Source organism: Argopecten irradians, chromosome 12 (genome assembly GCF_041381155.1).
Source record: "Argopecten irradians isolate NY chromosome 12, Ai_NY, whole genome shotgun sequence".
Taxonomy (NCBI): domain Eukaryota; kingdom Metazoa; phylum Mollusca; class Bivalvia; order Pectinida; family Pectinidae; genus Argopecten; species Argopecten irradians.
The window spans coordinates 31,994,280-32,124,027 of NC_091145.1; the positions used below are offsets into that span (position 1 = coordinate 31,994,280).

Sequence of the window (129,748 nt, forward strand, 5' to 3'; positions counted from 1 at the left end):
ATACAAATGGTGACTTTTAGTTTCATTTTGTTAGCTTTAAAACCTCTAAAATAAATAGCTCTGGATGATATCTATTTACATATGTTTAATCGTTCTCTGCATGCTGTCGCGGTTTATTGATTTGTCGCCTAATGTTGCTTTTTCCAAAAGGCTAAAGGGTGCGTCAAAATAAATGTTGTCTTCAATAATCGAAAAGTTGCTTATAGCCAATATAAAGAATCCTAATGTTCAACAAATATCACCTCTTCTTCTAATCAATGAACAGTATGTAGTTATAGTTAAATTATGTTTACCAAACCGTTGCAATGAAAGTATCTTCAATATGTATATCTAAATGACTATCGAAGCTGTATACTATACGTAGACAAAGGTTTACCTTTATTCTGTCAAGTTCGAATTGTTCATTGCGTCAAAAGCCACGTGCTTTTCTTTTTGACGTCCATTTAAAGGGCCACTACCTTTCCGAAACGGCTTTTAATTTTTGAAATAGGAATGTAAAACGAGATCAATAATTTTGTAGAGTCGCAGGATTTATTAACTATACGTTTACTAGCACACTTTTCATCACCTTCAGAACTGTTTGATTAGAATAAATAAAATGTTAATTTTCATAACGCGGGTCGTTTTATTATGTTTCCCGCCGTCGTCCTAAATGCCGCGCGGTAGTTGACTATCACTGCACTAGACGGCAAAACAGCGAAATGAATCTCCACTGTTATCGTACATTAGACAGGAAATCTTGCATGTGTTTGGTGTTGTAACCTCATCTTAAGCCATCGATATATATTTTCTTTTGTTATTAATGTTTTTAAGAAACCTTTAAATTTTGCTCCGGAAAGGTAGTGGGCCTTTAAACAAAACACAACCACAAAAATAAAACAAAGAAACAAACACAAACGACAACATAACAGCGCATCTCCTTTCCTTTCCCATTCGAATGTAATATAATTGTTATCTTTAATCTTTAATTGCATTATATGCGATGTTTGAACCCCTTTGCTGGTTTCGTGAACAGATCTCTCAAACTTGAAATTGGTAAAAAGCTTGACAGGTTATTCGATCGAGGTCTTTATCCACGAAACAAACACGTGGACTAGTCGCAGTGACTATAGCTACTAGTCATGCGTTTTAATAGTCTGTTTACCACTACCCTCAAACTCCATTTTGTATAATTGGCAGATACTCTCCTTTGTGGGGTGATGTAGTCTTTTTACCCACATCAAAACCGTACAACGAATTTATGGCCATGACTGTCAAGAGGTCGTCAAACAACACAAAAACATAACTAATCCATATAACACTCTTTTTAGCGGTAGTTTTATTTGAGCGCTTTTCGCGCTGTCTTTGTAGCGCTAATTATTCTACTTTACAGTGCTAAATTTTGTAAAATGGTATTTCAAAATTAAGCTTATATAAATACGCGCTAATAAATCATCATTTGTTACTTTTTTTAATTATTATTTGCACTAAAATAAGTATTTTTATAGTAGATATTGTAACGAAGTGAATTGAATATCATCATACTTGATGAAGTTTATTGTAATCTTGTGATTTGTTTACGTTCAATTTCATATCTGTAAAGATTAGTCCGCTAAACCTGCCTATATTATAAGGCTTTTTTACTTTTTTATTATTTTTTTTTGCCTGATTTGGCCTACGCTACGTCAGCGGCATATTTCTCATATATCGTCCATGCAATGCCGGGAAAACGTACACATACCTATATATTGGGATCTTATGTACTCCACTGCCCCCATGTTACATCCCATTTATGAAATTAAACAACTCTGCACAATGAAATACTTCCGAGACCCTTCTATTTCACACATTTGTAATGGCCGCCGTATACACATTTAGTAGAGCAAACGGCAGCCAATCAACTTCGCTCCCTGTTTTATTTTTTAAAAAACACGTGTAGTTGAAAGATAAACAAAATTCTACCGTGTATATAGAGAATACATGGTTAGTATCTTACAATACAAGGTTTATTTTGGTGCGAGACTTAGGAAAGCCGAGATGACGAGGCTTTGCCGAGTCACCACGGCTTTCCGTGTCGAGCACCAAAATAAACCTTGTATTGTAAGATACTAACTGTGTATTCTGTTTATCCTGCAACCATTATGGAATTCAAAACGGAAGCAAATTGACAGTTATTTACTTGGTTTCATTTTCATTTCAACAAATTTTATTGCAAATAATATGCAAATGGATTTGGCAACAGGCAAAGCCTATATTAGCCATCTCCAAACAAATCCGGTATAGTACAATTATCAACAAAATATTTTAACATTTAACATTACATTATGAATGAATATTATTATTAGTGTATCTCCCCAACCTATCATAGTAGAAAAATCTAAAAAAATCTTTTAGTTTCAGATATATATTCTGATATGCATTGCAATAAATATGTATTTTTTTCTTCATCACAATTGTCACAGCCATGCAGTAGAGTTTTTGCGTTAAAATGCGAGTGGGGGATATTAGAGTTATGTATTTTGGTTCTGAGTGATGATCTTTGTTCATTAAATAAAGGACATATGAAAAGATAGTGTTCGGCTGTTTCATTACCAAGGCCACAAGAACAAATTGGAGAATCTCTCAAATGATCGCGAAATAGGTCAGAATTTATATTGCTAGAGGAATTTCTGAGCTGGCACAGAGTAATATTTATAATTCGAGAACCTTTGTTTATAAAGGTATTTGTTATATCAGGTTCCATTTTATTAATGTTAAAAAGGAGTGTTTTAAATTGTGCAACAGTATTAACATTCGATAAGTCAAAGTTTAAGGCGAAAGAATTAAATTCTCTAAAGGTACTTGGAAAAAAACTAGTATAGTAACTTGCAGTTCTGCACATAGGAATATTAAAATATCTTGTCATCCTTAGTGGATATCTCTCATTTAAGGCTGATATAAAAATGGTTGTACAATTTCAATCAAATGCTGTGGAGCAAATCCACGGAGTATCTTAAACATAAGAATAAGTTTGTGTTTTTGACGCCGATCAGAAAGAGATTCCCAAGCTAGTTCTTTATAAAGTGAATCATGGGAGGTACCTCTGCGCAATCCCGTTATAATCCTAGCGGCTTCTAAGTGGACAGACTCTAACAGAAGTTTACATTGTTCAGTACAGTTATCCCATAAAACATCAGCATATTCTAAAATAGGTAAAATATAACTTTTATAAATGTTTAAAAGAGTTTTACGTGACACTCTTTTTTTTAATGTTTTTAAAATATTTAATCTTTTAAATGCTTTCTGGTATACATAATCTATGTGGTGAGTCCATTTACAGTCGTCAGAAAGTAGAACTCCTAAATGTCTATGTGTGCTAGCTGTATGAACCGTGTTATTGTCAAAGTATATATCGGGATGAATGACGTTTCGTTTCCTTGAAAATATTAATGATTCAGTTTTAGTGGGGTTAAACTTTATGTCCCATTTCAGTTTTAGTGGGGTACTTATATTCGAAAGATTTTGTGAAAGTGTATGGGCAGCATAGATTTGGTTATTATCAATTACTTCACTAATCGAAGTGTCATCTGCAAACAATTTGCAATCACTAGTAACAATATTAGTTATGTCGTTAATATATAATAGAAATAAAAAAGGGCCTAAGACAGATCCCTGAGGGACTCCAGCGTTAACAGTTTTAAATGTAGAGAAAATGCCTTCAGTTAAAACACGTTGCTTCCTATCAGTAAGATAATTTCTAAACCACCCTAATAATTTCCCTTTAAAACCATAAGATTCTAATTTAAATAATAGTCCATCATGCCACACTCTATCAAAGGCTTTACTTATATCACAGAAAACAGACCGGACTTCTTTTCCTTTGTCTAATGAGTTAGTGATATTATTGTATATCGAAAGAAGTTGGTTCACAGTTGAATCACCGGGAATGAAGCCGGACTGATGTTTGGTGATTACTTCACAGTCACGTAGGTAATTATAGAGATACTTAAAAATTACTTTTTTCTATTATTTTACTGAAGCAAGAGGTGATAGAAATGGGTCGATAGTTGGAAATATCATTTACATCACCTTTCCCTTTGTATATGGCATTAATGTTAGCAGCTTTCCATGGCAAGGGAATACAACCGGTTTCCATAGTTTTATTGCAGAGAAGGGTAAGAGGAATAGAAATAGAGGGTGTCAATAGTTTTATGAATTTTGGGACAATACCATCAGGTCCTGCAGGTTTCTTTTCATTAAGATTAGAAAGCTGATCTTTGATATCCTGTTCAGTAAATACAATATTGTCAATCTTAAAAGGAAACTCGGGAGGAGGGGGAAGAGGATCAAGATCACTAGAAGAAGTGGAGATTGAAGAGAAGTATGTATTTAGGTGTTCCGCTTTTTCAAAAGGATGTTGGAGAAAAGACTCATTGTGTTTTAGAGGGGGGATAGACGTTTGCTTATTATCAATTTTTAACAAAGATTTAGCAATTTTCCACCATTTATCTGGAGACAAGCTATTATTATTTAACGATGATTCAAGTTTCATGAAATAATTTTGTTTTGTTTCTCTAATTAGGTTAATAGTTTCATTTCGAACTAATCTGTACCTTTCCCATTGAGTAGGTGAGTTTGAATTAATAGCTTTTTTGTGAATGCGGTTCCTCTGTCTAATTTTTAATCTAATTGTGTTTGTAAACCAAGGCTTATCATTCGGTCGCACTGTAACTATTTTTTGTGGTACATGGTCATTTATTTGTGTGTTAATTGTTTCAACTAGAATATTATTAAATTCGTTTACATCATTATTTTGTGAGATAGATATCCAGTCAATATTACTAATATTATCATTAATCCTATCAATGTCAGCACCATCATATTCATATATCGTTTTCTTATATGCAGTTTGTCTATATACTGAATATGATATACAGAAGTTAATAAGACAATGGTCACTGCAAATCGGAGCAAGAACATTTGTATCCCTTATAAGGTGATTGTTGTTAGATAGAACAATGTCAATAGAAGAAGAAGAAGTAGGAGTAATGCGAGTGGGTTCTTTAATAAAACTGTTTAGATTATGTTTTGTAAGTAATCGGCCTAGATGAGAGTGTGGCTGGAGGTTTGACATATCAACATTTATATCACCAGTTATAACTACATCATTATTATTATCATCAAAAACAATATTAAACATGTCATCTAATTTTCGCCAGTATTCTACATTAGATTCTGGTCTATATATACACCCTAGTAAGAACTTATGGCTATCTACTAAAACTTCTAACCAAATGATTTCAATATTGTTCGACTCCAAATCTCTTCTTCGCTTACAGATTACAGTATCTCTTGTATATATAATAATGCCACCACCAAATCCTACCTGCCTATCCCTTCGATGAAAACTACTAAAACTGTCTAAAACAAGGTCAGAGTCCGGAACTAACGGGTCAAGATGTGTTTCAGTAAGACATATTATATCATTTTCAGTCAGCTCACTATCTATTATATCTAATTTATTTCTAAGTGATCTTACATTAACATGTGAAATTTGGAGAGTGCGCAGTTTTCGCTGGAAGCGAGACGCTTCCTTGGTGCGGAGGTAAAGATTCATTCAGTAAACCGAATGAGAGTGTACTCCTTTTTACTGCCGTGGGAAATAAATAAGCGCATTTACAAACAGTATCCGTAATATTATTCAGTGTGATATATCACTGAAACAAAATGAAAATACTCAAAAAACAACAAATGCCCATTAAAGAATTTCTTTACAATACATACCTTTGCCATGAGCCAAGAAAAAGACGACACCGCCATACGAGATTTTCGATAGTGTAAAAATGACGTCATTCCGGTGAATGTGACGTCACGTTTTAGCGGGACTGAATGACGTTTCATTCACCGGAAGGTTCAAGTTCTGGGTCAAGTTAGAAAAAGTTCCGTCAGATATGGAACAAATTCACGTGATCGTATTGACGGATAAAGCATAAGGTTATCCGTCAGTATGTGGGACAGTTGCAGGATAAATGCTACTTGTATATGCAACGTGAATATCGCGAAAGTCATGCGGTACCAGCAATGGTCGTGTTCAATTTGAATATTTCACAACATGTCGTGTATGTCGACAATAATTTCACTATAAAAACTCTAACTGGCTAGCATTTTGTTTTATCCTGCAACTGTCCCACATACTGACCGATAACTACTGCCGGATAAACTTGTGCTTTATCCGTCAATACGAATGCTTTATCCGTCAATACGATCACGTGAATTTGTTCAATATCTGACGGAACTTTTTCTAACTTGACACAGAACTCGAACCTTCCGGTGAATGGAACGTCATTCAGTCCCGCTAAAACGTGACGTCACATTCACCGGAATGACGTCATTTTTACGCTATCGAAAATCTCGTATGGCGGTGTCGTCTTTTTCTTGGCTCATGGCAAAGGTATGTATTGCAAAATAATTCTTTAATAGGTATTTATTGTTTTTTGAGTATTTTCATTTTGTTTGAGCGATGTATCATACTGAATAGAATTACGGATACTGTTTGTGAATGCGCTTATTTATTTCCCACGGCAGTAAACAGGAGTACAGTACACTCTCATTCGGTATAGTGAATGAATCTTTACCTCCGCATCAAAGATCTACTTCAAGCTTCTCGCTTGGGGCAAAACCAAGTAAATAACTGTCAATTTGCTTTCGGTTTGAATGCCATAATGGTTGCAGGATAAACAGAATACACGGTTAGTATCTTACAATACAAGTTTTATTTTGGTGCTCGACACGGAAAGCCGAGATGACTCGGCAAAGCCTCGTCATCTCGGCTTTCTAAGTCTCGCACCAAAATAAACCTTGTATTGTAAGATACTAACCATGTATTCTCTATATCTTTCAACTTTAAAAAAAAGAATTAAAAAAGCCTAATAATATAGACAGGTTTAGCGGACTATGTAAAGATCAGCTGATTGCTTTGAACATTCAAACGTAAGTTTTAGTGTAGGGGGAGTGACCTCGTCTACCCAGGTTCTATTTGGGGTTCCGTGAAGCAATTACAACGAACAACAGAAATACATTCGAATGATATTTATTATATACAAACATGTAGAAAGACGAATAATATATATACATGACACAAAGCCCCGCTCATACAGCGTATGGCAAACTACAACATTGCACGTGCACAATACACCACTCACAGGTCAGCTAATACATAGCTACTCCCGACAACGAACACACACTCTACACATATAGACAACAACGAGAGAGAGAGAGAAGAGTGAGTCTGCTCAGGCAGGAAAACTACACGCTCTTTTATAGTTTCCCGGTCCAATGAAAGGATAGTTTAGAAACAACCAATAGAAACAAAGGATAGAACTGAAAGTGAAAGTAGAATATATATAGATATGTGGCCCTTCCGGTAGCCACGTGCACATACACGACAATTCATTACAAAACAATAAGCATTCACAGGTAATTAAAGTATTTAACATTCTATAATATCACTCGCTCATATATACACTCATACTTCACCATGGCCATGGTCAACATACAAAAATATCGAAACTTCCACACACTTCCCTTTCTTTTTAAGAAAAATCATAATTTTAATTAGTATTTTTCTTACAACAAATTATTCATTATCTACAACGAGGAATAATTCATAATACATATACACACCTTTCAATTCAAAACAGAAATCTTTGTTCTTAACATAATTCAAATGACACAGAATAAAAAATCTTCATCCAAAAATTATACAAGCAATAGAGCTTCAAAGAAAATAACAAAAACATTTATACACAACATTTCCCATATTCAGGCTATAGCCTTCACCACGGAACATACATTAATGACAGCATTAAAGCTTCCTTCGTTCTAAAACTATATATACATGTATAAGGATTACATTATATCCTCTTCTCCTTCTTTAAATAAGGTTGAAACACTCCAATTTCATGAAAGCTGTAAAGTAAAACCTGAATTATCACAATACATCGATAAGGGACAACACACGACAAAGACATACACTATCACATTGACAATGTATTTGTGTGCTCAAAATATCACTTTTTCTGCACCAGTCTCATATCAGATAAGTCAGGCTACTTTCGTATAAATTAACGCATTCTATCTGAGGATTATAATTACTTTCAACTTCGACATAGTGACCCATACATCACTCAGTAATAACTTAATTACCCCCAAAATAGTTTAAATAAAAGCACAATGTCCTGGAAACATTTAATCAAAAATACAGTTCCTATTTCCTTCGCTTTTGCCTTATGTATACATATCTTAACTGATCACCCGTTTGTTACACCATCTCTAACAACATCCCTTATCAACAATAATCTGGGTAGTAACACTCTGAATCAGTTTCCGGTATAGAAACAGTACCCTAAACTCTACTTGAGCACATTAACTAGCAGGTTCCGTATAAAGTAATACCCTGTGGTCACCAAACTTCAAACTCTTCACTAAATCACCAAACTTTATTTCTCTCACGCCATTAGAGAAAATCGATACACAAGGTATCGAGTTTGAGCCCCTGAAGTATCACCACAATAGTTTCACACACGAAACTACGGTCACCAAACTTTAAAAAGAAATCTGCTTTGTCAAACACCACTAACTTACTACCAGACGCTGTTGTTAGCTTAACTCACCAGTTCTTTTAACTCAGGCATATACCTTCTCTCCATATATAAAATTGACTGCATAAGTCAACTAACAGAAAAAACAATCCTGAGTCCACTAAAAAAAACTAGCAACCAACCCATAAACACCATGACCAGCAAACAAACGACCTTTCACTCTATCAAGAGGAACTAAATTCAAACCCTGACAACACTTGATATAATGTCTCTGACTATTTTTACAAAGTTTTAGCTCCCTGTTTAAATGAACACTCATAAGACACATGACCAAACTCACCACATATATAACACTGTCGTTGAGAAAGTCTTTTACTATTCCTAGCCTTATGATTTCTATTCATAGAGTTCAATTTCCTGTTTAACTTCTGAAACTCTCCTAATATTAAAGAAGCTAAATCTGACCCTGATTCACCTTTTACTACGGTTCTGATAGTGTCATTAGAAATAGCCTGGACAAAACTTGAAACTTCCGGTTTTGAATTTAGCGGCTTTTTTACTGTTGGAATCTGCCCTATACGTCTCGAACTAAAAGATTCGAATTCCAAAGCAGCAGTAACCGACTCCTCTAACGTTTTAGCATGACAAAACTGTACATGCCTACCAAGTTCGTAACTGTTTAAACCATCTATAAATCTATCAACCATATCACCTTCTAGAACGTTCACAGGTTTGTTTGGGTAGGCCTTACGGGCAGCTGATCTTAAAGCTTCTCCATAGGCAACCAAACTCTCGCCTTCTCCCTATGACGATTTCTGAATTCTGTCTTATATACAACTTCTCTACCTGGTGGATCAAATCTATTCGTTAATTTCACTTTTATTGTTTCAAAACATGTCATTTCTAAGGGTTTTAACTCTGATAAAAGCTGTTGTGCTGATCCCCGTAAACACATAATTAATTGTTGGGCTTTCTCTAAATCTGTCCACTTATTCCAATTAGATGTATGCTCAAAATGTACCAAGAAATCCTGAAAACTAGTCGTGCCGTCGAAATTTTGAGGATCCTTTTCTTCCCTTTTTACAGCACTGAGACCTTTACTAGATTGAGGCCTAATCACAGAACTGGACAAACTACTACAACATGATGATATTGTTGACACTGAATTTGTAACATTCGTACTAGACATTCCCATAGAAGTCGAATACATGGGTGTAAACCCTGTAGTACTGACAGATAGTGACTGTGTTGGACAATGTGGCACACTGCATTGATAATCAAAATTCTGTTCCTCTCCTACCCGTAAAACATCCGTATTTTTTAATTCCACAATACTGAGAACTAAGGCCACTAGTACAGGAAACAGGAACACTATTGGCCACTGAAGGTCTGACAATAGCTTGATATAAAACCTCACGCTCGGGAGAAACAACAGCTGAAAACACGTGGTCACTATTTCCATCGATATCGCTAACACTACGCTTAATCGGGACCTCGTATGACCTTTGACCTTTACTACCGACAGTGGACGAAATTGGAAAGTTAAACAAATGTCTACCTCGTCCTACACCATTACAAGCTGACATACGTTCTGTAGTCTCTACGACAGAAATAGTATCTAAATGTCTGTCTGACTGTTTATCACTTGTGAGTATATCACCAATAAAGGTTTTACCAACGTCCGTCGTTCTCTATCAGAAGTCATACTGAGAAAATATCCAAAATATATTAGTTTTATAAATACAGAAAAATTAAACCCAAGACACAAAACTGCAAATGACAAACACAAACATTCAACATATAAAACTTGCAACACGGATTACCCAAAACTCGTATCACGGCACCATTTGTAGGAGGAGTGACCTCGTCTACCCAGGGTCTATTTGGGGTTCCGTGAAGCAATTACAACGAACAACAGAAATACATTCGAATGATATTTATTATATACAAACATGTAGAAAGACGAATAATATATATACATGACACAAAGCCCCGCTCATACAGCGTATGGCAAACTACAACATTGCACGTGCACAATACACCACTCACAGGTCAGCTAATACATAGCTACTCCCGACAACGAACACACACTCTACACATATAGACAACAACGAGAGAGAGAAGAGTGAGTCTGCTCAGGCTGGAAAACTACACGCTCTTTTATAGTTTCCCGGTCCAATGAAAGGATAGTTTAGAAACAACCAATAGAAACAAAGGATAGAACTGAAAGTGAAAGTAGAATATATATAGATATGTGGCCCTTCCGGTAGCCACGTGCACATACACGACAATTCATTACAAAACAATAAGCATTCACAGGTAATTAAAGTATTTAACATTCTATAATATCACTCGCTCATATATACACTCATACTTCACCATGGCCATGGTCAACATACAAAAATATCGAAACTTCCACATTAGTACTACTACTATAACGATGTGTTATAAGATTCACACTACATATTATGTATGCTTTTTATGTTATGAGTATAAGCGAAACAATTATCGATGTACTTACAGTTTATTTCGATAGGTACGAAGCTTATTTTGTCCCAAGCTTTGTTGAATGTGTTGCCATCGTCAACTATGACGAGAGGTGAAGGTCGACCGGCGTTTGAGCCAAACTAGTAAATTTAGAGTCGTTTCCGGCGCCGGCTCTTCTAGATTTTGTATGATTTCCGGGACATTATTGAGTTGGAAATATGTTATAGTTATTGTATAAACTATCTAAGTTAATGATTTTAGTATTTCATCTAGAACCATATTAATAGTCGTAAGGATTGTTAGTTTCTTGGCGTAACTTGAGGACTTGGTTACGACAGAGATTTAAATGTAATAATATTTAAATCTCTGGTTACGATGACAGTTTCCGGTTGCCAGCAACTGCCAAATGGCAGCTTCGGGCTGTCACTGGGTTGTCACTGATGATAAAATAATAACATTTTATACTTAAAAACTGGCCTTTGTTATTCATTGATATTACAATAATGACTATTACTCAGAATGTAATCTAACTGAGAAATCCATTGTCCAGAAGACAGATGTACTCTGGAGACGCCAGGATAAGATATTTGTAACGTCATCCCATTTGGTACAAATTTGACATATTTTTTGCGATATTTTCAATATGCATTCCTTTCGATTCAATGTGTGTCAGTTTCTGACAAGGACTGCCTTTGGGGTGTACGTCCACAATAAAAAAATATCGTCGTAACTGCAAGCTAAAAATAGACCGGTTTTATTCACTACGTCACTTCCGGTTTTGATACAGTGAGCGGACCCCTTGTGGTACACGGGACATTTTGCTTTGAGATTCTCGATTGGTGTGCTGAAATTTAAATTTATGCACTTTGATCGAAAGGTATGGTATTCATTTATCATTCTGTATGACTGTCTTTGATATTTACAGACGATTATTTAAAAAGTACCGCCATTCAAAATACTACCTAATCTGGCGAGTCATTTCCCGTATTTTTCAGTGAAATTGAAAGACGGTTTGGTGTTACAATTAAAATATGGGAATATCCACTACACTTCTTCATATAAACTTATTTAAAACAGAACATACCTCTTTTAGAGTATTCTGCAATCTACATTCCCGGTAAATACCAATTTTCCAAACTTTTTAAAATATGTTATCAAAACGAAACAAGCACCTGCTCATTTGCATATAAAATTTGATATAACATGCTTAAACAGTCCATATTATAACTAGGCCTATAATATAGATCTATCCATTGTCCATATGAAGCATTAGAAATAACGCAAATAGAACATAATTATAAGATATGGTATCTTGTTTTATAAGATCATTTTATTTATTGTACCATGTAGCTAGAGTACATTACATATTGTGAAAAAGAGTTTGTTTAGAACTGTTTGTATGTAAAATGTATATGACCTTGTGCAACTGTATTTTGAGGTTGAGGTCTTGTTTATAATTGTTATTTATATGAAAAAATTAAACAAAATCATAGATAGATACATGTAAGTATATTGGGTAATTAAAAATGTTTGAATGTATTATGTATGTATGATATTTAAAGATAATTTTATAAATTACATTACAAAATGAATTTATATACTCTTCTGTTTTAATTTTTTTTACAACTCTGTCAATTTTGTTATAATCTTCCCTTCTTGATTTTAAAAGGTTTGCATTACAAAACATTACATATTTAAATTTTCCCATATCAATTTAATAAGAGGATTCAAATACATGTGATTCATGTATAATTATTTTATAGCATATAAAGATATTTTTATGGTAAAAAAAATACCATTTTATTCAATTACTGGGTATATTAATTTGACTAGATATCCTCCCTTCTGTTAACTTATAACATGTAATTATTTAGCTACATGTAAATCATTTTTACCTGGGAGTTTATCTGTAATATGGTAAAATTGGGAATGATATATCCTGTCCATTTTTACTGGAACACCACAAATAAGAGGTTAAGAAAAGTCCTCATAATTGTCATGTCAATGCAATAATATTGTATTTTTACCTGTACATAGTGCATTTTGTTCCCTACAGAACAAAGATACCCTATAATCCAGCCATGAATGGATATTGTTAAGATCAATAGCTCTGTACCTGGTATAATTTTTCATGTCTAATTTTCAATTTTGTTTATGTTGCAGGCAAGGAAAACCCCAGACTATAGGAGGAATGTCTTGAGGCTACACATACCTTTTCTATATGTAAAAACCAGACAGTATTAAATGCATGGAAACCATAATATCTCTTTGTTTTATTCCCTGAGTTCATCATCTATCACAAGATTTCTTTTGTTCATTTGAAAGTTGCAGCATTCAGCATTTAGCCCAATAATTTTGGAACATATTGTCATATATAAACCTACATGAAGACGTGAATGTCTCAGAAAATGGTTTTATTGTAAAATTGAGTATAATAATAATAAGATCTAGGATGTACATGTAAGTTCAATGTTATATTTTTTCCATGACTGCATGTGACATTAAATCCCCATGGTGATCCAGTTTATTGCTGTTTTTGTGTAATGAACTCTATTAACTATGAAATAGTATTTGCCTGCAAATCTGGATTAAGTCATTTCATAATTTTGATGGACCACTTCAAAAAATCAGTGACTTCCACATTCGTTATACCAAGGATTTATAAGTATATATACGTCCTTGGTTATACTGACGAAAGGGACCCTACAAGAGGACCGGAGACGGAAATCGTTACAATATATATTAGAGTATTTTCTTCGTTCCTCGGTCACCTGTGTTTCTGTGTTTCTGATATCAACAACCGAAATGGTGAATGTGGTTGGTAAAGTCTGGAACGGTTTACCAGAATCGGTCCTGAAATCAGATCAGAAACATTTATACATATATATATGTTTCTGATCAGATACAACAAAAGACTTTGAAATCCTGCTAGAAAACCAACTGTAAAATTTAGACATCAAATGTACAATATAAAATTGAAAAAAAATGGCCTTTATCAGTATTGATAACTCACCCGATTTCCCCGGGTTGACCCGTTTTTTAGACATTTTAGAATGGATAACCCGATTGACCCGGCGGGTCATCAAATAACCCGATTTTCAGCACTTGGACCAAAGTGTTAAAAAGCTCACAAAAAAATCGTCAGATAAGCCATTAGCGCAATTTTGATTACATCTCAGGACTTAGACTCATATGAGGTCCTTGTATAAAGCAGGTAGCTATGTTTGTGTTTACACAAACTTTAATAAAGGTGTGAAATTGTAGCAATTACTCTATTCAGTCATGCTTCACGATGTCCATGATCATCGTTTTTAGCCAGAGCCAGATAGCAAAATTAGACATGGCCAATTAATACTGTTCAAAATCAGAAATTATCTCTTCAAAAGCACAAACACTTGTGATCTCAGACAAAGATTTACTCACATGAATAAAACAGTAAACGTGAAGTTGAACAGTATCCTGTTTCAGTAGGCAGGCAAACCAATCATAATGGCCGTCATTTTGTTTAGTCAAAGAAGATAATGAAACCGGACAACAAAAAATCCGGATTTTATGAAATATTATTTTAAAGATTTTTTAATACAATATTTTTATTAATTATCAGATTTAAATTATATTATTACATAAATATATCATAAAATTTATTGAATTACAATATGAAAATAATAAATATATGCATATTTAAGGCTTTTAAAAAGTGTTAAAAAATACACTAAAATGTTGTTTCGCACATGACACTTGTTTTGACCCTTTCACCCGTTTTTTCAAGGGTGATCACCCGATTTGACTTCATCAGAGGGTGGCAATACTGCCTTTATACGACCCCAATCGTCTTCATAAGAGATTTTTAAAAATTCCGGATTGAGTACGACCGTCAACCAAAGTCAGTTTACATTATTAGAGTATATATAATCACTTCCGGTATTTTTCGTTGGCGGAATTTTCAACGTCAGGTAAAAAAAGTTATTGAAATTTTGGGATATATCTGCGTCATAATGATATATTTCCATTGATACTGTAATTGATTGATTTCAGTTTGAATTCAATGATGTTTTTGTTGTAAATTGATCCGGTGTAGTTACATTTGAGAAGATCCGAAACGACTAGTTTCGAAGGATGTGTCTTGGCCTGTCTTCGAAAAGTTTACAGCATCAAAATTACAACATGACAACCAGTAAATCACTGAGTGTATCTTATTGGTCTCCAAACATCATAATTAACTCTTTGGCTTGAAGCACGTGTCTATTTGTCATAGGTTTCTGAGAAATGATGGTGTGGCTTCGAACTCACTGAAAGTCAAGGGATGAATGAATTGTAAGGTTCATGTAATGGCTTTAACCAGTGGTTAGATATTTATGCAAGCCTAATAACGCATTACTGTGTCTGCTATTGACAGAACTAATTTCATTAATTGTTTGTATATACCCTTGGCTAACTGTCAAGTCATACTGTTTGAAAAGTAATTGTGAAGCTAGCTTTGTAATTTTTCAATAAAATAAGAGTAAGATGTCAGTATAATTCTGGAGGACATAGAACTCGTGTGAAATGCAAATGCTATCTGTGTTCAATAGTGACGTAATGCCAGGTACTCCAACAGTTTGTTTTGGCAAAATTTGGACGCAGCCGAATAGCGCAGGAGCCTATTCGTTTATTCGTTGTAAAATGCAAATGGCTTGCTTTAAATGGCGGATCATCAAATAAGCATATAAGAAGACATTTTAAATTGATGTACAAGTGGCTCTTATACACACTATAAGGTACTCCTGTAACATGACAAGAAGACATATTTACGAAAAGTGAGATAGCCTTTAAAATGTGGATGTATTTTACACGCAGCTTCACAAATTACATATCAACAGTAAGACTGACAGTTAGCCAGGGTATATACCAACAATTAATGAAATTAGTTCTGTTCAATTGCAGCACAGTGAAAGTTCAAGGGATGAATGAATTTAAGGCAAAGTCTTGGAAGAGCGCAGCTATACATAATATGACTGAAAGCAAGGCCTTAAAGAGCGCAGCCAGATGTTTTGATATGAATAGTGCATGGCATGGGAAGAGCAAATTACCTCTAGGGGAAAATAGGGTAACTTTGGATGGTTTTCATGGAGCCTCACCCTTGCTCCTGATGTGTTCTGAGAATACGATACGGGATTGTATGTGTTGTTGGTTGGTTAACAATTCGGTCGTTCTCTGTTAAGCATGTTCTGATTGGTTAGTGCATGAATTGACTATGATATACAAAACTGAAACCAGTGAGGTTGAAGCGGATGTCTTCGGACACCCGGAGCGTAATTTCGGAGACATTCTTTGACATAAGTTTCTTTTACTTAAATCTATTTCAAACGCATACTGAATATTTCAAAACGTCGTTTACACTTTGAAATAAAAGTAAAAATACCGTGAATAATAATTTATAACCCCATGTATTAAATGTCTAGATCGTTGCATGGAATTAAAGTAATGGCACTATAAAACCAATTAAACGCATGTGATATTTTGATATGTTGACAAGTGCATAATAGATGATCAGAATTAAAAAGTTCTCATACCTTAATTGATTGTCACAATAATCCTGTTAATTAAGATCATAAGGTCTAAACGCACATATTTCTCTTATCGAAGCTAGCACGAGGAAAGCAAAGGAAGATGGGTGCAACACATGTACTCTACACGGGGGCGTAGGAAAAGGGAGGGGCACCCAGATAATGAATAACTATTTTTCCCGGGGAGACACCCGGACCCCCAAACATCCAAAATCTCGAGACTACAGCGCTGGTATGGTAATTTTCGTATTCATTAATTTCCTGTTAGCGACGCTACAGTCTATAGATGTGCACAAGGATTATATGTAATGATTTAGAGAAAAAGTATACATACCATATACATGTATCTATGCTTGTATCTTTGTAACTTAATTAAAGGTTTATGCAGAATTTTTTGTATACATTTGGTAGTAGACTAAAGGTTACACCCTTATCTTCTATGTTTAGACTAGAATTAGGCACGGAGTGTACATGTACACTGTACTACAATGCCTTTAGACTACACAGGTAGACATAGAGTGCACGTGTGAACATGCTATGGTGTCCATTATAGGTGGATATGATGGTGTCCAAGTACATTCATACTAAGACACACAAGGTGATGTGTTACAGCTAGGGATGGGGGAAATTATATATATGAATATTGTCTTCACTTTTAAATAATAATATGTAATTATTATTCTTTAGTATTTATTTTTGAATTACAGCATCTACAATTCAGTAGATATGAAACACAAGAGAATTGAAAGCGCGATTACTTGCTCAATTTGCTTTTGCAAAAGATAGCTAAGTGACATTTATTTAGTGGGTTTTTGTTTTGTTTCTGCATTTCTCTCATTAACGCCCTCTACTTTTTTTCCTCCTCTCTTTGCTGCTTCTTGAACAAGGCTTCTTTTTTTTTCATTAATGATGTCCACACTTGTTAAGATTCCATGTGAAGTGTTCCGTGCTTTACATTTTTTCTCCAATGACAATCCGACCTTTTGAGGTAGCATAATGTTCTGGATCTCAACATTCCATATGTTGTCAGGTATTGAAGATGTAGTAGGCCTAGCTGTTGAATCATCTGCTACGTCAACTTGGAGCTTTCCTTCCTGCAGGAGATTTAGGAGAAGTTCCGGATCGTCAACAGATATAAATTGTGATGACGACAGAACATCAGTCGATAATGCCGGCAGGGAGAAGCTATGCTGATCTACAGTTACCTGTGGGGAAAATAATGTTGTTGAATAAATTTTATTAAATTAATCATCCAAGAATTTCAAAGGCATCTGCTCATAAACTCTGAACATGTAAAATACTTACAACTTATGAGACCCCCTCAGCCACTGCTACTTCTGAGAAAGAAAGGCTACCGTCAAATGGAAATGGTGCATTAGGGTTATCATTGTCTGGTCCCGAATCAACAATCGGCATGATATAGAATCCATTCCCTTGAAAATGTGAAGTGATATACAAATGTAACATGCTATTATATGAACGTCTGTGTAGTATATATACTTATAGGTCAGAGGGTTAGATGTACCGTTATCATAGGCCTATATAAATCCTATAGGGCTGTGTGTATTCCTTTTACCATTTATATGTACAACTGTTTATTTGTTCTAGTCATTAGTAAGCTACATGCTATTATTTACTTACAGTTTGGTCAGATGATCCAAGGGCAAATGAAGGCGATTTAGCATCAACACTATTGCGGGTAGTGCACTCTTTTTCTAGAGCAGTTGGACTTGGTAATTCTGAAACAGGCATCGCAACTTCCCTGGTAGGAGCATCCGTCAATTTGGATGGCGTGAAGTTGATAACCTCTACAACTTTGGGATTAAAGGGATAGATCCCACACGCCCTGTAGAACAAAATTTGGATACATGTATAAAGAGATTAGATTGTATTTTAATTGTGTTAAAGGTGGTATAAACCTGAATTCGCTTTGTATGTTTGATGCCGTGAATGCCTTCTCCCATACAATGTTGATTAGGCCAGGGATTTTCCATAAACAGTATTCAAAGGAGATGCCACGTGGTCAGCACAAGCACAATTGTAAGAGGCGCTGAATGGGCCAAATACGCTCCTGTCCAAGGGCCGGAGTATATTGGTCGTGTGTGGAGGAAGACACATTATTTGGATATTGCTTTGCATAGCCAACTGCACTCTGCAGTACAGCAAAACTTTCATGGGATGAATGCCCATCAAGTATCAATATTTATGGTCTGTGGTCTCTGCAATGCTTAAGGAAATAATGCAGAACCAGTCCTCCCAGATCTTATCCGTCATATACCCGTTCTCCTGGTAGGTCCATTGTGACCCCTTTGGTGCTGACTCTACTTAAAACCCGTGTAGAGACTGAGTTGTTTTGCTCTTTGCTATAAACATCAGTGGCATTGCCATTCCTTGTGCATTGATACATGTCATTATAGTTACAGTGGTGCGGTTGTTGGAGGACCGACCCACAACATTCCTCATTGCCTTGTCCGCAATTACCTTTGGCAGATTGTGATTAAAGTTTCTATTCGTTTTGTTGCAATTCCAGATGGCATTTGGTTTGTTTATTATGTCATTTTCCTTCATTAGAGTTTCCAGGTCTTTAAAGTACTTCGTAACAATGACCGAGTTGAGCATGGACGCTCGAGAAGCTGCTAAACTCTCTGGTTTTCGAATTGTTAACTTGGATGACATTTTTTTACTCCAGCCCACCAATTCCTTGTTGTGTATGCATGCTTGAAAGGAGTTGTCTGAAGTCTCCTGCAAATTTCTCCTGTACGGGACAATAACTGACTTCTGGTGATACCAACACCTATCTTTGACGCCTCTTTCACTGCTTCGACAATACCCTGTTCCACGGATTCTGGAAGTGCCGTCTTCCTTCCTGGTCGACTCTTTGGGTCTGATCTACCACTTATTTGATCCATAAGGGTAGATTTTGGGACAAGGCCTGGAGTGCCGCGTACATTTATGTGAATCTTATATATATATGATTTCGCCCCAATTGTTGACGTTATGTGACGTCACGATTCCTTGTGCTCATCTTCGCCTTGGTGAATATTTTGACTGCATTCCATAGCTTTTAATTTTCAATGTGTCATTATTATTATCTAAAAAATAAAAAAATAAAATGTTTAATTACCCCTTTTATGTATTTGCATTAGTTAAATAAAGTCAAACCTGTGTATAAAGGACACCCAGCAGACAAGACTAAAGTGTCCTTTATAGACAGGTGTCCTTTATATAGAGGTCAGTGTTTTGACGAGTTATGTCTCCAGAGCGGTTCAACCTAAGCAATCTTTCCATACACAAATACATGTATTTGTCTCTTTTTCTTTTCATTTTGTTCATTTTGGAATAAATGAATAGTAACATAATTATTATTTAAAGGAATTTGTACAGTATATTTATATTTTTCATTTCAAGCAAATCAGAAAAAAAAATAGATCTGAAACAATTATTTAATTAATTGTATATACAATGTATATACATGTATGTATCTGTGTTTTTCTTATATACTTTCAGCTACCAAACTGCATATGAAATAATTTAAAAAAAACACGACAAATAGTTTATTTACATCTTCAGATAAATAAAACAACCCTTTAGTAATTAATAAAAAGAATTCAGGCAGCCATCTTGGGTTTTGATAGTTCAAGTTTGTTATCGCTATTTCTCAAAAAGTACTGAATGGATATGTCTCAAATTTCATATGTAGGTTCCTCTAGGGTCCTAGTTGTGCATAATGCCTTTTGGGATTGATTGGTCAACGATATGGCCAACCTGCCGCCATCTTGGATTTGGTTGTTGAAGTTAGTGACAGCTATTTCTTAGAAAGAACTTTTAAAAGCAATCTGTCTGAAATTTTATATGTAGTATTTTTGAAAAAGTTTAAAAAGCAGGGAAAAGATCCCTTGTTCCATTGTCAAACATAGATAATTCTTTGGCGGGCGCCAAGATCCCTCTGGGATCTCTTGTCTATTCTCCTGTTTCTTATCATTAGCAATTCAACCCACTGCTCAATAAATTAATAATTAAAAGTAAGACCACTTTCTTATATGGTCCCAAAATATCCAATTTCAACAAAAATCAACCTGTGTATAAAGATCACCTGGCAATTAAAACATTTTTCTATTTACTCTACTGAGTGCATTTGGTCTTACAGGCCTAGGTTTGACTGCAGTGTTATAAATATGTATAAATCATATGTATGAAGTAAGTTTTAAGCTAATTATCTATATTATTAATACTGAATTAAGGTTTTGAATTAAATATATTTTCTTTATTTGTAGGTGAATTGACTGTGGTTCATAAACCGATCATGCCGTAACAATATTGATTAGAGTGTTTGTTCATCAAGAAGAAATTTTTAAAATGACATCAGCACGACGTGATGATGTTGATTTGGCCAAGGTTTTACAAAAATGGGCAATCGAAGAAATGCGCTTTCGTCCACAAGGCGTTGGTGTTCGACAGCCAAATATAGATGACTTTAAGGGGTAAGACATTTATTGTATACATATTTGTTTCATTTAAGATCTAAATAGATTTTTATTGTCCTTATATATTGTGGTATTATACATGCATACAACATACAAATATATGTATGTAAGTTGATCTGTTGGATTGCATTTGGTCTTCAGGTAGACTGATGTTATCATTTAAGTTCAACATACCAATAATTTATAATCCTGTGAAGGTGATTATTAACTTAGATACTACATGTATATATACCATGTAAAGTTTTTAAATTATGCATTCCAAATACTATAAGATCTCTTTGATATGTAATTTGAAATAAATGATATATCAATTATGGACATTATATGCACAGGTAGAATAAATAATGACTGAGGGCATAGTCAAGGTCATTATTTTGAATTCAACCAGGGCGATATAACACCATATGAACTGAAACAAAGGTCCTTATAATTTTTATATTAGATATGATAATTATTTTGAATGTTTGCTTCATGCTATGAAATATGGAAATGCATGGAGAATTGCTCAACTACATCCCTCGAACAACTTCAGGAGGTGTGGGTATTGTAATCACAATATCGACTTGAGAGTGATGTCACAATAGGAATATCTACTCTGGTGTGACGTCACAATAGGGAATATTGACCCAGTGTTTCTAAAAATGGAAATATCGAGTAAATAATGCTTTCTAAAAATCGAAACACTGAGTCAATATGCTATATATATTGAATGTCACGTGACAATGTATTAGCCAATGAAACAAGTTGAAAATCAGACCATATTTAATATACATAATAAATATATATGATTTTGATTAACTTCTTATTTGAATATATACTCTCTATTATATAATTATAGTGACTTTACTTAGAAGAAATATCAAATTTTCTATATGTTCCAGCATGTGTCGAGGACAGATGAAAGATATATGGAAGTTCATATCATCTCATGTTTACAGTGCACAGTAAGTTTTTGGGCCACTACATATATATATTCTCTGTTTTTAAATAACTTTTAAATAACAATATAACACATCTTGAAGTCCTCGGCCATTTATTATATTATTATTTCGCAATTTAGCATTTATATCTATTATGGACTGTGCTAAAATAAAATTTAGTATTGATGACAAGTTTGAATTTGTCTTCTATTAGAACGAATAATCATACCCTGTGTCCACTCTGTTCCCATCTGTCAGAAATCTTCTATACGTCGTTCAGAGCTACGTCATCGTAGCTAGTCTTCTGTATCTACTTTATTGAATTTAGCATTGTCTTTTTTAATTCTCTCCTGCTGTTACACTAGACTTGTTAGTGACATATATATAGGTAGATTTGTTCTCAGATTATTAAGTTTATTATCAATAATGAAAATTTTAATATTGTATCTATATCTATTTCAGGACTGTAAAAGAAGTGCAAGGCAATTTAACATTGTATCCTTAATGTTAAAATATTTGTTCTTGAAACTGTTATGTATACTTAAAGATGCTCCACCGCTGACAAATGGTGATTTTTCACTATCAAAAACAGGAGCAGACGATTTAATATATTTCTTAAAGCTGCAAAAGTTACTTACTTTACACCATTACCACCATTGAAAAGTTTGAGTTTCTAATTTTACTTCAAGTTAAAAATATTAAAAATAATTAATTGCATCCCTAAAAAATTCTGTGGCACTATATCCTATATGGGATGAAGTACTGATTGTGCATAGTTTTATATTTTTTCTTGTGTAAATTAGGCATACATATACACTATTAAATACCAATTATTGTTAAAATGATGAGTATCATTTATGCTCTGTCGACAGTGAAGCATCTTTAAATATATGAATCCTTAGATTTACCAGTAATATAATTCTATTTGTTAAGATTATTTTGCTTTGAATCAAATACACAAATGAGCAAATATTTAATTATTATTTTGGGAAATGAATGGGACATGAATGCATATTGACGGACCCATGTAATTGTTTGATTCTTTTTATCTCCGAAACGCGGGATATTAATTTGGGTTTGTCCGTCTGTCTGGTCTGGTCTGTCTGTCTGTCTGTCTGTCTGTCTGTCTGTATGTATGTATGTCTGTCTGTCTGTCTGTCTGCCACTTGCGACGGACCTCATTTACCAGAGTTATGGCCCTTTGATTTAATAAAAAAAAAGTCATTTTCTGCCATTTCCCTGCAATAACTCTAATAAATATAAACCAATTTTCTTTACACTTGGTTACAAGGTCAAATGCCTTACGGGCTTGGCCAAGTTCGATTGCCACTTTTGGCTGACATTATGAAGTGGAGTTATGGCCCTTTGATGTACTAAAAACATCATTTTCTGCCATTCCCTGTGCAATAATTATACCAAATTTAAGTGTTAACCGATTTTCTTAAAAGTTAGTATCGAAGTTAAATGCCTTAAAGTGGAGCGGCTAAGGTTGATTTTTTGGCAAAATCGTTCAAAGTTTGAAGAAAGCATGAAACTTTGCATATGACCTCTTTAGGACATAAGGTTTCAGGAAAAAAATGGACCCCAAAAAATCACGGCCCCTGGCAGCCGCCATATTGGTTTTCAAAATTGCCGTCAAAAACCACCTTCTGCAACCAATATCTCACGTTGACATTCTGAGAGTGTTAAACTTCATGAAGGACCACCATTTTGTATTTCAAGATGGCCACCAACTTTGCGAGCTATATCTGTATATAATACGTCTAATGGCTAAACTCACTTTAAGCCAATAAACACATGCAAATATAGTGAAAGTATTTATTTTTTTGTAGTGTTTGATACATAAATAATATTATTCTTATTTAAACTTCAAAATGACCGCAATTTTAAGATCCAAGATGGCCGCTTGAATTAAAGTTGTCTCAGTATTTCACTCTGTAAGAGAAGTAAAAAGTTAAAATGTTGATATTTATGAGATGCCTTGAATGATCTTGGAATAAATATCTGAATTGCAACACTACAGGCGTCATCAGATGATCATTTTTCGTGTGCTTCATCGAGTCCTCAGTTGGAACATCTTCAAAGTCACAAATCAGCAGTGATTGGCCAAATCTCTCTCCATCTGTGGATTACACACAGCTCATACCTTGTCGCTTCTACTGTGATCAGTCGGGCGCCTTCTCTCCTGTTTTGAGTGTACATCTTCAGCTGATTTCTTCTCACTGCCCATTACTTCCAATGTTGGAAATAGCTTTTAAGTTGAACATGCAGGAAACAGGAACACCAATTCCGACATTCTAGGGTATTGATATCTTCTACCAATCCTTTACACTTCGGCTTCCTACTTTCAAATCCCTCCTCACAGTGTAACTCCGATGAAACTGAAAGTTATCCATAACTGAGTTTTAATTACCATATATACTTTCTCTTTGAAGACTTAAAGTTCTCTTGTTCTCCATGGCTGCTATTTATTTTCACCCAGTCCTTGGTGCCTTGTGCATGTATTACTAACGGTGGCTATATGTTTTTGGTGGATTTAGTTTGCATCATCTTTGTTCTTAACTCAACACTATCATCTGTTTAACCTTCGCCATCTTTATCTCCTAAGCCTGCATTGGAATCGGGAGTTCTGGCTCGGAGGCACAGCTTACATTTGTAAAAAAAAATGTCATAAAGGTAGGTTTGACTATCTTCGCAAGGACTTGTTTCTGGTTAATTTCTAGGGCCACTACTGTCAAATTGATAAACGTACCACAAGGTGTCATGTCAGACCAGGTAGACATCCAAGTTTGGAAGGCAAAACCTTGCTTTGGACTTACTCGAAGTCCTTCCTTAAGTGGAGTGTCCTGATGTTGTTGGAGTCATGCAGGATTGCATCGAACATATTTCCTGACATTTTATCTTATTATTATTATATATCATCCCCTGAATCCACATAAGATTTTCTGAGACGCGGTTGACGGCCGGACATGAACGTGGTCATGCAATATTAGTGCGGCCATCTCATCCATGAAACCTTCTTTGGTAGACGTATCTCAAATGATCTTGTATTTAGTGCTTCTGCTTGCAGGTCTGATATTAAGGTGAATCTCCATCACGTAAAGTATTTTGGATGCCTGCCAAAGTGATTTTGTTTAGATATTTTCTGATGTGATATGTTGCAGTCATAATAAGCCATATGAAGCCTCGCCTTCTTGCTTTATCAATTCTTCTGGCAAATACCATCTTCCATTCCACATTCAAAATGGAGATGATCCTCGATTGTTTTTGTTGTTTACAATTTGAATCATTCGGAAACACCTCTTCTGCTCTCTACAGTTTATCATATATCCTTTCTCTCTTACAAATAACATTCATGGGTCTCTACAGTATCTTTTATAATGTTTGGGTACATCTTGCATTTGTAGACAGTGTAAGGTATGCCAATAGGACATTGTGCCGATGTAGTGAAGATCTCCATAAGGATAGGCTATATCCAGTTACATGGTATAGCTCTTGTATGAGTGTTCTTTCCAGAATGACAAATATTTCTATCATGTTAAATTTTATTCTAGAACTATAATTATCTTTTTTGCATGATAATGGATGTGATGAATGTTTTCCAAGCTGCTGTACTCTGAAGGAATTAAATGTCCGCTACCTATCTGAAATGATGAAATGGTTAAACGTTTTCTAATGAAAGTCAATCATTGTGTGTTTATAAGGACGATGTCAGGGATCATAAGCGACCAGCTTTATGGAAATTAACGTTTGCATTGAGTTTATCTATTCAGATTGGTTCAGAGAATTATGGTATGTCTAATATTTGTAGAAGTTAATATCAAGTTTTACGTAATGTTTCCGAAATTATCAGCCAATTTAGTTAATTTATGTACCTTTAATTTAATACTGCCGGACAACTTGAATTTCAGAACAGAGGCCATTTTTAGCTCACCTTGCCCGAAGGGCGGTGAGCTTATGTCATGGCGCAGCGTCGTCCGTCGTCCGTCCGTCAACATTTCCTTTAAATTGCTACTAGTCATAGAGTTCTGCATGGATTGTAACCAAATTTGGCCACAAACATCCTTGGGGGAGGGGAAACAGAACTTGTATAAATTTTGGCTCTGTCACCCCCGGGGCAGAAGGGGGGGGGGGGGCCCAATAGTGGAAATGGAGGTAAATCCTATAAATCGCTACTTGTCCTACAGTTCTGCATGGATTGTAACCAAATTTGACCACAAACATCCTTGGGGGAGGGGGAACAGAACTTTTATAAATTTTGGCTTTGGTCCTCCAGGGGCAGGAGGGGCAGGGCCCATTAGGGGTAATAGAGGTAAATCCTTTAAATCGCTACTTTTCCTAGAGTTCTGCATGGATTGTAACCAAAATTAGCCACAAACATCCTTGGGGGAAGGGGAACAGAACTTGTATAAATTTTGGCTCTGATCCCCCGGGGACAGGAGGGGCGGAGCCCAATAGGGGAAATAGAGGTAAATCCTTTAAATCGCTACTAGTCATAGAGTTCTGAATGGAATGTAACCAAATTTGGCCACAAACATCCTTGGGGGAAGGGGAACAGAACTTGTATAAATTTTGGCTCTGATCCCCCGGGGGCAGGAGGGGGCGGGGCCCAATAGGGGAAATAGAGGTAAATCCTTTAAATCACTACTTGTCGTAGAGTTCTGAATGGAATGTAACTTAATTTGGCCACAAAATCCTTCCTTGTAAAATTTGGGGAAGGGGAACAGAACTTGGGAAGGGAACAGAACTGTATAAATTTTGGCTCTGGTCCCCCCAGGGGCAGGAGGGGCGGGGCCCAATAGGGGAAATAGAGGTAAATCCTTTAAATCGCTACTTGTAATAGAGTTCTACATGAATTGTAACCAAATTCTGCCACAAACATCCTTGGGGGAGGGAAAGGGGAACAGAACTTGTGTAAATTTTGGCAGTGGTCCCCGCTGGGGGCAGGAGGGGCGGGGCCCATTAGGGGTAATAGAGGTAAATCCTTTAAATCGCTACTAGTCATAGAGTTCTGAATGGAATGTAACCAAATTTGGCCACAAACATCCTTGGGGGAGGGGGAACAGACCTTGTATAAATTTTGGCTATGACCCCCTGGGGGCAGGAGGGGCGGGGCCCAATAGGGGGAATAGAGGTAAATCCTTTAAATCTCTACTTGTCCTAGAGCTCTACATGAATTGTAACCAAATTTGGCCACAAACATCCTTGGGGGAAGGGGAACAGAACTTGTATAAATTTTGACTCTGATCCCCCAGGGGCAGGAGGGGCGGGGCCCAATAGGGGAAATAGAGGTAAATCCTTTAAATCACTACTTGTCATAGAGTTCTGAATGGAATGTAACCAAATTTGGCCACAAACATCCTTTGGGGAAGGGAAACAGAACTTGTATAAATTTTGGCTCTGGTCCCCCGGGGGCAGGAGGGGCGGGGCCCATTAGGGGTAATAGAGGTAAATCCTTTAAATCGCTACTAGTCATAGAGTTCTGAATGGAATGTAACCAAATTTGGCCACAAACATCCTTGGGGGAGGGGGAACAGACCTTGTATAAATTTTGGCTCTGACCCCCTGGGGGCGGGAGGGGTGGGGCCCAATAGGGGATTTAGAGGTTAATATTAAAATTCCTTCAGAGAAGAAACAATGAACCTGTATTCAGAACATTACTTGGCATTACAAACCAGGTGAGTGATACAGGCCCTCTGGGCCTCTTGTTTTAAATTCAAATAAGAATGGAATTATTTTGTATCAAACGCTACAAAATATAAATACCGATTGTATTTGCAGGTTTTTTATTTACTTAAAATCAGCTAAGCGAATTGTTATATTGTTATATACAGATACATATAGGTAAATTGGCTGCCATCTTAGAATACAAAATGGTGTCTTTTTACATTAAGTTTAACACTACCAGAATGATCCTAAGTAATAAAATAATAATTACTATCAATAATTTGGGTGTAGACGTTAAAGAATGTTAACTTGATTTTTACAGATGAATAGGGAAACAACTTATACTGTATGTTGGATTTCAAAATGGCGTAACGTAATTGTCTAGCACATGTATGCTTGTCTTACACCTCCCTGTGGAAGACAGAGATATCTTTTCCCTATAGCAACCACGGGATATCCCTGTGAAGTATGGAAGAAATGTTTGTTCGGAGTGGTATTCATTTGGTAATATGGAGATACATGCATGTATATAGTATGCTATTTAAATCAGATTAATGAAATTGCTTAACTAAAAATCAGAAAAGGAAGGAAAAAGAGAACCTACAAAGTTCGTTTTAAATCAGACGAAAAATATGACAGCGAGAGACAAAACTTGTTGGATAAGCAAGTACAATTGTCAGGGGAGGTAACCAACATCATCACTGATCTGAGTCATCTGGAAAACGACTTAAAACGACAACAGCAGGAACTCTCAGACACACGTGAGTTTATGGCTTTCTGTCAGTGTCATATACATGTTCATACACAATTAATGTCCTTTAGGCCATATGAAAATTAAAATGGAGAGACATATGATTTATTTTCATTGTATTTTATATCTATATTGATGTCTTATTAAACTCTGCATATCAATGTGATGAAGGGTAAAGGATGCATTTATATAATTATTGAATAACTAATTTAAAAGCAGATGACTTGTTTGATATTTTGTAATTTTCAACTAGATTCTTCAAAGTATACTTTTTTGATAATTTCATATTTGCATATTGCAGAGTTAACTCCCTTAATGGTATGCATTTATTGTGATATATTGTGTTATGTACCTCGCACACACATGACGTCACAATCAGTAACTACATGTACCCAAAAGGGCAGGTAACTCTGTAATATAGCAAATATGGCATATACCTTGGTATATCTTTTGAATTGTATGATTATCTTGATTTCCCAATCCAGAGAGAACCTATGCCTTAGCGTGTTCAGCCTTAACAGATCTTCAGAGAAAATCTGCCCTATTACAAGCCTTTAACCAACAGGGCCAGAACACTAACCATATGTACGAGGAATTCTCTCAGCGAATCAACAAACGTGTTCACCACATTACCAACAGAGCAAAGTAGGAATCACAAATTTGATTATGATATCAGTATCAACATTCATTTGTTTAATTAAAAACTTATAATAACCACAGGTTTTTTGGGGACTGTGCTTTTCATAATAACCACAGATTTTTTGGGGACTGTGCTTTTCATAATAACCACAGATTTTTTGGGGACTGTGCTTTTCCAACTTTTTATTTCAAGACTCTTCTTCTAATGTTAATAAAATTTATATAATTCAATTATTTGTATTGAATATACGGTAAAACATGTTTATACCGAACACACTTACAATAAATTCATGGTTACAACCTAGTAATCTTTATTTCTCATCAATATTCCTATACAATGTCTGTAACATGCATCTGAGAAATTATGCTTATATAACTTTGTGAGTTTATTGGTCACCAGAATTGGTCACAGAGAGAAAATCCAACAACTGACTTTTGAAGCAATAACAATATTTAATTGCTTGTGAGATGTACGTTTAGAAATGGGATGTGGACAAAAGTCCCTCCATACAAAAGCCCCTTTGACAGAAACCTTCCATACTATCATAAAACTGGATCAAAGTTTTGCAATTGTCAATTATATGATAAGATGTTAAATATTTTGTTTATAATGACAGAAAAGCTACAGAGACGGATGAGTATTACAGCCGTAAACATAGCTCTACAGACGATGATCACTATAGTAACTCGTCTGGTTTGGAGACAAGATGTAGTGTGAGTGTGCTTTATACATTTGGTAGACTACTTAAAAAACATAAATACTGAGAATCACCCTACAAACTCATCGTCAGATTCATCAACAAATGATCATCATTGATTGATGGTCAATTAAATATGTTTGATACCGCAGGTTTGCTTTTCATAAAAAAGGAATTTTATTTCATTTAACAGCATGCTGCTTTCTTGTTATAATAAGTTAATTATATATACGATTAATGTTTTATACAAATACTCTATATTCTAGAAATTTTTATTTTTGTACAACTTATATTAACGTATAATCCAAATGATGGATTTGTTCATTGTGAATTTTCGGGGGTGAATGAGCTAAACTTTTAGGAAAGGAATTAGATCTCCAATATAACATCTACTTGAAATTATCACCAGTGAAAAAATGAACAATTCTTTTACAGAAAAGGGTGCGAGAAACCTGTGATTCGGTGGGAATGTTTTTGAACACACTTCTTCAGGGGTCATATGATACAGAAAAAACTGCTATGTAAGTAATATATGTACATAACATGCCAGTATGAGGCCATTTCCTTAAACAACTCAAGATAATAACCAGAACCAAATAAGAAGATAAGAATTTTTTGATTGAACCCAGAAAGATGAAACATTTTTCCACAAATGCATATCATAATTAACATCTGTCAAAACACATGCAGTACGCAAAATACATGTAGTTATTTCTTAATAAATATCTGGATTCTCTAATTCTGTAGTCAGAGGAAGAAAGAACTGTTGTGGAGTGAAGTGGAGAATGTTCTACGAGAGTTCTCTGTACAACAAACCTACTCCTCTATACTGCTCAACACACAGGAGTCCAGTCACGCTCTTCGTAACAAAACAAGTTCCATCGATCTTCGCAGAGATGCAGAACAGTTACGGTTAGACTTGAGATGGCCATGGCTACAAATTTTATAAGGTCACCTGACCATAGGTCATGGTCACCTATTGCGAATACTTTTGTCCGTCGTCGTACATCACGCATCATGCGTTAACATTTCCTTGTGAACGTGATAACTTGAGTAAATATAAACTGAGCTTAATGAAACTTTGTATGTAGAATAACATTGGAAATATCTCGTACGAGTTTGAAAATCAGTTTGATTCTATGGTATTTTATGGAGTTATTGCCCTTTGCACTAATAATTAGTATTGGACCTTGTGAGCACGATAACTTGAGTAAATATAAACCGTGCTTGTATGTAGACCTATTAGATCTATGTTCCTGATTTGTGCACAAAAGTCATCCGTTTGCTAGTTAATGACATAACTAATTTGTATCAAATATCAGGTGACCGTTAAGGCCCATGGGCCTCTTGTTTAATATTTACATGATGAATAAAATATAATTACTATGATACTTTTAGTCTCTTTTAATATGTACATGTATGAAATAGCATATACAAATGTATTGAAATAAGAGGTATGATATATAATTTAAGATTATCATTGTTTGGTAGTACATGTACTTTGTGGTATATTAAATCATTTCCATTGATATATTTTGTACATTTTACCTTTCCAGTATGAAATGTAAAATAATTACCAATGACTGCAATATGATATAAGGCAGGTTTTTTTTCTAAAATAGTATTAACGTTGTTTCAAACAATAAATTTCTGTATTGATCAAAGTACATGTAATGTTATATACTTATACCAGTATATTAAGGACTGTTGAATAAGGTGATAATGTCAAAAGCAAATGGTGATTACTAGAGGGTATAACTTCGTTTGTTTCACTATTTTCAGTTTTAAATATGAGAAAGGTGAAATGACCAATCTTTCCTCTCCGCCTTCCCTGTTACAAAGTGTCCATCAGCTGTTAGAGGTATGTAGCTAGCCATCTGTTTTTGTTCAAAGCTTTAGAATTTTAATATTATCCTGTATATTTGGTGCTCACAATATTAATCTGCTGAACTCCTACTCCACCTTGGTATTCCAGTTGCTTGAAACAGATTGGTTGTCTGTTTGGTGCCTATAATGCTTTACTTTAATATGTTGATTTCGAGATACCAGACTGACTGGGTGAAGTATGCTTTACCATTGGTAAATCCTTCATTCATTTGATTGTGACTTCAAATTTTGATGTGATTTTTGTCATGTCACAAACATCAGATGATGGAAATAATTTGACGGTAAATCATACCTTCCCACATTGTTTCCATGTCTTGAAATCAGCTTTTTTAAAAAGACAATACCTGGTACTGATGTAGACTGACGATTTATTTTTAGAAAATCTTTGGCATGTCAGACTTTGTCAACATACACAGTGATTGGTAATATTGATATATGGTGCTGAATTGATTGTGCCAGTTTTCAAGATATTTGTCAGAAAATAGAAATAAAATAACTGCTGTTAAAGAATACAATAGATACTGGTATTTGCTTTTTGAAGGAAAGTCAGATGAAGCAGATCCAGCGATTCGTCGAGACACAGAAGCACGAGAATGAAACCTGGAATCTGGATGACCAACTACATACAGTGAAGCAAAAAATTGATAATCAGTTGAAGAAAATGTTCAAACAGACAGACAGTCTTGGGAAGGCGAGGTATTTCTTACAATCAAAAGTCAGTTTTTGGAATTCATAGCAAATGAGAGGTGATAGAATAAAGAATCAATTAGAAATTTAATATCTGATATTATGTAATGTGAACTACATGTAAAGATATGAAAATATGTTGTTTTGTTCTGATATGAAGCAGAAAAACATGAAAGAATGAACATTAAATGTTCACATTAGCACTGATTATATATTGACTGTATGGTGGTATAATGTAATTATTTGCAGTAATAGCAGATTTGGTCTGCTAATAATATAGCTCTTCCTATTAACAACCAGGATTAATGTAGCGTTAAGAAAACTCGAATGAACATCAGCGTTTGTTTTCTGCTGTCTTAAATTAGAGAGCTGATTGAATATGAGTTGGAGCTATCAGGCAAACGTGCTGCCCTAACATGTTGTATAGACGAGGCAGAGATGCTAAAGGAGAGGATTGTCAAATCTCTAAGAGACAAGGACATATTGATGGCAAAATCTCAGAAGATACAGGATTTTCGACAGATAGCTGTGAGTTTAAATGAAAACTTTTTTGGTAACTAATAACGATAGTTTCCATCAAGACTGTCTTGTCTGCCACAGTATTTGCAATTGATTGTATTTGGAATTTTATCAAAAAAACTTTTGAATTCTATCCATAGTTGATCCAAAATGTGTTTTTGATTGGTGTTACGTTGTACTTACTTTTGTTTCAAAGAAGGAGAGATTTGTGAATGAAATATAACTGCTCTTATCTGATTATGTTTTTCCATTGCCTCTTGAAGTTCAACCATATTTAAAGCCTAACAATTTCCATAGTGATATGTTGATGTTACAATATGATTAAGATTCATTTTAATTTTCAGGACAAAAAGCAGAACTTAATTCACGTTCTTGTTAAACAAAATGCAAACGCAAAATCAAGACTTGATGAACAACAAAGGGAGGTAAGTCAATGGAAAATACTGAAAATTTCATGATGTTTCTGTTTAAGATTTCAATTGAGGTTTTAATTCAAGATTACAAAACTATATACCAGTAGGTATATTATGATAGATTCATTATTGATTTGGAATTTGTCAAGTTATCAATTCATAGCATCGTAATGAAGCATTGTCTAAAACTATTATCCATTATTGAAATACACACCTCTTTGCTGATATTAAAGCCCAAAGTCCTACAACTCAATTTAAGTTATCAGTTTTGTTTTAAATGACTATGACTTAAATTTTATGAAATAATTTACTTACTATTTAATACATTTTCATCCCTTTGTCTACAGATACAGCAATATATACAGAGATCTCTTCTCTCACATCGGTTGGAAACAAAGTCCCTAGCTCATGGCCTACATGGATGCATGGTCAGTGAAATGGACAAGTTTATCACACTGACCCTTCCCTGTCTGCTCTTCTCAAATCAAACTGACAGGTAAATCATTCAAAGTTTCGAAATACATCTTTATAAGCTGAGATGTGGGTGTTCTTTTGCAGTCGATCATTATTAAAATGACATTTTGTTGTTCAACAACCACAAATTTGTATCTTTTGAAAATCACTATATGTATATTGAGATATTGATATGTTGAAGCTACCTTTTTAAGGCCTATTGATATATAAAGGAAAAAGAGTACTGCTTTTTTTGTGTGACGATATCCCTGTGAACAGCAGCGTTGTGGCAAAGGGTTATCTCCCCTGGTTCATAGTAAAGGGTTTAGTATAAAGGCAGTGGATTCACACAGTTGCAAAAAAAAAATTTGAATACACCTATGAAAAGAATTATATCATCATCATATCAATTCTTATTTATTAAACGAATTTTCAGTTCACTGAATTATTTGACTGCATTTCTGTTGAATATAGTATACATAGTGATTATCTGTAATATATGCACTAGGTAATATTAATGTGGAAGTTAAATAGTATGATTAAATCCTACAAAGCTTATTTTTCCTATTGATGTTGGACCAGTCCGTTCAAAGTGGCTGTGATGGACCTATCTATACACCAGACAACAAACCACGTAGCAGTAGCATCGCGTCAGGCCCTACAAGATGTCTTCCAGTGTTTACTGTTTCCTGACTACCTGGTATGATGTATAATCCTTTCTGATACTCAACATAGTCGTCGCATGGTCTTAAGTGGCCTCTTACTCGTAGCCCTATAATGTTGAAGTCAATTCATGTGAGAAAATTTTAATCTGTATTCTGATGTAACCGTTCAGAATTTTCATGTTACACATCAACCTGTGATTTAACCATAACTACTATGAAAAATTGACAGTATATTAATGAATATGTAAATTGAAATTTATCAAAACATAATTTGTATTTGTGTCATCATGCAATGAAAGCCACTCTTATCATAATTGTTAGGTTTTTTTCAGAATGATTTGTTAAACATTGTTTGTTTTTAGTATTTATTTTAGATATTTTGTATGGAACACACAATTGGGCACACATTGCTTGTGAAGTATCATTTACACATGGAAGATTTATTTTAGGGACCAGAGTTGATCATGTCACATTGTCTGAAGCAGAAGGTCAAATTAAGAGATATGTCAGCACAGCAAGATCACCATGACAACATGCTTCATCATCTTGGAGCAAAGAAAGGGGACAAGGATGTCGTAGAGGTCATCATAGGTATGCATAGACGGAGGTTACCATTGACAACAACTCAATGGATGCGTGCTAAAATTACATTATTCTGTAGAATTTACGAAAACATGTTAATTGAACAGTATTTGACGTTTTATTTCTTTTTACTCCCATAGTCAGAGACTATCAATGATAGAAGTGTTGCAGTTACTGTAAGTTAAGTTTAGTAGAAGTATTAGGGAATATATCTAGGAAAAACAACATATGCCATCATTTCATCTTCAGAGTTATTACCATTATGTAGAGTTGTGTGCTCTTTCGATCAGCAGATATTTTTTTTAAAAATGGTGTTTTCAGTTTGGTCGAGAAATGACATAAATATGTCAGGAAAAAATTTGGTTTTTTGAGGAACTATTAGTTGCATAGTTAGAAAAGTAAATTGGTCTTATATCATGGAAAGCTCAATATGATAACACAATTTTGTAGTATGTTTAAACAAATGGGACTAATTCACGTACCACGTGATACCCGATAACGTTTGTGCGGGACAATTATCTCCAGTGGTGGTGGAACGTAGCTGTTTGTAATCTTCCCGCTGAAATGACGTTATCCGGCGATAACGTCATTTGACGTCATTCCTTCACCAATAGAAACAATAGTACTGCACAAACGTTATCGGGTATCACGTGGTACGTGAATGAGTCCCATTAATGTTTCATTTTCAATGGATTCTTGACTTCAGACCTCTGTAAAGAGATCAGTGAGCATGACAGGAAACAGATGGATAAATTACTACCTGCTCTTCAAGATCGAATTGAAAGAGCTCAGAAGAGTTTAATTGGAGCAACGTCTGCCAATCAGACCGTTCAGGATTGGTAAGTACCAATAAAAAGCTAAGTTGTCTAAAGATGAAAAATATATAGAATGTAGATGATGATGGTATTTCATCTTTTCATGTTATTGAGTTGTCTGTTACAGCAGGTTGGTTTGGATTGTCAGATCAATTAGTTAGAATTACATCACTTTGTGTACAATAAAATGTGGTGTTCGACTCTCAAACACTTTACTTTATTGTATGAGTATACCTGCATTGGGGCTCCATTGGCTGAGTAGTAAGATATCGCGACATTACCACAAGCCCTCCAACCTCCGGGTCTTTGTTTGAATCCCTTATGGGAAGTATCTTTTCTCCAGCTCTAAACTTTGAATGACCTTTGCTGTTAATGCAGTGTTAAACCAATCAAACCAAAATCATATATATATCTTAAATCCAGAATAAGCCTTTACAAAATATCTTCAACTGCAATGGGAAGTAATGTCTCCTCTACTCCCTTTTAAGGTGGGATCAGCCAGCCCAGTCAACAGTACCCTGGATACTAGTGGACCAACACAATCTACAGCAGTGGCGGAATCGGTGGAACGTTGTTGTAACGAAGTTACGACAAGCTATGCTGCAGAACATGGACCGAAGTAAAAAATAACAAACATTGACAAAAGTGAAAAAACGGGAAGTGGACCAAAGTAAAAAAAATAACAAACATTGACAAAAGTGAAAAAACGGGAAGTGGACCGAAGTAAAAAAATAACAAACATTGACAAAAATGGGAAGCAGATAGTACACATATAGACTGTTGTAAGTAGTAGCAGTTTGTTGCTGTAACTGATTGGATTTATAAGTATCAAGAATTTATCATGAGTGTCATCAACTAGATGTTAACTGTCATGGTACACTTTAATCTGATTAAAATTTGACTTGTAATTCTGCTCTGCTACGATGTTATGCGTTACGCTCAAATACAAGGGCTCGGAAAGATCCCTGTGGTTAGCCAATCAGCATCTCACCTACAAAATCTTTGGTGTGGTTGATTCTCTCAGAAATATAAACAGCTAAAAGTATGTCCCCAGATGTTCTAATTATAGGCAAAGGGTCATGCTGAGATGATGCAAATGGGGCGTTGTTAGATCTTGTAATTGAGTGTAACGTAGAGCATCGTATGGAGCGGAATTACAAGTCTAATTTTAATTAGATTAGGTACACTTGGACTACAGAATACAATTGATCATCGTATTTGCCTATATATATGAGCAGATACAAAATGACAAAAAAATAAATAAAGAAGTATGTGTAATTGTTTGAGATATACCGGGGACAGGTCTTTTAAAGTCATGATCACCGTTCACAGTACAGCAGAGATCATTTTTATATTTTTATGCAAGTATCTGACCTTTATGTTATTATTGATCATGACTATACCTAGTTATTCTGAAAATCATTTTCAAAAACGATTTTAATATAATTTACGAAAATTTTATGTCATAATGTTAGAATTGTTATTTCAAGTAATAGAATTGTTATTTCAGGTAATGAAATTATGCAAAGTGAACAATGTTGGAAAAGGAAAAGTGATGAAATCTGCTGTAGTTATGTACAGTGTTTTGAAAAAGGTGCTAAATAATGACAAATCACATTGGTATCTTTTACTACAGGTGTAATTCTATGTTTGATTGAAATAAAACATTGTGTTAATAGATCATACTAGCAGAAAGGAAACTCATGTTGAATGATTAAAGAATGTTGTTGATTATATTGAACTTATTCTATTAAAATATATTGAATATTACATACTGTTCACGTTATGTTTTAAACTACAGTGAACAGTGCCAACATAACCCCAGTACATGTTTAACTATGAGCAGTGTCCAGTGCCATAGTGTTGGAGGATATTCCTATTTCCAAGATCCATATAAGCTGTGCCTTAAATTATACCTCCGTTTGATATCCCAGGGTTAATATTACTATCAGTATAAGCATCCTTTGAATACGTGCAGCTAGTAAAACTCACTGAAGGTATTTTGAAGAAAGAAAGAAAAAGAAAAAAAGTAACAAATCTCAAGTCTACAGATACTTCTTTTGATGATTACAGAGGAACAGCTTCAGGTTCAATTTAATGTACCACTTTTCAATTTACCGATTTCTTTTGATTTACATCAGTGGACCAAGCTACTCTACCTCATCCTATACACATGTTGTTGCACACAAAACCTTTAGATTTGCTGTGACATAGTCCAGGGTTGGATAGCGATAGTAACCCTTGAAGTATCGAGGGTGCAATGTTTTGGGTTATTTTTACGCCCTATTAACAGCCAGGGTCATGTAAGGACGTGCCAGGTTTGTTGGTGGAGGAAAGCCGGAGTACCCGGAGAAAAACCACCGACCAGCAGTCAGTACCTGGCAACTGCCCCACATGGGATTCGAACTCGCATCCCAGAGGTGGAGGGCTTGTGGTAATATGTCGGAACATCTTAACCACTCGGCCACCGCGGCAATGTGGTCTGCCTAACCTTTCTCATCCTTTCTTATGTTTCCTTACTGTCATCTTCTCATGCATGGGACTGTAAGTCCCAACATGTGTAACTTCCCCGCTACCATGACTAGATGATAATATCCTCACAGATATCAAATTTAAAGTTCACCAGCCTCGTAATACGACGGCAAAGTACGATTTACAGTCAATTAGCCCCACCTTTCTATGATTGTGACATCAGGTTTTGACATTTTTTGTGATGTCACAATCACATGAAGGTGGGACTAATCGTACTTTACCTTGCGCCGTTTTGGATTACACTTCGTGTTTTCTCTTTAATATCCTCTCAACACTAGCTAGTCATGACACCGTCTTCACCTTCAATGCATATAGTACTGTAAGACAACGTTATATATGGTGTAACCTGTTGTCTTTATATTTATATACTTAGTATTATGTATAATATGGAATTTACTAGTCTAAGATGTAACATTGAATGCGACAAGGTTGGTGCAATATGTCTATCTATAAGTATGATCTGAAACCTTGGAGCATTTGGTATACTTGTACAACGTGGGCTAGGAACACTGGAATCTGAGAATTAGTTACAGATTATATGATCATTTACCCACCAGAGTGCCCTAAGATCATTTTTAGACGTTTCAGAGGTCTAAATCAAAAAACGATAAAAATCATACTCAAAAAACGATAAAAATCATACTCTCGTGGGTCCATGATTATATAATCTGTAACTTATTCTCAGATCCCTGTGTCTAGAAAGGCTCCACCCTCACCCGTTTTGGTTTTTCCTACATATTAAGGTATCGTACTAAATCCCATGTGTCTATAACATAATTTGATGAAATAGCACGACATGTTAATGTGTTTGTCCCAGGACACTTTAACTAAACATCATAAAGCTACAAATGTCATTGCCATCGATCGTTGTGTGTGTAAGTAAGCATGTATGTACAAAATGTACTCAGCCTGATGTTTTGTTTTGCAATTTTCTATTTTTCCTGTCAAGTTATCTGCCTTGTCCCTTGCACTAATAATTGATGTAACTAAAAACTACGACAGTGATTGCCATCGATCGCTGTGTGTATAAGTATGCATGTAAGTAACCAGCCCGATGTTTTGTTAGGTATCAGTCGCTGTGTCTTATTGACTAAATCATATTCTCAAACTAAAAAGTATTAATATATGTTATAATTTTATTTGAATACGTAGTCTCGACAATTACATTATTCATGTTGTAAAATTTACAAAACGGTTGCAATTTCTAGTCTCAGATCAGTTAAAAAAAATTCATGATAAAAAAAAAGAAAAAAGTTTCACAATGAGAAATGAAACTGATGCAAATTACCCGAAATTCGGTGCCTGGGCATCTTTCTGATTGTTTATGGATTAAAAATAACAAAACAAAGTTTTTGATAAGATTTTTTTTTGTATTTCAAACATCGCACTGCGTAAGCTATTACATGTGGTATCCACATTTTGATAAATACATATACAGAATAAATAATTACTAAAAAGGAGCCATGCCTATTTTGCAGAAACATTATTTTTTGCGCACATTCGTAGTATAAAATAAGTGCACTTAATAATTTGCTCCTTTTAGTAAGACCTTGACAAAGACATCCGTAATACTCTAAACATAAATCAGAAATGTTCCTTTACTGGCAACTACTAAGACTATTTCCTCATTCGAATATTTTTCTCACCTTTCAGTCAGAAAAAAATGTCAATTTCTATTGCCTAGAATTGGTATTTTTGTGGAATGTGAAACCGATCAAACTTGTGTAACCGTTTCATTTAGTTCGCCTTTTTGTTTCCTCTGAGCGTATCTAATATGCGTAATATAAGACTTCGTTCTTCAGCCTTGGGTGAACGTTTTGGAGATTCTATTGGCGCGACAGGAGCCGAAGCTTTCGACGCGTGTCCTTTCATTTCTTTTTTCACCTTATCAAGAAATGTTTCCATTTCTTTTCTGGTATCTTCTCGTTTTTCATCGTCGTCATCTTCTTCCTCGGATGACTCTTTCGATGGACGAGTTCTCGTTGGTCCTGAAGGAGTGGGCCTTGGTGGTTTGCGACTACCCTCATTATCATCTTCATCCTCTTCAGATGACTCTTTCGGTGGACGGGTTTTCGTCGGCCCGGAAGGAGTAGGTCTTGGTGGTTTCGGACTTCCTTTGGATTTTGCTTTTTTGCCGCCACGAACAACTTGAGATAACCTCGCTGACATGCTTCGGTCATCATCATTCTCATCGTCGTCGTTTTCCTCTGATGACTCCTGAATGCCTGAAGGGGTTGTCCTTGGTGGTTTGGAACGACCCTTTCCCTCACCACTATCGTCATCGTCTTCTTCAGATGACTCTTTTGGTGGACGGGTTCTTGCAAGTCCAGAAGGGGTAGGTTTTGGTGGTTTTGGACTTCCTTTGGATTTTCCCTTTTGACCCGATTTTTTGCCTCCCCGAAGCATGTTTATTATACGTAAAATTAGTGATCTCTCATCATCGTCGTCCTCTTCTTCCGATGATTCTTTAGGTGGACGGGTCCTTTTTGGACCTGAAGGGGTTGTCCTTGGTGGTTTGGAACGACCTTTTCCATTATCACTATCGTCATCATCTTCTTCAGATGACTCTTTTGGTGGACGTGTTTTCGACGGCCCGGAAGGAGTAGGTTTGGGTGGTTTTGGACTTCCTTTGGATTTTCCTTTCCTACCTTTTTTACCGCCACGAACAACGTAGGAAAATCTAGTTTGCATGCTTCGTTCATCATCTTCATCATCGTCATCATCATCGTCGTCGTTTTCCTCTGATGACTCCTGAATGCCTGAAGGGGTTGTCCTTGGTGGTTTGGAACGACCCTTTCCCTCACCACTATCGTCATCGTCTTCTTCAGATGACTCTTTTTGTGGACGGGTTCTTGTCGGTCCAGAAGGGGTAGGTTTTGGTGGTTTTGGACTTCCTTTGGATTTTCCCTTTTGACCCGATTTTTTGCCTCCCCGAAGCATGTTTATTATACGTAAAATTAGTGATCTCTCATCATCGTCGTCCTCTTCTTCCGATGATTCTTTAGGTGGACGGGTCCTTTTTGGACCTGAAGGGGTTGTCCTTGGTGGTTTGGAACGACCTTTTCCATTATCACTATCGTCATCATCTTCTTCAGATGACTCTTTTGGTGGACGTGTTTTCGACGGCCCGGAAGGAGTAGGTTTGGGTGGTTTTGGACTTCCTTTGGATTTTCCTTTCCTACCTTTTTTACCGCCACGAACAACGTAGGAAAATCTAGTTTGCATGCTTCGTTCATCATCTTCATCATCGTCATCATCATCGTCGTCGTTTTCCTCTGATGACTCCTGAATGCCTGAAGGGGTTGTCCTTGGTGGTTTGGAACGACCCTTTCCCTCACCACTATCGTCATCATCTTCTTCAGATGACTCCTTTGGTGGACGGGTTCTTGTCGGTCCAGAAGGGGTAGGTTTTGGTGGTTTTGGACTTCCTTTAGATTTTCCCTTTCGACCACCCCTTTTGCTACCTTGAAGGATATCTAATATGCGGAGTATGAGAGTTCTCTCATCAACATCATCATCTTCGTCACCATCGTCTTCTTTCGATGACTCTTTAGGTGGACGGGTTCCTTTTGATCCCGCGGGAGTTGCTCTTGGTGGTTTCGAAACTCCATTTTCGTCATCGCCATCATCTTCTCCCGAAGAATCTTTCGATCGACGGGTTTTCGTTGGACCTGTCTGGGTCGGTCTGGGTCTTTTATCTCCACGTTTATCATCGTCTTCTTTTGAGTCTTTTTTGGGCGGATGAGTTCGTTTTGGCCCAGCTGGAGATGGAGACGGGGCAGTGAGATCGCTCCCTCCAATCAGATCATGGACCAGCTTGTTATGACTGCTCGTGTCGTAGTCTGTAAGAAAAAACAGTTGTAGAGTTGTAGCCTCGTGGAGTTTGCAAAATATTCACAAGTGGAGTGCAATAGGATAACACTATAGTAATTGTGATGAAGGTTTGGCGTTCAATACATAAATCCATACAGATTTTTAAACTCGGTGGAAACATGCGATTTACATCAAGTTTAAGATAAGATTTACTGACGTCCTCGAAAGTTTTTAATTCACTATTAACACTACTCTATCTAACCCCGTCTCTATATTGGTAGCGAAATACCATCCCCCTCCCCGATATCCTTTGGACGGCCGTAACGTATTTATGCGTAATTATTCATTTGCCCCATTTCATGCACCCTTCTGGAGCCCCACTGAGACCGTTGAAAACTAAATACTAGTTTTTTGAAAAGGAGATGTTCATCCCTATATAGCATGACAATATTGATGCGGTCATTGCATTAGTGACGTCACAAATCACCTTTGAACATGCCCAAATAAGTCAAAAATTGAGGTCTGAAATCCGGATTTTAGTGTGTGCCCGGAAACCTGTCGTTGTGAGCTTAATTATCAAAATACAGACAGGCAGATGATCTTAAACGATAGAAGATATATCAAAGTAATAGAAAATAGAGAGAAAGGAAAAAGGAAGGAGAAAATAGCACCGATTTCCAAAAAAACAAAACAAAAAAAAACAAGTCCCACGCGCAGGTTTCTGCCTCCCATGACCCGTGCGTGGTGACATTTAGGGGACTTCCGGTGACTGTTTTTGCTTGTTTGTAGTGTGTACTGTTTGTTATCATCGTGAAAATGGCATCAAACCGAAATCTAGATGCAAACTGCTTTCATAGATGGCATTTGTAATAACCTACTATCAAAATTGAGTCAAGTTCGAATCCTGCCGGCCGTCGAAAGGATATTAGATTTAGACATAGACATTTTTTTTTCTCAAATATCATTTTTTGATATAAATTGATATAAATGTACATATATTTCTTTATGCCGTATTCCAACATTTTGGTGTTAAAACACTTTCTGAATAATGATAAATTAGGCAAAATAAAAACAGGATTATCCCATACTAATATCAACGGCATACCTGACAAGACACGGATGACGAAGTCATTTTTGAATTTTAGGAGGTGTGCCATCTCTACCACTGCGTCTTCTAAGAACACCAGGCGCTCGCCAATCATTTGCTTCGTCAAGTCATTTTCTGAAAAGCACAATAACAATAGCTGCTATGGAGTAAAGTTAAATTTTAATTGAGAATATTCATCCTGCTAAACGTCATTTTTTTAATGACAATATATGGATGGTAAGACATTAGGACATTTCTGGTCATAAATAAATACTGTGTTGCTGATTATATGACCTTTGGTGTTTTTACGCAGCAATACTTTCCTTTATTGAGATTTTTATAAAGATTTTTTGTCGAGAGTTAAATCTTAGATAAGATAATTCCGTTTAAAAATACTTCATAAGAACATGAACATTACAGACTTATCGTAGCCCAACAAACAAATCAGACAAAACCATATAACGGCAACTCACGGGAAACGCCACTCAAATCCACGAGGTCCATGGCATATTGAATCCCTGATACCTGGCACTCAAATGCCTTTTGGAAGACTGTGTTGAGAAAGTCCGCTTTGTCTGTGATCTTGTTAAAATCTGTTTTCCTGCCATCTGAATAGGATATGATAATTATATTGTTTAAATACTGACATACGGATAATGTTGATGATTTGCTATCTTATACCAGTTTACAAAGTTTCGAAATTTCAATTTTTGGGGGATTTTTACAGTTTTTTTCCTGTTTCCTGTTGAAAAATAGATCTATTATGTACAATGTAAATTGTAATTTATTTTCCCTTTCTTACTAATGCATTCAGGAAAATGTACAAACAGTATCTAAATGTATTCTGTATCTTTCAAACTACTCAATCAAAGAGTTCGTAACCACGTTTAACTCAGTTAAATATTTGTGAGGCCTCTTTTAATATTTTACTCGCTCGGTATCGCAACAAGATGTAAAGATATATTTGCAAACATATGTGTTCATAAACCACAAATTTTCGGTTATGAAGTCACTTGAGGGGGGTTTGGTTTTAAAGGGTTGATACAGTGGGGATATAATGAGATAACACAAACCTACCTTCTACACACTGGTCAAGGAACAGCCAGTCGTCCATGTCGTCGGCAAGATCTTAAATAAACAGTCATATAAATTGTACCTCGTGTAGGTAAACTCATATAAATCCAATATTGATTTTAATTTAAAGCAGTTTGTTGTTCCTAATAAGAATTAACGAATTGACTGTAGTATCATAGTTATAGTGTTACACAATAAACTAACTAACGTAAAGATGTATTCTATTGTGTTAGCATTTTGCATAATTGATGACCAACGATTCATAGAAATTACTGTACAATATTATACTACACTCGTAATGGTTTATTCATAAACACATTGTGAAAATGTTTCGGGAATTAAAGTTTTGTTAGGTTGCCGTTATTGGAGATATACATGTAATTTGAGTGGTAGATAACTGGAATATTGCCCGTTATATCCAAATAAACGCCCATTTCATAACATGCACACATGTCTTTATGTTTATAACATTTACTTCCATAATACCATACTGTAAACCGACCAATTGCTGCGAGCGAAAAATTATTGTGAAAATAAATTAACGCGAAACTGCTTCAAATACATGTGAAATAGAAATACAAAAGTTATGATCGCAAAAGTAATCTATGCAAAAAGGTATTAAACGCGACATTATGCCATCGCAAAATTGATTTGGTTTACAATATATCTGGACTATACACACACTGTGAGATACTGACAATAATATCTTACCTGGAAGTTTACGCACGTCCATCTCAACATCATAGAAAATGGATCCAATCTGTTCTGACAGCGACTCGAACGTTTCTTTCAATCTAAAGTTCTTGTCAAGGATACCTGGTAAATTAGGTAAATACGTGTGTTTTATGACTCAACCCCTCATCATATTTAAATACCTCAATATTTTGGGAAATCTATGTCCCTTTTTTACAAACGTGTCTATTTTATTTTTTATTTTTTTTTATTTATTTTTTTTTTTTTTTTTTGGCATCTGTTTTTGTTTTGTTCAAATTCGTGAAGACATAATAGGCTTCTCGAGTACTTTTTTAGATATTGGGGATTGAAATACACTACCTGTGCAGATTTGCAAATCAAACATAAAAAGATCGATAAAATACAGTACTATTTTCTATAAGATTATGAAGACGATAGCCTCAATCGTACTTCTATCGAGTGAGCAAAATGCAAAACTTGTATGTTTTCAAATGTTGTTTTATCATTTTCATTTCCCATTAAATTGGCTATAGAATTATTAGCATTTCCTTAAAAGAATTCTATTAGTATTTTATGGAAAATTCTATAATTAACCTACCATCAAGAGCAGCGATTTTCTTAGCGATTTTCAGGGCTTCGTTCATATCTTTTCGCAGAGCAGTGGATTTGGCGACTAGGTCATCCAAAGAGATTTTTGCCAGTTCTACAAACATGTACATAGAAGTTTAGTAAAATCGGTAAACACTGTGGAGCTGAAATATATAACAGATCACCAGATATATATTTGGTGTATGCCCGCAAACTTCAGAATTATAACAAAACTATAAGACGTATGCTATAGGCTATAACCACAAGTACATAATTTTCCAAACGGGGCTGATGTTTCAAAAACCATATTTATATTCAAGGGAATTGGTTCCATGATCACAAACAATTCTTCATAGTTGACGAAAGAGTGATTGACTTGAAAAAATAGATGTGGATTCGGAATGTATATCTTGAAGACACTAATGACACAGTCATATGCAGTTAAGTCATCTGTACGAGGGGGAAAGTAAAACACATAAAATTCATACCATTTGCTAGATTGTCTTTGTCTGCAACCAGGTCTAAAGCTTCTTTCAGTGACTGAAAACGTCAATAAAACATTATGTTAAAATATCATTATTGTGTAAAGTTATTTATCTATCAATCATTATATATTAAGTTATTTATCTATCAGTCATTATAATATTAAGCTATTTATCTATAATATTAAGTTATTTATCTATAATGTCATTATAACATTATGTTATTTATCTATAAATCATTCATCCATTCGTTTATTTGTTTTGTTATATTATTTATCATAGATGCAATATCAAGACCTATTATTTACTTTTTTTATTTTAATCTAATTTTGATAATCGTTTTCTATGAAAGATTAATACATGTTTATGATTTATCTGTATAATATACATCATTAAGCCTATAACGAATATATTCTGGCTAGAAGTCTTTAAAGCTACAACATCGAAGCTACATTGTACGTCGTGAAGCCTAACTAAACAAAATGTCAAGAAAGTTATATATATCCGGTGTACTTCCTAAATTTAATCTATTTGCCAGACTAGTATTTGAATGTAAATGTTACATTAAATGTGTTACATGTAGGCGCCCCCTATCATCAAGTCACACTTCTTACTGTACAGACAATTGCTTTTACACCTGCCCAACGGTAAGGCAAACATTGAAACAGGACATTATATGCAAGTCAGACATTCCCTTATATACCCATACGTAATGTTAGGCAAGTGTCGACAAGCTGATGCTACAGGTACATTATTACCTGTATACATTTTCAAAGTTTCGTACACACAATAAAGCTGGACAGGAAAGCCATAACGATACTTTGACCGTCAATTGTAACAACTCCAGCCATTTTAAAAATAAACCCACTCGACCAAATCTTTGAAATGCTTTTGCTTTGTCCCGGTATCAAATCAATTTAACAGAAACATTTATTTCATATAAATAGTAACAACAATAGTTGAAACTGCCAATTTGAGTTGAAGTTGAAGGATAAGTAACAGGTTTACCTACGTACTTAATTGTTTTCTTAGCGTATGAATGCAATTAAACCCCGTTAAGCCGTAGATTATTTGATACACCTACACACGAACGTGTACCGTGACGGGCCGGGTAGAGCGGGCCAAACACAGGTGTCTAGATGTCCAGCGTATATTTCATTATCCTTCCAATTGGCATACATATTTGGTATTAAGAAAAGTAGATGCTAAAAGGGTCCTAAAACTAAAGGAGTTTCGTTGATTTACTAAAAGATGTCTGGGCTGTTCAGTTCAATTCTGTTCAGTTCTTTATTACTTTGAACCATTTGGACAAAATTTCGATCGTTCGTTCTGCTGAACTGGTTCAGGAAACGCCTGTTTGTGTTAACACACAACAATAAATGACTTAAACAAGAAAAATTCTATTGAATGTCACATGTTTGTAGAAACATTCTAAATTTAATACTTGCAGTTAGTTTTACTGTAGGGATATGATCGTGTAATGTTCAGTAAGTAATCCACACTAATAATCAGTGGACAAAACCGAACTATTTGGGGAAGATCTCTGACTATCTTGACCATTGATAAAAAGAGTTAAAGGATCTTTAAAAAGACAGTAAAATCATCAGATTACAGCATGACCAGCTAGCTAGTGGTTCTAGAACCAGAGAGTGATTCTTAATGCCTAAACACTTGGAAAAACGGGTAGAGCAGTGATTGCAAGGCCTGCCATACATAATAAAAATGCAAACACTAGATGGGAAATGCAGACAAAGGAAAACTGATATTTTTGATAAATTGAATAAATTGGTTATTGTAACAAATTAGGAAAAACAAAGGAGATACATCAGACCCCATGCTACGAATACTTTCATTGGCTTTGAAATTTATTTTAACTCATAACATGAAAGAAGATGTCGCCATTTCCAACGTCGTAGTTGAATGGCTGAAACAACTGCGTTAGGATGTATGAGTTCAAATAATATACAATTCCCTAGTATTTGATTGCACTATAAAAATTAACTCGAGTAATTTTAATGTCATGTAGCTATAGCATAAACCACTTCATGAGTTCACTGTGTTTTTATGTTACATGTCCATATCAAAACAAAATATCTTATAGCATTTAGACATTTAGGCCACGTCTAATTATCTGGGTTCATTTGTTAAAAAAGTGATTAGATTAATCAATTGGTTAGTGAAATTGTCATTTCTCATCTGTTGCAAAAACCTGTGATTATATCTTTACTTAAATTAGTTTTTAGGTAAATTATTGCTCAACATATTCTAGAGTTAGTATTGCAAGAAATTATTTAATTCTAATTTGCAAATTGTTATTAAACATTAATTAATAATTAATCTTAAGCCTTTTGAACAATAAGGCCATATTGAATATCAACATCCTGATGACGAGGGGCACAGCACACCCCAGATTGTTTTCCTCTGAACGTCTTAAATCTAATGTCACTGCTAGAATAGATTCGAGATGATAAAAAGATAATAATTACACTAGTATTAAATCTATGCAATATGACTAAATACTTCCACTACTAAAACTGCATACTCACACTGCTATCTGCCAAACTTCCAACCACTAGTCCCAGAAGGACCAGAGACACGGGGAAACCCTTCATGACGGCCGCTCCTGATCTGCTGGTCAGTTTCGGGTATCGGCAAGCTTATATACCTACCATGTGGTCAACCGTGATTTTAGATTCTTTATTTAGATACTTTAATGTGTTTCTATTTTCCGGAGTTTCTTAACGCATTGCGGGACGGATTTCTTTAAGACGGCTTTACATACACGACACAATAACCAATACACAGTGACCTTTGCCAGTAACAATACCTACTGGACAATAGATGTGCCCGTGTTGTTAAAAGCTTAGTCAACTTTCGCTATGGCATGTATTGGTAAAAAACATCCACAAAGCACATATGAATATGAAGCGTCGTCATGTAATAATCACTAGACTTTCAGTAGATTAGACATTTTGATAATATATTGAAAATAAATAAAATATTATTCTCTGATTGTGTTTTTATTTTATTTTTTTAATTTTCGTCAAGATCTGACAAGTCTTGGTATTTGTCTTACTTATAGACAATATTGAAGTTTCGTGTTTTTATTATTTTCAAGCCAAGATGTTCTTTAAAGATTTTCCTTTGAATCTAATGTCATAATCTGTTTCATAATCAGTTATTTAAACACGAAATCATGCTCAAGTCATGTAGCTCGGGAGTGATTACAGTATATAATAGAATCTAACAAATGTTTGTCAGATTAAAAGGATATCTCAACCCGAATGAATATTTTGGCTGAGTGTGAATAGTGTTGACAACCAAAATCGTTCACAATAATTTAGTTATCCCTATCCACTTGAGAGATCTATGTTTGATTATAAATATTTTTACTCCGATATTTTCACGAAAAAAATATGTGACACACATTTCGACTGTGCAAAAACTTTCGTTACTGGAACGTCGTAATGCATGAAACTTGATGACGTCGCATGTTTTTACGTCATTGTATGGCCAATGCACGTCATCATTGGCCTTAGCACCTGTTCAAGTTCATGTAGGCAGAGTGAGAAGTGTTTATACGCACATACAGTCTTATATTTACCTGTACAGTTTTTAAGTTAATTCTTTAACGTTTTTTTATTAATTAAGGTGAAAAAAAAACCGAAAACCATCAAAATTCAACCCCAACGAAATATGTTGTATTATATATTTTACTCGCGAAGAAGTAGTTTAATATATTAACGCGAAATTAAGTCGTCTGTTTTTTTCTAATCATAGTTTAATAAAACATTCCGTATTCCTAATATTCATTTAACATATCTGATCAATATACATGTATTTTGGATGAAAAATTAAAAAAACAACATGTCATCAAATAGAATTAATCGAAAAAACGTCTGAGCGAATGATCGAATTCGTAAGCCTTTCCTAAGATATGTTGTAGCGGTACCACATTCATTTATAAGATAAAAATGACCTGTTTTGAAATGTAAGTGGCGTAAACTTTACTTCACAAAGAACTTGACTCCTATTCTATATTTCTTTGGAAACAGATTAAGCGATTTAATTGAAAGAAAATTTAAGTAATATCTACCACCATAGTAGTGAATCGCGAATATTCAATATAATAAACACTTTATGTCCCCGGTGACTGTGTGATATGAAGGCTGTTTTTCCCCTCAAATGTACATTTTGTAACACTGAGGCAAGCCCTCGAGAAATATTACACCTTCAGGTCAATGATCCTTCATACAGGATATATCAGAATACATGTCGCGACTTTAATGTTTGATACAACCCAAACCCAGAAAGGTCAAGATATAAATTTTAGACAATTCAGACATGGATATCTATACAATTTGATTGGTATGGATTTTTATCCTGCAACTGTCCCACATACTGACCGATAACTTCTGCCAGATAAACTTGTGCTTTATCCGTCAATACGTAATTTTGTATCCGTCAATACGATCACGTGAATTTGTTCCATATCTGACAGAACTTTTTCTAACTTGAGCCAGAACTTGAACCTTCCGTTAAATGAAACGTCATTCAGTCCTGCTAAAATGTGACGTCATATTCACTGGAATGACGTCATTTTTACGATATCGAAAATCTCGTAATGCGGTGTCGTCTTTTTCTTGGCTCATGGCAAATGTGTGTATTGTAAAATAATTCTTTAATGAGTATTAATTGGGTTTTTTAGCATTTTCATTTTGTTTAAGTGATATATCGCACTGAGTACAATTACGGATACTGTTTATGAATGCGCTTATTTATTTCCCACGGCAGTAAAAAGGAGTACACTCTCAGTCGGTTTAATGAATTAATATTTACCTCCGCATCAAAGAAGCGGCTCGCTGCGAGCAAAACCAAGCAGATAACTGTCCATTTGCTTTCATTTTGAATGCCATAATGGTTGCATGATAAACATAATACATGGTTTGTATCTTACAATACAACTTTTATGTTGGTGCTCGACACGGAAAGCCGAGATGACACTGCAAAGCCTTGTCATCTCGGCTTTCCTTAGTCTCGCACCAAAATAAACCTTTTATTGTACGAAACTAACCATGTATTCTCTATATAGGTGCAGATTAACACAATGACATGCAGGTATATGCTCCATATTACAAAGTTCTATAATATCAAAAAGCTTTAGAAATGACGTCATTTTTATGAACAACTTCATCTGGACAGTAGCTTATAATTTCCTAGAATGTATCTTTTATTCTGCGAGTATTTAATGCGAAAGATTCAAATTGTAATATTGATGTAAGAATACAAATTCTTATATCTGTGTAACAGTTAGTTACATCAAGCTGCTCAAAATTAACGCCTGGTACAGTTTCATCGTTGAAAGAATGGTTTTAACAACAATATTGTAGATCTGTGTGATCGAATGTACCTTAGAAAAAACAATCATATCATTGTTTTGGTGATGTAATTGATAATTGATTTATCATGAATCCTAACTGTACGGTATTGTATTCCACGAATTGCTTTCCAAAATGTCTTATTTCATTCATTTATGATTTTCAATAAAGAAGTTATAACAGTTAAAATTCGGGAAATATTTTCTGAAACACCCTGTATCACACTGTTACCGGGGCCGCAGATAGGGTTCAAAGTTTGGTTTTATTATTGTTTTTAGGTTGTTGTTTTTTGTTATTTATTATTATTATTATGTTTTTGTTGTTTTTGCTGTTGCTACTTTTTTGTTTTTAAACTTTAGATTTTTGCCTTCGTTCGACTGACTTACAAATATGTGAGAATGGAAGTGTAATTTATTGTGAATTTATTTACATTATTCGTATAGCGTTGTTTTTTTTCTAAACATTGATGTTTGGCATTCACTAAACTGATGAATAGAGTGTTAATGATTTTGATTGTGAAAACTGCTGTTTTGGACTGTTGAAAATTGGAGAACGTGTTTACACAAATAACAAAATGACTTTGGTTTTTATTTATGAACCTATTATCATGACGTCACTACATGTATTTACAATTCAATATGATACTAATTCCAAAATTCTGAAAACGCCATTTTAGTTGATTAGGTTATATTTCATGTCCAAAGTTGTTCGTGATAGACAACAATTGTAATATACTTTCTATAGGTAACTCAATGTAAACATTTACGCCTTATTTGTACAGGATTTTTGTAGCCGGTAACGGGTTCTTTAGAATCTGTAAGTAGTTTTACTCATAGAAATAAAATCGCCTACCCCCGCGGTTGACACAGGTTCACGGGAGATTATGGACACTGATTCTAATTTTACAACAAGTAGCAACGCCAAATGATTATAGGCAAATGTAATTTAATCAATGACAGATAAAACATGTTTTAAGTCGGTATCTATTTCACAAGAGTAGCATCTAATGCTTGTTTAAGATGTGCTTTTCATTCAAGGGCGAATATGTACACATGTTTGTTATATAACGAAATCCTTGCACGGATTTTAAAATGAAAAGTGTCACTTTAGAGTATAGAAATCGTAAAATGCGTTCGCTGTATTAGCTCTTCATAAGCTGAAGATGTGGCAATGCTTGCAGTGATCTCATGAAGCTGTATAACGCCTATCTATTGTAAAAGAAATAAGCGGGTTAGTATCGCAGGTAGATGGGCCACAGTCACTCATCTGAGCATATTTCTTTGGTTCCATGCCGGAGTCTGTGTTTCCCTAGGCTCACATGTTTTTTTGTTGCTGTTGTTTTTACTATGAATATTGAAATGAAATAGACTGGGTTAATATTTAATATTTTGCAGAATTATGTTGTGTGTGTGTGTGTGTGTGTGTGTATGGGAGGATAGGGGGTGGCTTAAATACTCGCGGATAAAAAAAGTCGTTTTCATTTATCATCAAAAAACCTAAACCTTCTTATCTTCCCAAAAAATTGGGGACACCATGTTTTTATTTTTTTACATATGTATTTTATGTATGTGTCTAGCTATGTAGCTACCTTAAATTTAGATCGAATTACAATTACAAGTATAATTTGCTGTAATTTTCCAACTAAAGGTAATAAATTAAATGTAAACATCATCTTGATATTTCAATCGGATGTTATAGTGAATTCCTCACTGAATGGCGATCTCGAACACCCAACAACCTCCATTCTGTAAGCAGCGATACCGGTCACCGTTTATTCTATTATCTGTAATGACAATAGAGAAAGGTGTTACCTAGGATCAGTTGGTCGGGTATAAACGCCGTGTAGTAGAAAGCTAAAGGTTAGTAGGACTTATTGTGATTTGATTCAATACTACATGGTACAATGGAAGATTATGTTTTCGCAACCCCACAAGGGCTGCTATGGATGGCGTAGTGTTCTGTAATTTGTTTTGCTTAAGGATGTACTCCTCTGAGAAGTCAAAATTTTCTTGTATTAAACTTTTTTTCTCATATAGATGTTTGGAAAGAGGATTTCATACCATGAAAGAAAATGAAAGAAAAAACATATGTCCGTGTGCTCGTTTTTGATCTACTGTCACTCAAAGATACCTAGTTGACAAAATATTGGATTTTATGGGAATTTTGCCGTTTTGACCATATAAGATAGAGATTAAAGCTAGAATTTTGCTTAAAGCAATATGTCAATCAATTAATCAATCAAATATTTCAGTTAAGTGTCATGCATTTTGTTTTGACATGCTACATTATTTCATGCATATTTTGCAATTTAATGAAAATCGTAAAACATTGTTCAATGTCACAAATTAAATATAAATCAAATCTTATCAATGATAAATTAAAACAACTCTTCTATTACTACGATTGTAAAAATAACACATGTTAACTATAACCAGTATCAATGCAACATTGTTTGTTGTTTTTCATAATGAAACGAACATATCATAATGAAGGATATAAACTGTGTCATTTTGACGATGCAACAGACTCAAAAACATATTTTATTCACATATTTGGCTTGTTATTGCGCTTATATGAACACACATTTGCAATAGTATCCAAATCATGCTGACTATGCTTTAATCTTAAATGAGTTGGGTGGCGTGGTTGGTGTCTGTTGATTGGGCTAAACGTCCTATTAACATCTCACCAGGTTAAATGCTGCTGAGCAGTTATCAGAACAATGAACAGAAAGAATGACATATAGACTCGTAGGATCGAACGCTCAACTATTTTTAGTCTACAATTCTGGCGCGTAAAGCACTAGCGTTATAAAACATATTTCAAGGATCTCGCCGATACAAGAAATAATTGAAACAAGTTATGTTCATTTACATTTCGATCGTTAGCGTGCAATGTCAACGCGATTTTAATTATGAAATACATGTATTTTCTGGTACAGTAGAGAGATTTATAATAAATTCATGCACTTACTAATTTAGCATTGTTCCAGGTATGTAAATATATGACCAATACCTATCATATAGGTCAAATGTGGAACTTTATAGTCCAGCAAACATATTTCTTACCGAAGCAATAAGTGGTAAGATATGTGTACTCTCCAATTTTACAATACAATTCCAAACTATCCTAACTCTAATATTTCACAGAATTATCTTTGACCACTCAAAGGTATAATCTTGCAAAAAAAAATATTTTTATTGGCTATCGCCGAGACACCACGTTAATGTACCTTACGATACATCAGTATTTACTTTTACCGTCATATATCATCAAAAGACATATGTCAATTGTATGATCCGTCTGGTACAATGCTAGTGATAATAATGAATGTAAGCACACCATTTCAAATGGTATGATACCATTCCAGTACCAATGACAATAGACAATATGCGGAAACTGTCAATACTACAAGGTGTCTTGTACATTAGGTATCATTGACAAGTATACTCCAATGATATTGCGAATTCTGAGCACTGTCATACCCTTGAACTGATGGTAGCAAATTCTAGCAATTGATGGTTAGCTATAAACCTTTCTCCCTTGGTGTATTACAAGCATGTTGATTGCAAGGACTATCATGCTGGGTATTCTTACCAGATCTTTAAAAAGAAACAAAAATATTTCTTTACGTGTTAAACGAAAATGGAACGTGAAAGAAATTAACGTAACAAGCAGTGTATCGTGAAACCTTTCTGCCTACCAGATACCAGTTATAAATCTACAGTTTGCGTAGTTAAATATCTTTCAAGAGTTTTGTGACCTGTAGCTTCTAGGCGTTTGCCATTTTAACATTTTGATATGCTCAACATCAAATTGAAATAAAGGTAATTGTTAAAATCATATTATGGTATTTCTTTACTATATAAATAATTTGAAGAAAAAATATGTATTACCACCTCTATCTACATATTGATTTAGGTAAGCAAGTTTTAAGTATAACAATAAGGCTATCCTAACTTAAATTCAAACATTAGTGATCGAAATGCATTTATTTAGTAATCAGGAGTAAAAGGCATCCTTATGCTATATATCTTTTGTTTAAAATATCTCAATTAAATCAGAATTAAAGCTTAATTTTCAGATAGCAGTTGTCAGCGCGGTCACAATAAAAACGATAAAACATCAACATACATCTATATCTAAAAGCAGAATGCCATAGTTTGGAATATCACGAACACCTTGGGCTCCAGGAACCTGTTTCATTTGTTACACATAATATGTTCTATGTTCGATTCAACCTCGGCAATACTTTACATTCAACATATGAATAATTATTGTTTAAATATTTATCTCAACGTATTCAAAAATCGTATCAAGGTATGATTTCGTGATAAAATACGATGATGGTATCATCGGATTAATTCTAGGTAAAGAACATGGATAAACAATTATAATAACAAAAGAAAGCGTTGTAGGTAAACATTTAAACGAACAAATACGTGTACTTTTACCTTAATATTGTTTTGGATTGAGAATGGTTATCTCTACAGCAAACAAGTCACTGAGAATTGAATACTAGTGTAAATAGTGTATATACACCTGAAGAAGACCAGCGTTATTTAATCGTGAACTTTCGACACTTTCCGAAATACGAGACATACTTTATATATTTTCTCATTTACGGAAAATACCGAAGGTTCACGATTGCAATATTATCATGAAAGCCTTGTTACCGGTTTATTTAATTATCGCTATGCAGGATTTAAAATATTTAAAGATGCTCCACTGCTGACAAATGGTAATTTTTCACTATCAAAAACAGAAACAGACGATTTAGTATTTTTCTTCAGTTCCAAAAATTACTTACTTTACCCCATTACCACCATAGAAAGGTTTTAGCGTCTAATTTTACTTCTAGTTAAAAATTAAAAAAATAAAAATTAATTGCATCCAGAAAAAAATCCATGTCACTACATGTATATCCTATATGGAAAGAAGTACTGATTGCGCATGCACCAAAGGCAAATTTAATTATTTTATATTATTTTTGTGTTACTTAGACATATATATATACGATTAAACACCAATTATTGTTCAAATGATGAATATTATTTGTGCTCTGTCGGCGGTGGAGCATCTTTAAAATAGGGAGGCCGTATATATGTCGATGTATTCCGTTTTTTCTCTACGACCAACATGTAGCTCGATTTTACACAGGTTTGTGGGTAGTCAGCAGACACGAAGGATAATCAACAAAATCAAAATGCAATGTTTTCTACCAGTCGTATTCTTCGATTAAGTCATCTACTGTTTATAAAATGTATTTCGTGTACATTATTTTGATTTGGCAAGCGCCATCAGCCTTATTATTCGATCGTCGTCACTGTCGATATGGTATCTCCCATTAGAAATAGTGACCTGGAATCGAACTTTATAACGGGTTCCATTAATATTGTAGAATGGATATCTGTTCGGATCCACTTTATTTTTGTTTTTCATATAGGGATTGAATGCATTTTTCTAATTTTCATAGCGGCTATGAAAAACAGAAGCTATCTACATATCTCGTGGAGCGTGACCTTTCTTTGCAAATGACAAACAATAAACAAGAAATGTAGTTAAAATCAGATTTAATTGTCTTATTGCAGTAAACCTTAGCTGATTCCATATCAAGAGACAACAAATCAAAATTTATACATTAAAAATTATGAGGACTATTTCTGTATTGATATGAAACTGGCGTCATATTTGAAATCAGCTGATCGATGCACGAGAATCGTTGTTTTCATAGTGTATTCACAGTGTTTTCAAAGGCAAATGTTTGTTTTCGTCAGTTGGTTGATTCATATACTAACGAAACACTCAGATTGTAAATATAAATTTTTGAAATCATCTTTTATTAAAATTTCGGAATGTTGACTCAGTAATGAATTTGATTTATGATATCCTTTTATGCCATAAGTCGTTTTGATATCAACTACGTTTTACTGAAATAGTCTACCTGAACCTGAGTTGCCGCCTTTTTGAAACATAGATACCAATTATCGTATCGATTCAAGTAGAATCATGTTTCAAGGATATGTATAAATGTGAATCTGTTCTTCCCATTTTGTATAATATACCTGTATTTTCGTTTCAGCTTATTTGGAAGTATATCAAAAGCATTTAACATGTCAAAGGGTGGTGATATGTATACTCGTGTACTGATATCAAATGGCATTTATTCTTTGGCATTAAACATGGTATTAAACCAAAACGGTTATTCATTATGATTTTAAACAAAAAAATCATACATTTCGGTTTTAAGAGAAAAACATTCATCCCCATGGTTTTAAGCAAACAATTTATACATCACAATTTTAAAAGAAAAGATTTCATACACGATGATTTTAATCGAAAACATAGATCCATCATAGTTTAAAGCGAAAAACATCCATAAACATTCATGGTTTTCAGCGATAAATATATGGTAGTACAAAACCGCATCCATACAGTGTGATTTTAAACAAAACCGTACATTATATTTTGACATGCATAACAACGATGAAACAATAAAATCAAATCATAAGAATGACACTAGAGATGTAAAGTAATTCATCATGTGTGCTCTGTCATAGATATTTTAAATGAGATCATTATCTGGCCAGCTTTTGTATGTGTCTCATGTGTGCTCTATCATAGATATTTCAAATGAGAGCAGTATCTGGCCAGCTTTTGTATGTGTCTGTGATATGACCATGCTGTACCCTTAAGTGACGCTGAAATCCTGATTATACTGTGTGATACACGGTAGTATATTGCCAAATTAAAATCAGTATAGCCTCATGTTCATCATTCTAGAGTTAATTATTTCACATTATAAAAAATATGCATCTACTTTGGATGTTTACTGTGCAATGATTTGTTACACAGAACACCGATCCATAAAATCATAAGATTACATGATATAAATTCATTTACACCATTAGTGCTGTCTTGAGTGACGTAAGCCTTATCAGAAAATAAAAATACAAAATTGCAGATATTCGTCTGATTCAGCCGGTGCGTTGACCAGACTGGCTCACGTACACAAGCAAAAAGCCACTTGTCTCGAAAAACATTAGATTACTTTTATCTCTGAAGTCAGCAGTTAGAAACATTATAAGTGTAAATGTTATAGAGGTTTTAAGGAATTGCAGAGTCGATAAATGAGGGGAGATAACTGTGGTTCATACTTAAGAATAACGGACATCAAAAGTCTTATTATTTAGCTGCAGAGCTTTATGTGTATAACATACCTTAACCAAACCATGACACATATGAATCAACACGATTTCAGGATATACGCAGATACACCGATACAGTTGGGTATATTTCCTTCCGTTATTCACAATTTCATGAATCACATTCAAAATATATCAATAATGGCTATACTATGCATTTAATTCATTTGAAGGTTTATTAAAGATGCTTCACCACCGACAGAGCATAAACGATACTCACCATTTAAACAATAATTGGTGTTTAATCGTGTGTATATAAATATATCTAATTAACACTAAATAATATAAAATAATTTATTCTGCTTTTGGTGCATTTTTTTATATTGAAGTAAAATTAGAAGCTCACACTTTTTATTGGTGGTAATGGTGTAAAGTAAGTAATTTTTGTAACTAAGGAAAAACACTTATTCGTTTGCTCCCGTTAAATAGAGAAAATCTTTAAGATTTTATCTGGACAAAATTACTAGCTATCAAGAGAATTGTACTATAATATCCTAAATAATGTTTTGTGCAACGCTTTGTGCAGAAATCAATAAATGAAAATAAAAGATGAGATGTCAAATTTGTAAATATGATAATGAAATGCTATAATAATTAAGAGTATAAACGAATTTAAAAATCTTACATTGCATATGCATCGAATGCTTACAAATAAAAAATCACCCAAAAACAGAGACAAATAACATCAAATATGTTATGTATTCACAAATGTGTCTGTATTCCAATAACATTTACCAATCAAGCAATGGCTAAGTGTCTTTCGAATTACTCATTTTACCTGACGATCAAAACGTTACCACCAGTCTTTTTAAACCCGGCAACGTTAAAACTATTCAACTGATATTAAGGAAAATCTAAGAATTTCAAGTATCCTTTATGAGACATTCCTTTGTCGAAGACCGCCATTTTCTTTTCATTTCTCTCTCTAACTTTTTAATAGTTATTCTTACGTAGGTTAGACAGTGATGGACCTCACTTCATTGCAAGAGTTACTAATCTAGTCATATTTTGACACACACGAATGCATGATTCTGTATACTACAATGGATGAACTGGTGATGTTCAACCCTCAGACCACATTCCATAAGGAAATTCTTTGTATTGTCCACTTGGTAGTCGCTCTCTGAAACATCAGAATGGCCGCATGGTAAGCGGAACCAGTAAGTCACAGCATGATCGTACGCAGACTCGGGAAACTTGTTGTCACGTGGGTTATCCTTAACTTCCGGTTCGATGTAAATGAAACGCCCGCCATCTTGTAAAACCCTTACTGCCTCTGAAATTATATCTTTTGTATTATTTATGTTATGGGGGACTGGTTGGAGCAATGTTATTAGGTCATAGGTCTTACTCCAGTTTTGTGGCAACTCTGTTACATCAGGAACATTGAAGTAGGACGTATTTTGTTTATCATACGATTTAGTGTTACAACGTTGTATGTTGGCAAGAGACATATCACAACCATGGACCACCTTTATTGGAAATTCTTCTGCAACTCTATTGGTTAAGTCGCCATGACTACAGCCGAGATCTAGAATTCGCCTTACCACACCTTCAAAATATATGAAAAACAATCGAAATAAGTATTATTGATATTTCATATTATGTCGTATTATGTCAATATTCAGAGATAACAAAATATTATTTCATATCATGGAAATAATATTATTTAGATCTGTGTACATCTTTCCAAACTAACGGAAAACGTTAATTCGATTAACTCATTCTGATTTCGATTATTAGTTCAGTTTTTATTATATCAAATAATTGTTCCAACTCGTGACCTTCGTTTTGTACAATTGTAGTCCTAACAACTTCCAGTGTCTGGTCTAAAACGAGAGCTTTCCACACCAAGGATCTTTGTTCTGCTGTATAGACTGCAAAACGTAGGTAAAACATTAATGGTAGTTTTTATTGGTTGATAAGCTTTGTGGTCACAGATAAAGATTGCAACGAATTCCAGACAAAGTAAACTACACCCTAGTTACATACTTTTCATTTCATTGTATATATTTCTAAGTTATTTTCCCGACAACTTATCATTTAGAACTCTCATTTTTATCAAATTATTTGATCATTTGGACATTATATTTATATCATTGTGTCATATTTGAAATTTTGCTTGTTGCTTAACTTTCTTTTCGATATGGAAGCTTTTAATCAAGTTAAAGTTTATTATTTACTTTCACCATCAATCCTTGCGCATGCGTGCATGATACTGACAACATCCTCAAATTCGGGTGCAATTACGCATTCGTTGATGACGTCAATCAAATCGTCAGCATATTCCTCTGGAAAGTCCACCTCACCATTGCAACCGTAGTCCAATACACGTGACACCATAAGTGACTGGATCATGTATGAAACATAGCTGTAGGAAGGCAAGTTGGCAGAGGATGCATTATTTACGATTAAATAGTGCTCTTGTAAAATGGGCTTATGCTTACTGTAATCTAAGTGATTGGCTAACCCAGTACACGTTTGGGTACTGCATGTCAACTTATCTTCTTTTCGTGCGATTTACTTACTTCTCTCCGCGGACTGATATCTAAATTATTTATATCGCGATTGTTAATCTTCGGGCATTTGTCTTCACATGGACATCGCGAAATTAGTCGCTGCGAAAGTTACATTATTTGAATATCAGTAGATCTTAAACTAAAAGATCCGGGTTTTTATTAAATGTTCAGACTTTAAACTGTTTCAAAGCTGTACATTTCAAAACACAATTTACTTCCAATTGTTTCAGTATTCGATCATGCCTTTTGTTTTCATTTATCGCCAATCATTTTGAAATAACCATCAAGGATCATGGTTTCTACAGTTTAATTACCATTCTGACAATGCATATGTTTTGTTTTCGAGAGTAGCTTACAGCATTGTATTCTATCTGATTAAACCTTATCTCCTCGGGTCATTTACATACATATCAACCATTACAGACACCAAACAATCGCATTGACGTCCATAATTTAACAGTTGTTTAATTTATTCTGAGTTTTACATTTTGTGTAATCCGTGATTCGATAAAAAATTTCGGGTTCCGCTCGAACTGATACTAGACATTTTGGTTTTTAAATTCTCTGAAAGGTGTGTTGCTGAAGTTATGCGATAAAATTAACTTACAGCTGAATCCATTTCAGATTATACAATTTTAAAAAAAATCTTTAAAGATGTTCTACCGCCGACAGAGCATAAAGATACTCATCATTTGAACAGTAATTAGTGTTTAATTGTGTACATGTATTTTTAATCAAGTCAAAAAATAGTATATTATAATTTATTTTGCTTTTGGTGCACGCGCAATCAGTACTTTACACCATATAGGACATAGTACCACGGGATGCAATTTATTATTTTTGATATTCTTATCTTGGAGTAAAATTAGAAGCTCAAACTTTCCAATGGTGGTAATAGTGTAAAGTAAGTAGCTTTTGTGACTTAATAAAAATACTAAATCGTCCGCTGTTTTTTTTGATTGACAAAAATACCATTTGTCAGCGGTGGAGCATCTTTACTTAAGTTCTAAGATACTATACATAAACATCAAAATATTTCAATGATATATCATGCACTATTTCATCAACAGAATGCCTTCACCTTTGTTTGAGTCCCGTGCGGTGTACAAATTCCTGGAGTTTGACTGTGTAGTTCCCATTCCGAATACTATCAAACAGTCCAAGATCATCATACCATTTTAGGCTAGATTGTAGCAGCCTGTCCTTCTTTGCATCTCTAAGACATTTTCTGTAAAGTTGTCTACCTGTCAAAGCCATTTCTGCCGCCAGGGTGCAAAGCGATTAATGTTACACTTGTCATAAAGCAAATCAAAAACACTATTCTCATGAAACAACATTTCAATGAAATGTTATATAGGCATATACAAGACTTTCGATTATTCTATTAACTATTGTTGTCATAAATATATATCTAAACAGCAAAAAGAAAGAAAATTTTATAATGAAAATGCCAGAATACAGCAGAAAAAGAGTGAAAAGTTAAAACGATACCACTACTTCCTTTGTCAAGCTAATTCAACAGCACTCTGGCATGAATACTATTTTCTCTGTCGAACCCGTGGTCATCAGCATGCTTTTAAGTGCGGAAGACGGAAACGGAAACACATGCACATATATATCTCTATATTAAGCAAATAATACACCTGTTATGGAACTCAAATTTCTTTAGGTAAACTCGTGCATATATACTAAGTATCCAACGCAGTTAGCATTGCGAGCTACAAAATAGTTATATATCATAAAGTTACACGCGTAAAGTATAACAGACATGTTATGTACAAAATCGTTATCAAAACTGAAAATCTGGATAACAAGAACAAACTGTCAAATTCAATATTTGTTTAGATACTTAAATGGTCTTGTGAAACAGTACCGGGAAAATAAACCCATGGGTTTCAAGGAAGTAAGTTCAATTACTTCATCAATGCCATGAGTCATACATCATATTGTGGTTAAAATTTCGTCGTTGAACCTGCAACATGCGTTGAATTCCTCAGTTTGGTTTCTGCATTATCAGAAAGTGTTATTTGATGTTCCTTTCAAATTCTTTATATTTACTATAGATATTAAGATCTTTTAATTCGGTCAACATAATGTCACAGCATTTTGATAAAATACTTTAAAAAAATGTCTAGAACTAAGCTTTTAATATTAATTTAATTTCAAATAAACGGTTAACACTATATCGACCTCAACAAAAAGGAAATCATTAGAAGATCATTTGAAAATGGCAGAAAAAAGGAAACAAAAACAAACAAAAACAATACAAAAATAATAAAAGAAAGAATTTAAATTTTTTTTTAGTAATTTAAAAACACATCTTGTACCAAATTCTCCCAGAATGCGGGGATCGTAATCAACCACATTGTACCAAATGCATTTATCCTGTTATTGAAAACCATCCTGTTAATATGCTAAGATCAAAGATTTCATCAAACACTTGAACATGAAGTACATGTTACATAAGACATACCCAATACCATTAAAACATCACAAAGATTACCTACAAGAAAGCTTGACACTTTGATCAAAAGATGAAGAGCTTAGAATAATGTCTGATATATTTAAGAGTTTAATTCGTATTTTTTTGCATATCATAGAGAAAATGAAATATCAAGCAACAGACAAAAGGTCAAGTGCTTACTTATTGATTTTTGAAATATAAGCAAAGTTATTTGTTTTTAATTATATATATATATAAATAACAAAGAAACACATGGATGTGGCGCAGTGGTAGAAGGCGCAGCTATGTTTGGCTAGACGATTGGGTACCGTAGATCGTGAGTTCGAGGCCCGGATAGGACACGAGTCAATAAATTGTCATGCTTTGTTAAATTGTGTTTCTTTGATATTTTATATAATACATACAGATAGCAAAAAAAAGTTCTTTTTGATATTTTCATCGAAATTCATGTTGTTGTTAATATTTGAAGACAATGACGCAAAAAAAAAATCTTTTAAAACATATTTCTAAAAAAAGTTTTCACATGAAGCAACTCTATTTGACTAATCGTAAAATGTATGAAAAACGTGTTTAATGCCATTTCTCCACTGTAATGCACAAAAAAATAATCTTTCTTTCAGAACTCGAATATCAATTTTATTTTATGGTGATAAAGCTTTAGAAGTCTAGTATTTTCCAATTAATCTTTGTTTACAAGCACCTATTTTTATTCCATGTGTCTAATATCCAGCGTCTAAGAATTAATCTACAAAGGATCATCTCTAACGATTTGACATATTCGTGATTGATTTCACAAATTAAGTAATCAGAAATCGTGTTAAAAGAGAATTAGATTCCTTTATCATCTGGACACCCTACCTGTGAATGCACTCCATGTCTGCGTACTAAGTCTGCCTCGATCCAACGATCGCATTTTCTCTTTAATGCTGACGGTGGGAGATATGCAATCTATCCTGGAACTGATTTCACTAAAACCTGATTAATATATTGTATGTATAGTAATACTTATGGGGCAAGGAAGTAATTCTAACCGTGTAGGCACAACCTATTGTTGAATTTCCAAGGCAGTCCGCCGCTTTATCAAAACACTCATCAAATAAGCCAGGTGATATAGGATACGTTAAAAAAAGGCAAAGAAAAAAACAAATCTTTTCTACACTCATAATAGACACACCGTCAAGGTATTTTAACAGTTTTACATTGTATCCTTTTACACTTTCGTTTGTAATATTACACAGATATCAGTTTTTAATATATATGACCCATTTTTCTATATCGGAATAAGAAAAAGAAAGCTATTGAAACTATCTTTTATCGTGTGGCAGATAGTTCACCTTTCCGTTTTATTGCAAAAGGAGGAGTATGACTTTGGGCGGTTTTACGAGTACTCCGTGATAAGTAAAATATTTGCATGGAGATACCTTAGGGTCAGCTGCATATTGTATGCTAATCAGAATATTCGATTTTTTTCAAAGGTCAAATGGTAAAAAGCAACATTTTCATTGTTTAGTATCTAATTAATTTAAAAGAGAAAAGATAAAATCTTTTATGCATCTTCAGTTTTTGCCTTCAAATCTTGGGTTTGTGAAGTTCCGTTCAAAAAAACGAAGAAAAATACTTATTAAAGGTAGGTTAAAGTGACCTAGTTAAGTATTTGTTCTATTTTAGCATAAAAAACTTTGCTGAAAACTAAGATTTCTCAACGATTTGATAGTTTGGGATTTGGTGTTTAGTACTGCATGTGGATCTGTATATAAACGTTATCGCAAAAATATAAAAGGAGGGGTATAACGTTTTGAATTCACAATATATTAAGCCTATTTTTATTTAGTTTCTACAATTATAGCTTTTGCTCTCACGTTCTAGGCAACACTTCAAATATGAAATTATTGCCATTACATTACAGTTGTCCTAAATATAATTATGTAAATCTTTATTTCATTTGCATATGGATTTCTAATCATATCTTTACTTCCACTTCTTAACATAAGTATATGAAACCCAGAGTGTATAACACCACCATTGAGGGATCAGTTGTCAATCAAATAGTCCACGTATAACACGTGACTTTACATTTTGTATTGTTTATGACATTGAATAGATACACGTGCACGTGCGAGCACGAGGCTAGCTATATACGATCGGTCATTTGTCAATCAAAAACCTCATCAAGATAATTTGAGTTGTTGAACATTAAAAACTTTATATGGAATCAATAATTGATTCTATTTTAGTCATTCTTATTCTAAAATGATTAAATAGTTGCGTATATTTCATATAATTTGAATATATATTAAAGATCAAACAACATTTTTCTTTTTAGAAAAACATATCTGTAATGAACCATTTTTTAAAACCGTAGCTTAAAGCTCAATACAAGAGGTTGAAAGCTTTAGTACACAACGGACGCCAAACTGATTTGTTCAATAAAACATACAGTCTAAAAATAGTGCAGTTAATTAGTATCATGGTTCTGAATCAAAGTAAGTCATCTTTAAAAATATCAAAGATCTTCAAAAAGAAATGTACGCAAACATCACTTCAACTATATGCAAATATATGAGATTTGTCTTAGCAGATATTCCTCAATTATTAATCAGCTTTGTTGCACGTCCGTTTGGGCGCACGAGGCTTGTCTACATGCTGATTTGTGATCGATGAATTATGGGCCCAATTTAAAAAAAAATATCTTTCATATTATAAAAAGAAATAACCATACTTATCGGTCCATAGTTTTTTCATTTATCTTAAATTAGAAATTACAAATATGATTGAATGTGTTTCTGCTCCTGTTTGATACTGAACTTAATCGAAATTATACCGTTACTTAATATGACGATAAAAGTTTTTTTTAATTAGCTGCAATATAAAAATGAAAATCTGTTTGAAGCGGTATCCGTCAATATTATCTATAAGTGCCAATGGATTAATAAAATTGGTTCCCTTGTGAATTGATTAAACGTAGCGATAGTGCGATCTAATGTACACTCTATACCACTACAAACATTCATTTAGTGTTAAATATCAAAACTGTAATTAAATGTAGGGCAAGAATCCGTTAATGGGTTAGTGATAAAGTCAGGGTTTGTCGATGAAGTAATTGAAACTTTGTAAATAGGCTCTGTGTACTTTAGCGAGTACAACGTTATATTTTAATTTCCCATGACGGCCGCAACTATAAAGGCATCGACACATCCTTTTATAATGTCGTCAATTCTCTTTATATATATTAGAATGGACTTGAAGGCAGCACATTGGGCTATAAGACGTCACATATTAATAGTGCAAAACGATAATAGTCAATAAATTATCATATAATATTGGATATTACTTTACCCATGATATATTTATCGGCGAGAAAGTTTTTTTTATTGAATGCTTACCTTTTACCACGATTTCCTTTTGGAACCCTCAACGTCATGTTTAAATTCCCTTTGAAGAGCATTGAAAGCAATCAAAGAAATTCTATTAATGTCGCCCGTTTGTTTTATACTTACTCTTTTGGATAAAATCTCGCGGGTTAAAATGACACATGTTACTGTAAACTTATTAAATTACGCGGATGTAAAATTTAGCGATTTACTGCTTGGAAGTTATTCGCTGGGCCTAATTTTCACAGATTATATTTATGCCATATGAAAGCGCCATTTATACCACATTTTGCCCATCGATACAAATTGCAACAGGAAAACAAGAAAATGCCTTGTGTGTCATTTGTACAAGCCTTTTAGATGACAGTTGAATAATAATAATAGTAGATTACCCATTCTCACTGGTTTGGCGATGCTTTAATGCAGTCAATTTACCCATCTGTTTTATTAGTATCATTTGAACGAGCGTTCATTTGAATATCACAGTCATAATATTTTGCATTTAATTACGTCCATTAAAATTTAGGTTTCCTGATATTTCAACTAAATTATAATGATGCCCATATTGCATGATTGTAAAAGGAAATGTAAAACTATACTTTAAATCTTTTTTTTCCGAAATAAAGTCTTTCGAAACTTCTCCCTTGACACGCCTCGCTTTTGGCCTTAAGTTGAGCGTTCGTGTTAGTGAGGGGAGGCAACTTTTGATTCTATTTCCTAACCTATATACACCTTAGTCTATACAAATGATTGATTCTGCTCCCGCCTCACGTTCAACACGTTCAAAGGAAAGGAAACGACTGATTCGCTCACTGTCACTATAATGTGACCGGGGATGTGTGCATTGTACTTTCTAGTGTCTCTGGCAGTATGCTTCGTTATAAAGTAATATATTTACATATGCCCTTATATAGTCAACGGAAGGGGAGTTGCGTTCAAATTAGCGTAATCGCAATGACGTATGAATACAAACGCAGTGCAGGTTCGGACTACTTCTACTTCTAGTTCACGCCTCGATAAGATTTTGTGTCATAAGTTGACGGATTTCAAATTAACAATAAAGAGTTTTTATAAGATTCAATTAAATATGTATTTGACATCGAAACAGAGATGTGTTCAAGCATTGTAACGGTAATAAACAACAAAATGAATCGGTGGTCAGGGCTACAACCGGGGCGGAGGAGCTTATCTCAGGAATGTTCGGGAAATTCCACAGTTACATCAGTATGTGTGTACGGTCACTCATCTCGTCTAAACATACAGAACATCTGATTGTCGGAGAACAAATCTGAAAACATCTAAGCGAACAATAGGTAAACAGGTCATGTACAGGATTTCAGAAAAATAACCATTACAGGTAGCCTATCCAAAACAGTATAATCAGCTTTCCCCCTGTCTTTGCATTCAAAATATGCCTGCACACACTTAAATGCAAACACTTGTATATCCTCCGTACTATAAAATAAAAGTCATGACTATGAAGAATTTAGTCTATATATCGCGTTGGTAGACCGATACATACATGACAAACATTCAGTAGCTCAACGGTCATACCATCAATAGGCTATAACACAGTAACTTTCCTCGGTTGATAATCAAATATGGCGGCTCGCTCCACTTCGGACCGCATCACTACCCTGACAACGATACATACCGGTAGTCGTTCCGCCTCGGTTATCTCAATTTTTATTCGAAATATACATCATTGATATATGATAAATTAAAAAAAAAAAAAAAAAAAACATATTTTAAAAATAATTGAAAGCTGTCATTGATATACTTCAAACCAAACTGCAGCTATATCATTCAACAATCGGAACTATATCTTCGGTCATCCTGACTACCGTAGTTACCCAAGTTAGCAACCAATATCGTTTGAAATTTGATCACGAACATGTAAAAATAAACTTATTTATGTAAATATATAGATTGAACAGTGTTTTGGTTGCGTTAAAGGTGGTATGAACGTAATGGGATACAGACATATTCTACACGCAATCAAAACACTGTTCAATCTCTATATGAAATGGACAAGAATTTCCACAAATAGACACAACACGGATAAATCGCATCCTTCCATAATATACCGACATTCACATACGCAGCGCTCTCTATACAACTTTAAATGAACTTGGTATTTAGAGTCACCACATATCACGGAAAAATACCTAGGTATTATATGAGAAACACATATACGATTTAGGAGAGTTGAGCTCAATCGAAACTATGAATTGATAAAGCTTCCTTTCGATTGATCGATAATCTTTCTAGTTTTCTTCAAAAACAAAGAAGTTTTCTGCTTACTGGTAATATTGCAAAAAAATTATAATAATAACCTTTTGGCACACTTTCAACACCAGGTTCTTGATGTGCCGAATACTATATCTGTATAATTGTTTAAGGGGAAAAATCAGTGAGGCTAATTCTGTTACATAGCCACGGAGCAATGTATGGCATAAATTTACATGTATTGTTCTACATTCCTTATGAAACATATTACAAATATATTGACAAAGTCCACATTTGCCATGCAAGTTAAACAAATGCAATACATAACCACCGAGGATTTGATTACATTGGATTTTAAGACAGGAGCATGCACCTAATTTAGGTTTGAATGATGCTGTTCAATTCTATATCACCTTTCTGTCCTAGACCTTGTCTCGTCAGACATTCAGTAACAAGGCATTTAGCTGATTTGTTTTAAGTGAACATATTTCCGTGTCACTCCGCGGTTATGCGAACCTTTTTGACCGTACTAACCCTGTAATGACATATACCGTTGCAAACTACTACTTGATCGCATTGACTAAACCCAGATACGTATCTTTCTGTAGACAATGGGATATTGCCTCTGTCGTACCCTACCATCACCTTTGTTGCTAAATGATTCTCTCCTTGTTCATCTTTTGTATGTACGTGAAAACCCGTTGACACATCATTGCGGCTCCATATCAAACAACGGAATTTGTCTCTTTTCCGGGGCCGTCCGCGTGTTCCGTGAAATCCGCTCTGGTGACTGTGCGACTGGAACACGCTATATATCGACAGTCGTACAGTTTCCGTAGCATGCACCGGTTTCTGTATTTGTCTCTTTGCGTCCTGTGTATTGTTTCCCTTACAATAAATCTGATTTCTTATGCTGTGTATTGACATCCTGTTTATGAAAATAAAAGTCAATAATGTTCACCGTTTGGACTGTTCGTATTTCTGTAAAACTGTTCGGTATTTTTTCTTCGTAATTTTGTAATTATAATTTATATTATTTGGCGAACATTAACTTTGATTAAGATAGAAATGCTTCAAAACTTTTCGCTTTAATAAAAGACAACGAAAGTCTAATGAAAGTGCATAAGTGCTTTACAGCGAAGTTTCTTATCAGTAAACATGTATGGATGTGACACCAATATCAAAAGAAAGCTTTGTTTTTATTCTACGTCCTATCAATAACCAAGATCAATTAAAATTTGGAACGTTTATGAGGTGGAGAATAGCAGGACTACTCATAGAAACCCTATTGGCAAAAACACCATACCACTTCAGAATGTTTTGAATATTGTGTAGTGAAGTTTCAGTGCTATTAATATTTGTATTAAATGTCAAGTTTGAAATAAATGTTTTACGAAAAAATGTCTTCATGGAATGATACATGTATCTATATTAAAACATAAACAATATATATTTCATTCAAAATCAATCCCATGCGATGACAAATGCGATGAACTTAAAAACATTAATACATCAGACAATTATGCGATGACTAAAGAAATTATTGGTGAAATGTGATATTTTAAATTACAAAAACATATGTCGTTCATTTTATGTATATAGCCTTTTCAGCCTTGTATTAGATTGCAGTTTGACATACGTATTGTATTTCAGTTATGTTCTCCATAGAACTATAAACAATTGAACTACGTATGTACTTTTACGGCAAATTATCTCTCTTTCTCTGCAATAGTTTTTCATGCGAAGTATTTCTTAGTAAACGATGCCAAAGCTGTATTCTGGGTTTGTTCGTGAATGTTGTATAAAATACGCCATCAATGATACAAGTATAGAACTCATCGCCGCCAGATGTAAATTATCCTCTAAATGCCATACTTTCATTTGGCAGATTAGCGGCTTATCAAATGGCTTGACTTAAGTACCAAACAGTTATCTCCAGATAATATGGATCAATTACCATCTTTATTTAAATGGTTAACTTTCTTAAGATACAAAACAAAGGTATTTGTAAAACTGTATTCAAACATAAGGGTATTTTGTCCTAACCGGTAGTAGTTGTGAGAGATTCTAGATGCAGAAGTCATTTGAGAAATGATTTCATACAGCCAGCTGTCAATTTTTTTGGTTAAGTTTTATATTCGACAGTCATTACTAAATAAGTTTCAATATCTGGTTTATTCATATTGTTCAGTATGGGGTTCCAATCCACCTTAATGTTGGCGCTCGCAACCGGAAGGGAAAAATAGGGACATGGTAAGCATTAATATTTTAGTTACTTATTTTCTTTTAATTTATGTGCAACAAAGTTAATTTCTATTTACATGCTAGTATACAGCCAGCTGTTTTTTGGGGGTAAATATTTTCGAAATTTAACGGGACATTGATATAGTCGCGTAATATTGAGAAATTATTGGGAAAAAACATTTGCATACTGCTAAATTCAAAAATATTTTCGTTTTTAGTCAGATTCTCGAAAGCAACAATGCAGTCAACTGCAGACTTAAATATCTAACAATTGTATTATTTCATTAGTCGGGATATGTTCACCCTTTTGGAAACAATTGAACTATTTACCGTGTCACACGTGTTTGGAATCTAATTCATAGTTCTTACCCCATCTCAGATATAAGCATCGTGTGGTTTAATTAACACCTAACGTTTAGTTTTAATTAAATCATACTGCCTACCGTTTGTTTTATTTCGCTATATATAGTACTCAGCTTGATAATAATCGTGTTTTTATTTCTCAAACATTAGATGTTTGATTATGACGTTGATTAAATGTTTATCATGGCTCGAGTTACACACGTGGCGTTTATTCTACAAATACGTAGGATGTATTATTATAAGACTGTTGCTATGGTGACATTCCTGACAGTTAACGGGGGCCGCAAATGCTTTATAAATACATATTTTCAGAGACAGAATCTATCGATTATGTGTGGTTATATCACAGGTCATCTGCGATTTAAAGACGAATTGGCAAAATCTTGTCTTTATGTAGTGGGACAGATCGATATGTCGATATTGTTATAGAGATATCTCGATTTTGTCTACGAATATTAAGATTACGCGATATTTTAACGTTTATCCTACTGTTTGCACTATATAGAATGATACTTGTATGGTTTCTGAAATAACTGTTTAACTGTTACCGTAAAATCAGAGATTTTGTTGATGCCTTGACGTCATGAGGTGGCATTGCATAGGCAGTCATGTAGTAAAACCTCCGACTGAATGCGAGGATTGCTTGAGATTATAAGACTCTGTCATATGTGGACATGAAGGATAGGGATATTTTACCCGAGGGTAACAAAATGTTGTAAAACCCGAGGCTTTCCGGAGGGATATACAGCATTTTTGTGATCCCCAGGGTATCCCTATCCTTCATATCCGTATATGAAAAAGATTTTTTTCCTCTCATAACACGACTTTTTATTGAAATATGACTACACTGCATTACTTTTTTTTAATTTTCCGCCATTTTGCAAGTCAGTTCTCTATACATGGAAATTGCGTGAGATTTTCGACGCAAATCACGTTGTTTGCATCTTTTAAAGTAAATCCAACCTAGTTTCTGAAAAATATTCAAATTGTACCTAGAAAATAGTAACTTAGTTGACGCTGTGAAGTCAGGAGGCTGAGCCCGAGACCATTCAGTTTTACACCCGTAGGTATGAAAGAAAGAGAATTATTGTATTCCAAATAACAATAATTTCGGTTGGATGTTATGTAATGTTATTGCAACAAAACATCAAAGAACACATTTATCTTTTGTATTAACCACAAAATATTTTTACATTCATATTTCTTATATTTGTATGATGTACATGTACCCTATGTGTTTTGTATATGCCAAGCTTAGAAAAGGTATAACAGTTTAGTTAAAAACTGCCCAGAGTAAAATTTAACAAAATGGGTTTCCTTCTCAAATCATGTTTTAATTAAGCGATTGGTTTCTTTTAAATTTTTATAACCATGGCAACCTTAATAGTTTAATATCCGAATAACTATTCTCGCAGAATTTGTCATTCCGAATGCATTACAAAACTATTTTTGAAAAAAAAAAAAAAAAACTAACAATCTTCATTCAACTGCAAACCACAGGGCTAATTTAACTCTAAATCGAAGTGTTAAGATATCTGTAACAGTTTTAGCTGGTGGGCGGTCGTAGTATCATGCAATTGGCACCAGCTAACACGTTATCGTCTGCTTTTCCTTACACAACTTTTTTCAAAAGCAAGAGCCTTAATGCTTAATGACATGGCACTAGTTAGTAGACTAGAAATAAAATAATCAAGTCATTTGCATGAAAGAGATCACGAAATGTCATTAAAATTTTAAATGAAAACGATATTACCGATAGAGCGTCAACCTCTTCAGCAGATAAAGTAATTTGTAACTCACGAACACGACACAATCTATATATGTGTTTTGTCTTGTGAAGCATAGACGTTGTATTCCATAGAATACACAAGCCATACTTTATATATAATTGTTTTATCTTGAAAAGAAACCAGATAGCAGACTAGCAAGAACAGTATACGTCATTGGCCTATACCTTTCAATTTTGCGCCAAAGCACATATGGCAAGAAAATGACATTGCTGATAAATCGGCGATTGCGCCTTGCATCTTGTGGTTATGACTTTACTCTATTGCTGTATTTGGTAATAAGAAGCTTGAACGCTGCATTCACTCAAACACAATTTGTTTTATTTCAAGACGAAGAATGAACAACACATGAATAACACTGGTTAAAATTCGTTTTCTTATATATTTGTTTCGTTTTACCTCACGTATTAAAACTGACGAATATAAAATCATTGTGTTTTTATATTAGTATGAATTGAAATACAGAAAATATCAAACATGTATTAATGGGCAAATTATGTTTTACTTTGATTTCAATCGTCATAGCTAAATTGAATGATAATGGAAAGATGACTGATTACGAGTTATCGAAACAAATATTTCTTGAGTCAAATTTATGTTTCTCTTTTCATACAACTTATATGAAAATATCAAGTTAAATCAGGTAGGTTTATCCCGTGTAATCGGGGTCAGGTCTTCTAGAACAAATAATGTTTGGTAAATATATTTTGCTTACAGAAATCTTATATTTAGACTTACAACCAAAAAACAGTCTTTGATGTTCATAATTATTTCAATTTTTCCTTATTTGCCTTCTAAAATTATCATGATATCTATAAAATAGTTTTCACGGTTCATCTTAGGATGATCGATACAGGCAGTTAATTTTATCAAGTTTTAATAGACGCTTCATCGCTGTGTTAAGTTGACGATTGAGAATGGCATGCAAGATTGGATTTATAGCAATAACAAAACTCCCTAAGGTGGCAAGGGACATCAATACGCAAACCATCGGGTTGGAAAGTTCCGAATGACCAACGACACTTTTAGTAAAAGCAAAAACAGGGAGAGGAATCCAGCAGCATGTAAAAGTTCCTACCAAAATGGCAATATTCTTTGACGCTCTTAATTCTACTCGCCTACGTCCATTTTCTTTGTTCTTGCTGTTCATAAGACATACCGCACCAGATATAGTATCGTCTTTGCGTTTAGTTACCTTCACTGTGCCGTCCATTTCAACTATTTCCATCGTTGATTGGGATGCATCAACAGGTCGGTTATTGTTATGATTTTCGGGGATATTTAATGTAAGTGGCGAGTTTGTATTTCTTGAATCTTTAGAATCCTTTGCATTTCGGAACGATATACGAAATATTTTTGAATCACCAATGCTTATCTCGTCGTTGTCTCCTAAGAACGAAGAACTGGCATTGCCATATTTTGTGGCTAGAGTTTCAGGCGCTACCCTTCTTCTGGTTTTGTGTGTCGAGACATCTTTAAGGAATGTTTGACAAGAGTTTTCAGTATCAGACCGTACAGCACAACAATAACACACAATAACGTCATCCCAAGAGGGAACATCAAATATTTGTCATTTTCTGTCCAATTCGGAGTTTCGTCTAAGAAGGAACATGGAAAATATAAAGCACTGTCAATAAACATGATTGAGGACATAACCCCTAGTGTCATAGCAAACATCCAAGACGTCGTTACTAGTATAGCTGATCTTTTCTTCAAGCCAACCTTTTTAAAGGGATTAATTACTGCTTGGTAGCGTTCAAAACTAGCCATAGTGAGCATGAATAATTGCATAGTATCACAGAATGTTCTAAAGAAGGTTCCAATCCCACAAACCACCGGACGGATGTAAACGTTGTATATCCGGTAAACAACTGTATTCGAATTGGAAGAAAAAACAAACAACCGATTATGTTGGCAATGCACGAACTTGCGAGGTTGATATTGATGTATGTTCGAAGATGACGATTTCTAGAAATGCACACACATACACATACATTGCCAACCAGTCCAATAGTGATGGTAAAAGCCATAAGTATGTCACAGAGCAGTAGTGTTACTGGGGAAAATTGTGAGAAGCTTTCATACCTAGACCAAAAAACGCTTTCGACATCGGTTCCATTAGAAACCATTTCAAATAAAGATTACTTATAATTGTTTAAGACCACAAAACTGGCATTCACATAGGTTTATGCAGAAGTTAATGGTAGCCAACTTACCATTCACGTGGCTTATCTCTGACCTCCTTAGCAATGCATTCACGTCGATATTAATATCCGTGGACAACAGAGCGTTAGTTACTATTCACTTTCCGATTTTGAAATGCAACCATGCAACCTCATTATAAAAATCACTTAACATTTACTTTTTGATGATCACACGATGTTTATTCCCGGTATGATGAAATTGTGTTTTTGCAAAATCTGCTTTGATGCCATTACATCAAGATGGATGCTTAAAGTCAGGATGTTCTCGGTCTAAAAGGCAAGATGTAGTAATATGGCTATCGCCACAAGGGGTCTTGACACGTCGATATAAAAATGTCAGCAATCCATTTTCTTGCAAGGAAGTCACCCAACTTCGTTAAATTATCATCAGAAACTGATCGAGTGTCTTCTCCGACAACACTGCGTTACCTTTATGCGCTACATCGTCGACAGTTTAAATAAAAAATTCGCAGCAGGTCCCAATCAAACTGTACCTTTATCACAGTGTTGACATAACGAATTAGCACATGTACTCCACGTCTTTGCAATGATGCTAAGTAAATGTATTGATTATTAAAATCATTCATTGAACATATATTCCATTAGATTGGATGAATAAGCAATCAATCATCGATCGAGTCGAAGTTGTAGGTACAAATAGACGGGAGCTCCATAAAATCGACATGCGGAATGATGTAATCATTTACAAACAGATGTCAATTTCTGTCACAGAGTAATGGATCTCGGTGAATTCGACATAAAAACAAATCCTCAAAATGATTTCAAAATCCCCTGACTTACTTCGAAGTGTTTTGTCATTAGATCATTTAAAATACTGAGATTGACATTGGTTTATCTTGTCTTGTAGATGAATCGCATCACTTTGTTAACTGGAAGCTTTGTGAAGCTGTACTGCTCAGTTCAGGGTTCTGCGATAAAATATCACCTATCCTCTCTGTGTGTTAAACGATCGTTGATGCATTTAGTAGCATTGAATTCCAACTACAATTATGAGCTGTTGCTACCACTGAACTGATAATTGTTTGAAGTTTCCTACAATTACATCCAGCTAACATCGCGTTTGTCCTCGGTGTTCTCTTATTGACGTGACTTTTGCAATTTTTATAATGCTGGGAATTTTTTACATTTAAACCATAAGACATCATTTGGATATAGCAACTATTGTAACTATATGACAAAAAATATTAAAAAATAATGTAAACAAAAACAAAAAACATCACCATAATAATGATGTACCGGTATGTATCATTGATCTTATGTAGTGTTACTTAGGGTGGGGACCGAGTAATTACCAAGACCCGATGTACTTGACTTTTGTTGATAGTTATGTTTTGGGGAAAATGCCTCGAAATATTACCACAAGCCTTGCATCTATGGGTCGCGAGTTCAAATCCAATGTGTAGTAGTTTTGAGGAACTGAACGCTAGACTATGTTTTTTCTCTTGGTATTCCCGGCTTTCCTTTATCACTGAAGATGACACGTATTTAAATTATCATTGTTGCTAAAGGACGCTTAACCAATAACACCATCAATCAATTAATATTGCTTATTAATGAGTGCACAAAATATATATTATATATAGTATCTAATATGTGGATATGAATACCAGAGATATTCTACCCAAGAGTCACAAAATATTTTAAAACCCGAGGCTTGTAGAGAATTTTACAACATTGTGTAATCCCGAGGCTTGTCGAGAATTTTACAACATTGTGTAATCCCGAGGCTTGTCGAGAATTTTACAACATTGTGTAATCCCGAGGCTTGTCGAGAATTTTACAACATTGTGTAATCCCGAGGCTTGTGGAGAATTTTACAAAATTGTGTAATCCCGAGGGTTCAATACCCTTATCCCTCATATCCATATATAAAAAAAAGTATTTGTTCCCCTTTCATACATCGGCGCTGTATTGTAAATTTACAACTAGCATATCCCCCCATTTTGAAATAAGCAAGTAAAATGATTCCATTCTTTGTACATAATGTTTTTAATACTCATCCTGATGCTTATATTTATTATAAAACCTGCTTAGCTTCCGAACAAATGTTGAAATTACACCGAGAAATAGTACTTGGCGCATGATGTTAGAAGGCTGTATTACATGGACAGTCATATGATAATCCTTAGGAATATGTAGAAAAGCCACAATATAGTAATTAAGTGTTTATTTCACATTGTGATTTCTGGGTAATTTTATCTATTTTCCATTTGTCTTTCGTCCTGCTTTTTTTCAAACAGGTTGATGTCCTTGCCATGAATTAAAATTCGATCAATATGAAAAGGCAAAGAGCTAAATCCATAGTGTACCTGTCAAGGTTTGATTTTATCGATATCAACCATTGTTTACATTTTTCCAATCAGATATCACATCATCTAGTTTGTTCAAACGTATTTACACGAATTCGTTCTATTCTTCGTGTAAACATCTGTAATCAATAATTATCAAAACATCAATGGAAATGTCATAGAAGAAATGTACCATTTATCTTCGATTGACCTCAATGCTTCATACCGATAAATAACATTGATCATTGTCAAGTATTGCATTGTTACTATGTATCTTTGGTGATTTCTATATCTGTCGTCTTCATTAGGCATGGTTTATCTAGTGTTCACGGTGTCGCAGTGAGTTGGTTTACAGTAGGGTTACAAACAAAGTTCGTTATGGACATATATCTTATAATAGACCTTAATGGGGAATGAGATTCACTACGTTTTAGTCATGAATTCGTTGTAAACGTGGTCGTTATAAAAGTGTTTGACTGTATGCATAATGAGTGGATATCCAGTACTATTTGTTGTAAGTATCCGACCAAAATGCGGACGCAAATCCACTCAGCAATTTTACTTTGAAAGGATATTTAACTTTGAAAAAAATAATGTGTTTGTAGAACGAAAATACAATCATTCTACTTCTTTGATACGCATAACACAATTTTGAAATATTTCTCATTTTAATACAACAGAATAATTTATTCCCTGAATCCAATAATGTGTATGGGTAATCTCCTTGTAGGTCATCTCCTTCTAGACCAGATGTTAATGCCGTCACCGGCTCTTACGGCAGATATCAGATTTATTATAATTGCAGTATTTGAATGTTTTCACTGCAATTGCCCAATGTTTTAATAAAACTTGTGACACAGATTCAATATATTCGACAACAAATACTTTTTTTCACCCTTTTTCTTTTTATAACGGGGATGATTATATAAATGTAAATATAAAGCATTGGTTGTCATATTTTTGATATGCATTGGTGTGTATCATATATTGAGTGTTCTAGCATACTGTATTTATAATGTAACGCGCAACATGGGCTATGCTTGAACACCCAATGCATGTTATACACCAATGCATGTCAAAAATTTGACAAACAATGCTTAAATTAATTGGTTTACAGTATAACAGGATATCAATCTCTATTTACAGGTAATACCAAATTTGTACAGGTCTTTATTCGACATACTGAAGCCATCCCATTCAACGGTGCTGGCATGAACGATTTTTGTATATCTGATATGCCTGGATCCTTAAAAATTTTAAACACGTGGAATTATCTACATACATTTACTTTATCAAATGAAATATTTGTGTGTACATTCTTTCGTGAATCGAAGTTTTGATATCATAACGTGAGTAGCACTATTCATGATTAACCGATGAAGCAGTGATGGCGGTGATATATAGTAAATATAATTAGTTGTTTTTGTATTCGTGGTCTCACAGCATCCACGAAACCAGCGGACGTTTCTACACACAAGCTTTTGAGTTTACAGTATTTTATATTCGGCTGTATAATTGATGTTTGAAGCTTCTTTGCTCTCATTCTCCATAACCTTAGCTGCTACCTAATTGGTTTATATATAATGTATATATCTCATAGAAATCACGACAATCCGATTTTCCACTTCTTTCTCTACATTTTTATTGCCGACACAAATTTGTTTCTCTTTTGCCATATCGTGTTTCTGATAGTCTTACTGAACTAAGAATAGTACTCAGGGACACTTGTTATCACACAAATGCAGATATGACATCAATATTATTTCATTAACGACCCCCAGAATACCTCTAGCGTGTTGAAGCAGATTGCCTTACTATTATAGTTTCTGCTGGTGAATATATTGCTATCGCAATGACTTACATGTTTCCTGTTGCTTCCATGATCTTCGATCCAAAACCATATGTGGATCAGACTTATTTGTTGAAGTGAAGAAGTATTTTTGAAAATCTCATTTTATTTATTGATGTAGCTATTGTGTGTTTTAAGCATACTCGAGATTACTACACACAGCTAAATAACATAAGTTTTAACAGTTTTATGATAATGTATTTAATACTGTCTTACTGTTATTTGATGAAAGATGTTACCATTTATTATAACTATGGATAAAGGTTTTAAGAGTTTTATACAAATATTATTTCATTTATAAATAAAGATTTGTCGGCATAATTGTTGTTATGATTAAAAAATGTCAATAAAATAAATGATACTTCTAGATAACATTACTATTATGGCGTAGCAAACTAAGCTGGCAGGAGAGCTTTGAAATATACGGTAGTGCCATTAGGGTTATTAATCGTAATAGAGTACATTATATAATACAGTAAGCAAAACATAACAGTCGATACGGCATCTTCGAGGGTACAAAATATTAATATTCACTCAAAATAGTGGCAGTAGTTGTACAGTGATACCTTCAATAACAAGGAAAATAAATCAAAACATATCCAAATGAATCTTTATTGAAGCTTCTTTGCTCTCATTCTCCATAACCTTAGCTGCTACCTAATTGGTTTATATATATAATGTATATATCTCATAGAAATCACGACAATCCGATTTTCCACTTCTTTCTCTACATTTTTATTGCCGACACAAATTTGTTTCTCTTTTGCCATATCGTGTTTCTGATAGTCTTACTGAACTAAGAATAGTACTCAGGGACACTTGTTATCACACAAATGCAGATATGACATCAATATTATTTCATTAACGACCCCCAGAATACCTCTAGCGTGTTGAAGCAGATTGCCTTACTATTATAGTTTCTGCTGGTGAATATATTGCTATCGCAATGACTTACATGTTTCCTGTTGCTTCCATGATCTTCGATCCAAAACCATATGTGGATCAGACTTATTTGTTGAAGTGAAGATTTTCTTGAAGTGAAGTATTTTTGAAAATCTCATTTTATTTATTGATGTAGCTATTGTGTGTTTTAAGCATACTCGAGATTACTACACACAGCTAAATAACATAAGTTTTAACAGTTTTATGATAATGTATTTAATACTGTCTTACTGTTATTTGATGAAAGATGTTACCATTTATTATAACTATGGATAAAGGTTTTAAGAGTTTTATACAAATATTATTTCATTTATAAATAAAGATTTGTCGGCATAATTGTTGTTATGATTAAAAAATGTCAATAAAATAAATGATACTTCTAGATAACATTACTATTATGGCGTAGCAAACTAAGCTGGCAGGGGAGCTTTGAAATATACGGTAGTGCCATTAGGGTTATTAATCGTAATAGAGTACATTATATAATACAGTAAGCAAAACATAACAGTCGATACGGCATCTTCCAGTGTACAAAATATTAATATTCACTCAAAATAGTGGCAGTAGTTGTACAGTGATACCTTCAATAACAAGGAAAATAAATCAAAACATATCCAAATGAATCTTTATTGACTAACTTTTATCATAAATCATTGAAAAGTGCGTATACAATACACTAGGGAAAACTTGATATCGTATCTAAAAGAAAACATTGATCAGGTGTAAGCCTAATAATTATATACTTATGTATGCGATTTTATTACACAATACTAGATAAAATTACGTTTATAATCATTGGATATTCAGACATAAATGAACTATGAGTACTATGAATATCAAATAGAGTTCAGATATATCAAATACATATATATGAATATTGTAACAGCTATAAGCAAAATCGTATATATTCATATGCATATATGGGATTTAATGTTATACAAAATTTTATATTGAGATTATATTACGTTTATAATAATTGAATATTCAGATGTAAATGGTGACAGCCACAAGCATATTGATAATATATTAATATGTATGTCGGGTTCAATACTACACAATTCGAGAGATATATTACGATTATAATTATTGAAAATTAGGATATTTATGGATATCAAAAACAGTTAAGAAATATTCATTATTGTGACAGCAATAGGCTTTGGTGGGATAATCAACAACTTGTATTGTAAATTCAAAATAAAATATCAGTACTTACACACAATGTAATGAAATATCATTTAGAAATGAAAAATCGATTACCTGTCGATCATTTTTTTCAATATTCACGAACACATTTACACTAATATAGCACTACTACAAATTAGGCCATGGGCTAGGAGGGTCCCACATGCACCCCCCCCCCCCAAACCTCCGAACCAATATTTTTCTGAACCCTTATGACCCACTGATCACAAATCAAAATGTTAACATTGCATAAGTTGGGATGAACTTCCGGTTATGACGTCATCAAGATGGCCGCCATCTCGAATTTGACTAAAAATTGAAAAATAGTCATAACATTGACATTTTTCAACCGAAGTAGACAAATGAGGTATCAAAATGACCACAATAGAACAACAAATACATATCAGGACCAAAAAAAAACCAATATATATAGTGATTTCTACGCAGGAAATGAAAAAATCTGAATTTAAGCTCAAAAATGAAGATTTTTTAGCAAATTTTTCATATTTGGCTTGACGCAGCAAAAATGTTTCTCAACAGAAAAAAATCATTTCTAATAAGTTTTTGACCACTTATCTATCAGTTTAAGCAACGAAAACAACAAAACCAATGTTAACATCGTAAAAATTCCGGTTATGACGTCATCAAAATGGCTACCATATCGAAATTCACTGAAAAATGAAAAATAGTCAGAACATTGACATTTTTCGACTGAAGTAGACAAATGAGGTATCAAAATGACCACAATAGAACAACAAATACATGTCAGGACCAAATAATCCAATATATGTAGTGATTTGAACGCAGGAAATGAAAAAATACGATTTTAAGCTCAAAAATGGTAATTTTTCAGCAATTTTTTTTTCATATTTGGCTTGACGCAGCAATATTGTTTCCCAACAACAAATTATTATTCGTAAGCAGTTATTTGACCTCTTATCAATCAGTTAAAACAACAACAACAACAACAAAAATATATAGAAATGCAAAAGAGAATTGTTGTTATACCATCATTTGGTTTACAAAACATCACCGGATGCGGCATATGATTGTTATTTTTTTCCAAACCACTGACACTACAGTTTCCTGGTGTCTCGGAATTTCCTGAATATAACATTGGCTATTGACGATTTATATCTTAACAAATTTGAATTTAAAGTTGGCTGAATATCTAAGTAGGACTTCAAAATAATTCATTTTCATGTTCGAATTATTGTAGACTAGTAGCCTCTCAAACTGAATTATTACAGCAAAACGCCAACTAATAGCTATAGGGTATCAAATTAAAATTCTGCAAATACCATGACACTTTTCGAAACATGTTGTGTCTTTTAGAATGAACACATCTATTATTTACTTCCTGTGTATAACGTTAGGAAATATAAGATGGTTACTACAGTGTCACATATTTCTTTCACTAGTTCTTAATGATAATCATTTTCGTTGTGCGTGCTTTCTCCCCAGAGTGTCGTCTTCGACCTCGATGACCCGATGTGGACATTACATTACCGGTTACCATCGTGGTTCTAACTTGTCAACCGTCCATGATATAACATCAGAAACATCGGATTCAGGGATGTTGGAGCTCTTCCTCTTTCCTACCTAGTTTCACCTAGATTCACATATCGTATATGATGTTCCAGACTTCCCCGGCATTATGGAAAAGACACCAGATCCACATTCTGCGGAGGGTTGGGTTGGTTCTCCTTAATTCGTATGAAGCACAATTCCTCATTCTTGTGAACCTCAGTAACCATAGGTGGCACAGGTGGATTCTTTGAGGTCATAGATGAGGTCTGCAGTGAAGTTTCACTCTTTGCCAAGTCTGGAAAGCACTGTAGAGAACTTTTTTACTGGAGAGTCTTCAATGTTCTCTTTACGCATACACCAGATGTGACACAACCAGCACCTTCAAGGGAGTGGGAAAAGTCAGACCAATGAAAAGCATTTAACATTTATGGCCTCATTAATGACCTCGATGATATCACCTGTGCCATTTATGGTTGCACGAGGGTCCACACGATTGATGAATAGTACTTCATACGAATTATGGAGCTATGCGCTAAGGAGAACTAATGAATGTGGATCTGGTGTAATTCCCATCATGCCGGAGAAGTCTGAAACAGCATATATGTACGATATGTTAGAATCTGAAAGAGATCCCACATCTCTGAACCTGTTGTTCCTAATATGAACTCTTGCCATGGATGGGTCATAAAAGAAGACAGGCTAGAACAACACTGGCAATGTAGTGTCACATCAGCTCATCGACATCGAAGACGACGCTCTGACTTTCAACGAATTGGATACCGATATCTCGATTACTCTGATTCGGACTGCATGTGCCAGCTACCAGATATGCCGAGTCTCTTCAGTGGATAGTGCAGTGAGGCGAGAAAGCACGCACAATGATATAATGGTTATCATTGAGAACCAGTGAAAGACATATGTGACACTGTAGTATAACCATCCTACATTTTGCTTATGCTATGCATAGAAAATAAACAATGAATCTGCTCATTTTCAAAGACACAAACGTTTTGGAAACTGTTAATGATATTAACGGAAACACAAGCTTAGCTTAGGTTACATTTGTTACGCTATCATTAGGCGTTGTGCTATAATAATTATTTTTGAGGCGCTGCTAATCTACACAATTGAGGGTATAACAATAATTTTTTTTTGCATTCCTGTATATTTTTGTTGTTGTTGTTGTTTTTACTGATTGATAGGAGTTTAAATAACTGATTACGAGTAATAATTTGTTGTTGGGAAACATTTTTGCTGCGTCAAGCCAAGTATGAAAAATTTGCTGAAAAATCACCATTTTTGAGCTTAAAATCTTATTTTTTTCATATCTTGCGTACAAATCACTACATATATTGATTATTTGGCCCTGATATGTATTTGTTGTTCTATTGTGGTCATTTTGATACCTCATTTGTCTACTTCAGTTGAAAAATATCAGTGTTATAACTATTTTGCATTTTTCAGTGAAATTCGAGATGGTGGCCATTTTGATGACGTCATAACCGGAATTTATACGATGTTAACATTGGTTTTTGTTGTTTTTGTTGCTTAAACTGATTGATAAGTGGTCAAAAAACTTATTAGAAATAATAGTTTGCTGTTGGGAAACATTTTTGCTGCGTCAAGCTAAATATGAAAAAAATTGCTGAAAAATCTCCATTTTTGAGGTTAAAATCAGATTTTTTCATTTCCTGCGTAGAAATCACTACATATATTGGATTTTTTGGTCCTGATATGTATTTGTTGTTCTATTGTGGTCATTTTGATACCTCATTTGTCTACTTCGGTTGAAAAATGTCAATGTTATGACTATTTTTTTTCAATTTTTAGTCAAATTCGAGATGGCGGCCATCTTGATGACGTCATAACCGGAAGTTCATCCCAACTTATGCAATGTTAACATTTTGATTTGTGATCAGTGGGTCATAAGGGTTCAGAAAAATATTGGTTCGGAGGTTTGGGGGGGGGGGCATGTGGGACCCTCCTAGCCCATGGCCTAAATAATATTGATGAAATTTACTTACATTACGAGAAAAACACACAGGGAAATGTTTGAAAGGCTTATAGTGGATATTGTTCCAGATGATATATATCTGGTTGCCATACAATACTATCACACAATGAGAACTTTTGTAGGTCGTCATACGTGCATACTATGCATGAATTTCAGAACACTTGTCATAGATGTCTAAAAAAACGAAAAAATATATCGTATATGACCATCACATAAGGCAAAGAAAAAACATGAAATCGGGTCCATATTTTGTAAGAAGGTCGTTTAAGAATATCAATATGTAAACGCTGATTTATTATGATGTGACATGAAGTTTCTTCATTTGAATTTCAAGGACAAATATAAATGCGGCAGAAGGCAAACAGAAATTTGAGGAATATTGCCTTTAGCCAAAGTTGTGTGATTAAACATCTCATTACAATATACAACGTGAATACATAGTGTGCGTTTACCAGTTCCAGTGTTGCCAGTATAATTATCAAGAGGATTCGGAAGACGTCAGATGTGTAACATTACTTCAAGATATATCATATCAACATATCTGAAGAGTTTGTAATCATGAAATATAAATAGCGTAGTTACTAGTATTTATTTCCCAATACACAGGTGTATGCTATATACAAACCCGGTACAGGTTGATATAGGGGGTGGAGATGGGGATGGGTGGTTTTGTGTGAGAAATGTACAGCGATAATAATTGCATGGAATTATAAAAAAAAAAAAAAATCGCGAGCACTTTGCAGTGATGAAAGTTTTGTATAGAAATCCGGTTTATAGATGGCGATATAGATGAGTATTTGATAGTAAAATTACATCTTTCACCAAGTAAATCAAGCGCCACGCTTTAATATTCCAACCCATGAACTTTTGCTAATATCTGGTAGCCTTGTAATATTTATTATATTGAATAATATTTATTATGCTTAGATTATACGCCATAGTTGAGTTGATTTGTAGTGACTTCATTACTTTCATAGATAACGTTTTTGGGCCCTGTCCCTAGTTCTATAATCTCGATGATCGTGACGTAAAAATATCTTGAGTATGACATCTCAGGCTTTACTTAAAAATATACAAACAACGGGATTTGCGTTAAAATATTACGCACATTTTCATTATGGAGAATTGACTTGCAGTCACGTTTTGTTTCGAATTTATTTCAAAACTGCAGGAAAATTATAGCAGTAAATTTGAAATAAATGGTCGAGGTATGAAAGAAAAACATTATTTCATACGTTGATATATTGAGGATAGGGATATTCTACCGTCGGGACCACAAAACGCTACAAAATCCTCGGCAAGCCTCGGGTTTTACAACATTTTGTGACCCTCGGGTAGAATATTCCTGTCCTTGATATATACATATGAAATAGTCTTATATTACTTACCAACGGGGAACCATCGAAATGAATATATTGGCTGAAGTCATGGCGTTAACTTTAAGCAAAAAAAACCAAACTATTATTATACCTCACCGATGAGTCACAGTCGCTGATTGGTCGAGAGACGTCATGTGTGAGGGCGACAAAACATCGTGTATCCCGCTGAACGTCATGTTCAAAAAACATGTTTTGCCCAGTCGGAGCCCCTCGTACGTTTAGCAAGTGTTGTCGTTCGTGTAACGGAATTATCCGAGGTATTCCGATAACAAACAAAATGGATGGCAGACGACGCTTTCGTCCGAGAAAATGTATTAGAATTCGTATGATAAAGGATACAGATAACACATTTACACTCCATGTAATGTTTATATGATGTATCATGCTAAAGGGAGTTGATTTGGGCTGAAAGATACGGTATGTCTAACTTCTGATTTAACAATAACTGTATTGTTAGCCCAACACGACAACAGTGTCTTGGGGAAATAACTTAGAGTCTAGCCATTACGTTAGAATTGTATACTAGCTCGAGAAAAACTTTATTTGTTCGGTAAAATAAACAATTTATTGCCCTGTCGGTAGGGAGACATGACGCTTAGTTTACCCGCGGCAAGTCATATGTCCCTCGGACTACGCCCTCGGGAAATATAACTTTATATTATATTTTGAAGATAATGCTGAACGTTAACGTCAAATGACCGTTGTGAATTTGGGAACCAGAAATCACTTTTACCTCATTACAAAAACTATTAACAATGAGAGCGATATTAAAGGTTTGAAAAAAATGGTTACCATACTAAACAAGTATGTTTAAATGCGCAGGGGAACGGAATCACCTGTACCATGTTTGAGACCATTGGAACAAATTCGGAGAGAGATCAATGCATATTTAAAGGAACATTGATGTTCAACGAGAACAGCCGAGGAGCCTGATGTCCAGGTATACTAAATCATGAGTTCTCTGGAAATGTGACACGAGCTGTACACATCTTGTGCATGTCACAATTATGCAGGACATGGACAGTTCTGTAGTCAATGTTGTATAATATATCACTTTATGAAACACGTCCTTAGAGGAATTATAAAAAAAAAATGTTTTTTTTTTAATTCTTATGAATTGTTTGGTAGAACATTAACAGTACAAACTGTATGGAATCGAACTTGCTAAAAATGTAGAGATAGAAGTCAGCATCTACACTGATTTATTAGATTTGGGGACCGCCTCAATAGAGTAAGTATTGTAGCGTCAGAAGGTTTGGTAAGGGGAAACATTACCATCAAGCCCTATCAGCTTTAAAGACCAAGGGATCTCTCAATCACCATCCCCAAAATCAAATGATTCAGCCATACACGGCTAGGAGAAGGAACTCTCGACCGCCATCCCCCCAAAAAATTGACTAAGCTTTAGAGGGAAGGAATTCTCTATCATCATCTCCAAAATCAATTGACATTCAGCCGTAGAGGGCTGGGGGAAGGAACTCTCCATCACCGACTACAAAATCAATTGATTAAGCCGTAGAGGGCTGAGGGAAGGAACTCTCCATCACCAACTCCAAAATCAATTGATTCAGCTTTAGAGGGCGGGGGGGAAGGAACTCTCCATCACCGACTACAAAATCAATTGATTCAGCCTTAGAGGGATGGGGAAGAAACTCTCCATCACCGACTCCAAAATCAATTGATTCAGCCGTAGAGGGCTGGGGGAAGGAACTCTCCATCACCGACTACAAAATCAATTGATTCAGCCGTAGAGGGCTGGGGGAAGGAACTCTCCATCACCGACACCAAAATCAATTAAGTCAACCTTAGAGGGCTGGGGGAAGGAATTCTCCATCACCGACTCCAAAATCAATTGATTCAGCCGTAGAGGACTTGGGGAAGGAACTCTTCATTACCGACTCCAAAATCAATTGATTCAGCCGTAGAGGGCTAGGCGAAGGAACTCTCCATCACCGACTTCAAAATCAATTGATTCAGCCTTAGAGGGCTGAGGAAAGGAATTCTCCATCACTGACTCCAAAATAAATTGATTCACCCTTAGAGGGCTGGGGGAGGAATTCGCGAAAACAATGAGATCTGTAATTAACAAACCACATGTCACAACATCATTATCACCAAGATTTCCATTCGAGAGAGTCTTCATTGACACTGAATGCATCGCAAAAGCCTCCGAACACCAGCGATGGACTTTCAAGATTATTGTCGTTCGTAAATAACTAGGTCTATGTCGAACCATCTGAGATCACACAAGAAAAGGATTAATCTTCTAACATTAAGGTTAAGGGAGCTTGCTTACTTTATAGTATCTTGGGGAGTTGGTTCATAGTTGTTAGTCGGAATTTGCCGTTCATAGTTGTTACTTACCGTAATATATCGCGTAAATACAAACAAGACAAAATATCAGCTTGAAATCTATTCAATGATAAAAATTACTTAATAAACAAAATATCTTGTCTTAATTGTTAAATTAAATACCAATACACCCAAATTACTACGATTGACCATATCAGCCGACATATTACACTCACAAGTTACATGTGTAGAATGAACATGTACAGAATGCTAGTTGTCTCTTGACAGTTTACACTCCGGAATGTTGACATCTTTTTTCGGTTGAAGTTTATCACTGTATAGAGGTTCAGAGTAAAATGACAAATTGTACATGTACATGCTTAAGTAAACTGGCATTCTGTACATGTACATTTTAAACATGTAACTTACTAGTGTAAAGTGTCTAGAGTAAACTGGCATTCTGTACATGTACATTCTACACATGTAACTTAGGAGTGTAAACTGTCAAGAGTAAACTGGCATTTTGTACATTTCATCATACACATGTAAGTTTGGAGTGTATACTGTCAGCAAAGTAAACTATACATGTACATTCTACACATACAACTTGTGATCATGAGTGTAATATGTCGGCTGATATGGGCCATCGTAAATTACAATACATATCAGTTCAAAAGTCGCTTGGATTATGTGACATCTGTTTAAGACAGCTCATAAATGTCAGTATTAATGTATTTCATATTTTTCATTTTTTTCTCTCTATTTTTATCGTCTGCTTATATTACTCTTAAACCACAATATTTCTGTATTCTTTGTTCATTAAAATGGCTTTTGTACCACTCGTTAATATGTCAGGAATAAAAATAAGACGATTCTCAATTTACAATACTGTTGCATAGTAACTTCTATTACCTAACCATGCGTTCTTTATCGTATTCATACCAGTTAAATGGAATCGGTACAGTGTCTTATCACGGTACGCATTTCGATTTTTTTTTTTTTAAATGGCGGTCCTTATAAAACGCTTCGTATTCAAATACGTATTTCCTTTATTAATAACATAACGGATAGTAAGACAATACATAAATAGTCTCGACAAAAATTGAAATTCATCATCATAATGACCAAAACTTTTTTATAGAATATGAATGTCTTCTGTGTTTGTTTTCTGCAAAGTGGACCCTTCGATAAGAAATGCAAATTGTCGGATGCGCCAACTACGATCAAAGTGGTACGCTTCAGTAAACGAAGCGCATGGAAATGTTTTCGTTAGATTGTTACGGTGCGTTCCATAACAGGATTCGCACCAGTGCAACAAGAATGACTTCATAGATAAAATGCACAGTTAGTTGATTACATACATAATAAATCTATAAGTTCAGTCGAGATTTCCGAGATAAAATTCAAACTAATTTTTGTTGGGTTTTGTCAAGCCAAATTCTTATAAGATCGAGTCTATGGACAACGCTGTATAAATACGCGCATGATAGTAGCTTCATAATGATATAAACCCAATGAAGACTTGCGTAACTCAAGTAGAATTTAGGATTGTTCCTTTCTGCAAAAGTATGTCAATGCTGTTTTTGTGTTTATCTTTATGTATTTCAACTTAACATTCAATTAGTCTAAACTATTGACAAAATTATCATTCCGTAAAATGTTTAATTTATCATTGGTATTTTTTTCTGTCTTTTTCCTTTTTAAATGTAACTATCAATCATAATAATAGCATTAAAAGTGAATATACACAATCGTAGAATAACTCGCTCACAATCTACCTACAATTCTAACTAAATATTAAATACAGACACAATATATGAATATCATTATAAATAGTGCCATGCTACAAAAACAATATTATTATCGGTTAAACTATTATATTTTTTACCTCGAAAATACGAAATGTACATCGAATGTTATTTTGATCCTATTTCAACCTGCATCATGTTGATTCAAGTCGATGCGTTTTTTCTTGTTACAGGAATACACAAAGAAAAACTCCAGATGATACCATTTGACTCTAAACAACATCCGATATCAAAACAACACTATTATCAAGTGTCTAACTATATATTATAGCATACTTATCTCCTCATTAAACACATTCTAACTATGAACCATTAAGTGATTATCTATACATATTATTAGGGGCCGTACTATTGTTACAGCCTAGCCACATTATCGCCATACGTGTTCACAACCGAGTACGGAGGCGGCGCACCTAGTCCAGTGGGCAGTTGTACATCCGGTCGGAAGAGATTTTTTATTTTCTAAAATACAAAAAAATAAAACAAATATACGAATATCTTAATTTTATTCTGTCCTTGCATCTTGGGGTAGGTATCTATTGTGACGTCATTATTTTGTGGACGCAATTCATGTCGTTTTCTCCGAAAAGAATGACGTTACGCTCACAAACACATGACGTTACAACCAATACCTACCCACAAGGACAGATAACTCTTTGATATGCAAATATAAAATACATCAAGGACCATTTATTTACAAAACAATGTCGGATGAACTACATGAGATATTTATTATGAATGTAAGAATTTTCCCGTTAGATTTTTGTAGATTATTTAAACAGTACATCATATAGGCGGGCATTTTCGGACCTAGAACTAAAAACTTAAATTCTAGCGAAATAAATTTTCGCAATTAAGAAGTGTATACAGTAAAAAAACATTTATTTAAATTTCATTGATCGGATTTCCTGCAAAACCCATCGGGTATGCGGTATTGAGAGGTTAAAACGTGATGTAAGTCGGTTATGAAAGCACATTTATTATTGTCGTTTTAGCTTATTTAGAAAAGTTAAGTTTTAGAAAGAATTACTCCAAATAAAGCTAACAGATATAACGTACTACACAGAAACTTACTTCTCGGTAAGAATTTCCGGGAGTGACCACAGCCTTGTAGACCATATACACCGGGATAACCATCACAGATGACAGTGCCATTAGAGCCCCTACAGCGTGCGCCCAGGTAGGGTACTCATAGTCCATGTACTTCATGGCCTTCAACTTGATCAAGCGGAACAGCAAAACGCCCTGTGAGAGGAAATGGGTTGGTAGCAGATATTCTATATTCTATTCTTTGCTACTTTTAAAATAGCAAAACACCCTGTGAGAAAAATGGTTTATGAAAACACGGTATTTTATATTGTTCGGTGCTGTTTTCATTTAATAAAAACAGCAACCTACCTATGATATAACCAAGCAAACTCGTCGAGGAAAACTGGTTTTGTAGTTAACATAGTATTTTTTCATATCATATCTGTTTCATAGCCTGGAGCAAATTGATGGCAAATATGTTTATTGTCCTCACAATGGAATTATAATGAAGACATAGTTAATTTTCAAAACTTTGGTAGATCATTAATAAATATATAATTAGATAGTCAATACATACATAATAACACATAATATTGATGAAAATCATATCTTAGAAGTACGATTGTTATGAAATAGGCTGTCCTTATAGTCTTTCATTAACATTCAACTAACACCCATTAGAAGGATAGCATGATTTTGAAAAATGCGGAATAGATATGTGGGATTGAATTGAAAAAAAATCTGCTAAATTCAAAATATATTTATTGTTTTTGGTTTTGAAGCTTCACCGCTGACAAAAAGTATTTTTTCACTATTAAAAACAGTAGCAGATGATTCAGTATTTTTCTTTAGTTACAAAAGTTACTAACTTTACACCATTACCACCATTAAAAAGTTTGAGCTTCTAATTTTACTTCAAATCAAAAATATGAAAAATAATTAATTGTATCCCGAAAAAATTCCGTGGCACTATATCTTATATGAAATGAAGTATTGATTGCGCATGCACCAAAGGCGAAATTAATCATTTTATATTATTTTTTGTGTTAATTAGGCATATATATACACGATTAAACACCAATTATAGTTCATATGATGAATATCATTTATGATCTGTCGGCGGTGCAGCATCTTTAAATGCAATATTTTATTTCATTACATTTCATAAGTGATGAAGGCAAATCTAATAAAGGAAAAAACTATATTATAAATAAAACATATATTTTATATTCATTTCTTTCCAATATTAAAAATACAAAAAAACTCCATTGCTTACGTAAGAAACCATTCAAATTCATTCTACCTCATTCTGTAGCTTTCATTAAAGTGGAATAGCAATAGCTAAAGTAAAGGGTCACGAAAACAGTTTCTTTTGATTTATAGGGTGTGCACTAATTATTTTAGTGATTTTTAATAAAACAAATGTTAATTATGATTTCATATTGGCTTTATACTCACCAAACATATTGCTGGTGTCATGAAGGTCCAACAGAACTTGAAGAATCTATTTGGATAGAAGCCAAACATACTACGCAGGTTCTCGTAATACCTGTTTACTCCTAAAATATAAAGAGTAACGGCGTAAGGATATCTTAGAAAAAAGAGACCGATGGAAAATTGAATAAGTTTGAATCATAGATATTAGGTCTTTTTAACTACATGGAGGTATAACGCATACCATTTACAATAGACTGCATCCAATATGATTCCCTATGAGGAATTGCTGTTTCAAAATCATAATAAATACTTATCAATTATGGACCTTAGTTGAGATCCATATGGTATTATAACACCTTGGTAGAGTCCTACCAAGGCAGTACAACACCATATGGACCGATTCAAAAGGGCGTTAATTTTTATATCAAATATATGTAGTTTCATTGACACTTGAATGATTGGAATAATGGAATAAAGTCTTGATGTTTTTACAATACAAGCTTACCATAGCCCCAAGAAACAGCAATGCACTCGAAGAAAATGAGACAGAGGAGACACAGACCACTGGCAGAGTAATGGTTAAACAATTCGAACACGAATATCCCGCCCTGAAACAGACAAGTATTATAAGATAAGCTCTAGGTTCCGAATTACAATCAATATATTCAGATCAAAGTTGTGTTAAAGCTTGATATTTCTTTGATTGGGAAATTCCCCTCCTTTCTTTTTTTTATCATCTTTTTTAAATACTATATTTGCTTAGTCAATACATTTATTCTTTATTTCATTCTATAGATGTTCAGTTTACCGGTGCAACTTTGCATTTAAGCTTCTTTTTTATCCGAGTCATTTTTTTCTGTATTTCATTTTAATCTTTTTAGATGATATAGCATTCAAGTGGTCGCTTGGATTTGAACTTTCAACTACTTTTTTATATGTAATAATTGTCGTCGATATGACTGAATATTGTAACCTATCTACATACCTCGGTCAACATGGATAGCTCCACGACGAAAGAAAGAAAACAAATATACCCTGCCTACGTACCTCGGTCACCATCGATAGCCCCACGAGGAAGGAGAGAAAAAAACATTGTACCCTGTACATTTACCTCGGTCAATACTGATAGCCCCACGAGGAAGGGGAAAAATAATGTACCCTGTCAACGAACCTCGGTCAACATGGATAGTCTCACGAGGTAGGAGAAAAAATAATGTGCCCTGTCAACGTACCTCGGTCAACATGGATAGCCCCACGAGGTAGGGGAAAAATAATGTACCCTGTCAACGTACCTCGGTCACCATCGATAGCCCCACGAGCTAGGAGAAAAAAATATACCCTGTCAACGTACCTCGGTCAACATGGATAGCCCCACGAGGTAGGAGAAAAAATAATGTTCGCTGTCAACGTACCTCGGTCTACATAGATAGCCCAACAAGGTAGGAGAGAAATAAAATATTGCAAAATGTCTATATACCTCGGTCACAATCGATAGCCCAAAGACGTAGGAGAGAAAGAAAATATTTCACCATGTCTACATGCCTTAATGACATGGATAACACCATGAGGAAGGAGAGTAAAGAAATATTGTACACTGTCAACGTACCTCGGTCACCATCGATAGTTCCACGAGTAGGAGAAAAAACAAATAGTGTAAATTATCAACGTACCTCGGTCAACATGGATAGTCCAACAAAGTATGAGGGAAAAAACAAATATTGTATCAACCTACGTACATAGGTCACCATCGATAGCCCCTCGAGATGGGAGAGAAAACAAATAGTGTATCCTGCGTTCGTATCTCGGTCACCATCGATAGCCCCACGAGGTAGGAGAAAAAAATTATTGTACCCTGTATATGTACCTCGGTCAACATGGAAAGTCCAACGAGGTAAGAGAAAACAAATATTTTACCAGCCTACGTACCCCGGTTACCACCCATAGACCCACGTGGTAGGAGAGAAAAGAAGTATTGTACCCTGTCAACGTACTCGTAACTGGGTCACCATCGATAGCCCCACGAGGTAGGAGAAAAAAAAACAAATATGTTACCAGCCTACGTACCCCGGTTACCACCCATATACCCACGTGGTAGGAGAGAAAAGAAGTATTGTACCCTGTCAACGTACTCGTAACTGAGTCACCATCGATAGCCCCACGAGGTAGGAGAAAAAAAACAAATATTTTACCCTGTCTACGTACCTCGGTCACCATCGATAGCCCGACGAGGTAGGAGAGAAAACAAACAACTGCGATGAATATTTCTCTGTTCTTACGTAGATAGCGCGGCCATTCGTCTATCAGAGCAGTAAAGAAGCCTTCCATGGTACAGAACTGAAGGTAAATCAAAGACACAATCATCAATCTAAAGCCATACATTTGTTATATCGATATTCAGATTTTTTTAAATTTTTTATTTGAAATTGTCATTACGCATACGTATTCAATGTACTTCATTTCAGAAGAGGATATGAAAAAAACACACATGGAAATCATCATCATTTTAAGGCCAGGAAAAAAATCACATAATCTATGTCAAGATTTTGATAAAAAAAATAAACTTATGTAAATATACGATTTAGTTATTTCATAGTAGACTACCGTGTGTCTGTATTTGTCATGATATTACTCGTTTAATACAACCTGGCCCCGATGTCTCGAAACATAGTACAAAACTTACATGTTCATCAAACGTTTTCTCTTAAGGAAAACCAGCTTAAAGTTATATGGTGTATGACTTGCTCTCATTCTATCTATTTGATCTATTCCTATCTCTACGGGTATCGCCGACGTTGATCACGTGATTCAACTTGCGAGGTTTCGATCTGTACGTGTATCGCCGACGTCGGTCACGTGATGCAAAGCGGGTTTCCGATTTTACCAAAAGTTTAAAACATTGCATTGATTTGTAACTAATTTTAAAACGGATATTTTTTATCCTCTTTCTGAATGGTTTGTTGGTACTTTTATGGATCAAAAGCATCGTATACATGTATTAATATACGTACAATGTGCTTTACAACAGTTGATAGAGTGAAAATTATGCGAAATATAATTTAAGTATTGACTTAAGTATGCACTTTTGTTTCGATAAATCATATCCTAGATACGGATGATAATGTTTATTCTTAACATATATAAGTTAGTAAACAACTACGGGAATTCATACTAATACTTGTCGTGTAAATGTATTAAGTACAGATGCTTACTATCATAGGAAGCTAATCTTGACTACATAAAATGTGTGCTAATGTTGAGAATTTAACAACACAAATCATAGTCTCACGTTGAATGATCAATTGTTAGTTTACATTACATCTGTGACTGGTACTTTACCTGACTGTCCAGCCCAAGCATAAGTACCATAAGAAAGAAAAGTATGGCCCAGAGAGGAGATATGGGAAGCTTGATGACGGCGTTAGGATAGGCCAGGAATGCCAAGCCGGGACCTAAAATGCAAACAAAAGGTATATTACGGTTAGGGATTGATTGCTTTTTCAATGTCTTTTACATAAATTTAAAATAGGAATGCATCTCATGTGTTCTTGATGAAGCGCATGGCACATTTTTATCAGTATTATGTTACAGATTTTAATTCACCTCAATAAAGTTGATATCTCGATATGTTCGTGAAATATTTTGGGATTTTAGACGTCTCTCTAATATCAGTATGTATGAATATTTTGATTATATAGTATCCATAAGAACCCAATAGTACTATTGGTCCGAACGACTGGAGGAAAAAATTCATCAAACTGATTTAGGAGATACAAAAATCTAAAACTCCTTGTGATACTAACTCCAGAAGGGAAGCTGATAATCACTAAATATAAAATGAAGTGATAAAACAAGCTTTCCAAAGGTTTGTTGTGCACATGCTCCAAAAATTACCGGAAACTGCTACATCGGCCACCGCCATCCGTTGTTCTTTAGCCATGAAGCCGATGACAGAAAATATAACGAAGCCGGCAAACATACTGGTGCAGCTGTTGAGAATGGAGATGAGTACAGCATCCCTGGAGATAAAAGATTCAATGTTACATCATCATTAACACAGACAATATGAGGGAACATTAGGTTATAGATGAGTACAGCATCCCTGGAGATAAAATGTTCTACATTGTATGTCACGTCACCATCAACACAGACAATATGAGGGAACATTAGGTTATAGATGAGTACAGTATCCCTGGAGATAAAATGTTCTACATTGTATGTCACGTCACCATCAATACAGACAATATGAGGGAAATTGGGTTATAGATGAGTACAGCATCCCTGGAGATAAAATGTTCTACATTGTATGTCACGTCACCATCAACACAGACAATATGAGGGAACATTAGGTTATAGATGAGTACAGTATCCCTGGAGATAAAATGTTCTACATTGTATGTCACGTCACCATCAATACAGACAATATGAGGGAAATTGGGTTAAAGATGAGTACAACATCCCTGGAGATAAAATGTTCTACATTGTATGTCACGTCACCATCAATACAGACAATATGAGGGAACATAAGGTTATAGATGAGTACAGCATCCCTGGAGATAAAATGTTCGACATTGTATGTCACGTCACCATCAATACAGACAATATGAGGGAAAATGGGTTATAGATGAGAACAGCATCCCTGGAGATAAAATGTTCTACATTGTATGTCACGTCACCATCAATACAGACAATATGAGGGAAATTGGGTTAAAGATGAGAACAGCATCCCTTGAGATAAAATGTTCTACATTGTATTTCACGTCACCATCAACACAGACAATATGAGGGAAATTGGGTTATAGATGAGTACAGCATCCCTGGAGATAAAATGTTCTACATTGTATGTCACGTCACCATCAACACAGACAATATGAGGGAACATTAGGTTATAGATGAGTACAGCATCCCTGGAGATAAAATGTTCTACATTGTATGTCACGTCACCATCAATACAGACAATATGAGGGAACATTAGGTTATAGATGAGTACAGTATCCCTGGAGATAAAATGTTCTACATTGTATGTCACGTCACCATCAATACAGACAATATGAGGGAAAATGGGTTTTAGATGAGTACAGTATCCCTGGAGATAAAATGTTCTACATTGTATGTCACGTCACCATCAATACAGACAATATGAGGGAAAATGGGTTATAGATGAGAACAGCATCCCTTGAGATAAAATGTTCTACATTGTATGTCACGTCACCATCAACACAGACAATATGAGGGAAATTGGGTTATAGATGAGTACAGCATCCCTGGAGATAAAATGTTCTACATTGTATGTCACGTCACCATCAACACAGACAATATGAGGGAAATTGGGTTATAGATGAGTACAGCATCCCTGGAGATAAAATGTTCTACATTGTATGTCACGTCACCATCAACACAGACAATATGAGGGAAATTGGGTTTATAATTTCATGATTTGTTTACTTGTCAGAAGTGTATATATAAATAAATAGAGAGCTTTGAAGCATGCCCGGTCTAGCCCTCTGTTTCAGCAGGTTTGAGTACCCTAAATGATACACCTCCTAAATTTGATCAATAAATGTCAAGACATAAAAAAAGTGTTTTAATTCATTTAAGGATAGTTAAAACATTTTCAGTCGATTAAGGTCGCATATCTATCAAAAATATCCCATTCAACAATTTCTTGTTTAACATAAGTGGTGTTTTAAGGATTGTCTTTTTCCGGATTTTGTTTTACGATTTCCTCATTTTCATGTTTAAATAGAGATAATAAGCAAGAGGTAAGAATATGACATATGAAAATTGTCAAAGTTATTGTTAAGTACCTTAATTTTTGTTCAGGACAGTTATTGTCAGTTTAGATTGTAATCATATATATTAAAAGAATCTGGATCGCGTACCAATTTGGAACAAAATAACGAAACAAAGCGTATGAAAAGCATGAACGAAATGGGAATATGTTGTAATTACGTAATTAGCTAGTACTTTATTACTGTTAACGCAAATACCTCTACATCAGCATTGGTTGTCATATTTTTGACATGTAATTTTGTGTAACATACGTTGAATGTTCTAGCATTACCAATGGTGCTCGTTAGCGCACCATGATAGATATGCTAGAACACCCAAGGTACAGTTGTGTGACAGCACAACGTACCAAAAACTGCGTGCGCACATCGTGCATACATCGTGCGCTTATCGTCCGCACATTTGTGCGGTTCGGATCGCACACCGCACAGATATGCGGTCCGTACCGCACAGCTGTGCGATCGGTACGATCGGTCAGTTTTGCGAAATCATTCCATAAACGGACCGTGTTGATAAATCTAATCAATTTAGTGATATCTAAATCTAATACTTCATTCCTATTTAACAATGTTTCGACACATCTAATATTTAATCATAATATTTGAAATACATTTTGATTGATGAATATTTATTTTTGATTTAATCATTGTATTGTCAGTTTGGGCGATATATGTTATCAAGGATTTATAAGTGAGATACGTCCTTGATATTTATATAAAAATGAAATATATATTGAAATAAAGCAAAAGTTCTGTACATTTATTAGAATATTATATATAATTATTAACTAAAAATGATTACATGTACATTAAAATAATGCGGAATGTCATGTGTAATTCAAGTTGTCAAGAGACATTTTTATCACACATGTAGATCTGTTTTAGTGTTTACACATACACATAAAATACAATATTTTATCATATTACATGTACGTAGATGAATGTACATGTGTAGTGTATACCCAATGCAGTTGGTACAAAAGTGTCTCATACACTTATACTGTAAATTGTACATATGTGCATTGGGATACATGTATACACTGAACCTGCATACACGTAAATGACTTGCATTGTATACTGTAAACTATAGGCACACATGCATGGCTGTCGTTATGGCCACTAGGCCTAGGGGGCTTTTCTCCCTCTTTCACCATCCCACCTTACCTGAGGTGATAATCAGTCAGGTGTCACAGGTAAGGTATACTTATTTTCTGTAACCCCTATGTATACATACTAGTCTAACAGATCTAGTATAGAAAAGGATGTGAATATCTGAATGTACAGTGTACGTAATAAACTATATTAATTTCTGGTAAAACCTATAATCTAGCTAGAATAGAATAAATGTAGCTTCATGCATATGTACATGAGCACTGCATCTTTCAAACGATTTTGGGTATAGTTATAAGTTTGATATCTAAAGGTAATTTCTTAATTAGACCACATGGCAATTGTTTTATTTATTAAAGCTCTCCTGCTTTAAAATATTTACATGATTTGTTTTAGTTATATATATACATTCAAATTTTAAAACTGAAATATCATTCACGTTAACAATAGAAAAAAAATAAGCTTGAAGATGCTTATTAAATACGTAGTAAATCAATTTATATTTATTATTTAATGGATATCCTTTATATGTATCACGCTTAGATTTATTAGGTCTTCAATACAGTGTCAATAAAACCCCATCATCGTTTCGCATGATATGTTAACTCAGTAAAATTGAATTTCTTAAATATCAACCACCATAAATATCTCCCAGACACCGTTCCTACCGCACAGACCGCACATCATGCACGCACATCATGCATACATCGTGCTCACATCGTCCGCACACCGCACATCGTGTAACGTTGGGCAGTCACACAACTGTATGTTATACACCAATGCATGTCAAAAATATGACAACCGATACTTAAATTTTCATTAACATAAGTCATTCCCTTTATAAAAAGAAAAGGGGTAAAAAAATAAAGTATGAAAACAAAACTTTTGTACGTTTGTATGGTGAAAAATATTATTTGATGGAACAGCCAAAGATTTGGCGGGAAAGAGTTATGTTCTTGTAATTTCCGGTGTGTTGCCACGGAAAAACGACTAAACCATAACAATACATGGAATAGTCCCATCGATAAAATGGGATATTCAACAATAAGTCCAACATTTCAATCCATTTCAAATATTTTCATAAGAATATATATTTCCATATTGATCAATTTTCAGAATCTATTATATTCTTCAGTGAGTTACCATACTGACGTAAAACCCAGTAATTTCTTGACTTTTTGAACTCTGATTGTGGTATTAGTACGCCAGAACTTAATTGCCTATTTTAGTACTGGAAAATAACATACATTGGGCTTAGCAGCAACATATTTGTACTGTGCATTCCTTTTACAGCATTATTGAAATAGAATAAAGACAGTATAGATATGTCTCAATGTATCGGCGCTTTCGTAGATATCCGATTTCATCCCTGCATTATGGCTAAATGCGGGTCCTTAAGTGGAAGTTTTAGTTAGTACTAGCAGGTCACTGCACTAAAAGCGTTTCTAAACATTATAGGATTGTTTACGAGTTTATATCTAAACAAAACTTTCAAGTGGCGTCTCTCAACGGTTCAACAAAGAACTAGTATAACAATACGATAATACATAATAAATGAATATATTGATTAAAAGTAGCAAGATAAATTAAACAAATGTTGTAAACATGGTTCAGATGTACATAAAATAACTGTGAAACACTAGACTTACCCTCCTCGATAAACAAGTGGTTACTATTACTGCCGTTATATCCACCCCCGGTCTATATCATACTAAAACTGAAAGGCTGATGTAGACTTCTTGTGTACAAATAAGCTCTCTCTTTATAGATAAAGCTCTGTCTTTTTATTGTAATTAAAATTGTGTATGACATATGAATGTGACATAAAAATTTGACCTTAAAAAAAATTAAAACTGAAGGCAGTTCAGAAAAATAATCTTACTGATCACAGGCCTGTAGAGACTTCCTTTGAACACTACAGAAAGAGCAACGATCAATTCCAAAGCAACGTAGCAACGATCAATTCCAAAGTAACATAGCCAATCACAGTGTACCGTTATACATTTCTTTTGGTGTACAAACGTACATCACCAGATAGTCCAATGGTGGATATAACGACAGTGGTAGTAACCACTGGAGTATTAAGGATATAGACTTACTTGTAGACATTGTTGTGATAATTGTTGTAACTCCCCAAGGCTATCAGAGAGCCCAGACCAAGACCGTAGGAGAAGAATATCTGTGTTACGGCATCCAGCCACACCTGGGACAACATATTGGTATGTTATGAAGATACTTACGAAGAACGTCGAAGTTGTAATACTATATATGCCAACAATATTCAAGGGGTCACTTAAAAATGAAATCTTACAAGTGATGAGAGGACCATGAAAAATTGGTTATGATGGAATTTCCCTTAAATTCTATGCAACATTTCCTAAATATCACTTACATATAAGTGTATAGTAAAGTACTGCGAGAGCTTGTTGACATGATAAGGCTTTAAAATTTTAAAACAGAAAAAGGGTCCTAATAGCCTCAATTCCAATTCATAATATATATAGAATCTATTTGAAATGAAGTAAGCCGTAACATAAATTCCGGCAAATATTCGCGTATCGTGATTTCGTTAATGCGCGACTCATCTGTAACGGATCCTATCTTGGCGTTGCAATGCACTGAAATATAGTCATCATATGTAAGCTCATTCAGCTATATACAATAATGTAGATAAAATAATTTTGGTGTATAGATTAGTTTTTAAGGAAAATGTTTGTAATATGTCATTATATTTAGTTATTATCAATTTATAAAAGCATCATAAAAATACTTTCTATATCGCTCAATTTAGGCTAGACTCTAAGCGAGAAACTCTATAATGGCTGTCCCCATTTATGTTGCATAAGTCATCTTAAGTGGTTAAAACTTTTTAACAAAGTTCAAATTGTTGATATTAAATATAATAACATGCATTTATGTGGCTACGTTAAAAATCAATTACAAAACAAATTATTAGCAGTACATCGTATCCATTAAACCGTTACTATATACCACCCAATATTCACTATGACTTAATGTCCCGTTTCCACAGCTTTTCACGGCGATTAAATGTCACATTTTACATATGTTTTATTTAATTTACAGAATAAGCGTGTTTGCGGTGTATTACTTTCGCGAATTCAACTTTACCGATAAATTATTTTGCTCGCGAAGATGTGTTGGTTTACAGTAATTGAACACGTGTATATGCTATCATGAACAGCTCACCCCTGAATCGGCCAGTTTCGATAAATCCGGGTAGATGTAGTACCGGATACCATCCCACGCCCCCGGAAGTGTTACACCTCTGATGAGAAGGATTGTCAGGAGGATGTATGGAAAGATGGCGGTGAAGTACACAACCTGTAATAAACGTTAAACCATGAACTTTTTGTTAGATATGCTAAAGCCGGAAAAACCAATTCGTAACATGCTTCATACCCACCACAGTAACAAAGTTCTTGTGATAGAACGGAAAAGTAAGTGATTATTTAAATATATTAACATTTTTTTTTATCACAGAACTGAAAAGCAAGATGTTAGTGAAATCACCAATAAAACTATATTGCCTTTCAAAAGCTCACGTATTACTACTTATTACAATAAATGTTGACAGTGGTAAAAGAATGTCTTTTCTAATCTATACAAATATTCGAGATGAATTTTCAGCAGTCTAAAATGTTCGTCTCGCATATGCATTTCGAAAAAAAACTAGTTTATACATTTTATAAATAGGCGTGTTCGGAATGAATAATATATTTCTTGATTCCAGAAACATTCTGTTCTTACCTTTCCTGTCCAACTAATGCCCTTCCAGATACAGAAATAGCACAACACCCAAGCAAGTAGCAAGCAGAGAGCAAGCTGCCAACGGACACTTCCGGGTTCATCGATTCCATTACTTACTTCCAAAACATGTCGTCTGAAACATTCAATAATAAAGCTTCTTTACGTTTGGCTTAGTTTCCATTGCTTTCCATTTCCATTTACTTAGTAAAGCTACAGGCCTTCATCCCATGCCCAGCACCAAAATAGCTGTTAAACTATGCATTAGTGGGCTTTAAATATACATGCAACATGTGTTAAAAAGAGCGGTGCCCTTATAAATGTACGTGCATAACAACCTAATGGGATGATAATGTTTGATTCTATACGGGTCACGATGTTATCATTAAATAGCAAAAATATACATTACTTGTCGAGACATTGAATGTATTACAATACATACAGGGATGTTGTTCATGCGTATGTTAATCGTAGAGCACACTTCCAAACATCTGAGGATTGATCGAAGATGCAAAACTACGCGAGTCAAAAGTGGTTGTTATTTTACAAAATGTCAATCATTATTCAGACTTTATAAAGACCAGCAGGCAATATTAGTACAAAAATATCACTTATCACACACTATCGACCATCTTCCTGAAACTCATAAGAACATAACGACACTCACTCCCAAAACTCCCGGACTGGCGATGTTAACGGCAAAGCGCTACAGTTGAATCCGGGGTAGGACATCTCCATGGCAGTAACATTTCCTCCCACTGACGTATTGGCCTCTGCCCAGAATGTCCCGTTTGTGCAGTTGTAGAATGACCATTGGCGATCGTACTCGGACTTGCATTTGTCACTGTTCCACCAGTTGTCACACGTTGACCACGGAAGGATACTCGTGAAAGAGTTGAAGAGATAGTAAATGGCCCAGGCCAGAATGATGACGTAAAAGATGTTGAGCCAAGCGGCCATTATGGCGGCGGCATAACCGACACCTAAATATGAAATAAAACATTATTTATATTACCAAAGAAACTGTACTGCAGACAGTCGGAATTACACACATGTCATCATGTGTTCCAGATATATTCAAGCTTTGGGTATCTGCTTAGCTTGACAGTACATCTACAAAAAGCAAAACAATATAAAGTTAGCAAATTATGATACATCCATGGCGTACTTGAACTGACTTTTAATTGCAGGATAGATTGGATATTTCAATATTACTGACAGCAGAAACAAAGAATTAATGCATCATATCATATAGCAAAGGTTAAAATGTAATAAATCGAAGTCGAGGAAGTCAAGAACGAGTATAGCTTATAAAGACAGAAAATCAGGTAAATCATGTAAATAAGCAAGACATACTATCAGAGTAACATGAATATGACTGCATTACATATTCCTTTTTTTCTTGGTAAAAAGTTATACACAGAACATGTAGGTTAATATCGTTATCAATGACCCTCATATATATTGTTTAACAGCACATCATGGTAAAAGCTTTCTTTTAGTTGAAAATAGTGGCTTTAAATCTTTTAAATGATACTAGCATAGAGTATATTTTACAATAATAAGATTGTTGGGATTGTTACAGTAATAAAAACACAAGTTGTGTAATATGTCACGTGTTTGTAACTAAATAACCACTTAGACTACTGTTATAAAAAAGTGCGTTACCCGAATCAACCCACGTTAGTTGACTATCACCGCGCCTGATGGCAAAACAGCGAATGAATCTTCACTGCTATTACAGATAATACGGGGAATTTTGTCTGCTGTTGTAACCTCATCTTAGGCCATCGATATCAATTTCATGATGTTATAATTGTTTTGTTAGTTGGTTATTCTGGTGCAATCTGAAACATATTTTATACTTAAAAATGTATTGTTCATGTAAATCAAAAGCATGTATCTAAGAAACAATACCTTTGAAAATAGGAGATATTTTCCATACACCGAGACCCCCAGTGCTCTGCCATTGTCCAAGTGATAGCTCCAAAAAGTACATTGGTATTCCAGCAAACACAGAGGTCAGCAGATACGGGATAAGGAAGGCACCTGTAAAGACATTGATAGTTATTGAGGATTCGATTAATGATGAAATAATTACTGCCGAAATAGTGTATATATCCTCTCTTAGCTTCCATCTCTCTGTTCTTAATACACTGCGTGATAGGCAGATGGTTATGTCCTAGGCTCGGTAATAGTCGAAACAAGGACCTTAGCTCTACTAATAAATCCATCATTTAATCAAACATTTTTCATTTAACAATATATGAAAGGTACCATTTTATATTGATGCTTTGAATTATTTTCTACTTTAGTGATACATCTGCTGCTATGCTATATTTTTGAAATTGCGTTGTGTTTCTTGATATCCCCCTTGTTGACGCTATGCTATTCTATTTTTTGTCTAATACGTATACTAGATCATGATATATTTGTTTTGTGGGTTTACGATCGTTTTTTGATTACATGTATTTCAAAACTTTAAAAATAAAATTTGCATTTAATATCGTCATGTCTGCCAAAATATACGTCATTTTTATATTAAAATGCACATGTAAACAGGCTGTTACATTTAAAAAGTAAGATAAATCTAAGTGGAAAAGCACATGTTATTTGTAATCAATAAAGTGGATATGCGTTTATTGTAGTCTTGCTCTTCTAAAGATCATATTTCAATATTGATACATATGGTAGCAACTAGGAAACCCATCTGTCTTATGGAAAAATGGACTACGTTCGAAAGAATCGTTTCATATAGCGTTCATCCTCGACATTCCAGGGCTACTATCACTGTCTTTATCAAAGGAATCTAATAAAGGGCACTGTATGTCCTTTAAGCCTTTTCTGTAGGCCTGTGATTGGTCAGTTTCTAGTGAAATTTAGCTTTACATTGACATAGTCATAAGGTGAATATGACAAGAGTGAAAGTAATTCCTGGAGTATTGAGGATGGCCCAGTGGTGGTTATAAATACAGTTATAGTAGCCCATAGACTATCGATGATGTATAGCAATAAGCTACACTGTAATCTATTTTCAATTATTCTTCTACTACAATTGTGAAATCTATGTTTTTATATGTAATATAAAATAATACGTTGAGAGTTAATCTAGAAAAGAAATAACACGATTTGTTTGAAGGGAAAGCGTTTTCGACATATTTTGACATGCATTGTTGTGTAACATACTTAACGTATTGTAGCATATCTAACATGGTAGGCGTTAGGGCGTGAACGCACCATGATATATAATCTAGAACACCCAATGCATGTTACACACCAATGCATGTTACACACCAATGCACGTTACAGACCAATGCACGTTACAGACCAATGCATGTTACACACCAACACATGTCAAAAACACAACAACCAATACCTATAAATTGTATTTACATATAATCAGCCATTCCTGTTATAAAAAAAAGATAGAAAAAAGATAAATTACGAAAATGTAACTTATATGTCTTAATGGAGAAAATACAGTGTATAATTTGATAGAAGACCCAATGAGTTGGCGGGAAATAGTTGGTTATAGTCGCTTTCTGTGTGTAACGCCATGATGAAATAGTCCTATCGCGAATTAGGATATACAAAGATAAATACAACACTTCAATCAATTACATATATTTTATTAGAATAAACATGCTTTTTATATATTATCAACTTCAAGAATAGTTTAATATCCTTCAGTAAATTCTCACACAGATGTCAACTCTAATAAATGCGTAATACATGTATCCTGAACTCTGATGAAGGTGAAGTATTAGTACGTGAGCCTAACTACCTATGTTAAATACTGGAACTTATCATATATCATTGGATTTATTAGAATCATATAGGTACTATGCAGGGCAATGTAAATATTGCGTATTGTGTATAACATAATAGTCACATAAATGGACACAAACATTCATTTATTTAAACTTATTTGTTTGCAGCTGCTGTTTTGCCATTTTGACAGCTTTTGAATCTTACCTATACGGTCGAGAGCCTACATTTACAAGAATGTTAATGTCAAAATGTTAACATCCCAGCAGAAGCCGCTATGTTTTACGACGTTATCGTATCCTACGTTGCGTTATAGCTCACCGACGATAAGTCATGACGTCATAATGTTGATTCTACCCGGCACAACCAATCCAATCAAGTAATTGGATATGAAGTGAATATGTTAAAAATTAAACTTTGTAATAATTTCCAGAATGACGCAAAAGTAGCGCGATTTGTATTAATGGGATATTAATGAGTCAGATGTGACATTTGAATGATGTAGAAACTCGATACCCTAATTTTATCCCTATCTTACCCTAATCTTACTGGTATATTAAATATGTAGGATTGTTGATATATCACTGTAAAAAGTCATGGTTTCAACCTTTTACTAGGAAATACAACACGAATATGCTGTAGTCTTACAAAACATACAGTTATCATACACACACCATATTGCGTACAGGAAAGGCCCTCCCTAAACGATCCTAGCTGTTAGTAGGATATTAATCAACAAATAAACGATAGTTTAATTCAGATGAGGGTAGCATTGAAAATGAAAAGATTTTTTTTCTGGTTTTTCCATAACCATCAGAATGAAAATGTTTGAAAGATTACGTATATTAAATTGGATGATGTGCAATAAGAATTTGCATTTGCAGAGCTTGTAAGGTGTGTATGATGGAGGTAGGGGGCTGGGCCAAATGTTGATACTGTAAACTATGTATGATGAGTGGTCGAAAATATTGACATGATTTTTTTTTCTGCAATAATCTATTGAAGATCATTAGGTTTGATGAATTAAGCTTTAAAAATAACTCAAATGGACAGGTCAACATGTACAATACCTGATAATCGTTAGTTATGATATGAATAATGCAAACACTCTAAATTCTTGCTTTTATGCCTTACGTATGCTTTATGTACGTTTAGATGGCAAGCATACCAGCACAAATCACTTAAAATTTACTAATAATGCTGTACAAATGGAATAGCTTAGCTTCATGTTCTGACCGTATGTACTCAAAATGTTGCTAGCTTTTGGTGGTGAATAGCTTCTTAATTCGTGAGTATGAAAGTTACGGAATGTTTTAACTTTAATGTGTCAGACGATATAGAACCCTCCTGTGAAGGGAAGCTAGCTTGTCTGGTAGTCTCTCAGTAACAAGGTCTGGGTTATACAATTGCTTGTACCTAAAATTAATTATGATTCCAATTCCGATTAATCAATTGATAGATTTATAGAAATCATCCATCACATCAAAACTACATGTTAATACAATAATGCATTCAAAAGTCCCATGTAAAACGCAATTATTTTTCAGAAAAAAAATGCAATAATAGTGACAAATAAAATAGTACACAAAAAGTATTTCTTCACGTGCATTTCGTGTGATTTTTTTTCTCCTGAATACCTGGTGAAGTTGACTTAAATTTCATGTAAAAATTAACATGAGAGTCTTTACACATGAAATTCACGTGACATTTAATTGCACGAGAATTTCAGGTGACGAAATAAAATATGTTTGTCCTTTCTGTGGTCCCTCGTCGTTGAACATAGCGTTAAACTACTGATTTTGGTTGTGGTTATCATAAATATCGTGTTATGTTCATGTCATCATATTCAGGAGAAATTAATTCAAAATAATAATGATTATCCAATGTAGTTATGTTATGATAAATCAAACCTGCCTTAGCGGCCGCCATCTCTGTATAACGACTATCTATTTAGTAAGCATTTAACGGCCCATTTCACCACAATTTGCGCTGGGTATAAAATGTTTTGTTCTTTGTTTCTATGATGGCCTTTATAGTCAGATAATGTTTGAGTATATGTATTTTCTTACACGGAATGAGTCTATATTGATAAAATCATGACTCTCAATAAGTAAATATACCTACCCCCGCCGTTCCGGTAACACAGATACGGGAATCTCCATATGTTCCCTATACCTATACAGTATCCAATACAGGCTAAAACAAATTCTAGTTTGCATCTCCATGCCTCCCGAGGTTCGTCCTCAGTTTTAGTCTCCTTTACATCATCGTCACTCCCAATATTAAGCCTCTCAACTTCCGGAGGTTGGTTCATGGTTACCACACGTTGTATTAAACTTTCTAGTAACTGCCTGTTTTGTATGATCCTACAATCCAAATCTCTTTACGATACTTGTTAACTAGAACGTGAGAAGCGAATGACTTTGTCAGTTATTCCTTCATAAATGAAAAAAATGACTGACCTTTCGGTTCCGCTCTATTGGAAAGTCATTTGGTATAATACACTATTTTTCGGTAAATTATTTTCTGAAAATAAATTAATAATCAAGATGATCTTTGTTCGCATGCCCTGTCGTAATGGGAATATAATAAACTACACAGCCTTGTTACAAATAATGCAATGACAGCAAATTGACTAAATTATGACGAATAACGCTCGCTGCTTTTTAACATGAATACATTACACAGCTATCCATCTACTGTACGATACGCTGTTTTGTACCATAGACATTCCATTTTACACTTGACACAGCGTGTTGAAATTAACTCCTGTGGTTGAATGTAGGGTATTTCTACGCATTTGCATGTTACAGTGTACATTGTACTAACATTACATTACAAGATAAGCTGGCTGGTAAGATATAACCAGGACGAGTAATAAAGACTTCCTCAATGTGAAACACATAAAATGTGTTTTCTTCTCCATTGACACAAAATTATTTTCTGTAGTGTTATTTATTATACAGAATTGCTAGACCGGAAATTATATCCAGTCAACATTCAAATATATTATTAAAAGCAGTAAAAGGACTGCAATAAAGTTAGGCTAGCTTGAAATTGTTATGCATTATCTAATGATCACCAGCTTTTCGGTATATCATGAAATGTTTACATTGTGTGGTGTGCTTGCTTATACACAAATTACAAAAAAAATTTAAAATGGTCGGTGTAGGGATACATGCAGATTCAGATCCGCCTCGTATAATTCCTTCTCGAAATATTTTGTTTAATTGTACACTAGATCAAAAAAGGATAAATACTACATGTTAGCAATGTTGATAAACAAAATTATATCTGAATGATGTTACATGTAAGTGCTCTCTATGTGAAGGTACGGCAATGTCAGTTGTCGCCTAACAATGATGAATAAGAAAATAAAGTGTTGCAAAAATATTTCAAGGCATTTCAGTTATCAGCAAGACAATCATTATTTGACACTTTTGATAAAAACATACTTCATACTCCGAATCAGATATCTTTTCGGTAGCTAGAAACATTACCGTTGTAACGGAACGATTTATACACCTACGTCATCGATATTATGCAGTTTTAAACTCAACTCGACTCATCACTGTAACATCTTATTACAAAAAATGAATAATTTACCAATTAAAAACCAATTCTGTAAAATGAAACGTTTTTTATATCTAAAATTATTCCATACGTTCATCATTATTGATATCAGAAGGAACTATATGGTTCCAATATTTGTTCCGCCCGACCCCAATGAAATTTGCTAATGGACGCTTATTCTATACATCTTAATTGCACAATTTTGCAAATCATCCATATTCGCACGTAAGTAATACGTAAGTAAAACCGTTGCTATATAGATATATTAATCGCCTTGCGTCCATAATGGTCGTATATAGTCGTTTCAATGTTTGTTGGTAACATTCTTTCAGATATTTCTATCAACTAGCGGATGTGAAAATGAGCTGTGAATTCTTCTCAAGGACTATTTCGACAATTTTCAGATGTACTTCAATGTAGGAGACTACACAACAGCTTGACAGGTACTGAAGGTTAGAATTATCATTGGGTGCGTTATATCAAGCATAGTCTTTTCAGCAGCGAGTAACTTTATCATCGAAGCTGTTGAGAAGATGAGTAGGGGTCCGTACCTGTCAACTGGCAGTCGGAAAACTACAACCTTAGCTTTTATGAATGGGACGCCGATAACAACAAAGATAGGAGTAGAAGAAAGGTGGACCTTGAGGGATCTAGAAAAAATGACCACTTCGGCCCATGAAATTCAAACCAGCCAAGTCCCGGAGTCTCGTTCTAAAAGCAGGCAAGGTGAAAGAGAAAAGGTTTAAAATCGGGGAAGTGGACATCCCAACAGTCAGAGAGAAGCCAGTGAAGAGCCTTGACAAATGGTTCATTCAATGACAGAAACAGAAGCAGCAGAAATACTAGCAGCCGACGGAGGAATGCCGTGGATGGAAGACATGTTGCCTACCGATAGAGGTCGGAAGCAGCCTGATCAACCTAGCCGGCGCACGTTTGAAGGTAGTCATGGAAAGTGTCAAAACGTCTAAGAAAGGAGGATCCACTTGATGAGGGGATAGGCCAGCATTGGAATCATTCAGTGTAGTCAAGGTATCTACACGTTAAACACAAAAACCAACAAATCAATAACAACAACTTCGTCAGAAATGTTTCAAATCCTTAAATGGCTGCCTTTTAGCAAAAGGATTTTATACACTCAATCTGTTTTATGTACAAAATTCTTAACAATCCAGCTCCGCGAAATTTGAATTATTTTATTCGTTTATCTGATATCCACAGCTAACATACTAGATTTTCAAATTCAAATATTTTTTTTACCAAATCACTGTGCAAGTACTTTTAAACGATCTTTTAAATATAAAGGCTTATCTTTAAATATAAAGGAGCTTATGTTTTAGAACACATTTCACCAGACCACATAAGAAATAGCACTTCTCTTTTATCTTAATGAATTTTTAATGAATACAGATATTTCTTTAAATTGTAAATTTTGTATTTTTTTATATTTATCTTGACTATGTGTAAGATGCTAATCTCAACATGTAATCAAGTTTAAATAAAGTCTATTATTATTCTAATTATTAAGGTTACAGATACATTTCCTGCAACGACTGTAAAACCTCGATGGGTTTAAGTTATTTTAAAATGTTCGACTCAATTGGACTTGGTCTCATAAATTATAGACAAGAACCGACGAACTTTCCGTCGATTTAGCTATCTTCTGGATCTAGACAGTGCACGTATCTTAATGTTATCACTTTCAAGTTTTCAAGCTTTTAAAAATATTTCTACTCATTATACATTTTAATAGAAATGCTGCAATATAAATCAACTATCTATCGTGTGAAACCTACATTTGCATTGAACGGATCACTGCCTAAGATGGAATGTGATATTTGACAAGCTATATGATATCCTATCAAAATTATTTCTGCAGTTTGAGCGATTAATATCACTGTTTACGTGATCATAAGGACTTCGTTGGTGAAGAAGACACGTGTTTTGCATACCTGTAACACTGCACGTCTCAGTGGCCACAAGATCTGACATGCATGACTGGTCATTGTTTCTTTACATAAATATAATAGAGACCCGATAAGCATTCACAGAACGAGATATCTATGTTTATATGTTGTAACGAATAAATTATCCAACTACAAGTAAGTACAACCCGAGTTTTTTTAATTTTTACTCGAGAGGCGATACTTTACTGAACACTTTTGCCACCACTGTCCCTTTGTACCAATTAACATATCAATACATCGACTGCAACAAACAGATGAGAACATTGTTGATCGGTAATCTATGTTGATGATCAACATGCTATCAGTTTACAACACCGAGGAAAACCAGTATTATTACATGTAGTTAAAACATCGATAGTTCACTTGAACATATAAAAACGTCGTTCCTCGTTCACAATGCTGATTGAAGGTAACGATCATCAGTTTGAATTTGACGCTATCGGCAATAAAGCAAGATGATCATATGTTATAACCTGCATTTGAAAAAAGCTTTACGGTATGCTTTCATTGTGAAAGTAAAACATTTATATTGTTTATTGCAAGTATCACAAATAACAAAGTTAATTTCCCTGATTCCCATTCAGGCATCCTTTTGATTAAGGGTTGAATGGGTTTTTTTTCTAATTTTCATAGCGGCTATATATAGCAGAAGCTATCTACATATCCCGTGGAGCGCGTCAGCGATCCTCGAAAAATACATTTAATATATATATTTACATTAGAATAATTTGTCAAAATAAAAATTATTGAAAGGTTATTACCTTCCGGTCGACATATTTTTGCAAATGACAAAAGATTAACAAGATTATAGTTAAAATAATTTTTTTATTGAATTATTACAGTAAACCTTAGTTGATTCTATATCAAGAAACAACACTTTAGAGATTATACATTAAAAATATTAAATTTCATTTTATGGGGGAAGGCCATCACAGTTGTATTTATATCAAGCGTAGAATTTCTAAAAGTGTATGGTGATGCCAAGGTCATATCCATTTAGAATTTACCCTAGAAGCTGTCAATATACAACGGCATTCGTATTCAACGGTGAAAAACTGACCTTGATGAAAAATGTATTGTTCTATTTTTCAGTTAACTTCCTTTCACTTATTTGTCATTGATATAAGTCGAAAACTGCCCAATACATGGTTTTTTCACACGTATTGTAGACTTTGGCTTTTATCTGAAAACGTCAACATCTTTCTGTGTTAATATTAAACATGTTTTACTTTAAAAGAAAACATTGCAGGTAGGCTTAGTATACCTCTACCTCATCCGCAATGCCGTTTTTAAACGGTATTACACTGTAGTTATATCCATACACAATGGTTACACAGGACAACCTTGACCTCACTGCGATGTGATGACCGGTATAACTACCTTGCGGAGGTCAACTCCATTTTGGAACATTATTTTCACAATGTTATATTGATCCGATATTGTTTCTTTCTTAATCAAGTACGTTCTCTGGTACTGTGTTTGCCAAATAGAAGAGAGTGCTTTATTTTTTCACTTACTAAGAAAGATTAAATATACCAAAACTGATTTCATACTAAAAGGTGACATATATTCTGGAATATTAAAAAACGAAATAAAGAAAACAGCAGCATTTAATCAATGAAAAATATTAAAGTTAATGTAAACGCAACAGGGTGAAGTGGAAAAATTAAGATTTAAATTGCTTTGATACAGAGAATTTGATTTTCATTCCAAATCTGCCTTATATAATTTATTATAATAAATACTGTGGATATAAATGAATAAACAATAAATGTTTAATTGTTAGCAGTACTATGCGTTTCATTTTCATGCTTTCTAGTTTTTGTGTTATGCATTGACTTTGTATGTGCTATTATTATTAATAAATTGACAGGGGTATTTGTATCTTCCTACATTACGAATATCAAGTCCTTTATTTCCTACGTTTAAGTGTGATCTTTAAATGCACTTCAGAACAGGTTCGCGAAAATTAACATTTGCTGATTTAAAAACCGACTGGACATGCCTATCTGTATCAATGATATAGATACTAATTCACGGAGATGAAAGTCCCCGAGTTACTCGGATCGCGACATTTGCGGAAGTAAATCGCACGCGAAAGAACGTGTTTTTTTACAGAATCTACTCCCACCATGTAAGTGGTATCTTACTACCAGTATTTCTTACATTTCTTACACCTACCCATCTCAAATTTTGCTTTCCCAAGTATTAATTTTGACATCATCTTACAAATAGGAAAAATCCTGAAAATGATCTTGTGTGTACTTGATTTTGCCTCTCTATGTTGTATTATCCCCTATCCGGTGTCTAATTAATTGACGGGGCTTAATGGCGTTGTTCTGGTTATAACCGAGTCTAGGACAACCCGTAATGCATACTTACCCCCTCCATTTTTATAACAGAGATACGGAAACCTCCATACGTTTCCCAATCCGACACACTGACCAATGCAGGACAGGATGAACTCGATTTTGTCATTCCATGTTTCTCGTTCCTCGCATGACTCAAGCTTCAGCTCCACCGGTCGAGAGTTAGAGGTCAAGGGTGATTGTCCACTCGAGTTGGCTGTAAGACTAGTCCTCTCATTGTTTAAGGTCTGTTGTTGTGCCTCCTTGTCTTGTAAAACATTTTTCTCGTTCTCCATGATGCAGATAATGTCTTACTGAAAAGTTCCTTTCATTACTCCAACCGAAAAAATGAAAACTGTCACAACTTTGTAGCCGCTAGGTCTGGATCATTTAGATGGGCATGAAATTCGCAGAAATGCCATACTCTAAATTTCCACTGACTGGAACTTATTCCATTATTGAGAAATTGATCTACGCTAAAAGAGAGCATATAGACATATTGGTCACAAATTGTCACACGCTCCAAAGTGTTATTCAATTTTTGTTGTTCTCCAAAGGTATTCGCACTCGATTAATTCCGTAGAAAAAGAAATATGATACTGAGCTCGTGTGAATCTTGTTCACGTTAGGTAATATTTACATAAGTAAGTTTGAAAGGTGTTTCTGGTCGATTCTTTAGAGATCACTCTGTGTAAAATCAGTGTGTCCGTCAGATATCTTCACAGAAAGATTTCGGCTATTAGATCAGGAAGAAAAAGTGCCGGTAGTTTAACGCTCGACGTTATGAAACAGAATTGTATTGATAAACAGTTGTGATTATATTTCATGAAATTACTGTCAGTAACAGCCATCACTTGTTATCGCCAAACTCTTAATAAAGTCGCAACAAGTCGGAGGAAATTCCAATAAATCGTTCAGATGGAGCCGAATTAATTCCAGGATTTTCACGCTGCTCATTTCGGAGTATCGAAATGTCATTTTGAGAAGTGGACTGAAGACGAAAATCACTAACTGTTACGACTGAGGGTAATCGACAGCTGCGTAGCTAATTTGCAAGGTCTCAGCACGGCGCTATAGAACATACGTTTGCCAGATTGGATCCTATTGAATTAGATACGTGCAAAAGGCAAAATATCGTAACCCGACTAATACCGGTTCTAGGTTGCATAAATTGTCACCAGTCGTCCACAAAATATTTTAATCAAAACTTCTTTAAATCACTATAATTCATTTCGGTATGTGTGCATGTTCTGTAATTGTTTTATTTTGCGCTATGTTAAAGCTTTAAAATACATCCCGATTATTTTGTGAAGATCCTTTGTCAATTTCTTTATTTTAACTGCGTGTAATCAAACTTGATACAGAGATCGTTTTGTATTCAGGAATCCGCGCGCTTGCATATCGTTGTAAAGGTTACTATTTAATTAAACTATACAGCCATATTTTAAAGTGTGACTGCACTCGGTAAGAAAGGATTTCTCTAATTGTTACCAATGATGGAAAACGCGTGTATGCTTGTTTTTAGTACATCAGTTGATTCAACACTTTAATTGAACTGCAAACGTTGCTGTGTCACTGCCAGGACGAGTCTGCATATATGCGTTCTACAACCGTCTGAAAATGATTTTAGTACAAGTACTGAAATACCGATTGATTATATTATATATATATATTCATATATAGTACATGAGGTCTGCATCAAAGGAGAAGAAACCTATATGTACTTAATGTCTAACAGATCCCTTGTCTTTCATATAACTTTTTTTTTCTCATTCGCAACATATGATGATTTCCTATATGAACTTGCAGAGCAGATCCTAATGGTACACGCATCTGTTGCGCCGCTGTCGTGATTGCGCGCGGCCGCGAGTGACTTTCCCTAAATATCACCTTCCGCCTCTGGGTTTCGATATTCGAATCCCATATGCGGGGCAATTGTTAGCTACTGACCGCAGATCTATGAATTTTTTTTCGAATACTGCAATTTTCTTCCACCTAGTCCTGACACATCATTTAAAGACTGGACGTTAATAAAACGTTAATAGATCCAAACAAACATTAACACTTTCATTAATATTTACGGATTGGTTCACTGCTGATCTAGATTTGTACAAAAGGTTAAAATGATGACGGGAAAGACTTATTGTTGGAAATGTCTCTTTTTTTATGTTTCGATGACAAAACCAAAATTCCTTCTGATCTATTTTCCCTTTTTTACTCTATGTTATTAATAGGCTTTCCATATTTTGCTCAAGTTGCGCTTCAGTATATGTGTTTAATTTCACAAGAATATTTCACAATTTCTTTTTTTTTCTTATTCAGGAGAAATGCTCACGTTAATGTTTATCGGTAATCTACCCCTCGACATATCCAGGGGTTACTCGTGTTCACTCTGGACTTATTTCATAGCCATTAAACTGAAGGCTTTGCATTTCCGAAAATTGACAATAGATGTTTAAAATATATTTTGATCCCTAATGAACAATTAAATTAACCCTCTTTGTCTTTGCAAATATTATCTTCATTAACTAGAAATTAAACTTGTACATGGTTTTATTTTCAATAGGTCTATCATACTCTAACATCCAGATTTAGAATTTTTTCTGTGATATTGAGATATGGAAATCCAGCTTCAAGATAATAAACGAGCAAAAACGCACTCCTATTGTTCTAAAATATATTATAACAATTAAAATATGTGGCATTATAAAGTGATTACACCTGATGAATTTGTATCTTTAATTATTACTCATAAAGAAGAGGAATGAATTATATGTAATTTTTAATTAACAATTATATTAATGGTGATCATTTCAACGAATAAATTTTAAGCTTAAGCATATAACTTTTATAAGCATGAATTCCATGTGGTTCTATACAGACATGGCTGCAAAGACCAACATTTCATGTTTCATCCAAAAAAGGAAACTGTAATATCATTGAATTGTAGTTCATTTCTATATACTGCTTGTATGTGTGTACTGTTATGATCCGTTAACCGCTGTGTCATTTAGTACAATATAGTTAATCTAATCTATGGTTATGATTCATTTCATATTGAAATTTTATTAACACTGACTTGTTCTTCATTTTTTAAGACTTCTCATATGAAATGAACATCTTCTATGGTATAATTGTATTTTTCACATCTACTTTTTTAATGGCCATATTAACTTAATGTTCGTATGCATAGCTCTAATGATCGCAAATTGTCTTATGTTGTAATAATTCAGCTCTTAAATTATCGTATATTAATACCACTATGATGTATTACGTACAATTCTTATAACATTTACGAGATTATGTGATTAAAACATTCCCTACTCTTCGAATTTTCAAAGATTTTCCACAACTTCATGTGTCTACATTGCTGTTTGAACATATGAACCTTGTATGTTAGAGATAATGATAATAACATAAATGATTTGTCATACACTAGGTATTTGCTATTCAACGTGTGCTTTTTTTTTTGTCGCTCACACTTCGTTGTCTCTGTCGCTTCCACCGCTGATTGGTGGTAGGATACTGGCCATATCATTAGCCCGAGCATCTCCTGTTGTTGGCACTATCTTCAGCTTGTGATTTCATCGGAGGAGATCATTGTAAATCCTCCGCCTTCTCTTCCTGATGCAATATACATGTTTTGATAGTCTGATTAGCTCAAACGTTCTTTTTCAGTATCTGTCAGTCCGGACGTGTATGGATATGGTCTTACATATATAAGATACGGTATAATCTCCATGGTTAGACTTTTACGCTTATCTGGGGCCTAGTAAGCCGTATAAGTATTTGTCCCTTGCAATATGTGCTAGATTTATTTTACATTTGTATCATTTATTGTGATTGGTTTTATTATCACACTTTCAATGAATTTTAAACTACAAATGATTCTTATAGTTCATACACGTGATATTCGTCTCAAAAACTGGTTATTCTCACGCGAAATTCACCTTGGCGATACCAATATATTAAAATAGTGTATCTTACCATGAGTGTGTTCTTATTCCTATTTCGACGCATTTTTATTATTACGGAAGTCTTAAGTGGACCGTTTTACATTACGAGGCGCATATATTAAAATTCCGAGACTGTCTAGTTTCATAAAAATTCTCTATATATGAGAATTGTATAAATACTATATTTAAGATATTCTTTGCTTATCACATATCTACGTATTACCTGCATAGAAATCATATAGTATTTTCTTCACGTTTAAAACATTCATTCGAAATTCCAGAAGTGGCCGCTATTTTTGTCCCACCTGTCCCTTTTACCCCCCCCCCCCCCCCCCCCCCCCCTCCCCCCCCCCCCCCCCCCCCCCCCCCCCCCCCCCCCCCCCCCCCCCCCCCCCCCCCCCCCCCCCCCCCCCCCAATTTCCATGACGTCACTTTTCATGTTTTTCTGTACGTTCATTTTATGTCTTCCTCAGTCCAATGACCTGTCACCAATGATATTTCTCAGCCACGTGAAATCGCTTCCAGTGTTCATATTACACTAGTTGTGGTCTATATTTTGTTGTAAAAAGATTTACACGCGCACGAACTTCACTAGGTTATCAGGAGGATTATGTGTATAGATACATAGTATATAATCTTAATCCTTCTATTTGTGCCACATTTGAAATGTTGAAGGTGGCTGATACTTAGCTGGTACTCAAATGTGCATTGTGTTGTGAGGAGGAATTTTTTATTTGGTCATTCAGGACGCGTAATCAAGTTAATTTAACTGGAGTCACCGTCTAATCTAGTAACTATTTCATTCCATTGATGAAAAGGTTACTTAGTACAAGTGCTACTCTTAGAACAAACTTGTGTGGTATCCATCATTCTTTATGGAATTAGTAAAGATTTTTATTCCTGTTGGTTTATTGTTATTGTAAAAATCACTCTTGAGATGATTATTATAAACTGCGTCTTATGTAGTGCTGACTATCACTCGTCATTGCCAAAATTTTTTTTGTTAGTGAATCTAAAATCGGTCTTGATCGAACATATTGACTGATTTATGTTATAATAACGGAATTTTTGAGTATAGTAGCTAAGTGTTATACATATCTTACATACATTATCTTTCCTTGTCAGTTTGACCAACATGTCGTTTATGAGATCATTCTTCGTCTTAGACTTGTTGTTCTTGATTCCTCTATCATCCTCCTACGCCTATGTGATTGTATCTGACGTCGACTGAAGCCAGGTGCCTGGTTAATCAAAACACTAGCTCCGCTCTTCTCCCATGTAATTACCACACACACGCTAGAATATATGCTTTGTATAATATTGTGTATGTCTTTATTGAATAACTTCTACTTTTTCATGTCAGAAGTCATTGTTAAAGTATGTTCGCCGTGTATTTCCGTTCTCATTATTCATTGTTCTATAATCATCTTTTGCATTTGCGGGTATTTTTCCATGGCCAGTAGTTTCCACTCAACATCCCTACGTTAAGAATAATGGATACGTCAACGTAATTTCCATTGTCTACAAATTCAATACGTAGCCTTTGACCTATTTATTTTTATTTAACATATATACTTAAATACATTTTTTAGGATATTACTGACATAATTAATAATTGCATAGATTATTGAAGTGTCATAATCTTAAAAAGCTGAAAATTTTGATTTGTTGTTATATATTTTAATACCTATAGGTCCGTAAAATGATGTATGTTTCGTATCAGACTTAATGAAAAAGCTATTAGTTGTTATCTTTATTTTCTTTTCACATTTTTACGTTCTGTCATCTGGTTGTATCACTAGAAAGTGATCTTGTTGCATGGTTATAAACAACAAATAATGACAAAATCACGTATGTTAGCTTTGTTATGGAAGAATTGACTTGCAGTCACGTTTTTTTTCGACAATTATTAAAAAGTATTTACATTTGGCACTGTAGTCTCCCATTACCCCCATGTTAATCTTGGCTGCATCTATCAACGCATTGATGCAGTCCAAATATGGCGTAGTAATACACTGTACAGACTAAATGTTACATTGTATACCAAATGTAAACAACAATATGGCCGCCGTAGTCCTGAAGACTTCTCCTTGGCTGTAGGAGACCTTGACAACGCGTGTGTGAGAAAAATACTCTTTAATGCGTTCATATGAAGGATAAGGATATTCTACCCTTGGGTTTTTGCAACATTTTGTGAACCATATCCTTCATATCTACTTATGAAAGAGTCTTATACTACTAATTTTAGATAATGTTATTCATTAAAAAATGAAAAACAGACTAATTGTACTTACAAACGACATTCCTTTTTGTAGGACTCGGACTTCTATAAATGTAGGCAACTCCTCTTGTGGTGCCGGTGGCATTGCCTGATAAAAACCATTGACTAATTATGTAACTGGGACCAGATATAGTCACTTTACCACAATGATATTTTTTAAAATATCATTAACGTTAACAGCGTAACACCCAAAGCATGGTAAAAGGAAAAAAAGCATAAAAAGCTTCAAAACGCTATTTTTCATATTAAGTCATAAAAACAAAAATCGGTTGTATGATATCTGATAGATATTTCATTACAGCTATACTATTCCGTATATATACTATACTATACCTAAGGTCGTGCTGGGAAACAGATACACGAACAATAGTTAATAGGGAACGACGAACCATGATGTTTGTCTTCTGTAGACAAAGGAAATGCTAAACTACTTCTAGTAGAGAGCAGAAAGAAACTTACATACTTTAGAAACTAATTTAAAATGGAACAGATTTATCTTTCCTTCAACACAAGGATATGAGACATTAAGCGCTATCGTGATATCTCTTAACAGAATTGCACACATACTTCCGGTGATTCCGATCGGATTGTGACTTGCTTCTTCCTCCGCTCAGGCTCGGTCTCAAAGTCGTCTGCATATGTCGTTGTAGATGGGGGTCGGTGACCTGCACAATTTGTTGGAAAAAAATGTCAAGAAAAACTGCATTTTAGCTTTTTCACCGATACATTGAAGTGAAAAGTAAATCGCATAAGTTAAGATTTTCTATGCCGAATCTTTAAACTGAAAGTGAAAGTACTACATGTACAATTTAAAGCTTAATACTCATTCAGTCAACCGAATGGTCAAATTGTTAAAAGTTACCTTCATCTAGAAGCGGATTCTTTGGTTTCAGGTATGGCCCCTGAAATGAAAACATGAATGCACTGTCAATACCCGATAGATAAAAGTATGTATTCCAGTACATAATTTATATCAATGCAGGCTTTATTGAATAATCCATTAAAATCAAAAGCCGTTTAGGAAAGGTAGTGGGCCTTTCATAAATGAATAAATTTGTAGATTAATGGTTTATTCTATGTAAGCCTTACCTTTGCAACCAAATTATGCAGGTTGGCGATAGATTTTTTTCGGAAGCTTCTGATCTCCTCCTGAGCGTGTTCTCTATATTTAGATTCAGCCTCAGTCACAATGGACTCTGTGTCCCCTCCGTGAATGGACAATGCCCCTAAATTTCCTATCGCTCGCGTGACGGTATTCTGGTTGATGTGCTGCAAATAGTTTAAATCTTTAGTAAGTGGTAGATAAGTTGTATTTTTATAGACACAGATAAACCCTTTTATTTATCTTACTCCTTACATGTTAATCCGATATGATTTCTAAGAATTGCGGCTACCAAGACGTTTGTGACAGGGTACATAGCTGGTTATCCACACATGGAATGGATTTTTTACAGAATGTTAAATCTTATGCAAATCAAACAAGAGTCAAAAAACATGTTTTGCTAAGTTCTTGTTCACTTAAATGAACTCAATGATTGCTGGATTTCTTAATAATTTGATGACAACGCAAGGTCAAAAGGGCTCTATGAGAAATTCTACCTCAAAATGCAACCGTCTTAGTTCTTGATAGGCAGCATTAGTAGCAATATTTATTTCCGGAAGTGCATAAAACCGGAAGTACAGATTTTTCTGCTCGAGTCTTTTGATTTCGTCCTCACGTAATAAGGTAATCTGATCTTCATGCGATATAACTGTATCATTCTTTGCTGCCTCCACCACTGTATAGAAACACACAAATATTATTGAGTTTTTTTCTATTAAGCAATGGATCTTTTTTTAATTTTTGATACCATGGAGTAGATTCAACTTGTTATTCAACAATTCACAACATAAAGAACAAAACAAATATAATGGCAAATAAATGTGACATTTTCTGCACGAGACGACGTTACATTATATGCAGTATCCCGGAGGATTATCCATTTTAAGATTAAATGGAAAAGTGTATTGTAAATGTGTGCTGCTTGACTTTTAAATCAGTTATTGTGACATGAATATGACATAAATTAACTTTTCGTTTGTGATTTTCTCTTTCATAATTCCATTAAAAGTGTACTTACATTTCTCTCTATAGTCCAGCGATCGAGTAGGCTTTCTGAATTTCTTTGAATCCACATGCTCTAACTTCTTGAATATACTGCAACTTCCCTATATGTCAATAAAGGAAATGTTTTAACAAGAATGCTAAGAATGTGTCTTTAAAATTATAACAACAACCAGAAACATTCCTTTAAAATTGTATGGTCTGTGACTTTCTGTATTGTTGGCATAGAAAAGTTATTTAAAGTGTTCCATATAAGTTTATCCGCCCCTCTAGGTTTTTAAGTTTCAATATGTACCCACTTTTGTAAAGTTTGTGTTGGCAAACCTATTAAACAATTACATTTAAATATTGTATACGTTTAAAGTAGCTTGGAAGTCTCCTAACTGTTCCGATCTGTACGGGTATTGCCAATATCGGTCACGTGACGCAACTCGGTTTTCCGATATTACCCAAAATAGTATATTGATGATTTTATGAATCTGAAGCATCATATATAAGCATCCATATTAACACATTGTATGTTTTATGACAGTTTGTGATGGCGGAAATTCAAGAACTTTCACGTACCGACTTAACCACAAATAGCCACTCGCTGTTCTTACTGTCTGGAACAAGAACTGTTCCTCGTCTGTAACGAAAGAAATCAACACTGTGCTGACAATGCGTATATTATTTTGAACTAATCTCCTGGTAGCCATAACGATTCAAGCGAAAAAATGTAATATAGTTATTAAAATAATTATGTTGACCAAAACACATAATTGTCCAGTTATGGTTGACAAAGGTTTCTGTGACCGAACGGTAGGTAACGAAATTTATTTGCCAGGTACTGACCATTGATATGATTATTATAAATCTATGATAAGCATGAACTTGACATTTCTGAATGAACTTAAGAAGATTATTATGGTAGCGTACTTGAAGTAACTTAATATTGCTTTCTTTGGATGCTCTGCCAGTTTTTCGATCGGCCAATCTTCCAGAAATGGAATAGACCTGAAAAGGGGAAAATACAAAATACAAATTGAAATATCAACAGAATATATCGTGCTTGGAGACTGAAAATTGATCGTAATAGATATTTTCTTTGAGAGAAGTTATATAGTAACCAAGATCTTCATTCATGCCACGTTAAAAAAGTTTATTGATAAACATTTTACTGTATAAAATAACAGAATGAATTCCAATTACTATAATCATACCTGAGGAATGGGTCATTAGGATCACGTAAACCGCCAGACATAAATATGTCAACAAAATCCTATATAACATAAAAAGATATAATTAATAATGTAATCAACCATTTGTAATTTCCTATCATATGTCGAATTGTTATTGCGACTTTTGAAAGTTTCTTTCATAGAAAACCTTGTTTGTAAAATTATCAAATAATGAAAGACATTTAAGATATTTAACCTGTGAAACGCAGTATCAAGTTAAATGAATGTCGGTTTGTCGTTTATTTCCACTGTTCCATCTAATACGAAACTCGTTATGTACATCCTAAAAAGAATAACTTTACACTTATTTGAGAATAAGTAGAGACATTGCAAAGTGTTCTAAATATTAACCGTATCGCCCATGACAAGAAGTTCTATTTTCTCCCGGGATATGACAGTAGTTTGACGTAGAGACTGGGTCATGATTGCCTGTTCGCCAAAGCTATCTCCTCGATTTAGAAAAAGAACTGTCTTTGCCTGCTTCGTCTTGGTATCCATCACCGACACGACAGCTGCAGAGTAAAAACAGGCCATCATTTCCATCACTTTATCACTGATTATATCACTCAGACTTATATATAATCATGAAGAGCTGCAAACTTAAATGTAGTTTATAAAACATCACAATTTACAAATTAGACATGTAATTGTTATGGAGTGTTATGGAGTATTGAGATATAAATTCAAACTAGAACAGGAATCTAATATATTAATAAAGTATTTCGCTTTTAGCATGTAAAAAGTTGTCCAACTGCTGATGTTCGTTTTGCTCTAGATGACCCTGGTATTCGATGGGCCGTTAAATAAAAACTAACAAACAAACTTAAGCATGTGAAAAGATGGTAAACAATACGCCGAAGTAATAAAAATGCATTGACACAACTTACAGGGGGAATAAAACAGTTCTGATAAATGATGTAGTATTTGCTATAAGTGGGATCAGTATGGGATGCGAAAATACCTCGCTCTCCGCCATTACACATTGGTGACGCTACGTTGTAAGCCGAGCACGAACTAAAGTACACACAGCAATAGGTTTACTTAGGTGTGCAAATTTGCTTCACATACTTGTCCCGTTTTAAAGACTTGTATAATCTACATTGCTTTAATATGAGTATGTATATTGAGTAATGACGTGTGAACAATTTTTATCAATAGTATTTAATCTTTATTTCAAGTGTTAAAGTTATATGTGCCGTAACTGGGCGAAAATTTTGACATCTTTTTTTTCTGCATTAATCTATTGAAAACCATCAGGTTAAATGAATAAAGCCGCGAAAATCATTGAAATGGCCTCAGATGCCGTATGCCTTGAAAGTACAGTAATTCTCAAAAAGTTGGTAACTTTTGGTAGTAAATAACATATAAAAAGCTTTTCTTGATTCGTGAGTTTGAAAAATACGGCACATATAACTTTAATTGATTGAGCTGTTATATCTCCACATATTCAGAGCTCTGCAACCGCCATAATCGGCATGTGTGTACGCAAGTTGTCCAACATCAAATTAATATTTTTGCATGCACCTTCAATGGACCAACCGTGTTGCATGCACATATGCCAATCTATGAACATGCATGATATTTTCATACTCCGGTTGTTGAAACGGAAAAAATATGGACTGGAATTGAAGGAGACATGCTTATACTGTAATATGACGTTCTTATTTCTATCCACGTAATTACCACACAAGAGGAGCAAATCGATGGTGCTTAGCACAGGATGATCAAAACGAAGAATCGCGGTATTTGTTTAATCGTACGAGTTGAATGCCTAAGCAATAATCATTCTTACAAAAGAAACGGTAACCTCAATCTTAAGATGACAACTCTGACTTGTTAAAGTAAATCCATAAACAAGCGCATCGCCATAGCCCTCAAATATGAACAAAAAGACGGAAGGAAGGACACGAATGGCTTGTAAGTATCCTTTAAGGACCAATATTCGACAGGGTAATCAAATCTTCCTGGGTATCAATGAAACAGCAACAAACAAAATGTACCAATTTTATGAATACAAATATCTAATATTTGTCTTACTGAACAACAAGTTGTCTGTTAAATCCTTATTTATCTATCGCAATACGGAAGATTACTATCCGCCGGTCGCTGGGTGATGGTCGACACAATAGGGACCTGTTTTCGTCAGGAAGGTGGAGCTATTTGCGGAGAATATTGAGGCAACTCCAAATAAAAGATGAGCAACAGGCACTTGTGAAATTTCTTAGTATCACATCGATTGTTAAGTCTTTGAACTATCAGTCATGAAAAGTGACAAACACCTCTCATTACTTAGAATAAACGTTATGTTTCTATCTCTACCGCACCAAAAAATTTTCGGGCAAGTTAAATCTCCAAAATAATGGTAATAACCTCAAAATTCTGGGCTATGAAACACATGATCAGACACGTCACTTCCGGTATTTTGTTGACATACTGCTGATCAGTGCAATGGATATTCAAAACCGCTGACGGTAGGGTTTTAAAAGTTTCATTTAAAATAGACTTAATGAAAAAGCCTTCGTTTTGGGATACATTGCTGTATCGTTTAAATTTAATTACTTGTTTATTACGCATACTTCAAGGAAAATTCCTTTAAGCAAGACAAATATTCATCGGCCTAATCTGCTTTGGCAGACGACACTCTGAAATCACGCGATAGTTTACGAGATATAAGAGAATTAGTAAACATGACGAAAACGGGTCCCTGGCGAAAAAAAAAAAATGGAGGGCGTCTGGCCATATGTTTATATGATATGTGGGTTCCGGGTCTACAGTGCAAAGTTGTTTACAGGGACTGTCGCGTATATCACACCACCCCTATAACTTGCCATTAACAATATGCACAAGTGGAATATCTAATGTAACAGAATTTTGCGCACTGTCTATAACAGAATTTTGTCTAACAATATAATATAAAAACGACAATCATATCGTTGCCCCTTCTTCGCTTGATGATTGGACTTGTAGCAGTGGTACATACATACAGCGTAGTGGATTCCCTCTTTTATTATTACCATGGCTTGTATAGTAGCAATATTCTTTAGGGAGCATTAATGATTTTGATGTGTTATTTAATAAAACCTTCATGCTTCATTATTTAGCGATGTCAGTTTTTCTGGCATGCATTGCAATTAACATTTGTATAAATCAACTGCATCTATCCATTCTACCATCATGTTTTCAGTGGTTAAGGATCTCCCACCGTTGATTTTCCAGTGATTAAGGTTAATTTTACAGGAATTATTTTTAGTTGCAAAATGCGACTCCTGATTTTCAATAAAGCTACCCCTGGTTGGTGTTTGAGCAGAAGGACCCAAACTTTTTTTTCTATTATTAGTTGTATATTAAGAAGAACCTATACGTTAATTATAGAAGCCACAATAAGCTAACTTAATAATTCCTTTGTCTTTCATACTTACAGTACAATACTTTAACAAAGATTCACACTGTGGACTATGTAAATTTTTATAAGTTTGGTTTGCCCTCTATAGCGAACGTAACCGGAAGTATAAAAGCCAGTCCCTGGAGCCGAGTGAGTCCATGGATACAAAAGGTATGACGTCCAAGATTGTAGAATAATACATGTCACTGTGACATGCATGCAGTTTTTATATTAGAATATGACCAGTAAAGTTAATGTACAAATAACGTAGATACAGGTAATTATCATGGCAGTAAACGTGTGACATGTAGCGTTTAACTATCAGATGGGTAACGATTCAACATGGGTGCGCGATGCATGGTTTCCTTATAATAATTTTGTCAGAATTTGTGGCACGAGAACTTATGCATGTTTCCGGTTTAGGTGTGATCCAGGAATTAGCGGTCAAATCAAGAAATTGGGGGGTCAGTCGTCTCTGCCATAGTTGGAGTGCCGAAAGCCATAAACGGTATAAAACATAAGTTACGAGCTTATAAACATTTGAAATTTTGTAACACACATTAAGGGGATATAATTACAATTGATATTAAACAAATGTCTAATTTGGGTGTTGTGTTATTGTATTACCTGCCAGGTACTAATTGGTAGGGATGGGGGAGGGGTAGGGAGGTGGGGTGGTCATTTCAGGTTAAGCCAATTTAACTTAATTGTAATGATTAATTGTAATTGTTAGGGCTGAGTTTGTTTATTAAAAGTATGTGCATTTTATGGATATATATGATGAAAAATACCATTGTGTGATATATTTCTTTCTGTTAGATGAAAAAATATTAATGGTGTTATCAGTAGGGTCATTCAATGATTTCCTGGAAGAATATGTGTTGGTTGCCACAGATTCCAGTCATCGACATAGACA

At 34.5% G+C, this 129,748-nt stretch overlaps 5 protein-coding genes and 1 pseudogene across 6 annotated transcripts; 1 reads left to right on the forward strand and 5 right to left on the reverse strand.

Moving 5' to 3' along the window:
- Positions 1 to 14,913: 14,913 nt before the first annotated feature.
- Positions 14,914 to 37,541, forward strand: LOC138304597 (uncharacterized). 2 transcript variants are annotated; one of them, XM_069244759.1, is made up of 18 exons: positions 14,914 to 14,998; positions 20,866 to 21,072; positions 21,957 to 22,019; positions 22,458 to 22,490; positions 28,242 to 28,423; positions 28,899 to 29,058; positions 29,670 to 29,766; positions 30,186 to 30,271; positions 30,498 to 30,662; positions 31,533 to 31,611; positions 32,179 to 32,333; positions 32,690 to 32,852; positions 33,188 to 33,268; positions 33,604 to 33,752; positions 34,292 to 34,409; positions 34,824 to 34,965; positions 35,663 to 35,795; positions 36,260 to 37,541. In XM_069244759.1, exons 2-18 carry the CDS (start codon positions 20,948 to 20,950, stop codon positions 36,399 to 36,401), a joined length of 2,073 nt encoding a protein of 690 aa, XP_069100860.1. In that variant the 5' UTR covers positions 14,914 to 14,998; positions 20,866 to 20,947; the 3' UTR covers positions 36,402 to 37,541. The 2 variants fall into 2 exon arrangements, with proteins under 2 accessions (XP_069100860.1, XP_069100861.1); XM_069244760.1 differs by lacking the exon at positions 14,914 to 14,998 and adding an exon at positions 17,622 to 18,356.
- A 2,431-nt stretch (positions 37,542 to 39,972) lies between these two features.
- Positions 39,973 to 48,693, reverse strand: LOC138305061 (nucleolar protein dao-5-like). The gene is made up of 8 exons (XM_069245465.1): positions 48,587 to 48,693; positions 46,047 to 46,098; positions 45,569 to 45,673; positions 44,989 to 45,093; positions 44,281 to 44,331; positions 43,677 to 43,811; positions 43,222 to 43,338; positions 39,973 to 42,145 (listed from the first exon to the last, which is right to left on the reverse strand). The coding sequence occupies exons 1-8, from the start codon at positions 48,650 to 48,652 to the stop codon at positions 40,041 to 40,043; spliced, it is 2,736 nt and encodes a 911-aa protein (XP_069101566.1). The 5' UTR covers positions 48,653 to 48,693; the 3' UTR covers positions 39,973 to 40,040.
- A 10,914-nt stretch (positions 48,694 to 59,607) lies between these two features.
- Positions 59,608 to 62,399, reverse strand: LOC138305062 (uncharacterized). The gene is made up of 4 exons (XM_069245466.1): positions 62,224 to 62,399; positions 60,807 to 60,994; positions 60,408 to 60,500; positions 59,608 to 60,175 (listed from the first exon to the last, which is right to left on the reverse strand). Exons 1-4 carry the CDS (start codon positions 62,397 to 62,399, stop codon positions 59,625 to 59,627), a joined length of 1,008 nt encoding a protein of 335 aa, XP_069101567.1. The 3' UTR covers positions 59,608 to 59,624.
- Positions 62,400 to 74,056: 11,657 nt separating this feature from the next.
- On the reverse strand, positions 74,057 to 75,661 carry LOC138304622 (5-hydroxytryptamine receptor 1A-beta-like; annotated as a pseudogene).
- Positions 75,662 to 91,421: 15,760 nt separating this feature from the next.
- Positions 91,422 to 116,650, reverse strand: LOC138304598 (sodium- and chloride-dependent GABA transporter 1-like). Its single transcript, XM_069244761.1, has 13 exons — positions 115,924 to 116,650; positions 106,154 to 106,285; positions 104,904 to 105,219; positions 104,240 to 104,372; positions 103,679 to 103,813; positions 102,571 to 102,674; positions 97,467 to 97,591; positions 96,912 to 97,024; positions 95,778 to 95,909; positions 94,081 to 94,183; positions 93,597 to 93,697; positions 92,184 to 92,354; positions 91,422 to 91,571 (listed from the first exon to the last, which is right to left on the reverse strand). The coding sequence occupies exons 1-13, from the start codon at positions 116,183 to 116,185 to the stop codon at positions 91,464 to 91,466; spliced, it is 1,935 nt and encodes a 644-aa protein (XP_069100862.1). The 5' UTR covers positions 116,186 to 116,650; the 3' UTR covers positions 91,422 to 91,463.
- Positions 116,651 to 122,091: 5,441 nt separating this feature from the next.
- On the reverse strand, positions 122,092 to 125,960 carry LOC138336688 (uncharacterized). Its single transcript, XM_069286232.1, has 10 exons — positions 125,802 to 125,960; positions 125,433 to 125,491; positions 125,149 to 125,226; positions 124,798 to 124,858; positions 124,247 to 124,334; positions 123,726 to 123,904; positions 123,216 to 123,395; positions 122,989 to 123,028; positions 122,694 to 122,791; positions 122,092 to 122,214 (listed from the first exon to the last, which is right to left on the reverse strand). The coding sequence occupies exons 1-10, from the start codon at positions 125,946 to 125,948 to the stop codon at positions 122,107 to 122,109; spliced, it is 1,038 nt and encodes a 345-aa protein (XP_069142333.1). The 5' UTR covers positions 125,949 to 125,960; the 3' UTR covers positions 122,092 to 122,106.
- Positions 125,961 to 129,748: the final 3,788 nt, after the last annotated feature.

Coding starts and splice junctions, on each gene's coding strand:
- LOC138336688 (XM_069286232.1), bottom strand. CDS start 125,948: ATGGATACCAAGACGAAGCAGGCAAAGACAGTTCTTTTTCTAAATCGA. Junction 125,492..125,801: donor TTCTTGTCATGGGCGATACG/GTTAATATTTAG, acceptor TATGTTATATAG/GATTTTGTTGACATATTTAT. Junction 122,215..122,693: donor TCCGATCGGAATCACCGGAA/GTATGTGTGCAA, acceptor GGTTTTTATCAG/GCAATGCCACCGGCACCACA.
- LOC138304598 (XM_069244761.1), bottom strand. CDS start 116,185: ATGGAGAACGAGAAAAATGTTTTACAAGACAAGGAGGCACAACAACAG. Junction 97,592..102,570: donor TATCACAACAATGTCTACAA/GTAAGTCTATAT, acceptor TTTTATCTCCAG/GGATGCTGTACTCATCTCCA. Junction 92,355..93,596: donor TGACACCAGCAATATGTTTG/GTGAGTATAAAG, acceptor TTCCTCTCACAG/GGCGTTTTGCTGTTCCGCTT.
- LOC138304597 (XM_069244759.1), top strand. CDS start 20,948: ATGACATCAGCACGACGTGATGATGTTGATTTGGCCAAGGTTTTACAA. Junction 21,073..21,956: donor AATATAGATGACTTTAAGGG/GTAAGACATTTA, acceptor TATATGTTCCAG/CATGTGTCGAGGACAGATGA. Junction 31,612..32,178: donor GTGTCCATCAGCTGTTAGAG/GTATGTAGCTAG, acceptor TGCTTTTTGAAG/GAAAGTCAGATGAAGCAGAT.
- LOC138305061 (XM_069245465.1), bottom strand. CDS start 48,652: ATGAAGGGTTTCCCCGTGTCTCTGGTCCTTCTGGGACTAGTGGTTGGA. Junction 45,674..46,046: donor CAAAGACAATCTAGCAAATG/GTATGAATTTTA, acceptor ACATGTTTGTAG/AACTGGCAAAAATCTCTTTG. Junction 43,339..43,676: donor GGATTTGAGTGGCGTTTCCC/GTGAGTTGCCGT, acceptor TGTGCTTTTCAG/AAAATGACTTGACGAAGCAA.
- LOC138305062 (XM_069245466.1), bottom strand. CDS start 62,399: ATGGCTTTGACAGGTAGACAACTTTACAGAAAATGTCTTAGAGATGCA. Junction 60,995..62,223: donor CGCACGGGACTCAAACAAAG/GTGAAGGCATTC, acceptor GCCTTCCTACAG/CTATGTTTCATACATGATCC. Junction 60,501..60,806: donor CGCAAGGATTGATGGTGAAA/GTAAATAATAAA, acceptor TACGTTTTGCAG/TCTATACAGCAGAACAAAGA.